At 56.2% G+C, this 135,636-nt stretch overlaps 9 protein-coding genes and 1 long non-coding RNA gene across 13 annotated transcripts; 2 read left to right on the top strand and 8 right to left on the bottom strand.

Annotated features, from left to right (window-relative positions):
* Window positions 1–13,950: 13,950 nt before the first annotated feature.
* IGLON5 (IgLON family member 5) lies at window positions 13,951–23,793 on the top strand (the record flags this gene model as incomplete). The annotated part of the gene is made up of 7 exons (XM_012785533.3): window positions 13,951–14,132; window positions 16,136–16,368; window positions 18,733–18,852; window positions 20,067–20,201; window positions 20,362–20,482; window positions 20,988–21,142; window positions 22,384–23,793. Coding segments are annotated over 7 exons (1,035 nt in total), but the record flags the coding sequence as incomplete, so codon positions are not given.
* A 2,109-nt stretch (window positions 23,794–25,902) lies between these two features.
* VSIG10L (V-set and immunoglobulin domain containing 10 like) lies at window positions 25,903–34,073 on the bottom strand. The gene is made up of 10 exons (XM_012785534.3): window positions 34,034–34,073; window positions 33,141–33,956; window positions 32,442–32,732; window positions 32,045–32,329; window positions 31,125–31,379; window positions 30,337–30,615; window positions 29,194–29,490; window positions 26,912–27,025; window positions 26,542–26,702; window positions 25,903–26,061 (listed from the first exon to the last, which is right to left on the bottom strand). Exons 1-10 carry the CDS (start codon window positions 34,071–34,073, stop codon window positions 25,990–25,992), a joined length of 2,610 nt encoding a protein of 869 aa, XP_012640988.2. The 3' UTR covers window positions 25,903–25,989.
* Window positions 34,074–37,320: 3,247 nt separating this feature from the next.
* On the bottom strand, window positions 37,321–51,574 carry ETFB (electron transfer flavoprotein subunit beta). Its single transcript, XM_012785535.3, has 6 exons — window positions 51,418–51,574; window positions 43,349–43,507; window positions 43,073–43,231; window positions 41,050–41,112; window positions 38,607–38,765; window positions 37,321–37,543 (listed from the first exon to the last, which is right to left on the bottom strand). The coding sequence occupies exons 1-6, from the start codon at window positions 51,472–51,474 to the stop codon at window positions 37,373–37,375; spliced, it is 768 nt and encodes a 255-aa protein (XP_012640989.1). The 5' UTR covers window positions 51,475–51,574; the 3' UTR covers window positions 37,321–37,372.
* A 559-nt stretch (window positions 51,575–52,133) lies between these two features.
* CLDND2 (claudin domain containing 2) lies at window positions 52,134–54,075 on the bottom strand. 2 transcript variants are annotated; one of them, XM_075993275.1, is made up of 5 exons: window positions 54,011–54,075; window positions 53,443–53,624; window positions 52,906–53,046; window positions 52,484–52,603; window positions 52,134–52,254 (listed from the first exon to the last, which is right to left on the bottom strand). In XM_075993275.1, the coding sequence occupies exons 2-5, from the start codon at window positions 53,609–53,611 to the stop codon at window positions 52,181–52,183; spliced, it is 504 nt and encodes a 167-aa protein (XP_075849390.1). In that variant the 5' UTR covers window positions 53,612–53,624; window positions 54,011–54,075; the 3' UTR covers window positions 52,134–52,180. The 2 variants fall into 2 exon arrangements, with proteins under 2 accessions (XP_075849390.1, XP_075849389.1); XM_075993274.1 differs by lacking the exon at window positions 52,484–52,603 and having other exon boundaries at window positions 52,134–52,350.
* A 1,602-nt stretch (window positions 54,076–55,677) lies between these two features.
* Window positions 55,678–56,854, bottom strand: NKG7 (natural killer cell granule protein 7). Its single transcript, XM_012785541.3, has 4 exons — window positions 56,430–56,854; window positions 56,209–56,355; window positions 55,988–56,122; window positions 55,678–55,892 (listed from the first exon to the last, which is right to left on the bottom strand). The coding sequence occupies exons 1-4, from the start codon at window positions 56,584–56,586 to the stop codon at window positions 55,834–55,836; spliced, it is 498 nt and encodes a 165-aa protein (XP_012640995.1). The 5' UTR covers window positions 56,587–56,854; the 3' UTR covers window positions 55,678–55,833.
* Window positions 56,855–61,356: 4,502 nt separating this feature from the next.
* On the bottom strand, window positions 61,357–67,911 carry LIM2 (lens intrinsic membrane protein 2). The gene is made up of 5 exons (XM_012785529.2): window positions 67,855–67,911; window positions 67,259–67,439; window positions 63,105–63,254; window positions 61,918–62,052; window positions 61,357–61,701 (listed from the first exon to the last, which is right to left on the bottom strand). Exons 2-5 carry the CDS (start codon window positions 67,431–67,433, stop codon window positions 61,640–61,642), a joined length of 522 nt encoding a protein of 173 aa, XP_012640983.1. The 5' UTR covers window positions 67,434–67,439; window positions 67,855–67,911; the 3' UTR covers window positions 61,357–61,639.
* A 282-nt stretch (window positions 67,912–68,193) lies between these two features.
* C16H19orf84 (chromosome 16 C19orf84 homolog) lies at window positions 68,194–70,462 on the bottom strand. The gene is made up of 2 exons (XM_012785530.2): window positions 70,379–70,462; window positions 68,194–69,372 (listed from the first exon to the last, which is right to left on the bottom strand). Exons 1-2 carry the CDS (start codon window positions 70,411–70,413, stop codon window positions 68,856–68,858), a joined length of 552 nt encoding a protein of 183 aa, XP_012640984.1. The 5' UTR covers window positions 70,414–70,462; the 3' UTR covers window positions 68,194–68,855.
* Window positions 70,463–71,771: 1,309 nt separating this feature from the next.
* On the top strand, window positions 71,772–78,937 carry LOC142861114 (uncharacterized). The gene is made up of 3 exons (XR_012912488.1): window positions 71,772–75,116; window positions 75,673–75,873; window positions 77,578–78,937. It is a non-coding gene; the product is annotated as an uncharacterized LOC142861114 (long non-coding RNA).
* Window positions 78,938–84,365: 5,428 nt separating this feature from the next.
* SIGLEC10 (sialic acid binding Ig like lectin 10) lies at window positions 84,366–90,357 on the bottom strand. Of its 3 annotated transcripts, XM_012785542.3 has the most exons (11): window positions 90,242–90,357; window positions 89,785–90,165; window positions 89,414–89,698; window positions 89,096–89,143; window positions 88,699–88,962; window positions 88,414–88,461; window positions 88,033–88,290; window positions 87,678–87,962; window positions 87,335–87,428; window positions 87,127–87,238; window positions 84,366–84,717 (listed from the first exon to the last, which is right to left on the bottom strand). In XM_012785542.3, exons 1-11 carry the CDS (start codon window positions 90,282–90,284, stop codon window positions 84,451–84,453), a joined length of 2,085 nt encoding a protein of 694 aa, XP_012640996.2. In that variant the 5' UTR covers window positions 90,285–90,357; the 3' UTR covers window positions 84,366–84,450. The 3 variants fall into 3 exon arrangements, with proteins under 3 accessions (XP_012640996.2, XP_012640997.2, XP_075849388.1); XM_012785543.3 differs by lacking the exon at window positions 87,678–87,962; XM_075993273.1 differs by lacking the exon at window positions 84,366–84,717 and having other exon boundaries at window positions 87,149–87,238; window positions 87,335–87,424.
* A 21,005-nt stretch (window positions 90,358–111,362) lies between these two features.
* On the bottom strand, window positions 111,363–116,200 carry LOC105882846 (sialic acid-binding Ig-like lectin 8). Its single transcript, XM_075993272.1, has 7 exons — window positions 115,685–116,200; window positions 115,207–115,485; window positions 114,942–114,989; window positions 112,628–112,882; window positions 112,214–112,307; window positions 111,801–111,881; window positions 111,363–111,449 (listed from the first exon to the last, which is right to left on the bottom strand). Exons 1-6 carry the CDS (start codon window positions 116,112–116,114, stop codon window positions 111,809–111,811), a joined length of 1,179 nt encoding a protein of 392 aa, XP_075849387.1. The 5' UTR covers window positions 116,115–116,200; the 3' UTR covers window positions 111,363–111,449; window positions 111,801–111,808.
* Between the last annotated feature and the right edge of the window lie 19,436 nt (window positions 116,201–135,636).

Genomic DNA, 135,636 nt, shown 5'->3' with positions numbered 1-135,636 from the left:
ATGAACTTTACCTTACTTCCGTCGACCTCACTTTCCTGACTGTAGCCTCCATTAGGACTTCATCGACAGGTTCTGGTTTTACAATACTAGGTAAGGGAAGTGTTCCCCAGCCAGACGTAATATCCATTCCCATGAAACATTTAGGTAACGGAGACAACTTCTTTACGTAAATCCTATTTAAGCATTCTAACTTTCACAATCCTATCAACCTTTACATTTTTACAGTCTCCCAATCTAATTGTAGCCCAAGCCAGGAATTCACCAATGGATCTTAATGCCACAGTGCTTGGGCTTTCTGTACCAAAGAGTCCCAGGAATTTCTCTTCACCATCCCTGACCATTTTATTCACTTATATATATAAAGCTTTGGATCCCAAACAGAGGGCCAGATCCTTGCCTGTTTGTTAATCTTCATCTCCATGAATCTGCCTGGCTGCTGCCCCACACAATTTCAAATCAGATTTCACATTGTAATGTTTGCCTCTGGCTTTTTAAATTTCTCCAAACTGGGGTGAATACAGCAACTGGTTTGGAACTCTTTAATGTCAGGGAACCAGCAAGGACTCCCTTTGGTCCACCCAACCTTCACCAGTCTTGTATTAAGACCTTTGTTTTAACCCCATTGGTTTCCATTTTATTCATCCCACTTCTGACACCAAATCTAAGGCTACAGAGAAAAAAAAAACAATGTGTCTTTTTTCCCCCTACACTCTGACTCAACAATCAACACATAAGACGTCTGTGACTTCTGGTCATCAAGAAGTGTATGGGGCAGCCAGGCATGGTGGCTCACGCCTGTAATCCCAGGACTCTGGGGGGCTTAAGGCATGAGGATTGCTTGAGGTCAGGAGTTCGAGACCAGTCTGAGCAAGAGCGAGAACCTGTCTCTACTAAAAATAGAAAAAAAAATTAGCCGGGCATGGTGGCACATGCCTGTAGTCTGAGCTACTCAGGAGGCTGAGGCAGGAGGATTGCTTGAGCCCAGGAGTTGGAGGTTGCTGTGAGCTAGGCTGACACCACGGCACTCTAGCCTGGGCAACAGAGCAAGACTCTGTCTCAAAAAAAAAAAAAAAAGAGAGAGAGAGAGAGTGTGGGGGGTTCTCCCCGCCAGCAACCAATCATTTCTGCACTGAGCACCAGCTGGGTGTCCTCCAATTCGACTCTGATACTATCTACCTGGAGATAATGTCAGATCCCACAAGCTGAGGGCTCAGTCCCATAAGATTGTCCCTGCTCAGATGCCAACTGCAAGCCCTGGGTTGTTTTGCCTGTGCTTCTGACTGGACAACTACAGAGTGGGATTCCCATGACCCTCCTTGGGTGCAAATAAGGTGCCACAGAAGCTCACAGAACTCAGAGAAACACTCACTCATACTCACTGGTTTATCATAAAGAATATTATGAGGACACAGGCGGAGAGAGGTGGAGAGAGGTGCAGGGCTCCCACGCCCTCTCCAAGCACACCGCCCTCCAGTAGCCCCACGTGTCCAGCTATCCAGAAGCCCCTGAACCCAATCCTTCGGGGTCTAATGGAGGCTTCATTACATAGGCATGATTGATTAGATCATTGGCCACTGGTGATCAACTCAACCTTCAGCCCCTCTCTTTTCCCCAGAGGTTGGAGGTTGGGCTGAAAGTCCCAACTCTCTAATTCTGCCTTGTTCCTTCCCATGACCAGCCCCATGCTGAGGCTGCCAGGGGCTGCTGGCAGGGGAGGGAGGAATAAAGACCAAATGTATATATTTCACAATCACGTGTCTATGGCTTTTGGCAGTTTTAAAAATTCTGTATGTCTCTGTTTCCTCATCTATGAAATAAGGACAAAGATAAGGCTCACTTCGGGAGGGTGGTGCTCCAAGGAAATAGCGTGTGAAAAGTGCTTGGAAAGGTCCCTGCATGCAGAAGCACTCGTGTTGCTGTCAGGCCTGGGACGGGGCAGTTGAGGAAGAGGGTGCTCCTGTTCTACCCTAAGCCCGAATGGCCCTGAATTCAAGGGGAGCGATACATGGCATTTGCCAGCGTCGCAGTGGATTTGGGGAGCGGTGTGCTGCTGATAAACTGGGTCTTCAAAAAATATGAAGTCTTGATTTGTGGTGTTTGCCATTTCCTGTGGTTCACACACTCCCACCATGGACAATTTTAAGCTAATGATAGTTTAACATCTGGCTTGCAAAATTTCTGAAAATGTAACAATCAGCACGTTGAGCCAGTGCAAGCCACTCTGGAACCACGAGCTCTTGCACCACCTGGTTGTGTGGGCTTGGGCGGGTCTCTTCCCCTTGCTGGGCCTAGTTCCCTCCCTCCATCCAAATGGAGCTAATGAGCCATCCAACTCATTCACGCAGTCCATATTTATTGAGTTCCTACTATGCGTCAGTCACTGGTTGGGTAGACTCTATACCCCAGAGTAGCTTACGTTGTGGAAGTTGGGGTATGGGGAGAGCAACTGAAAGTAAACAAGTGAACAAACGAAATGAGGACATTGTAAATGCTATGAAGAGGTATGACATAGAGTTATCGTGTTGGGAATGGGGGCTGCTTTGGATAGCATGAGCAACAAAGCCTTCTGCAAGGCGAGACCGACACGATAAGGAAGTCATGTGCCAATCTGGTGGGAAGAGCATTCTAGCAGAGGCAACAGCAAGTGCAAAGGCCCTGAGGCTGGAATGAGTTAAAGGGAGCTGCAGAAGGCTGAGCACTGGAGGTGGGCAGTGGCCCTAGCTGGCCCGTGTGTTGAGTGGTTGTTGATCTGAAGGTGGAGGCAAAGGTAGAGGTGGAGAGACCTGAGCACTGGGTGCCACAGAGAGTCCTACAGGGAGAGGCGGTGGCAGTTCAGACCAGGTTAGAACAGGAAGAAAGAGACAAAGTCCAGATCTGCTTTGGAGGCAGAGCCAGTGCTTCTTGCAGACAAATTGGTTGTGAGGAGAGCGGGGAAGAATTGACGTTGGATATGTGTTTGAGGTAGAACAGCGCCTACTGGGGGACTTCGAAAGCTCCTGCCTTGGACTGCTGCAGAAATACAGTAGGCTCGGAGATTGTTTACCTCCTGCCTTGGAGACCTGTGCCCAGGGGCCAGGGATGGGAGGTGGACTTTTCAGCAAATGGTGCAAGGTGGGCAGAGAGGACAGCACTAACTACAGGCTGTTCGGCGGGGGTGGAGTCAGGAGCTCCTCTGGCATCTCTCTTCTTCTCAGTGACCTTAGGAAATAGGGATTTTTCTTCCATCTTGCAGGAGAAGACACTGTCGTTCTGGGAAGAGAAGTGACTTGTCCAAGGTCACACAACCAAGTCAGTGAAAAATTGGGGAGTCGAGACTTTTTGCATCTGAACCGTGGATTATGGTTTCCTTCCCACCCCACCTCCAAGATCAGGTCCCCCGGGCACTTCCCATTGTCCTGTTATTCTGGGGACAAGGGTTGGGATGGAGGGAGAAAGAAAATTTTACCCTAAAAGTCAGTATTTAGTTATTCCTAAAAGTAGATGGAGGAGGTAAACTGTTTCCCACAGGAAGAGGGGCTGGGGGCCCAACTCCAGGGTCTGAGGGAGGAGGGCTGGGGCTGGACCCTGGGTCTGAGGGAGGAGGGGCTGGGGTGGACCCCTGGTCTGAGGGAGAAGGGCTGGGGCTGAATCCCTGGGTCTGAGGGAGGAGGGCTGGGGCTGAATCCCTGGGTCTGAGGGAGGAGGGCTGGGGCTGAATCCCTGGGTCTGAGGGAGGAGGGCTGGGGCTGGACCCTGGGTCTGAGGGAGGAGGGCTGGGGCTGAATCCCTGGGTCTGAGGGAGGAGGGGCTGAGGACAGGACCCTGGGTCTGGGGAGGAGGGGGCAGGGGACAGGACCCCTGGGTCTGAGGGAGGAGGGCTGGGGCTGAATCCCTGGGTCTGAGGGAGGAGGGCTGGGGCTGAATCCCTGGGTCTGAGGGAGGAGGGCTGGGGCTGAATCCCTGGGTCTGAGGGAGGAGGGGCTGAGGACAGGACCCTGGGTCTGGGGAGGAGGGGGCAGGGGACAGGACCCCTGGGTCTGAGGGAGGAGGGGCTGGGGCTGGACCCTGGGTCTGGGGAGGAGGGGGCAGGGGACATGGACCCCTGGGTCTGAGGGAGGAGGGGCTGGGGCTGGACCCTGGGTCTGGGGAGGAGGGGGCAGGGGACAGGACCCCTGGGTCTGAGGGAGGAGGGCTGGGGCTGAATCCCTGGGTCTGAGGGAGGAGGGCTGGGGCTGGACCCCTGGGTCTGAGGGAGGAGGGCTGGGGCTGGACCCTGGGTCTGAGGGAGGAGGGCTGGGGCTGAATCCCTGGGTCTGAGGGAGGAGGGCTGGGGCCGGACCCCTGGGTCTGAGGGAGGAGGGCTGGGGCTGAATCCCTGGGTCTGAGGGAGGAGGGGCTGGGGCTGGACCCCTGGGTCTGAGGGAGGAGGGGGCAGGGGACAGGACCCCTGGGTCTGAGGGAGGAGGGCTGGGGCTGGACCCTGGGTCTGAGGGAGGAGGGCTGGGGACAGGACCCTGGGTCTGGGGAGGAGGGGGCAGGGGACAGGACCCCTGGGTCTGAGGGAGGAGGGCTGGGGCTGAATCCCTGGGTCTGAGGGAGGAGGGCTGGGGCTGGACCCTGGGTCTGAGGGAGGAGGGCTGGGGACAGGACCCTGGGTCTGGGGAGGAGGGGGCAGGGGACAGGACCCCTGGGTCTGAGGGAGGAGGGCTGGGGCTGCACCCCTGGGTCTGAGGGAGGAGGGCTGGGGCTGGACCCTGGGTCTGAGGGAGGAGGGCTGGGGACAGGACCCTGGGTCTGGGGAGGAGGGGGCAGGGGACAGGACCCCTGGGTCTGAGGGAGGAGGGCTGGGGCTGAATCCCTGGGTCTGAGGGAGGAGGGGTCGGGGCCTGGACCCTGGGTGTGAGGGAGGAGGGCTGGCGGTGGAGGCCGGACTCCTAGTTCTATGGGAGGGTGAGATTGGGTCCTGAAGGAGGAGGAGCTGGGTTTTAGATGCCCAGACCCGAGGTTCTGGAGACCCGGTGGACAGACGTGGGGACGCCCCGGGCGGGGGGTGGGGGCCCGGCCGCAGTAACAAAGGCCTCTCCCTCCAACAAGCACCCCCCTCGGCCCCGCCTCCCCGGCCCCCCGCCTTTCCTGATTGGCCGGTCTCCCTGCCCGTCAGCGCCGCCCCCCTCCCTGAGTCTGCAGCAGCTCCGGCCGCCTCGTCGCGCCCCCCCAGCCCCCTCCCCCCGCCCCCGCCGCCCCCCGGGCCGGTGCAGCCGCAGGCGGGGTCCCCCTCCCCCTCCCCCTCTCCCCCCAGGCCTCGCGCGCCCCGAACCGGCCCCCCCTTTCCCCTCCCCCTCCGCGCCACCGCTGCCGCGATGCCCCCCCCTGCGCCCGGGGCCCGGCTCCGGCTTCTCGCAGCCGCCGCCCTAGCTGGCCTGGCCGTCATCAGCCGAGGTACCGCAGCGCCGGGGGCGGGGGGCTCGGCCGGGACGCCGGGGTCCTGGGCAGGGGCTTGGGGTGGGGGTGGGGAGCTGCGTCCCCGGGCGGGAAGCCGGGCCCGGGACGCCGGGGTCTGGGCCGGGGGCGGGGGCTGCATCCCCCGGCGGGGAAGGGGGTCCTGGGCCCTCAGGGTCTGTGCCCGGCGCAGGGGTCCGCGTCCCAGGGCCTGCGCCCGGGCGAGCCTGGGCCTAAGGGCGGAGGTCGGTTCTCCGGGCAGGCGAGAGGGTCGAGTCTGCGGCTTGATCAGGGAGGCCCCGACCGTGGAGTGAGGGTCCCAGGCGGGACCTCCGAACTGAGCCGGGGTTGGGGACAGGGACGGTGCCCCATCAGGGGTCTTGATCTCTGCGTGGACAGGGTCCCCCAGGAGGTCCCAGCCTGGGGGCTGGGGTGCGTCTGTGGGCAGAGGGGCGGGATGGGTGTCTCCCCGGGTCGGTAAGGGGGGGCAAGGGCGTCCACAGACCCAGGTCCCAGGGCCAGGAAGAGGGGAAGGGGCTGCAGTTCCCCAGCAGGGTCATGCAGGCTGAGATGAAGTGTTCGTGTTTGGGGGCTGCAGCTATGTGAGGGAATGGGGCAGGCGATCCCTGAAGCTGGGGTGCTGGGCTGGGACTCGTGCAGAAGCTCTGATCCCATATCTGGGTGCCTGGGGCTGGACAGAGCGTGAGAGGTGGACACATGAAGGACAGAGGGGAGGGAAGGGTTAATGTGGGGTCAGAGGGCTGGCTCCGCCTGGGGGTCCCAGTGGAGCTGGGAGGGAGTCTCTGCTGTGGGGTGGGTCTGTGTCTCTCCAGCGGGGCCTGGCAGGGAGGGGCCAAGGAGACGACCCCCAAGGAAAAGGGAGGGAGACAGAAAGGCAGGAGGTGCTGGGTGGTCCTGGGGGCAGGGAATGGGGTTCATTCCGTGCTTCTGGAGGTTTCCCAGGCCCTGCCCTGAACTCAGAGTCACAGAGTCAGGGACACACAACTGGGGACAGCCAAGAGCCCGACAGAGACACCTCTGCCCCCAGTCTCAGGGAGGCAGCCACACAGACTGGGTCACACATAAAAACACTGTCACAGCGTCTGCCCCGTGCTGCGCCTGCAGGCACCACAGCCACGCGCACAGTCCCATCCCCACGGGGCGTCCCTGTCCCGCGCACAGGTGCGCTGCACCAGAGGGACCTCAGGCCAGGGACCGAGAGGACCAGAGCGGACCAGAGCCTCAGCTCTTCGCTGGTTCTTCCCCCACCTGACCAGTCTGAATTCTCTGACCCCCCCCCATCTCTGTGTGTGTGTGTCTCTGTCATGTGTCTCTTTAGGTCTCTGTGTCTCTGCCATTTTGGAGGCGTGAATCTCATGTTATTCCCTGGTGACATTCCCTCTCATCTGTCTGTGTCTCTGGGTCTTGTGTCTCCATCCCTGCTGGTCTCAGCACAGTCCCAGGGCTGCCTCTCCCTCCCTCTCAGGCTGTTGCCCACTGTCCCCCTGTGAGTCCTCCCTCCCTCCCTCGACCCTAATCCTCACTCCCTTCTGTTTCCTTCTGCCTTGTCCTTATCTCCTTGCCCTCCTCCTCCCCTTTTCCTTCCCCACCCCTGTGCCCTTTGTGACCTCTTTCTCCCCTCCCTTCCTCCCTCCTCTTTCTCTCCCTTCCTCCCTCCATCCTTCTCCCTTTACTTTCCAGGTAACTTCCCACTTTCCACTTTCCCTCTTGAAGTCCCTATAGTCATTAGAGCCAGGAAGCAGCCTGTGACCTTGGTCAGGTCCTTTCCCACCTGTGGTCTGAGGTTCTCCATCCGAGAACTGAGGGCAAGAGCAGACGGGTGGGTGAGCTGAGACAGAACAGGTGCCAGGAGGACACCCCCACTCGCAGGATCTGACAAAAAGCCCAAGGCGAGATCTGTAAAATAGCAGCTTCTCTTCTCTTTTATCCCTGTTGTTTCCCAAGTTGGAAGAGGAGAGGAATGCCCACAACAAAACAATCCACCTTTGATAAGAGCAGGCCCACCGGCCACACCTGTCCCTCACACCCACTCTCTGGAGCGAGTCCTGGCACAGCTTTCTCTCACTTACACAGACTCAGACAGGACACACAGAGGTTTAACGTCATTAAAGGATTGGTTTGTTGGTTGATGTTTTCTTCCCAAAATAGAAACAAAATATGCCCATTTCTCTGCAACTGGCCTTTTTCCACTTAACGGTACCTCTCTGGCATCCGTAAATATTAATCTATCTTCAATCTTTTTCTCAACCATTTATGCCAGCACGCACCCTCACATATACATAGTCATTTACAAAAGTGCTACAATGTCATCTTTTTAAACAACTCAACAAAATCAAATGGCAACTTCAGTAGCAGCCAGCGAGGTGGGCGGTTCCTTTGCTTCTTGGGCAGCTGGTGGGTGATGGCAGCTGGGAGGGCCCTGGATTTGAGTCCTGGCACTGCCATGACCAGCTCTCCGCGGGACCACCACGCCCCCGGTCCGGTCTGCCAGGCTTTGCTCGTGGCTCACCTGGCAAATGTACCGGGCAGTAGGTGAGCCAGGAGGAGCCCCGCCCTTGGAGCTGTATCGGAAGAGAGAGATCAAAAACCAAAATCGGAAAGCAAACAAACAAGTCCACAGGTCATTTCCGAGGGTGCTGAGTATTGTCAAGAGGGTAAGAGTGACTTGGCCCTTTGAGCTCAGGTGGTTGAGGCAGCCGTCTCTGAGCAGGTCAGAGTGGAGTTAAGACCTGAAGGAATGGCCGGGCGCGGTGGCTCACACACGCCTGTGATCCTAGCACTCCGAGAGGCCGAGGCTGGAGGATCGCTCAAGGTCAGCAGTTTGAAACCAGCCTGAGCAAGAGCGAGACCCCGTCTCTACTAAAAATAGAAAGAAATTATCTGGACGACTAAAAAAATATGGAAAAAATTAGCCGGGCATGGTGGCGCATGCCTGTGGTCCGAAGCTACTCGGGAGGCTGAGGCAGGAGGATCGCTTGAGCCCAGGAGTCTGAGGTTGCTGTGAGCTAGGCTGACGCCACAACAAAGCGAGATTCTGTCTCAAAAAAAAAAGAAAAAAAGACCTGAAGGAAGAGAAGTCGCCCTGTAAGACCCCGGGAACCAGCAGAAAGGCGGAGGCCAGCACGCAGCGTCTGGAGTCCCGGGATTCGTGAGCCAAGACCCTCAGACTTCCCAGTCTGGGGGTTCCTGGATGCCAGCCACGCCCGGCCCAGCCCCTTTCACAGTCCCCCCCGCCGGGCCACACAGCCCTCCTCCGTGCCCCACCCGGGCTCCTGAACCCGCCCTGGCCTGAACTGGCGTGCTCACCCCCAGTGACCTGCACGGCCCTCGCTCCTGGCGCCCAGGCCCCGCCTGTGGCTTCTAGGGCTGGGGGTGAGAGCGCCCCTGCTGGCGGGTCCCGGCGTTGCCTCAGGCCCTTTGCAGGGCGGCAGGAGGTTCTGGCTCCCCCTCAAGGTCAGCCCGCTCGTTAGCGGCCTCTCCTCTGGAGGGGACTCACCGCCTGCGACCTTCACTCCTCGGCTGTCAGGCAGGCTCGAGGCCTGCTCGCCCGGCTGTGACTGCCCCGAGGACAGGGACCTGGGCCAGCCCGCAGTCGCCACGGGACACCGCCCTCCCGGTCGCAGGCTGGTGCCTGCACACCAGCGTCCCACAGCCAGCTGTCCCCGAGCACCTGACTGCCGCCCGTCCAACCCTTTGCTTGCATTTCCCCTTTCCATCCTGCCCGAACCAGATGAGGGGGTCCCATTTACAGGTGGGAAAACCGAGTCCCAGAGAGGTGAAGTAACCTCTGCAGCTTGGTGGCAGAGCAGGGATTTGAACGCGGCCACCTGGCCACCACCCATTCCCCCGGCCTCCCGGTGTTGCCAGGTTGGTGTTATGGGCAGATGCTACGGGGCGTCTGCACAACCCAGACCCGGCCCCGCCTGGCATCCGGGGATACTGTCGCCAAACCAGGGATAGCGATAGAGGTTTCTTTAAAAAGAAGGTGCTGCTGGGAGCAGCTGGCACTTACTGGGCTCCCTGCATGCAGAGCGCTGAGCTAAACGCTTTGCTTGCACATTCCCATGGATTCCCCCTCAAACACCCTTGGAGGAAAGAACTCTTATTTTTCACCATAGAGTTGGGGAAACTGAGGCTCAGACTGGCCGAGGGATGGGGGGTCACCCAGCTGGGAAGTGGTGGGACAGACGTTTGATCTTCCAGCCCAGCCTCTGCAGGGCTTTACCGTCTGTCTCTGGGGACCATCCATTCCACATCGCTTCAAAGCTGTGAGGTGGGCCCTGCCCTGGGGGACACGGCCACGTGGCAGGCCCTCACCGAGCTCCAGGCCAGGTGAGAGAAGCACCGTGGACACCATCTCAGCCCAAGGATGCCCAGAAGAAGGAGTGGGGACTCTGCCTTGAACAGTCAGGGAGGTCTTCCTGGAGGAAGAGGCATTTGCACTGGGATCTTGAAGAGTGAGCAGGAGTTCAACAATTGGAGGAGTGTCACGGGCACGCATGTTTCATTCATTCAACAAATAGTTCCCAAGGCCTCTGGTGGCCAGGCCCCATGCTGGGAAATGCTGGGGACACACCTGAGGCAGAACCAGGCTCTGCTCTCGAGAATCTTCCAGTCATATGGGGAAGCCAGACCCAGACGGTGCCACAGTGCATTCGGCTGAGTTCTAACGAGGTAGTCCAGGCCTTGCGGGAACACAGGCCAGGCCCGGAGGGCTGCACTGAACTGAGTTAGTGTTCCAGGTGGAGTTTCCACAGTGGCCCTCGTGTGCACCGCTTGTGCGCCGATACACTGAACATTTCTTGAGGCCTCCTGTGGGCCAGGCCCTGCCCTGGCGGGAAGCAGACGCAGACACAGTCCCGGGTCTGCGACAGAGGCAGGGCCAGGCCCTGGGACTGAATGGGTCATGGACTCCAAGGTCGGCCCTGAACAAATGAATGGCTAGCCTGACCGCCAAGCCCAGAGAGGGAAAGGGGCTTGCCCAAGGTCACACAGCAGGGAGCAGGCCTCCTACTCCTAGAGGCTGGGGCCTTTGTGACATCCAAATTTGCAGACACACCGACCAGGAATCAAAGGCCCTCGTGAACTGCCCACAAGCCAGGCCCCGAGGCTGACAGGGAGGCAGGCAACGCTGATCCAAGGCACGCCTGATCCGAGCTCGGGGAGCAGGCAGCAGCTCACATGGGCCACTGCGGCGGGTGCCTGGGAGGGCCCCATGCTGGGGCCGGGGTGGGGGGGAGCGTTGGATGGGGTGAAGAGGGCCGCGCAGAGCTGGACCGCGCGTGCCGGGCTGAAGGCTCAGGGCCTGGGTCCTGCAGGCCGCGGAGAGTAGAGAGGGGCAAGGTGTGTGTGCGTGTGCGTGTGTGTTATGTCCGCCAGGATGCGTGGTTGAGTCCCGCCTGCCTCTGCGGGGGCCACCCCCACCCCAGCGTGTGTCCTCAGCTCTGTGGGTGACACCAGTTCAGGTCACCAGCTGAGCGAGCAGCCCTGGGTCCCCTGAGCCCTGGGGGCACCTTGGACAGCGCCCTGTTGCCCCAGCTTTAGCTGGTTCCTCTGGGTGAAGGCTCTCAGTGGGGGGTGGAGTGTGATCTTGGCCCTAGCGCTGCTGGCAATGTCTGGAGGCCTTTTCTGGTTGTCACCACTGTGGGGGGAGGGGGCTGTTGGCATGGAGCAGGTCCAGACCAGGGGTGCTGCCAACGTCCTGCAGAGCACGGGACAGCGGCCCCACGTGCCAGCAGTGCCGAGGTTTAGGAACCCTGGCCTAGGGTGTGTGTGTGTGTGTGTGTGCGCGCGTGGCTGTCTGTTGGTCTGGACCAGCCTAGGAAGGGACCTCGGTGCTCACACGTGACCGTTCCCAGAGCACTGAATACAGCACCGAACGCGCCACTACCTGTGACTGCCTTTTGGCCAGGTGTGTCTCTGTACGTGACTTTCCAACTCCCTGAGTGTGTGTGAGTGGCCATGTGTGATCTGCTGATAGGTGACATGACCTGGTTCTCGGCCCAGGGCAGCCCCTTGTGTTGGAGGGGCGCGATGGAGTCACCGTCTTGTTGCCCGGGCTGTGGCTTTGCGCGGTCGGACTCAGGACCCTCCAAAGTGGGGGTGGGGGCCTGGCTGCTGGCTGCTGGGGAGGCCGTAGCCTGCTGGGACTCCGCAGCCACGTGTGGGGAGCCACTGGGTGGGCAGAGCCGTGTGGGAGCCGGCTGCATGTGGCGGGTGACTCAGTGCAGTGGTCGTTGGCCTGAGACTGGCCGTTTGTGGCTGAGGGTGGCAATATGGCTGCTCCTGAGACGGAACTGCCTTTCCGACCCACCTGCTGCTGGGTGCCTGCGCCGGGCTGTGTGTAGGTGTCACTGTCACATGTGCACCTGTCCCTCGAGCAGGGCCACAGCCGTGCGTGTGACTGAGGGGGTGGAACTATCTTGTGTGTGTATGCGTGTCGCTGCGTGTGTCTACAGGGCTGGGTGTCCCGGCCCGCAGGACCTTCTGTTACTCGTGGGGGTCAAGGGGGACCGTGCCTGAAAGAGATGAGCGAGAGAAAGGAACGAGACCAAGCAAAGGGTTGTCAAGGTCTGCTTTACTTAGATTCTTAGTAGGTTTTATAAGCATACAGAAACAAGGAAGTAGAAACAAAAAATGCAGTGGGGTGACGGTGAGTCTTGGGTTTGGGCTAATCAGCCCCAATCAGTATCTTATCGGTATTGAGGTTTGTGACTGATTACTCGACCCCAACCTGGCAGGTGGTCGGGAACAATTGCAGTTGGCACACCCTGGAGCATTTTGGAACGCATTCTTTTCGGAGCTATAGCTGGAGGGTGGGGTGTTGTTTTTGTCCTAGGAATTTTTCCAGGGCGAGGCCCGTGCGTAGGACAAGTCATAGGGGAGTTGAGGGTCTTTGAGGGTCCTTGCCTCTAACAGCTGGGCGTGCACCCGTCTCTCTGGGCAAGGCCACAGTCGGCATGGCGACCATCTCTTGGCCCGGGGAAGTCTGTGTCTCGCCCAGGCCTCTGCGTGTGTCCGACACCCGTGTGCGGGCCATCCCCTGCTGTGCCAGGGCTGCTGCGGCAGCGTGCCGTGCGCCGCGGGGGGGCGCCCCTCTCTGGCCGGCTCTCAAAGCCCAGCAGTGGCGCTGGCGGAGCCCAGGGAGGGGCTGCGGGGCCCAGCCCCAAACCCAGGGCCTGCCCGGCCCACTGCCACCGGCTCTGTCCTGCCCCGTCCAGAGGGGCAGCTGACGGAGAGGCCCCGGCAGTCGTGGGGCCGGCACGGGCGATTAATTCATTGGATTGATTAGCTCCTCGCCCGATGGGGCAGGGCGGCCGCGCAGGGCCCTCCCAGTCCAGCCGCCAAGGTCATCGGCCGGCCTCCGCCCCCCGCTCTGCCTGGTGCCCCTCCGCCGCCGTGTGCCCAGCCCCCTCTGCCTGGCCCAGGGCCAGCCGCCGGCCACGGGGCACAGAGACACAGCTGGGGGGGGGCAGTGCTGCTGCCGTGTGTGCCGGGCGTGGGCGCACAGTGTGTCTGCGAAGGTTTGTGTGTCTAAGGGCATTTGTGTGTCTGTGAGAGATGTGTTCTGAGTGCATGTATGTGTGCCTGACTGTGTACATGTATTTGTGCCTGTGTGTCTTCATGTCTGTGTACAAATATGTTCCTGCTGAGTGTCTGTATGCAGCCGGCTCTGTCATGTGTCTGAACTAATGTGTATGTTTCTGAAGGAATATGTGTATGTATACATGTGTGCATGTGTGTGTGTTACCTGTGGACCTGTGCATATGCGTTTGTATCGGTGTACATATGTTCAGTATGTATATATGTATGTCTGTATACTGTGTACTCCTGTGCATATGTACATGTGTGTCTGTGCACTGTACCTGTGGTTATTTATATGTGTGCCTATGAACATGTGTATTTGTATGTATATGTATGTGTGCATGTGTTTGTGTTGTGTACATGTGTATCTGTGTACATGTGTCTGTTCATATATATTGTGTATCTGTAAATGAGTATAAATGTGTCTGTGTATATGTGTGCGTGTGTAACTACATAACTGTGACTTTGTGCAGGTTGACATGTAGGTCCCTGTATACTCTGTGAATTTATATGTGCTCTAGATACACATGTGTCTATGTGCATGTGTGGCCTGTATACTCACATATCTGTGTGTCTGTGTACATGTGTCTATGTGTGCATGTCATGTGTGCACATGTGTATGTGTGCATGTGAGTCTCTGTGTGCAAGTATATGCAGGTACACACATGTGTACACATGTATCTGTATCTATGTGTGTCTGTGTGTGTGTGCACACATGCATCTGTGTATGTGTCTATCTGCGTGTTTGCGTGTTGCATCTGGGTGTTGTTTTGTGTCTCTGGAGGTGTGTAGGTTTGCGTGTACGCATGAGCCTACCCATCCCAGTCTTGAGTCAGTGTTTGTAGGGGGGGGGGAGCTGGGTGTCGCGTGCGCCTGCTGACCGTGACTGCCGGTGTGCCGCTGAAACACCAGTGAATACGTGCGGGGGGGGCGGGCGCGGATGTCGCTGTCCACAGGGCGCGGGTGCACACGTGCCGCCCCGCCACGCCCAGCCCTGCTGAGCACGCTGAGCCGAGCCCTCCCTTCCTAGGGCTGCTGTCCCAGAGCCTGGAGTTCAGCTCTCCCGCGGACAACTACACGGTGTGCGAAGGCGACAACGCCACCCTCAGGTACCTCCCAGCGACCAGCCCCTCCCGCCCAGAGCCCCGCCTTCCTGGGAGGGGCCGGACCTTAGGGACAGCGAGGATGGGAATGCCTGGGCTCCCTCAGGAGCCAGGATGGTAGGGTGCGAACACCCCGGGCCTCAGAGTCCCCTCTGTCAAAGGGGTACAGAGAGGGTAACTGCCACGTGGGTCACTGCAAGACTCCAAGAGCTCGTACAACACCCTGCTCAGAGAGGGCCACATGCTGTGACTGCTTAACAAATGAGAGCCAGCATTCCTGTTTCCCGGACCCCTGCCTCCCTCCCTGGGTCTCTGTCCCCTCTGTCTGGGTCTCTGTCTCTCTCTCTCTGGGTCTCTGTCCCCTCTCCCTCTGGGTCTCTGTCCCCTCCCTCTCTGGGTCTCTGTCCCCTCTCCCTCTGGGTCTCTGTCCCCTCCCTCTCTGGGTCTCTGTCCCCTCCCTCTCTGGGTCTCTGTCACCTCTCTCTCTGGGTCTCTGTCCCCTGTCTCTCTGGGTCTCTGTCCCCTCCCTCTCTGGGTCTCTGTCCCCTCTCTCTCTGGGTGTCTGTCCCTCTCTCTGGGTCTCTGTCCCCTCTCTCTTGGTCTCTGTCCCCTGTCTCTCTGGGTCTCTGTCCCCTCTCTCTCTGGTGTCTGTCCCCTCTCCCTCTGGGTCTCTGTCCCCTCTCTCTCTGGGTCTCTGTCCCCTCTCTCTCGGTCTCTGTCCCCTGTCTCTCTGGTGTCTGTGCCCTCTTCCTCTGGGTCTCTGTCCCCTCTCTCTCTGGTGTCTGTGCCCTCTTCCTCTGGGTCTCTGTCCCCTCTCTCTCTGGTGTCTGTGCCCTCTTCCTCTGGGTCTCTGTCCCCTCTCTCTCTGGTGTCTGTCCCCTCTCCTTCTGGGTCTCTGTCCCCTCTCTCTCTGGTGTCTGTCCCCTCTTCCTCTGGGTCTCTATCCCCTCTCTCTCTGGGTCTCTGTCCCCTCTCTCTCTGGTGTCTGTCCCCTCTTCCTCTGGGTCTCTGTCCCCTCTCTCTCTGGTGTCTGTCCCCTCTCCCTCTGGGTCTCTGTCCCCTCTCCCTCTGGGTCTCTGTCCCCTCTCTCTCTGGTGTCTGTCCCCTCTTCCTCTGGGTCTCTGTCCCCTCTCTCTCTGGTGTCTGTCCCCTCTCCCTCTGGGTCTCTGTCCCCTCTCCCTCTGGGTGTCTGTCCCTCTCTCTGGGTCTCTGTCCCTTCTCTCTCTGGGTGTCTATCCCTCTCTCTGGGTCTCTGTCCCCTCTCTCTTGGTCTCTGTCCCCTGTCTCTCTGGGTCTTTGTCCCCTCTCTCTCTGGGTGTCTGTCCCCTCTCCCTCTGGGTCTCTGTCCCCTCTCTCTCTGGGTCTCTGTCCCCTCTCTCTCAGTCTCTGTCCCCTGTCCCCTGTCTCTCTGGTGTCTGTCCCCTCTCTCTCTGGGTCTCTGTCCCCTCTCTCTCTGGGTCTCTGTCCCCTCTCTCTCTGGGTCTCTGTCCCCTCTCCCTCTGGGTCTCTGTCCCCTCTCCCTCTGGGTCTCTGTCCCCTGTCTCTCTGGGTGTCTGTCCCCTCTCCTTCTGGGTCTCTGTCCCCTCCCTCTCTGGGTCTCTGTCGCCTCTCTCTCTGGGTCTCTGTCCCCTGTCTCTCTGGTGTCTGTCCCCTGTCTCTCTGGGTGTCTGTCCCCTGTCTCTCTGGGTGTCTGTCCCCTGTCTCTCTGGGTCTCCGGCCTCCTCCTTCTGTGTCTCTATTCTTCTCTCCCAGAGTGTGACCCCCTCTCCTTGGGCCTGTGACACACAACAGTCCCGCAGGAACCGTCTGCCATCATTCCGTGCACTCGGCGCTCACAGCTTTCCCTCTCTGGGGCTCGGTTTACCCCTGTACAGTGGGCGCAGCAACACCCACCTCAGGGTTGTGGTGGCGCCAGGAGATGCCTCCTGTCCCTCCTGCCCCCTCGATGGCACCCTGGGTGGCCGGGCGGGGTGGGTGGAGGAAACTCCTACCCTCGTCCTCCCTGGCAGCTGCTTCATCGACGAGCACGTGACGCGCGTGGCCTGGCTGAACCGCTCCAACATCCTGTACGCGGGCAACGACCGCTGGACCAGCGACCCGCGGGTGCGGCTGCTCATCAACACCCCCGAGGAGTTCTCCATCCTCATCACCGAGGTGGGGCTCGGCGACGAGGGCCTCTACACCTGCTCCTTCCAGACCCGCCACCAGCCCTACACCACTCAGGTCTACCTCATCGTCCACGGTGAGCCGGCTCGGCCCTGGCCGCGTGGGGGCGGGGCGGGCGGAGGGCTCCCGCTGACTCCCCGGAGGAGACAGATGTGACCGACCCCATCCTCAGAGGTCCAGCCCAGTCGGAGGGGACCGTCACTCAGATGGTGACACTTCAGCGTGACTGTCTCTAGGGCAGGAAAGCTCCAGGGCTGTACGGTCGCTCAGGGGAAGACCACAGCATTTGCTCACCCCGTTTATTGAGCGCCTACTATGTGCAGGCATTGTTCCAGGCGCTGGGGCTACAGAAGGCACAAGGCAGCCTGGCCCTGCGCCTGGGGAGCCCATTGCCCAAGGAGAGCTCAGGGAGGCTTCCCAGACGGGACATGTGAGCTGAGACTGTCACTGGGCACGGGGCTAGTGCCAGAAAAGAAACAGTGGCCAAGAGTGCGGGGGAAGGCCCTGGTGGCACGAGCGCCAGAATCCAGAGGGGGCGGGCGGGCTGGGGAGCCCCAGGGGTGGGGCAGGGGCAGAGGGAGGGACAGGGACGGCGCTCAGGATCCTGCCTGGTCTGGAGGGCAGAGACCAGCCAGAGCTGCAGGCCAGAGACGGGAGAGCCCAGGGTCACAACAAGCACTGCCCCAGGTGGCAGCACGCCTGGGCCCAGCCCCAGCGCCGCCCCGGCCAAGGGCCTGAGCAGGCAGAGAGGCCTCCGAGCCTCGCCCGCAAGAACGGCGCAGTCAGCCACCAAACCCAAGACATCACCTTCACTTCATGCCCTGCTACAAAAGGGAAAAACAGCTCTGCTAATTAAACCTTGGCGCCTGGCACCCTACACTGAAGAGCCATCGTGATGGGAGAAATGTTCACACGTGAGAAAGAGAGGGAAGAAAAGCATAGATGTGTCTTAGAATTGGTGAAATATAGTAACATCTCCCCAGAGGCTGACAGTGAGGGTGTAACTGGTGGATCTGGGTAAAGCACTTAAAACAGAATCTACCACGCAGGAAGTACCATATAGGTATTTGCTAAAGAAATTAATCGAACGTGACAATAATACACATAGAGGCAGGGAGAGGGGAATTCAGGCCAGAAGACAGAAGAACTAAGTCAGGACGAAGGTGGAGAGAGACACGGACACAGAGAAGCCCAGCATCAGACGAGGCGCTGGGCCCAGACAGACACTGCGGACAAAGCGCGGAGGGGTTCTCACAGAAAGACAGACGGGGCCGGGCGCGGTGGCTCAGGTGGCTCACGCCTGTAATCCTAGCACTCTGGGAGGCCGAGGTGGGAGGATCGCTCGAGGTCAGGAGTTCGAAACCAGCTTGAGCAAGAGTGAGTGAGACCCTGCCTCTACTAAAATCAGAAATAAATGAATTGGCCAACTAAAAATGTATAGAAAAAATTAGCTGGGCGTGGTGGCACATGTCTGCAGTCCCAGCTACTCGGGAGGCTGAGGCAGGAGGATTGCTTGAGCCCAGGAGTTTGAGGTTGCTGTGAGCTAGGCTGATGCCACGGCACTCACTCTAGCCTGGGCAACAGAGTGAGACTCTGTCTCAAATAAAAAAGAGAGAAAAGAAAGGGGAGGGAGGGAGGGAAAGAAGGAAGGAAGGGAGAAAGGAAGGAAGGGTGGAAGGGAGGAAGGAAGGGAGGGAGGAAGGACGGAAGGGAGGAAGGGAGGAAGGAAGGGGAGGGAGGAAGGGAGGGAGGAAGGGAGGGAGGAAGGGAGGGGAGGGAGGGAGGAAGGGAGGGGAGGGAGGGAGGAAGGGAGGGGAGGGAGGGAGGAAAGGAGGGAGGGGAGGGAGGAAGGAAGGGGAGGGAGGGAGGAAGGAAGGGGAGGGAGGGAGGAAGGAAGGAAGGGAGGGGAGGAAGGAAGGGAGGAAAGAAGGAAGGGGAGGGAGGAAGGAAGGAAGGGAGGGAGGGAGGAAGGGAGGGATGGAGGGAGGGAGGAAGGGAGGGAGGGAGAGAGGAAGGAAGGGAGGGAGGGAGGAAGGAATGGAGGAAGGAAGGGAGGGAGGGGAGGGAGGGAGGAAGGAAGGGAGGGAGGAAGGAAGGAAGGAAGGAAGGAAGGAAGGAAGGAAGGAAGGAAGGAAGGAAGGAAGAAGAGGGAGGGAGGGAGGGAGGAGAGGGAGGGAGGGAGGGAGGAAGGAGAGGGAGGGAGGGAGGAAGGAAGGGAGGGAGGGGAGGGAGGGAGGAAGGAGAGGGAGGGAGGGAGGGAGGGAGGAAGGAAGGAAGGAGAGGGAGGGAGAGAGGGAGGGAGGAAGGACCGTGGTCTGAGGGAGGAAGGAAGGAAGGAGAGGGAGGGAGGGAGGGAGGGAGGAATGACCGTGGTCTGAGGGAGGAGGCCCGGGTCCTCAGAGTCCACGTCCAGCTCTCCCTGCCCTGTCCCCGCCTGCAGTCCCTGCCCGCATTGTGAACATCTCCTCGCCTGTGACAGTGAATGAGGGGGGCAATGTGAACCTGCTTTGCCTGGCCGTGGGGCGGCCGGAGCCCACGGTCACCTGGAGGCAGCTCCGAGGTGAGAACCCCACCTCAGGCTGGAAGCCCCTTCTCCGGCTCGACGGTGTGTCCCCTCCATCCCCATATCCCGGCCCACTTTCCCAGACCCCCTTCCCATAACTTCCGATCCCTCAACCCTTCTGGGCACTTGATGTCGCCCTCCCACCCTGCTCCCAGGAATTTCCTCACCAGACTCCACCACGGGCTTCCCACGTGCGGCCCCCCGCCCTGGGGCTCGGCTCCCAACCCCCACCAAGCCCCAGCTTGCCCCCCCCCGCCCGGCACCCCTGGTCCCTGCGTGCGCACACAGGATCCTCCTGCCCTCGGATCCCTCCCACCAGGTGCCCCGAGCCAGGCTGACCCTGTGCTTTCCCTGGCCACATCCCTACTCCCTTCTGCTGGGTGCCGGCCCAGCCGGCCTCACGGTGCCGGCCCGACCAGCAGCGCCAGCTTCCCCTGCGAACTTGCCAGAAACACGCGTTCTGAGCCCCAGCCCAGACCTGCTGAAGCAGAAGCCCCCCCACAATCGGTCTGAACAGGCTCCAGAACCACTGCTGAAGGCCACCCCCAGACACAGCTCCAGGGCGAGCGAGAGTGACGGTCTGGGTCCTGGACTTCACCCGCCGCCCTTTACCTCGGCCTGCACCACCAGGTCCCCACCCCTGGATCCTCCCTCGCTGGGTCTTGGGAGACCCCATGGTGCCAGTCGCTAGATCTGTCCCCTGGATCCTCTGAGACCCCAGAACCCAATGACTAGCTCTCAGATCCCGGGAGCCTGGATGCCCCAAGTCCCAGAGGGTCTCCCCAGATTTGCGGATCCCAATCCCCAGACCCCATGAGTAGGTCCCTGAACTCCGGCCCTTCCTCGCGGGGGTCTGTATTTGCTGTGCCCTTTTGAGACCCCAGACCCTAGGGTCCTCCTCTCCACGGGGTCCCCTGAGCCCCATGATCTGGGTCACAAGACCCCAGATCCCTGGATCTCCTGAACCCCCACATTCTAGGACCCTCCTCCCTGGGTTCCAGTTACTAAGCCCCAGACCCTCCCCTCCCCCTCCTTAGCTGGAGAGATCCCAGGCCCCGCACCCCACATCCCGCACCCCGCACTCCTATGGACCCGGGGCACTCCAGGCCCTGCTGTGCCCGCCCCGCTGATGTGTGTCCGTGTTGTGCCCGTGTTGTCCCGTGTTAAGTGTTTGTGTCTGGCCCCGCCCCCTCCTCCCCCCTCCCCGACAGACGGCTTCACCTCGGAGGGCGAGATCCTCGAGATTTCCGACATCCAGCGGGGCCAGGCCGGGGAGTACGAGTGCGTGACTCACAACGGAGTGAACTCCGCGCCCGACAGCCGCCGCGTGCTGGTCACAGTCAACTGTGAGCCCCCCTGGCACGGGGCACGAAAGGGCAGCGGACGGGGTCCCTAGGGAGGAGGGGTCTGAAGGAGGAGGAAGCAGGACTCCCGGGCCTGGGGCAGGGGCGGGCCCCCTAGTCCCCGCGTGGCTTGGAGAATTCGCTGACCCTCCCCCCTCGGCAGACCCGCCGACCATCACGGACGTGACCAGCGCCCGCACCGCCCTGGGCCGGGCCGCCCTCCTGCGCTGCGAAGCCATGGCGGTGCCGCCGGCGGATTTCCAGTGGTACAAGGATGACAGACTGTGAGGACGGCACCGGGCGGGCGGGCCGCGGGGAGGGGCCAGAGGGAGGTCCGTGGTCCCTCGGATTGCGGGGCGGGGTGACCCTAGCGGAAGCGAGCCAGCCCTGGGTGCGGAAGGCAGGGCGATCTAGCTCCTAGCACTGGCCCCAGGGAGCGAGGCTTGGGTGCCGGGATTGCGATGCCGGAGCCGGGTCTCGCGGCTCTCCAGGGGTCTCCGGGTGGGGGTGGGTGCTGAGGGCCTGGCGGGCAAGCTGCAGGAGACCGTCGTGGCTGGGGCCCGGCAGCGCAGGGGAGCTCCTAGCCATTAAGCGCGCGCCGGAAGAGGCCAGTGTCCCCGAGGGCCAGGGTGCCCCGAGGGGCTAGCACAGAGGCGAGGGGTCGCTGGGCTGGGGCCGAATGCTGGGTCTCCGGGGAAGGCAGGAGCCTGAGGGGGGCGAGACTGGGCCGTGCGTCCGGCGGGGTCCCGGGCCCGCCTCCGCGGCCGGCGCTGACCCAGATCCCCGCAGGCTGAGCAGCGGCGCGGCCGAGGGCCTGAAGGTGCAGACGGAGCGCACCCGCTCGATGCTTCTCTTCGCCAACGTGAGCGCCCGGCACTACGGCAACTACACGTGTCGCGCGGCCAACCGGCTCGGAGCGTCCAGCGCCTCCATGCGGCTCCTGCGTGCGTCTGCGCGCGGCGGCGGGGCTGGGGGGCTGGGGGCGGGGGTCGGGGGTCGGCGGGGCTGGGGGTCGGGGGCGCGCGGCGGGGGTCAGGGGGCGGCGGGGCTGAGGGGCGGGAGCGCGCGGCGGCGGGGCTGAGGGGCGGGGGGCGGCGGGGCGGGGGGCGGCAGGGCGGGGCTTGGGGAGGCGGAGACTCGGGGATCGCCCCTGCCCCCACCCCACCTACCCGAGCTCGCGGAAGAGTCAGAAGCGGAGACTCCAAAGCCCGGCGACCGAGCGCCGCGAAGGCCAGGGGCGTTGGGCGCGGGCGACGCGACAGCGCACAAAAGCAGCACGGTTCGGGCACTCGCCGAGCTTGCGGTCTAGCCGCAGTGAGAAAGCGATAGGCCAGAGGACGCCTAGACAAATAAGCAAACGCGTACACGGACAGAAAGTGGCCCCGAGTCGACGAGGGCTGGGAGAAAGCCGACAGTAGGCAGGACGGGGCGGGGCTGTTAGAGCGGCTCACCGGAGAGGCTTCCCGGAGGGTTCCGTCTACACTGAGACCCGCGCGGGGACGGCAGCGCTGCCAAGATCTTGGGGAGGCGCTTCGCAGGCGGGGGGCGCCGCGCGCAGGGAGGCCCTCGCGGCCACGGCGAGGAGTCTGGAGTTCGTTCCGCCGTGGGGCGAGGCCGCCGGCGTTGCTCAGGCGGAAGGGCATGTTGATGCTTCTAAACAGTCACTTTGCTGTTTGGGGGCGGGGAGGGGCCGGGTGGAGGCGGGGAGACCAGGGAGGCGGCTGCGGCGGCAACGCAGGCCGGAGCGCCCGTGGATGGCATGCAGGCGGTGCTGGAGGTGCCTTGGGGTGGAGCCCGGAGGGTTGAGTCACTGGACTGGACTGCAAGGGCGAGGGAGAGGGACGTTGAGTCAGAGGGGACTGCGAGGTGTGGGCTCGGGCCGCTGGGTGCGGGGCGTAGTGCTGCAGTGACGGTGGCGGGCGGGGAGGGGAGTCCAGAGAGCAGCTGTAGCCGAGACCGGGAGAGAGACCGACGCCGGGCGAGCGCCCCCGGCTAAGACAGCGAGAAGGAAGCGGAGAAGGCGTGAGAGGGTGCTCAGACTCCGGCAGGGTCGGAAAAGCGGGCACAGCCCACGATGGACCCAGAAGGGCCCCTAAAGAAGTAGGCTCAAGACAGGCAGGGTGTCAGGGAGAGACACGTGGGGTGTCACCACCCAGACGCCCCTATAACCTTTCTCTCCCCCCAGGCCCAGGATCCCTGGAGAACGCGGCCCCCAGGCCCCCGGGGCCCCTGGCCCTCCTCTCCGCCCTGGGCTGGCTGTGGTGGAGGATGTAGGCGCGACGGGAGCCGCCTCCCCCTGCAGGGGCCTCGGGCCAAGAGCAAGAGGAAGGGGGAGCCGAGCCTGGGTCTCGAGCGGCGGAAGAGCTCTCGGCCACCAAGGAAGAGGAGAGGAAGAGGAGGAGGAAAGATCTTTAGAGAACCCATCACTGTGAGGGATAACGCAAAATTATGCATCTTTCTACAGCCATCGTCGCCACCCGTTCACGTTGCCGATTGTGACCCGCCCCCACCACCCCATACCCCTCTCTTCGCTCAGGCTGTCGACGGGCTCGTGTGGGTGTGCGTGTGCGTGTGAGTGCGCCTGCATGTGTACGCGTGTGTGTGGGTGGGCTGGGGAGGAGACTCGGCGTCCTCCTGCCCTGGCGCCCCCATGTCCACTGTCCCCTCCCCGCGGCCCCTCCCCTCTGGCCGGAGGTGGGTACCGGCTCCGCGAGGGAGCTGGACGGCCGCCCTCCCTGTCGCCAGGGCGTCTCCTGGGCAAGTCGGGAGCAGGGTGCGCGCTCACCTGTCAGGCTGTCCTTCAGCCTTTGTGAATAAGAGGGGACGTCCATCTGGGCTCCGGGCCTCCCTGCTGTCAACTACCAGCTGCCTGTAGCCAGAGGCCCCATCGCTGGCTCAGTGGCCTGAGACCTTCCCACTCCCCCCGTCCCTCCCCGCCCGGGACTTTCTGGCCCTCTCCTGGGCCAATCGGTGCTTCCATCCAACTGTCAGGCTGGTGGCAGTAGTCGCCAGTCTCTCAGTGCTTTGCCCTACCCCCGCTGCCACTCCCCTTGGCCACCTGTGGCATCAACCAGCTGCCCCGGCCCCTGCAGCTGGCCCACAGGTGTGGCTCGCTGTTCTGCCACTCCCCAGCCTCTCTGCCACTGTCCCTCCCAAAGGCCGCCTGGCCGCCCTCACACACACTCACACACACACACCAGCGACTGTGACCAGCAATAGCCCCCTGGCTCCAGCTGTCCTGTGGCTGGTGACTAGCTGTAGTTCCCCCCAGGGTGGGCGACTGTTGTCAGGAAGGGACGCTGAGAGGCTGTAGCCTCGGCTCTGACTGTAGGAATGCACCACCCTGGCACACTGCGCCAGGCAAATCAGGGCAGAGAGAGGCGTCACACAGACATGCTGAGCCCAGACTAAGATGCCATGTCACCAGCTCCGACTCCCAGGAGACCCTCTCTATAAGCACCCACCCCAAACCACACCACCCAGAGCTCGGTGGAGAAGAGGGCAGAGCGGGGCAGAGGGCAAGGGGCAGTGACTGTACCTCAGACGGGGGCATGGGCCCCATCCCACATTGTCTTCCATTCCCAGGGTCCAGGGGACAGGGTGGGGTAGGGGAGGGATGCAAGGGAGGGGGTGGGGGGCCCTGGGGGCCGTGTGTTCCAATTCATGGGGAGTGTTGAGACCACCACACCAATAAACGCCTTTTTCCAGAGTCTCTGCCTGCAGCTGTCAGTGTCATGAGGGATTTCGAGCGCAAAGGGTCATTTGTGGTGATCACTTCTACCCTCTACTTTCTCTGGCAGATTTGGAATTGACCTGGTTCAGAAGTGGCCCCTGATTGGCTTAAGCCACTAAGCATAGCTCATTTCCCACTGCGATCAGTTCAGAGATGGGCACGTGACCCACTAGGGTAATTGGACAGTGTATGGGTTCACGGGAAGGGATGCTCTTCCACTGGATAATGTGGCTTAATGATCTGAGGTCAAGTCTGTAGGGTTGCTCTTCTCCATCTCAGGGAGAGATCTTGGGTCTACGGGATAGCAGTGGTGGGGAAGACAACATGTGGAGCCTGAGAATTGCGGAGTGCAGAGTGGGAGGTCTAGAGAAATAGAGCCCATGATCACATCATTTGAGCAGCTGGATCAAAACTTACCTGATGCCCACCTTCATTTATATAAGCAATAAGGTCCCCTGTATACCTAAGCCAATTTTCATTAGGTTTTCTCCCTCTAGTGAGCAAGAAGGAATGAAACCCCTAACATATACATGGCCCAGGCAGGCACCCAACATCCCAACCCTCACCTTCCCAAAAGGATCCAACCCTCACCTTCCCAAAAGGCTTGCATGGCCTTTTCTACCCCAACCATTAACCAGAAGTCCTCATATCCTTTTCTTCCTGAGACAGATACTGGTTGCCTACACTTTGGTTCTTTGCTTTCCCTTTCTTCTTTGCTGGCAGACCCACTTGCCATGATACAGGCCGAGATATTTGCTTTCCCTGCCTCCTTTGCAGCTATGTGGCTAGTTTTGGCCAAAAAGATATAAAAGGAAGTTTGCTGGTAGGCTTCCAGGAAGGTTTCCTCCCATCCACCCTACTCATGAGGGAGGAAAGGATGGAGGGAGGTGTGTGGGAAGGGAGACCTGCTCCCTTTCTTTTATCATTGGATATAGTTGTATGAAGAGGTGATGACAGGAGCTGCAGCAGTTGTTTTGCTACATGAGGCTATACACAGGGAGACAGCATGCCACCCCACTGATGGTGGCAAAACAGAAGGATGAACATGGACCCACGTCCTTGAGGTGGTGCCTGAGTTGCTGAGCCAGCCTGAAACCACCCACCTCCATTTTTCTTGCCAACATTTGTTTTGTTAGTTGCAGCCAAAAGAACCCTCACGGATGCACTCCCCAAATTCTCAGGGGACCAGTTGGAAAGAAAGGCTTATGCTGGGGAGAGCCTCAGCAAGCCCAACCCTTCAGTGGCACCAAGACATCGGATTGGTCAACACACATTTATTGATTGCCTGCTGTGTGCCAGGCTGTGCTCAGCGCGGAGAGAAGGGCGGGTCTCTGCTCGCTCTAGAGGGAGTCTGAGGCTGCGCGGATAACCACGTGTTCATGTGTGAGAGGGGCAAGTTCAGGGACTCTGGGCCTCAACCCACGACCATGGGAAGGGTGAGGGAATGTCTTCCGTGATGGCCACAGTCACCCTTAGACTTGGGGAACAACATGGGGAACACGAAGTGTTCCAAGCAGATAAAACTCGAGGGACAGACGCCTGGAGGCGAAGTGAAGTGTGGCCGAGAGACGGCCGCGCTGGCGCCGGGCGCAGGGACAGTCTGGCCGGCGGTCCGGAGGCTGGCAGGGGGCAGACCACAAGGCTTAGAAGGTCACAGCGAGTTGGCTCGGTATGCGAAGGGCAATGCACAGCCGGAAGGGTTTAAAGGGAAGAGGGTCCGTTTTGAGGTGGAGAAGCTGGGAGCTGGATGCGGTGTGGCCTGGAGGAGGCAAAGCGGACGTGGGGGACCTTCGCAGAGAACGTGGCCAGGCCCCTGTCCGGCTCGGAGCCGCGCAACCTCGGCCGCGCCGGCCACACCGTGAGACCGGCAGGGGCTCCCGCGCCCAAGTCGCCGCTCCTCAGTCGCGCAGACGCGGGGAAGTCTCCAGCGGCACGCAGGGAGACAGGAAGTGCCATTTGCAGGGTCCAGCCCTCAGTCGCAGCGGGCCTGGCCTTCTGCTGGGGCAAAACAGGAAGCTCTGCCCTACAACGCCGCGTCGGGGTCGGACCCCGCTCCGGTCACACCTGCGTGGCTGCCCGAACAGCTTTCGTGCCCACAGCCGAAGAGACGGCGGGGCTGGGGCCCGCGGCCTGGAAGAGAGGCGGGCGGTAGGCAGCTCAGGAGGGACCCTGGGAGTGGCGCGACTCCCCCGCCTGACCCTTTCCAGCTCTTCTCGAACCTGTTAGAAATTACCTGGGTTCCCTCCGTTTGCAGGGAGGGCGCGGGGCGGGGAAGTCTGCCCCCCCTGGGGAAGCTAAGTCATGCAACAACCCAACTTTTATGGGGGATCGAGCAAATTCTATCCCACCTCGGAGAGGAAATGTAAGTCTCGTTCAATTTTTATGGAAAAGAAAAAAGTAGGCCCCATCTCACCTCCTTTGGAGGAGAAACTGGAATTGGCTCCTCTTTTAATATACATGAAAGTTGGGCGAAAAGTCCTACCTAACTTATTATTTAGAAAAAGAATAAGGTTGTACCGACTTTGTAAACTGGCCACCAAAACCGGAGGGGAGAGCGGAGGCCCCCCTCCCGCTGACTGTAAGACGAGGGCCCGCCTCGAGGCCACTCACGCGCCCTTGGCTGGCCGGGGCTGGGCCAGGGTCCTCCAGCGGGACTGGGAGGCCCAGAGGCCAGCAGGTCTGCCCTGGGGTCACACTCTGCTGTCCCTTTTCTGGTGGGGCGACCCTGGGGGCCAAAGTGGGGGGATGCTTCGTCTTCTTAGGAGTCTTTCCTGGGGAAGAGAGAGAAGGAAGAGAAACAGGAACGTGTGATTGGCTGCTCCAACACCGACCCAGCCAATGGCAAGGGGAACTGGCCCGAGTGGTGGAGTCTTGCTCCGATAGGCTGCTTTGGAGGTAGGAAGGCGGGAAGTTTGGCCTGTGACTGCGTTGATTGGCTCACCAGGTCTCCTATGGGCTTCTTTCTAGGGACCTCACTCACCCCGAAAGCGGCACAGGCAGCAGACGCACAGGAGGAGGAGCGCGGCCAGCAGCGCCAGGCCCAGCAGGGAGCCCAGGACGATGCCAGCGATGGCGCCCGGGCCCAGGGCGGGGCCTGGAGGAGAAAAAGAGAGGGGAGCAGGAGCCAGGGCTGGACCCACGTTTCCTAAGCCCCTGACTCATCCTTTCCGCGGGGAACCAGGAGCCCAGGTTCCTGCCCCTACCCTCTCAGACCCCGGGAACGTGGGACGCTAGCACGCTCCATTCACTGAACATTTTCTGAGTGACTGCGGTGTGCCTGGCAGTCGGCCGAGTGGTGAGGCCTCACTGGTGGGCAAAATAACCAAGGTACCTCCCCTTGTGTGGATTAAGTCTAGGAGGAAAGTCACAAATAAATGGGCAATAAATAACATATTTACAGATTGTGCAAAGAAGGAAAAACAGGTGCTATGATAAAAAATAATGGGAGAGGAGAGGAGACTTTTAGAGAAGGGCGTCTAGTTAAAATACCTGAGGAAGTAACATTTGAGTAGAGACTTGAAGAATAGGGAGCCAGTCATGCTAAACCTGGGGGAAGGGTGTTCCAAGTGGCGGGAACAGAACATGCAAAGGTCCAGAGGTAGGAAAGAGTTTCCTGTGTTCAGTGAAGGCCACTGTGGGTGGAGGACGTGGAATGAGGGGAGAGAAGCAGGAGGCATTCCCCGGGGCCAGGTCCTGGGAGTTCTTGTAGAGATTAACAGAATGCTTTTAGCTAGGGCAGCGTCATAATGGAGAATGGATTGTCGGCAAGCAAGAGGGAGTATAAAGGGACCAGATAAACAGCTGCTGCAGTCCAGGCAAGAGAGGACGTGTGTTTGACCAGGGCCTTGGAGCAAAGATGGAAAGAAGCAAATGTATTAGAAAAACATTTTGGAAGGAAAATTGACCAAACTTGCTGGCAGCTGGGATGTTGAGGGTTAAGCATGCCATTCATTTGGATGGGGAAGACTGGATGGTTGGGGGATGCAGTTTTGGGGAAAAACCATCAAGAGGTCTATTTTATTTTATTTATTTTTTATTTGTATTTTTATTTTTTGAGACAGAGTCTCACTTTGTTGCCCAGGCTAGAGTGAGTGCCGTGGCATCAGCCTAGCTCACAGCAACCTTAATCTCCTGGGCTCAAGCGATCCTCCTGCCTCAGCCTCCCGAGTAGCTGGGACTACAGGCATGCGCCACCATGCACGGCTAATTATATATATATATATATTTTTTTTTTTTTTAGTTGGTCAATTAATTTCTTTCTATTTTTAGTAGAGACAGGGTCTCGCTCAGGCTGGTTTCAAACTCCTGACGTCAAGCAATCCGCCTGCCTCGGCCTCCCAGAGTGCTAGGATTACAGGTTTGAGCCACCTCGCCCAGCCCAAAAGGTCTATTTTAAACATGGGACATTTGAGATGCCAAGTGGACATCCAAAGTGAAGATGTCATATAAGGAGTGTCCTTTTCAAGAGAGGTCAGGGCTGGGAATAAGACATTTGGGAGTTGCAGAGTATTAACGCTATTGAAAGCCATGAGAGTGTGCAGGTTCATTATGGGGACCAATACAGATCTGAGGATTCAATCCTCAGATGCTCCAGTTGAGGACTGTTATCGATTGAACTATGTTCCCCCCAGAAATACACTGGAGTCCTACTTGTGAATGTGATCTTATTTTGGAATAGGGTCTTTGCAGATGTAGCCAAGTCAAGATGAGGCCATCAGGCTGGGCTCTGATCCAGTTTAACTGATGTCCTTACTAGAAGAGGACAGACACACACGAGGAGAAGGCCATGGGGAACTGGAGGCAGACACTGGAGCCATGGCAGCTGCAAGCCAAGGAATGCCAAGAGGGGACAGCTACCGCCAGAAGCTAGGAAGAGGCGAGGATCGATTCAACCCAGAGTCTCAGAGGCAACGAGACCCTGGGGACACCTTGGTTCCAGACTTCTGGACTCCAGGGCTGTGAGAGAATCGATTTCTGTTGTTTCAAGCTACCCGGATCATGGTACTTTGTTATGGCAGCCCTAGGACATTAAGACAGGGAGAGGGCCGGGCGGTGGCTCACGCCTGTAATCCTAGCTCTGGGAGGCTGAGCCAGGAGGATCACTTGAGCTCAGGAGTTTGGGACCAGCCTGAGCAAGAGCGAGACCCCGTCTCTAAAAAAAAACAGGCAGGGAGAGAAGAGGGACCCAACACAGCGGTCTGGGAAAGGCTGCGCAGACTGCCAGGACGGAGCCCAGAGGAGGTGCTGACAGCCCCAGCTCACCAGCACGGTAGACGCGGCTTTGCGAGGGAGTCCCCGGCTGGCCACCCAGCGTGGGCAGGATCCGCAAGGCCCAGGACCCAGGGTCCCGCGCTCGAAGAGGCACCACAGCCGACCGCTCCCGAGGCCCCAGGATGAGCAGGGAGACCCAGCCCCTGTAGGCAGGAGTTCTGCCCGGGCCAGGCCCCGCTGGCCGTGCTTGGATCTCAAAGCCGCTGACGAGGGCCCCTCGCTCCACATCCCAAGTCAGCACTGCTGCGTCCCGCGCTCTTTGAAGCCTCCACGAGGAGACGGAAGGTCCTAGAGAGACGAAGGGCAGGAGGCAGCTGGATTCTTGGGTCCGAGAGGAGAGGGAAGTGGGCTGGGGGCCGGGACTCCGTGTCTTAGTGAAGAGGGGTCTAGGGGCCAGACCCCTGGGACTGAGGGAGGAGGGGCTGGGGTGGACCCTGGGTCTGAGGGAGGAGGGCTGGTGTGGACCCTGGGTGTGAGGGAGGAGGGCTGGGGTGGACCCTGGGTGTGAGGGAGGAGGGCTGGGGTGGACCCTGGGTGTGAGGGAGGAGGGCTGGGGTGGACCCTGGGTCTGAGGGAGGAGGGCTGGGGTGGACCCTGGGTCTGAGGGAGGAGGGCTGGGGTGGACCCCTGGGTCTGAGGGAGGAGGGGCTGGGGCCGGACCCCTGGATCTGAGGGAGGAGGGCTGGGGACATGGACCCCTGGGTCTGAGGGAGGAGGGGCTGGGGCTGGACCCCTGGATCTGAGGGAGGAGGGCTGGGGCCGGACCCCTGGGTCTGAGGGAGGAGGGCTGGGGCCGGACCCCTGGGTCTGAGGGAGGAGGGCTGGGGCCGGACCCCTGGGTCTGAGGGAGGAGGGGCTGGGGCTGGACCCTGGGTCTGAGGGGGGAGAGGCTGGGGCCGGACCCCTGGGTCTGAGGGAGGAGGGGCTGGGGGACCCCTGGGTCTGAGGGAGGAGGGCTGGGGCCAGACCCCTGGGTCTGAGGGAGGAGGGCTGGGGCCAGACCCCTGGGTCTGAGGGAGGAGGGCTGGGGCCGGACCCCTGGGTCTGAGGGAGGAGGACTGGGGCTGGACCCTGGGTCTGAGGGAGGAGGACTGGGGGTCGGCACTCTGAGTTCTTCAAGAGGACATGGCTCACCACGGAGGGTGATCTGGTCCCCCGCAGCACCCAGCGCCCCACTGCACAGCACCGAGTAGTTTCCCAGGTCCCAATCCAGGCTGAAGTTGCCGAAGAGGAGCTTCCGCCCGTCTTGGCCGAGCCGCAGGCGACTCCCACCCGCTGGAGCCAGCGGCCGCCCTTCCCGGGCCCAGGACGCTCGTGAGGGTGGGGGACAACCAGAGACCTCCAGCGCCACCTCTGCCTGCCCCGACTCTGCATGCTCCACCAGCGGATGTAGCAGCACCTCCCGAGGGGCGTCTGCAGGGGAGAAGCCCAGTCAGGAGTCAGGACCTCGCCTGGATTCCAAGAACAAGCCCTGCGCCCTTTGTTACATCAAACAGTGGCGAAGCCTGGCTCTTTGGCCACAGGAGGAGGAACTGCGCGCGCACGCACGCACTCGTGCATTTACCATCTGATTTCTACAAACACTTACTGAATTCATACCCTATAGGCCTGGCCCTGTGCAGAGAAACTCACATTATTCTCAGCTATGCATTACTCTTAAAAAAGAATAAAGTCTGACTGATCTGAGCACGTGAGGAAGTGGCAGCCCTCTTCCTGGGTCCAGAAAAAAACGCACGTCCCCGCCCCGCCCCCACCCTGAGGTATCAGAAAAACCTTATTCCTTCTCTAGGTTCAAAGACAGTGAAGCTGCGCCCCTTTTCTGGAATAAGGAAGTACCCTTCCTGCTTCAGAAGTCCCAAAGGACCAAAGAAAAAGTTCCGCTCCTCCTCAGGACAGGGCGCAGAAGCTCCGCCGCCTCTCACCTGGGGTGACGGTGCAGGTGCGCGTGGCCACCAGGTGGCGAGCAAGGCAGGTGACGGGGACGCCGCTGAGGCGGGGGTGGGCGGGGACGGCGGCCAGGAGCGCGGAGGGCACGGGCCCCGCGCGGACGCCTTCGGGGAGACCCTGGAACTGTAGGGAGGCGGCGGGGACCCCGCCGGGCCACGCGCAGCGGAAGTGGAGGCTGCGGTCCCCGGGCCCCCCTTCCACGGAGCACTGCGGGGCCCCCGGGGGCAGATCTGCGGAGGCAAGGGAGAGACCAAGGGTCGGACCAGCAGCTGTCCCGCCTCGTGGGCAGCCCGCGGCCCCGCCGCCCGTCCTGCTGTGCTAGAGACCGCACCTGCGCGCGCCGCCTCGCGCGTTTCCAGACCCGGCCGGCGCGCCCTTGCGGGCCCCAGCCCTTCCGCGGGGTGACCCCGCCCCCGGGCTCCTCCGCGAGAGCCTCCCCTTTCCCGCCATCTCCGCCCTGCCTTTCGGACCCCGCCGCCCGCGGTCAGAGCCGCCGGGGCGGACCGAGGGGAGGCCTGGAAGGGTCGGGAGGGGGTCACTGGGGACTCGCCCGGGTCTCTCTCCCGCCCAGGCTGCCTTTCTCAGATGACTCTGTCCCCTTCCTAGCGGCCCCCGCCCCGTTCTCAGTGACTCCCCCTGCTCCAGGCAACTTCCCGTCTGCCGCTCCCACCTGCCGGCCGGGCGCTCGGTCCCTTCCCTTCCTAACCCCCGCCTTACAGTTCACCTGCGCCGCCCTTGTTCAGGACGCCTCCCGCCCCGCGACGCGCGCTCCCTCCGCGCCGGCCCAGCGCTCTCTCCTGGCCGCCCTGGCCACGGCGTTCCGGCCCGGGTCCCGCCGCTCCGGCTGGCCCCGCCCCCTCCAGGCCTCCCCTCGGTCCGCCCTGGCGGCTCTCACCGGCCACGGTGAGGTTGAGCAGAGAGCGGCGGCGGCGGCCGGTGCGCGGGTTCGCGGCGAGGCAGGCGTAGGCGCCCGCGTGGCCCGGCCCGACCGCGGGCAGCAGCAGCCGCGGCCCCGCGGGCACCGCGGCCTCGGCCGGGTCCGCCAGGCTCCACGCGATGTCGGCGGGCGGCCGCGAGGCGGCTGTGCAGCGCAAGGTCACGTTGCTGCCCGCGGTGACATAGAGCGCAGGGGTGGCGTCGCGGTCCGAGGAGGCCGTGATGACCGGCGGGTCCGGGCCATCTGGGGGCGGGAGGGGTCACGGGGGACTCGCCCAGTCTCCCGGAGGCCGGCCCCCGCCCACTTCTCCCCGGGCCTCAAGACCCCTCCCGCGACCCGCGGCGCCCCCGCTCACAGAACACGCTGACGTCCGCCGCAGCCTCCGCGCGGCCGAAGGGGCTGCGGACGCGGCAAGTGTACCGCGCGTGGTCGGCGCGCACGGGCCGCGAGATGAGCAGCTGGTCGCCCTCTGCGCGGATCCGGGGCTCAGCTCCGTGGGGGGCCGCCGCCTCCAGGGCGCGTCCGTCCTGGCTCCAGCTCAGCACCCCGCGACTCGGCTCCCACCCCACGCAGCGCAGCCGCAGCTCGGCCGCCCCCTCCTCTGTCTCCGGGGCCGCGGGCTGCACCGACAGCTGGGGCAGGGGCTCTGGGAGAAGAGGAGCCGACTCAGGACCCAGTGTGGGAGCCCATGCCCTCGTCCCCTCCTCCCTACACCCGGGACCCAGGTCCAGCCGCTGCCTCCTCTGAGCCCCAGGAGTCGGGGCCCCAGCCCGCTCCTCTCCAGGACCCAGGAGTTCGAGGGGGCTCCAGTCCCCTCCTTCCTCAGACCCCCGAGTCCAGGCCCCCGGGAGTCCTTGTCCGAGGTCCGGATCTGCTCAAGCACCCCTGTCTTGGCCTCAGCCCCTCTTCTCCTCCCGTCCTCCGAAGTCTGCTCCCCCCATCCAGGGACCTTCCTCTGGGGAGGGGACATCCTCAGAGCGGTGGCGACTTGCCCAACGTCTCCTGGAGCAGAGCGGCCTCTGCACGCGCACTCGGGTCCCCAGGGCACACTTACCATACACGCCTACCGTGAACTCCCGAGTCTGCTGGGAGACCCCTGCCCTGATGACCTCAGCCGTGTAGACCCCCGCATCATCCAGCCGGGCAGAGGCAAGCTCCAGCCCCCCGCCGGCCTGGTCAAATCGCAGGCGGTCCCGGTGAGCCGGGTCCAGGCTGATCAGAGGAGCCCCTGGCCCCAGGCCCCCGGCTGCCAGCACCTTGGAGCCCCGGCGCCAGACCACCAGAGGGGCAGGCGGGCCAGGGCTGGGGGCTGGGACCAGCGGGAGCCAGATGGGGGTCCCCACCAGCACTGCAAGAGGCCCCCCCACCTGCCGGGGGAAGCTCTCCGCTGGGTGGGTCTCTGCGGGGACTCTGTGGTCAAGGAGTGCGAGGTCTTTCGAACCCGGGGCCTCAACAGGCACTTTGGTGCCGGGAGCCGCAGCAGAGGCGTTTGAAGCCGGGGTCTTAGCAGGGAAAGGCGGCTTGGGGCCTTTGGCAGGAGCTCGAGGGTCCGAAGTGTCAGGAAGTGCTTCGGAGCCAGGAATGGCATCCGGGCTCAAATCTTGACCCTCAGCATAAACGTTTGACCAGAAGGCCCCAGACGCATTGCTGGAATCCAGGGCCTCGGGAAACCAGTCGGAATCAGAGATTCCAGCAGAGGCTTTTGAACTGGAAGACTGATCCAGAAACTCCGGGTTGGGAGGTTCGATGGAGGGACCTTCCGAACCCAGCCCCTGGGAAGAGCTTTCTGAGGCTGAAGAGAAGGCGGAGGAGAAATTGGTGTGCCGAGGTCCAGAGGAGCCTCTGAGGGCGGAGACCCCTGCTCGGGAGGCTGTGGAGGAGAGGAGGAGGCGTCGGGGGGCAGCTAAGAAGGGGGACTGTGGGGAGGGGGCTGAGCAGGGAACTTACCCAGGAGGAGGAAGAGTGGCAGAACCCGCCAAGTGTCCATGGTGCTGGACTGCTGGGAGGACACTGGAGCGAGACCCAGGGCCTGCGCCCATCCCTCCCGGGTAGGACGAGTCCGACAGGACTGGCAGCTTAGCTTCCTGGGTGGGGAGGGAGCCAGACACAGCGGGAGGCGCCAGGATCCCCCACCCCATCTGGTGGCTGAGCCACCCACCCCACCCCACTCCCTTCATCAGCTGGCCCTGATGGGCAGGCCAGCCTGACCCCTGCACTCCCCACCCCCAGGGGGAAGATGGGAGAACTGAGTCCCAGCTAAGATGTGGTGGCATGAAGCCAGGAAGACTTCCTGGAGGAAGATGAGGTGACCTTTCAGAGCCCCCTGCCTCTGAGACTCAGGCCTCTTCCTCCCCATCTCCTGGCCTCTGTTCTGTCTTGCTGGCAGCCTCGGAACCCCGTGTCTGACCCTGCTCCTCCTCTGCTCCAAAACCTGCCATGGCTCTCTACTGCCCTCAGAACCAAGTCTCTATTGGTTGCTATCTCCTGCCCAGTCATCATCTCCGGAGACCCACAGTTGCATTTCTGCATCCCCTAGGCCTTCACACATTGTGTCCCACTTAATTCAGAATCTTTCCCCTAAGCCAGCCCTCCTCCCCGGTTCTCACGTGGATGGCTCCACCATCCATGCAGTGCTTGGGCGCCTTCCCCCTCCCCCACCCCTCACTGGCGTCGATCTGAATCCTACCCCTCCTGCCCTCTGCACCCAGAGCTGCCTCAGCCCCCTCCTCAGCGCCCAGCCCGCTCCCAGGCCCCCAGCGCCCTCTGGAGCCATCCAAGCTGCGCAGCGAGCCTGCCCACTGCTTCCGCACCCAGCACTACCTTTCTGAGCATCCAGCCCTTCTTATCCTGCCGGCTCCACCTCTCACCTCCCAGTCCTCTATCTGGAATGCTCTCACTCACTCTCCACCCTCTCCAACAAGGCTAAACCACAACTTGTCCTTCAGGTCTTATTAAGAACCATAATAATTACCACTCATGTTGAGCCAGGAACCATGCTAAATGCTCCCCATGGATTGTTGGGCTGAATGCTCCATGAGCCAAGTGTCATTACCCTCACTGTACGGACCAGGGAACTGTGGCTCACAGAGGCCAAGGGGCCCACAGGAAGTTGCACAGCCAGAGGGGAAGCTGGACTTGGGCCCAGGTGGTCGGACTGCTCACTCCTTCCGATAGCCCCCACGCTGGGCTTAGGGCCTCTGCTCAGCCCCCAGTCCTGGAAGCTTACCCCAGCACAGTCCTCACCATGCTGGTAATATAATAAAGGTAATAATATATATTGAGTATTTTTTTCATATCAGGTATGGTTCCCAGGGTGCTGTATAAATTAACCTTTCAAATCTCCCTGGGGTAGTTTTTATAGCTTAAAGATGGTTGCAGCCTGGGCACAGTGGCTCATGCCTATAGTCCTAGCACTCTGGGAGGCCAAGGCCTGAGTATTGCTCAAGGTCAGGAGTTCGAAACCAGCCTAAGCAAGAGTGAGACCCTGTCTCTACTACAAATAGAAATAAATTAATTGGCCAACTAAAAATACATAGAAAAAATTAGCCGGGCATGGTGGCGCATGCCTGTAGTCCCAGCTACTCGGGAGGCTGAGGCAGTAGGATTGCCTGAGCCCAGGAGTTTGAGGTTGCTGTGAGCTAGGCTGACGCCACGGCACTCACTCTAGCCTGGGCAACAGAGTGAGACTCTGTCTCAAAAAAATAAATAAATAAAATAAAGATGGTTGCAAATTCAACACTCCTACTGTTAATAAGTGGGGTCTATGTCCCCCAACCCACACCCCAGGATCTGTGAGTACTCCACTGGATGTGCCACTCTCTGCACCTCGGCTGGCGCACCCTTCTGTATTGCAGAGCACTCCATCAAGGAACCCAGCCGCCATGCTGTGAGGAGACCCCAGTAGCCCCACAGAGAATCATGGCCCTGGTCAACAGCCCTGGCTGAGGCCCCAGCCCCAGCCAGTTTACCAGCCATGTGAGCCCTCTTGGAAGTCAATCCTCTGGCCCCACTTGAGCTACCCCATTGATGCTGCATGGAAGAGAGACAGTTGCCCGTGCTGAGCCCTGTCCAAATTTCAGACTTATGAGCAAAATGAACAATTGTTGTTTTAAACCAACAAGTTTTGGGGTGGTTTGTTACGCCAGAACAGACAACCAGAATACAGGTGTCATTGCTAATTCTATCTGAATGAAACCTAGGCTCATTCCCCCCAGAGCCAGGAACTGGTCAAGCCGGGGTTTGAACCCAGGACCTTGGGATCCAGAACCCATGCCCTGTCCACTGTGCTGTGCTATTACTATTTGATCTGCCAGATGAGGAAGATGAAAGCTCAGAGGGAAGTAACTCACCCAAGATCTCGGAGCTGGTGAAGTTGAGAGTGAGGGCTGGAAATGAATAAGCCTGACTCAGGCCCAGGCTCTGTCCCTGCACTAGGTTTGATTGTCTGCTGCTCGTCCGTCTCTCCGACCAGAGCCAGAGTTTCCGGCCTCATTCCCTCTGTGTCCCAAGTCGCCACAGGGGCCTGGCACCCGGGAGGGCTCTGCGCACACTCCGCAGATAGAAGCACTTCTCACTCGCCTCATTGATATTTGCCTTTCTTTTTTCTTTTGAGACAGAGTCTCACTCTGTTGCCCAGGCTAAAGTGCCGTGGCATCAGCCTAGCTCACAGCAACCTCAAACTCCTTGGCTCAAGTGATCCTCCTGCCTCAGCCTCCTGAGTAGCTGGAACTACAGGCATATGCCACCATGCCCGGCTAATTTTTTCTATTTATTTTTAGTTGGCCAATTCATTTCTTTCTGTTTTTTTCAGTAGAGACGGGGTCTCGCTCTTGCTCAGGCTAGTCTCGAACTCCTGACCTTGAGCAATCCACCCACCTCAGCCTCCCAGAGTGCTAGGATTACAGGCATGAGCCACCGTGCCCGCGGATGATATTTATTTTTCAACACTCAACTTGGATGTCATCTTGCTGGGACGTCTCCGGCCCCACGGGGCAGGGCCAGGTGCCTCACCTGGGTCCCCAAAGCCCAGCACATCTCCACATCTGGTGCATGACACCCTGCGCCGCAGCCGCCTTTGCCCACGTCCATGTCCCCCTTCAATACAGCGGCTTCTTAAGGGCAGGGACTGGATGTGACTCACCTGAGTCCCTGGCATCACCCACAGGGCCTGGCACACGCAACACTTAAGTAAATGTCTGTTGAGTGAATCAAAGAACGGGTCTCCAGGGAATGAGTTAACAGAGACAGATGTTGAGTCAGTTTTATTGCAGAGTTTTAGGGAGGGACTCAGATCCGCCCGATCTCCCTCAGCTTGGCCACCAGGTCCTCGGTGGTCTCCACCTTGACACCGGCTGTGCGCTGGGGCGGGTCCTCCACACTGACCACGGAGAGCTTGGAGGTCAGGTCCACACCTAGGTCCCCAGCCTTGACCACTTCAATCTTCTTCTTCTTGGCTTTCTGTACATGGGAAGCCACGGTTCACAGGGCTGCAGAAGCCCCTGTCCACCCTCCCCCAGCCTCCTTCCCATGGGTCCCTTTGCTGCAGAGCCACTTCCATTGGCTGAGCCCTTCTGGACCTTTCCACCGGCCAGCACACGAGACCTCTCCTAGGCCACACCTGGTGTGAACAATTCCTGTGGCTAGGATGCCCAGGGAGACCCAACTACAGCAGCAGTCTCCTTTATTTGATCACCTTAGGGAGCCCTTTATTGGCTGCAGTGGACTGGTAAACCCATCCTTTGGACAGTAATGACTCAATGGACTTTTGGCTGGGATGACCCAATGAACCCTCCTTATTAGTTGAGATGACCTATTGAACCTTCCTCCCATTGGCTGAGATAACCCACTGAACCCTCCTGATGGCTGAGAAGACCCAATAAACTCTCTATAGGCTTAGATGAAACACTGAACCCCCCAAATTGGCTGAAATGACCTACTGAATTCTTCCTATTGGCTGAGAAGACCCAATGAACCCACCCTGTTGGCTGAGATGACACACTGAACTCTCCATATTGACCAAGATGACCCTGTGAACCCACCCTACTGGCCATAATGATCAGTGAACTCTCCCTGTTAGCCAAGAGATCCCACAAACCCTTCCTAGTTAGCCGAGATGGTCTACACAACTTTCTGTTAATGTGTAGATTAACCAGGAACCCTCCCTAGTGATTCAAGATAACTAAATAAATCCTCTTTATTTGGCCAAGGTTACCCAATGAACTTTTCCCACTGGCTGGAATGACAAGGGGAACCCTTTCTGTTGCCCAGGGAAGCCTTTCTATTGGCTGAGACAACCAGCAAGCCCTCCCTGTTAGCTAAACAGCCCCTGTGGACTCTCACTATTGGCAGAGATGACCCAGCAAACTCTCCCTGCCAGCCAAAACGACCAGGCAAACCCTTCCTTTGCATGAGACATCCCTTGGATTCTTCCCTCCTCCTAGCTGACCAGCAGGGATGAGGCACAGAGTCCGCGACGTGCTCACCCAGCCCAGCCCTCAGTGACCCTCTGCCAGGGGCTCACCATGATGTTGGGCAACGTGGCGTAGCGGGGCTCATTGAGCCTCAGATCTGCGGTCACCACAGCAGGCAGCTTCAGGCGCACGGTCTCCATGCCGCCATCAACTTCCCGCTCCACTTTCACCTTGTCCCCCTCCAGCGTCACCTGGGAGGCGAATGTTCCCTGGGGAGGGCAGAGTAGCAGAGTGGGGAGGTTAATTCAGGTTGGGCCCAGAGCAGGGCTCCGCACGTCACTGCGTGAGCAAATGAGACAGCAAGCGACCGAGCGGCCTGCAAGACTCACAACTGGAAGCCACAGAAAGAGATCTCATGACTCTTAATTTCCCTGGGATCCCAGGAACATGTCCTAATGGCCTGGCTCTGCGGGTTAGGTCTCCCTACCTTAATAACAGCAAATATGTACTGAGTGTTGGGCCCTGTTCTAAGCAATCTGCATGTTTTACATCATCAAATCCTCATAAGAGGCTGGGCGCGGTGGCTCACGCCTGTAATCCTAGTACTCTGGGAAGCCAAGGTGGAAGGATGGCTCGAGGTCAGGAGTTCGAGACCAGCCTGAGTAAGAGCGAGACCCTATCTCTACTAAAAAGAGAAAGAAAATTAATTGGCCAACTAAAATATATAGAAAAAATTAGCCAGGCATGGTGGCGCATGCCTGTAGTCCCAGCCACTCGGGAGGCTGAGGCAGGAGGATCGCTTGAGCCCAGGAGTTTGAGGTTGCTGTGAGCTGGGCTGACGCCATGGCACTCTTTCTAGCCTGGGCAACAAAGCAGACTCTGTCTCAAAAAAAAGAAAGAAGGATATGAAGAAAACAAGACACAATGACGTCAGAACAAGATGGGGGCAGCTGTAGACAGGCTGGGCAGACAGTGATAAATGCCTAGAAGATAAAGCAGGATAATGTTCTAGAATGTGCAGTCCAAGCTGGTAGCCGCTGGCCACATGTAGCTACCAAGCGCTTGAAATATGGCCAGTATAGCTGAGGAATGGAATTTTAAATTTTATTTCATTTTAAATATCAATATTTGAGATACATTTTCATGACTGGGGTAGGTAATAGTTTCATGAGTACACCTGTGTGTCAAAACTTATCAAAGTGTATACTTTAGATACGGCCAGTTTATTTTATACAGCTCTACAGTATCTCAATAATGCTGTTGAGAAAAACACTGATACTCGATGCAGTTATTGGAAAACTTTCAAGTGTGTTTGGAACAATTTGGCTATGTGAATCGACTGTTTCAACTGTGAACTTTAGGAATCTAACTTAAGTATTTCTGATGACAATTTAGCATCCGAATTGCAATGTGCAGTAAAGATAAAATACACACTAGATTTGGAAGACTTAGTACAAAAAGAAAAAGAATGTGAAATACAAATGGTCCCCAACTTAGGATGATTTGACTTAAGATATTTTGACCTTACGATGGTGTGAAAACGATACATATTCAGTAGAAACCATAGTAAGTATTCATGTTGTAGGTTCTGTTCTGTTTTTCACTATAGTATGGTGTTCAATAAATTACATGAGATACTCAACACTTTATTATAAAGTAGGCTTTGTGTTAGATGATTTTGCCCAACTGTAGGCTAATGTAAGTGTTCTGAGCATGTTTTTTTTTTTTTGAGACAGAGTCTCACTCTGTTGCCCGGGCTAGAGTGCCGTGGCGTCAGCCTAGCTCACAGCAACCTCAAACTCCTGGGCTCAAGCCATCCCTCTGCCTCAGCCTTCTCAGTAGCTGGGACTACAGGCATGCGCCACCATGCCTGGCTAATTTTTCTATATATTTTAGTTGGCCAATTAATTTGTTTCTAACTTTAGTAGAGACAGGGTCTCACTCTTGCTCAGGCTGGTTTTGAACTCCTGACCTTGAGCGATCCACCTGCCTTGGCCTTCCAGGGTGCTAGGATTACAGGCGTGAGCCACCGCGCCCGGCCCTGAGCATGTTTTGAGTAGGCTAAGCTATGGTGTTAGGTAGCTTAGGTGTCTTAAATGCATTTGCAACTTGTGCATATTTCCAAATTACCATGGGTTTATCAGAGCACCAGTATCTCAATATTTTTTGTTGATTACATGGTAACATGGTATTATTTTAGATATAATAGGATTAAATAAAATATTATTAAAAGGAATTTTGTCTGTTTCTTTTTACTTTTTTAATGTGGCTGTGAGAAGCTTAAAAGGACCCATGTGGCTGGCATGTCTCGTGGACGGGCACAGACGGGGAACTGGAGGACCTGGCGTGGAGGGTAGGCACGAGTATTTCATGTGGGGCAGGCAAGGAAGGCCCCTCTGAGGAGGTGACACCTGGGCAGACACCTGGAGGGAAGAAGGCCATCAGGCGACAGGAAAGAACAGTGTCCCACGAGGCTGAAACCACAATGCACAGGCTGCGGCCTCTAGGCCACGAGGCCTGGCCCGCAACCTGTGTGCCCTGCTCCACCCTCACCTGTGGCCAGTCCAGAAGTCCGGCTGTCATCTGCCCTGTCTGGTTGCAGTCATCGTCGATGGCCTGAGTGGGGAGAGAGGAAAGATGCACGGCGACCGACGGAGATGTCCGCGGCCCACTGGGCCTCCGTCTACAGCGGGGCTGGCGCGAGCTCCGCACTGGGTCACGGAGCCAACGCCTTAGCTCCGCAGGCCGCGTGTTCTGCGTCACGGCTACTCGGCTCGGCCGCCGCCGCACACAGGAGCCCTAACAATGTGCAGGGCCACGAGTGGGGTGTCCCAATAGCCCCAACTGCAGAGTCAGTGTAGCTGGGGGCCACGGCGTGCCGACGCTGGCCTAGCATAACCCCTCACTCGGGCTCAGAGACAAGCAGTCACTTTGTCCAGCGGCATGTGGGGCTACCTGGCATCCCCGTCGCCAAATCTTTGTCCCTATATAAATCCTCCCGTGAGCCAGGCCCTGTGCCGGCCACCATGGGGAGCTGGATGTAGTATCTGGGCCAACGAGAACATTCTGTCCCCCGACCCCAGGACTGGTTCAGGGATGGGCATGTGACTCAAACTGGGCCAGTGAAGACTCAGCGCTGGGGGCTTTGCTGGCACCTTCGGGAAAGAGGCTCTTTCTGCAGGGGTCACTAGGCTGGTGGGGTCTGAGGCCGCAGATGCAGAGTGAAGCCAAGCTACAGCAGAGCCTAGAGATCACGTGTGCCCCTGGAGCAAGCTGTGCCTGAAGCACCTGATTTACATGAGCTAATAAATTTGCTTTTGGGCTCAGACCAGTGTGGGCCGAGACTGTGCTGCCTGGAACAAAGAGCATCCTGCCTGTTCATCGGGTGTTTCCGAGCTGGGGAGGCCTGGACTCCAGGGATTGTCCCTGACAACCAAGACAAGTGGGACATCAGAGTCTGAGACCTACCAGCAAATGCAGGGGCCTCCATAGGCCACACTGCCAGCACCTGGGTCCCGGGGAGCTGGTGTGAGACCTGGCCCCCAGACCTCCACCCAACCCCTGTCTTCTTGGTCTGTCCTCTGGTTAGGCCCTTCTGCCTCAGTTTACCAATTTGTATCTTGACTCTCCTGATGTTGGTAACCTCTCTCTATTTTCCACTGTCTGACTTTTGAGGGGCTGGGCAGGACACCAGTGGCCTTCCTGGGCCCATTAGCCTCTTCTTCCCAGAGCTCACCTGGCCCCCGGACTCGGTCTCTCCCTGCGGGGCCCAGCTCTGCCTCTGTGCTCACGGTACCTCACAGCCCTTGGCCCTCCCTCTCGGCCTCTGGCCCCGGTTCCCTGCCTCTTCGCACTCCCGAGAAGGCAGCCTCTGGCTGTCCTGATGCCCCTGCTCTGCCCCTCCCCGGGGGAGGCCACAGGGCCAGTGGAGGAGGCTGCACCAGGGCAGCGGTGGGACCCTTCCTCTCCTGAGGGAGCCACACACGCGCCTGCGCAGGGGCAGCGCCAGTGCGGTGGGAGGAGTCCCTTACCCTGCCCCACCCTGTGTCCCAAGCTCCCTGCCTCCAGCCCACTCCTCACAGCCCCAGCGGGGCCTTTCTGCACCGGCATGGCGCGGATGCCGTTCCTCTCCTGCTCACAGACCTCCCATGGCTCCCAGTGCCCTCCAAGAGCCTCCAGTCCCTGTCTCAAGCTCAGCCTGTCTCCTAAACCCGCATGACATAATCTGGACTCTTCACACTCCCGTGTTGCCATGGGCTCTTCCTCTAATCCTGTTCTGTCCACGTTTCCCACCTCTGCGTCACTAAGCCAGACCTAGGCACCACCCTTACCGCCTCCCTTCTCCTCGCTCTCAGACTAGCCCTGTCCCTCCAGTCACTTCGAGTCTCTTGGCCCAGGACCATTACCACGGCCTCCCAGGCTCCAAGAGGACCTCAAGAGAGGTCCCAGGGACACCCAGGGACCTGCAGGAGTGATGGCAAATCCCAAGCTGCTCAGCCTGGGCTGTCTGAATGCGCTGGGCCTGCCCCCCTACGCAGGGATGAGGTGCCGGCACAGGGAGGGGCGCCACACCCACCTGCTTGCCCAGCAGCACCAGGTCCACCTTCTCCTTCTCTGCCAGCTTGGCCAGGACCCGGGCCACCTGCAGGGGACCCAAGCGTTCCGCCTCCGGAGCCGGCACCTCCACGTGGATGCCTCGGTCCGCACCCATGGCCAGGGCAGTGCGGATGGTCTCCTGCCAGGGACAGAAGGGCTTGACTAGGCCCTATCCCCAGGGGGACCCAGGAGCCCGGGCCCCAGCCCCTCCTCCCTCAGACCCGGAGTCCAGGCTCCACGCCCGGGCCCCCAGCACCTGGCACTGTGCTGGACCGCAGCTGACAGCGATGACCTCCTTCACCAGCTTCTTCTCCTTGAGCCGCACGGCCTCCTCCACGGCGATCTCGCAGAAGGGGTTCATGGAGTGCTTCACGCCGTCCGTGACCACGCCCGTCCGGTCAGGCTTCACCCGGATCTGCCCAGCAGGAGGGAGGGGCAGGGGAAGCAGACAAGGAGGGGGGCCTCAGTGCCAAGCGTCTCACAGGCGGGGTGGGGACAACCGTGGCCTGGAAAGGGGCAGCGCCTTGTCCAGGGACAGAGCAGGTTCCAACTCGGAGGTGGGACAGGTCTCCCTCCCTCATTCCCTCATGCAGACGTGCCCGGGCACCAGGGACATCTGACACGATCATCTCTACTCTGCTGCCGATCCTCCAGCCTGAAAGTGCCGCTCAAATTTTTGTTTACTGTCTCCCACGGTGAGAGGCGCATTTCATGATATCCCCAAGTGTGCTGCAAGTACAGAGCACACACTCACAGATACACACGAACACTCCTGCAGCGTCAGGTGCGGGAACAATACTACCCCACTGCACACACCACACCCTGGCGTGTTCTATTCTCCCTCACTTTTTGTTTCAACGCCAGCTCTCTGCATGGATTGCATGACTCACACGTGGTCACAGCCTAACCTGGAAAACACCAGCATCGAAGGCCTCTCTGCTAAGCAGGCACGGGGGTTCGGGGTGGGCAAGGGAGCCCACTCTTCATTGCCCCACACGCTCGTCTCTACTGAGCCTCTGCTCTGTGCCCGGCCCCGCGCTGGTCCTGGGAGACAGGCTGCCGGGGCAGAGCAGGCTGCGGCGTCAACAGCTAACTACCTCCCGTCGGTTTCCCTCGGCCGCAGTCGTCTCACAGCGTGGAGGTCTGGAGTCCAAAGTCAGTTTCAGTAGGCTGAGACCGAGGGGTCCGGGCCCCCGAGTGGGGTGGGGGGGTGTTTCTTGCCTCCTCCAGCTTCCGGTGGCTGCCGGCACTCCCTGGCTTGTGGTCGCATCGTTTCACCTTCAAGGCCAGCATCCAGCTCTGTCTGCACGTGGCCCTCTTCTCGGTTCGTGTGCGAAATTTCCCTCTGCCGGTCTCTTATACGGACCCTTGTGATTCCGTTTAGGGCCCACCCAGATAAACAGGGACAATCCCATCTCAACTGCCTTAACTTCATCACATCTGCAAAGGTCGTTTCCAAGCAGGGTGACCTTCTTGGCTTTCAGGGCTAGGACCAGGATGGTCCTGAGGAGCCATGTCTGAGTCCACCACAATCTTCTTGACAGCAAGCAGGGATAACCTCACTGGCCACCAGGCACTGGAGGAGCGCCATGCAGGAGCCCTGCTCTAGGCAACCACAGGTGTCCTGCTCATCAAACCTGGCCACAGCCCAGTGACGGAGAAGCTGCCATTATCCCCTTGTGCAGATGAGGAAATTGAGGGTCCAAGTGGAAGCACCTGGCCCAAGGTCACATGGCTGTCAGCAGTGGGTCTGGGGTGTGGACCTGGGCAGTCTGGCTCTAGGACCCAGGCACTCAAGCCCCCTGCTGTACCACCTGCACATCTCCCTAAGAGTCGGGGAGCTGTGAGACAGGATTGGGGGGCCTGACACAGTCTGATGCTGGAGGCTGCTGAGAAGGCGTCTCAGGGGAAATAGCACTTGAGGTAAGACCTGAAAGATGAACTGGCCTTGACTAGGTGAAGTTCAAGGGGAAAATGTGCCAGGAGGGGCAAGAGCATGTGCAAAGGCCCTGAGGTGAGAAGTAGGGAGCAGTGTGCCACATAAGGCTGGAGAGGCTGGCAGGGGCTGGCCCGCTGTGACAGGCATACTAACAGCCCCCCCAGAGATATGCACTTCTGTATCCCAGGAACCTGTGAATGTGACCTTTCATGGCAAATGGGACTTGGACAGTGTGATTCAGTTAGGGATTTTGAGATAGGAAGATGGTCCTCAATTATCTGGGAGAGCGCTGAGTGCAAACACTGGGCTGGCCTTGAAGATGGAATAATGCAGCCACGAGCCAGGGCTCATGAGTGCACAATGGAGGGGAGAGTCGGCGCCAGTCACGGAGCAACCGGAAGACGCCACGCTGCCGCTGTGCAGACAGAGGAAGGGGCGTTGAGCCGGGGAATGCAGGTGGCCTCCGGAAGCTGGAAAAGGCAAAGACACGGATTGTCCCCTCGCGTGGGAATGCTGCCCGGCTGACACCTTGATTTTAACCAGTGAGACTGATTTTGGACTTCTGGCCTCCAGACTGTAAAAGACTAAATCTGCCTTGTTTTAAGCCACTCAGCCTGCGGTATCTTGTGACGGCAGCCACGGGAGACTGCCACAACCGTGCAAGACCGGCAGGCCGTGGCCAGGGGCTGGGCCTGGACCCTTCGAACGACAGAGAAGGGGAAAGAGGGGACTGGACCCAACTCGAGTTTTCACAAGATCATTCCGGACTCTTGGTGGAGAAAATGAGAAAACGACGAGAAGAAGTGGGGAGACGGCTGGGGGCTGTTCGTCACTGAAATAAGAGATGACAGGGGCTCGGACAGCCGTGACAGCGGAGATGGAGTCAAGAGGTGGGACTGCAGGCCGTGGTGCTTGACAGGGAGACGAGAGCAAAGGGCAGGGGTGGCTGCAGGCTTCTGTCCGCACCGCACGAGCAGGGAGGACGGCGCGTCCGGTCTGGGCACGTCCGGGGAGCCCTGCTCAGGGGCTGCACAGCCGGCCTGGGATCTGCCCTCTCTTCTCCCATGTGGCTGCCACCAAGGGCTTGGCTGGAGCAGACCCAGGATGACAGCCTGGCCAACTGGGGACACTGGGACACTCCCTCTTGCTCTTTCCCTGCCCGTTCTCCTCTGGGGCTGGTGGGCATGACTGTTGCCGCCACGGGCAGGGCAGAATGCGAGGCGGCAGCGTGGGGCCCGGTCAAGGGCTTCCCAGACTCTCTGTGCCTCACAGGGGGTGACGTTAAAGGAAAGAAAAGCAGAACGAGGAGGAGAAGCAGCAGGGGCAGAAAAGGAAAGAGAAAGAACTATCATTTCTCGCATTGTTATGTCACTTTAAAACAGATTTTTTAACACTAAAATTAAGGTTCAAATTTCAGAATTGAACAAATTTGTTCTTTTTTTATAGCTCTTCAGACAATTTGACAATAATTTGCTTTTAAGAAACGTAACTGGAGGCCAGGCACGGTGGCTCACGCCTGTAATCCTAGCACCCTGGGAGGCTGAGGCGGGCAGATCACTCAAGGTCAGGAGTTTGAAACCAGCCTGAGCAAGAGCGAGACCCCGTCTCTACTATAAATAGAAACAAATTAATTGGCCAACTAAAAACATATATAAAAAATTAGCCGGGCATGGTGGCACATGCCTGTAGTCCCAGCTACTTGGGAGGCTGAGGCAGAAGGATTGCTTGAGCCCAGGAGTTTGAGGTTGCTGTGAGCTAGGCTGATGCCACGGCACTCTACCAGGGCAACAGAGTGAGACTCTGTCTCAAAAACAATAAATAAATAAAAAAGAAACATAACTGGAGCAGCCGCCACGTACCGAGTCTGTGTTTTCTCCCCAGGGAATCTGCTAAGTGCAGCGGTCGCACCTACTGTCGCTCGTGTTCTTCTCGGGGTCCCAGAATTAGCCCATTGCACAGGCGAGGAGACTGACCCTCAGCAGTCGGCGTTTCCTCTGCCTGGGACGATCTTTACGCAGACACATTCTCGGCTCCGTCCCTCTCTGCCTTCCCCCTTCCCGCACATCCCTGCATGAACCCGTCCCTCCCGACACCCCGTGTCTCCCTACTCTTCCCACAGCACCCCACGTACCACCTACGCTGCACTAATCTGTATGTGTTATCCGCCTTCTCCTCATCAGAACGCCACTCCCGAGTGCAGGGTTTAGTCTGCTTCGCTCGCTGCTGTGGCCCGGGCCTAGATCGGCGCCTGGCACACAGGGCAGGCGCGCAGGAAACAGCTGTCGAATAAATGAAGGGGAACTTGCTTACAAGACTTAAACGTTAGAACCTGCACCTGGCCATCCAGACACAAATAGCATGGAAAATAAAATACAAGAAAGAGCCCTTTGTTTTCTTAAAAAAAATAAAACGAAGTGCCAGATATGAGTTACACCTTTAGGATGGGAAAGAACTAGCCCCCACCCGCAGTCAGTACAAGACCTGCGCCGGTGTGGGGGGGGGGGCGCATTATATGCTTATGTGCATGTAAGCATTATATGCTTACAGAAGGGCCCCAGCGCCACCGGCTCTCGCTCCGGCTGGACTTACTCCCGGCCCCACGCTCCTGACTCCCAAGGAGAAAGGGATAAGGACTGTCCAGCACCAAGGAGACCTGCCCGTCCATCTTCTCAATGGAAAACCTTTTGCGCTCGAGTTGATCTCAAGCCTGAAAAACACTGTTTGGTGAAATTGTATAAGTCAGGGAACAATGAATGGCTTGAAAAGTCAGTGACAGCTTGCTTTTTAAAAAAAACTAATGATGTTTTATAAATTGAGGTAGGTGAGTTAGTATCAAAGGTTCTAGGCTTTCTTCCGCTCTCTCTTTTAGGCCCCATCATAGCTCGCTGTAACCTCAAACTCCTGGACTCAAGCTTTCTCTTAAAGGGACAGTGTATCAACCAGCAACGAAACAGCCAGGGGACCCACACAGGCAATGCTCCAAGGGCTTTATATCAGCGGTCCCCAACTGTTTTGGCACCAGGGACCAGTTTCATGGAAGACAATTTTTCCATGGACAGAGGTAGGGGTGAGTGTGGTGTGTGGAGGTGGAGCTCAGGCAGGCGAAAAGCCAAAGCCCACCACTCGGGGGCTTGGGGGAGCTCTACGGCTGGGTCCCTAAGAGGCCACGGACTGGTACCAGGGGTTGGGGACCACAGCATTATGTGCATTAACTTCTTTGACCATCCTAACGACCTGGGAGGGTGGTCACTGCCATTACCATCCTCACTTTACAGATGGGGCAACTGAGGCACAGAGAGGCCAGGCACCTTGCCGAAGGTCACATAGCACGGAAGTGGCAGGACTAGGGGTCCAACCCCAAGTCTGTCTTAGGAATCATGAGGGTCTGGAAGATGCTAAGTGTGCCCACGGAATCAAGAGAGCCAGTCCTTTTATTGGTTGCCCACCATTTGCAAGAGGGTTTGTATAAAGCGATCTCTGACAGCTCTTCTTGGACGCCTGACACAGCTCAAGGACTTCTGTTTGGTTCTGTGCTCTAGTCTTTTCTATCCAGTAAGTCCCTGGGCGTGTGCTCGGCACAGGGTGAGCAGACAGCCAAGGTCAGTCAGGAGGCAGGGATAGAGGGCAACGGTGGCCACTGAGTGACCCCATGTGGTCAGTGCCCTGAGACCCTTCAATAAGGGAGCCTGTCTGGGCAGACAAGAGAATTCGCCCTGCGGAGGTGACATGTGTGCCCCATGTGCACCCTGATGGATTAGGAGGCCGCTGAGCGTGTTCTAGTGTCCAAGGCAGCAGTCAACACGCCAGTCAAACTCTCCCCCCACACCAGAGCTCAAATTCCAGAAGAGAGGGGACACATACTAAAGCAATATATAAGTAAGTTACATTATGATAAGAGTATGGGGAGACACAGCAAGGAGCGGGACAGGGACTCTGTGATTTTAATTAAGTGACCAGGGAAGGGCCTCACAAAGAAGGTGATGTTTGAACAAAGACTGAAGGAGATGTGGGAGTGAGCGATGCTGGGAGCTGCTAGTCAGGGGATGGGGGTGGGGCAGCAGGGGACAGCAGGGTAAACAGAGGATCCCAATCCAGGGTGGCCAGGGTGGATGGAGGTAAGCCCAGGGGCTGCAGGAGTCCCCAAGGACACACGAAGATAGGTAGCCTGAGGGTGTGGGTGGGGCTTCCCAGAGGAGGTGATACCAGAGAATCAGTAAATTTTGATACAATCAATGGGTTGGAGTTAGGCAGGACACAGGAAGGACTGGAAACAGAGGTCGGAGGGTGGAGCAGGAAGGGCACCCAGGCAGAAGGCACAGCAGGGCAGGACAAAACCTGGTCTATCAGGAAACGAGGAGCAGGCTGGAGTTGTGGAAGCACAAAGGAACATGCACAGTCGAAGCAGACCATGAAAGGGAGGCCAGACCACAAAGAGTCTCCAACCAGCCTGAGGGTGCCGAGGAGCCATGGGAGGGCTGTGAGCAGGGGAGGGCAGGGTCAACTCTGGGTGCAGGAAGATCCCTAAGGCTGGGTAGAGATGGGCTGGAGGGTAGAGACTGGGAGCCAGGGAGGAGGATGGGGTGAGGGTCCAGGTGACATGATGAGGCCAAGAGACGGACAGGGCTGAGGGCTGATGGCTGAGGGAGGTGAGTTCCGGAAGGAGGGGTGGGATAGTGCCTGGGGTCTGACCCAGTGGTGATTAGGCACCTGGCAGTGTCTGAATTATTTATTTGTTCTGAAAGGGAGATCGACAGACATGTCCTTGAGACAGGATGTAACGCAAGCAGCTCTGGGGCACCGTGGGCGGGGAAGATGGCACCAATGCTCTGGAAAGGACAGGAGCTGACACAGTGCTGCCTTCAAGCCCGCGCTCTCCGTTCTCTCCCCGAGCACACTGGAGGCGCTCACGGCCAGGCTTGCGCCAGGCGATGCTGGGACCAGGGCTGAGTCAAACATGGCCCTGCCTGGTGGGCGAGACAGCTCTAAGCACAGACTTCCCAGGCCAGGGAGGCCAGGGCGGGGCCAGAAGGACAAAGCCCAGGGGGGCCAGAGGAGGGACCCCAAGAAACAGAGACAGAAGGCAACCAGGAGTCAGGTCCCAGGACCCCAAGAGGAGTGTGTCCCAACAAGGCTGGGGGCAACAGCCACGTCACAGGCTGCCATGGGCATCGTTAGGCTGAGCAGCCATTGAGTAGAAACGGAAAGAGCAGAGTCTGCAGCTGGACTTGCCTGGGTTTCCATCTCGACTCTGCCACTTACTAGCTGGGAGATCTGGCAAGTAACAACCTCTACAGGCCTCAGTTTCCTCATCTATTCAATGGGATTAATAATACAGAGGGTATTAAAAGGACAGAATGGGGTAATCTCTGTAAAGGAATTAGAACACTGCCTGGCCCATAGTAAGTACCCACTAAATATTGGCTATTACGATCACTGATGTTTTCATGCCCGAGTCTGTCTGTCTCCTGTACCTTCCTCCCTGGCCTACCCTCCAAGTGGGCAAGGGGAATATCAGTGTTGTCAACTTTGTGGCCGGCCCCACGCTATGCCTCTGGGGTGCCAGACCCCATGCTGGGCGATGCTGGGGACACAGAGGGAAGTTCCCAGGCTGGCTGATGGGAAGGACAGACATGGACGGGCAGTCACCATCTCAGATTGGGCCAAGCACTGAGAAACTGGCCTGAGAGACCGTGTCTGATTCACCTCTGTCCATACCAGCTTCCCTCTGGGGACAAGCCAGGCTCTCAGAGACACTGCCCCGCCCCTCTTTGGTGGAGAATGTGAGCCACTCCCCCAGCTCAGTCGGTTTGGCCCCTTGAACTTTCATCCCTAGCAAACACACCTCTCTCTTCCTAGCTAAGGCCTCCTCGCTCACCCTGTGGCTGTGGAGGGTGAAAGACAGTTTTAGGGTCCCACAGAGCCTTGTCTGACCCTATTAGGGCACATTTCCGGTACTGTAATAATCAATTGGTAGGTGACACAGCCTAGTGGGCGAAAGCTTGGCTTGTGTGCAAAGCACGAGTCCAGGTGAGAAATCAGAGGAACCCTTCCCTAGCTGAGTGACCCCTCTGTGCCTCAGTTTCTCCGTGTGTTAAAGAGGGACCATGACTCCCTCAGTGGGTAAGAAATAGACAACAGAACTCGCCCTGCACGGTTATCTAGAGTGAGTCCAGAACTAGGGAAAAGAAAACAGGGCCGAGACCCCTGAGGGATCGGACTTCAGAACCTCACAGTCTTTGATCACTGCCCCCAGGCGTGACGTAGACCTTTGGGGAAGAGTGGCAGAGGGCAAAGGTTACGAGAAGACCCCCACACTGCGTGCGCGCGCGACCCCGGCAGCACACGGCTGCAGGACGCAGGGAGGTGGGAGAGGGGGACCCGGTCACCTTCACGGCGTAGTCGATGACCCTCTTGACAGCCACGAGGGCGCGCAGCTCCGCCATCTTCCCGCCGCCGCCACCCGCCGGGTCAGTCCGCAGCCGCGTCCCGGTCCCGACGCCCCGCCCTCTGCGCCCCTTCCCGCCTGCGCGCAGCGCCGCCAGCCAGTCAACCGAGGCGGAGCCCTCCTCCCGACAGGGACCAATCGAGAGGCCGGAGGGCAGGGAGGCGTGGCCAGAGGATGCGGACCAATGGGAAGCTGATGTTGAGGAGCGGGCGGGTCGCGCCGGGCCCGGAGAGGCTGTGCGGAGGGGGCGCGGCGGGGAAACTGGGGGAAAGGTCGTGGGGGAGGGGCGCGCCCGCGGCGGAGCTCCTCCGCGTCCTCCTGAACTCCGCCCCGCGTCTCCGTCTCTGCTCGGTCCTCTCGGGGTCCCGCTTCCTCCCACCCGCCAAGTCGTCCTGCCGCCCCATTCTCCTCATGCCCGTGTTGCCCGTCCTCTCCCCTGTCCCCGTCTGCACTTTCTCTCCGTGTTGTCCCCTCACGGCCCCACTGCCCCTCGTCCCTGTTCCCCTTCAAATCCGTGCCACGTGTCCACTCCACGTTCGTGTCTCCATGCCCGCGACCCCCTTCCTCCGTCCCCACGTCCTCCCCGAGCCTCTATGCACCCCAGTATCCGCCCGCGCGTGCTCGTGTCCCCACGTCCCCCAGAAAGGCACGCGGAGCAACGGCGCTAAAAACTACTCCTTTATTCTGCCCCAGGCAGGCTGCGGTCACAGGCACACGGGGAACCCGCTGATGGCGTCGGTGCTCTGCACGATCATGTCCGCCAGCAGGAAGCACAAGCCTGGCGGGGGGGCGGAGGGCGGGTGGGTCCTGTGGCAGATGGCCAGGCAGGCCCCGGGGACTGGGGTTTGGGGCTCCAAGGGCGTCTCCGCCGGGTCTGCGGGATTCGGGAATGGAATGTGTTGGGGAGCTCCTGGGGGCCAGCGCAGGGTTTCCTAGGGGGGCAGCTAGGGAGTCTGGGGGAGAGGGTCGCCTGGGCAGCCTCCACCCTCTTCCTGCTTCCGGGTTACCCGCGATAATTGAGAAGGGTAAAGCCAGCCACCCAGAAAAATAGGACCAGGAGAAGAAGACGTCGTTCTTCCACGCATTCTTCACCGTGTAGCCTGTCAAGGCGATCAGCAGCAGCAGTCCTGGGCCCCGCCAGGCGGCCGGGTGAGCTGGGCCAGTGGGGCTGTCCCCGGCACAGCCGCGGCCAGGCCACGCCCCTTCGAGCCCGCCCCAGCGGACCTGTCTGGCCACGCCCACCACCTCCAGCCCCGCCTCTGGCCCTGCCCCTTCCTGCTCCTCCTCCACTTGGAGCTCCGCCCCTCGGCTCGGCCCGCCCCCCGGCGGCTCTCGGCCGGCGGCTCAAGCCCCGCCCCTCGACCCCAGGCCCCGCTTGGCTCCCGGCCACCCTCTGCCCCGGCCAGGGCCGGCGCCTGCCGCCTCTCACCGCACAGGAAGTGGAGGGCGCTCGTCGTCTGGCCCCGCAGCGACTCGCCCTTGTGGCACCGAATCCGCAGCCCCATCACCAGGCCCACGATGCCGAAGCCCGCCGCCAGCAACATGCACGCCCCGGTCACGGCCAGCGTGGCTGGGGAGAGCGGCCTGCATCAGCCCCGCGCGGACGCCGCCCCTGCCGCGACAGCTTCGGTCGCAACCGGAAGGTCTCCTGGCCACCCCCCCCAACCGTACGTGGCTGAGCGCCCCGCTCTCCCCGCCCGGAGTCAGGCGTTTGCATGGGGACTTGGAGGTCCTGTCAGGACCGGCGGGTAATGTCCCGACGCGGACAGTGAGGTGCGGGGGAGGACACAGGTCCACAGGTGGGGGGTCGTGGCGGCCTCGGTCATGGTGGGCAGCCGGATCTGAGATGGGTGGAGAGAGTGGGGTGGGGCGCCTCGTCATGTGCCCCGCGGTGTGTCCCGGGCGGTGGGGCCGGCTGGCGGGGTCTGGAGTGGGTCTGACGGCTGGGCGCGAGGGCGGGCCTCACTCTGGCAGGGCATGTTGGAGCAGATGCCTTGATTACACTCCTGCCACAGGCCACTGTGGCCCCCGTGGTGGCGGGTCCAGTAGTTGGTGGCAGTGGAGAGCACCGTGAGGATGTTGGCCAAGAAGCTGAGCCACGCGCCCCCACTCTGAAGGCTCCGCCTCACTCCCATGCCACGGAGGCGGCTGCCGAGGGCCACACAGGCGGGTTGGCCAATGCCCCTCTCGCCTGACGCCCCCACCTCAGGAGACCTCCCTCCTTGCGCTCCTCCCTCAGCTCTCCTGCCTGGGTCCCTACTTCGGGGACCTGAGGACACCCTCCCTCAGATCGACCAGGGCCCCAGGCCCCTCCCTCAGCGACCCTACCTGGGAACCCAGGATCCCCTCCCCCCAGACCGCATCCTCCGTGCTCCAGTCCTACTGGGGCCCTTGCGACCTCCCCTTTGAGGCCCCTGAGACCTTCACGGCAGGCTTCCCTGCTTAGGAACCTGTCCTCCCAGAGACCTCCTCCCAATAGTGGAATGTCCCTTCCGCCTGTCCAGTGCCCTCCCCGCCCCTGCACGCACACACACCTAAGTGACTCACACGCAGCTCCCCAGGCTTCTTAGACACAGAGCCCAGCGAGGTGGGGGAAGGGAGGCTGGGTCACTGTGAGGCAGCAGGAGTTCCAGAACTTCCTCCCCCAGCTGCCTTTTAAAGGAATAACTCCCCCACCCCACCCCACCCACACACACACCCCGCAGCAGCTCTCTTAACCAAGTGACAGCCCAGACTCAGACAGCAGGCCTGGGAGAGCTTGAGGGCCCTGACATGGCAGACCAAGTCCTTCTTCTAGAAACTGCTCTTCCCTTCACTTGCAAGGCACCCCACGCCCTCTTAGACCCCATGCATGCTTTCGCTCCTGCAACTTTTCTCCTTCACTCTTTTTTTTGTTTGAGACAGAGCCTCACTCTGTTGCCCCAGCTAGAGTACCATGGCATCAGCCTAACTCACAGCAACCTCAAACTCCTGGGCTCAAGTGATCCTCCTGCCTCAGCCTCCCAAGTAGCTGGGACTACAGGCATGCGCCGCCGTGCCCGGCTAATTTTTTCTATATATTTTTAGTTGGCCAATTAATTTGTTTCTATTTTTAGTAGAGACAGGGTCTCGCTGTTGCTCAGGCTGGTCTTGAACTCCTGACTTTGAGCGATCCTCCCACCTTGGCCTCCCAGAGTGCTAGGATTACAGGCGTGAACCACCGTGCCCCGGCCCCCTTCACTCTTAAATGCCCGTTTCCCCTGAAGCTCCATCCTGCACCCTCTTGCCAGGTGAGCCTCCTCGCTGCTGAGGCTTCAGTGACTCCTAATGCTCGGAGAGCAACCAAAACTCCGTGTCCACCCCAGAGACTCTCTCCTGAGCCTGGGACTCGAGTCTTCACCTGCTCTGACTGTCACTCAGGACCCTGACACCCTCCGCATCTCAGGTCAGATTAGCGTCTTCCACCACACTGGGGTTGGCCCCACCATCCCACCCAGTTCATCAGGACAGACCCCTGGGCACTGTCCTTGCCCCCTCCCTGCCCCTCACCCACAAAGCCCTTGGATCCCCAAGTCCTGTTCCTCCTGAGCCTCAAACCTATCTGCCTCATTCCCTCCTTTCTACCTCGGACCCTGGTCCCAGGTCAGGCCTCATCCTATCCCACCTGTGGCTTTGCCAAGTTCCTCCCTAAACTTCTGACCTTTTTTCCATGTCCCCAGAGACTCTGTCACCCACAGCTGACACTGTCCCTCCCCTGCTCACAGTTTTCTCCTAACTCCCAACATCCTCAGGAGAAAGTCCAGCGTGGCATTCGCGGCCCCAGCCCCCACCTGCTTCTCCACTTTGGTCTTCTGCCACCCCCATATTCCATAGTCTGGCCACAGAGCACTGTTCTCTGTCCCCTCAAAACTCTTGGCCTTTCCATGGCTCCATCTTTGGGCCCCTCTGCCTGGATATTACTTCCCTTGGCCATCCAGAAGTACCTAAATGTCTCTCCAGCCCTCTACAATATGGTCAGTCTTTCTTGGTGCCCTCCCCAGGCTGGGACTGCTGTCTGGCAGTGTTAACTGTGCTTTTGGTCTGTCCCGTCCCCTTCCCCAAGCAGGAGCACCCTGTGAGCTGGTCTGGCTGGTGGGCTCTCACCATCCTGGGTCACCCACCATGGAGCTGGCGCGCAGTTGGCTTATGTCTTGGCTGAATTAATCTCAGAATAACCAGACAATCCCAGACAGTTTTTGTTGAATGAATGCAGAGACAGATGAAGGGCCTGGGCAAGGGTTGGGAGTGAGGGATGGAGGCAGGACCAGGCGTTCCCACGGCTTCTGATAAGGCCTTCGGAAGATAGTGCTCAAAACATCGTGCCACTCTTGCCTTCCGCTCACAAGGTTTCATAGCCCGGCTGGCGGGTGCCACAGTGAGCACCCAGGCTCAGGGAACCTGGGGTGGCCAGAGAGAGTTTAGTAGTTGCCCCTGTCCTGCTCCCTCCAGGTGGACCCTCCCAAGCTCCCCGGGGTGGCGGGCAGGGCAGTCACCTGCACAGAGCAGCAGTATTGCTGAGACCCAGCCCAGGTAGAAGGACCAGGAGAAGAAGGTCTGGATCTGGGGGTGTGGAGGCTGTCCCCACCGCTCACTGGTGTACACTGCCATGGCCACTGTCATGGAGAGGGCTGGGGACGAGGACAAGAGAGATGGCTCAGCCCCTCCGCAGGAACTCGCTGGCCCCCTGTGCCGAAGGCCAGCCCAGAGTCCTTACCTGCAGCAAAGGCTGTGATGGTTGCGACAAGGGGGCCGCGGCCCGGGGCCGACAGTGAGGGGATGCAGGACAGGACCAGGAAGCCCACGGACACCAGGCCCCACAGGGCAGCCAGAATGCAAAAGCTCTGCGTCACGTGGATGTAGCCTGATCGGAGAGGAGACCTCTGAGTACCCGTCCCCACTGGCCATCCCCCCGCAGGACAGCCCACGCCTCCTCACCTGCTACAGAGTCTCCGTGCTCCCTTGGCCAGAGGCCTGAGTGAGCTGAGTAGGTGGGTCCCATAGCCACGAACCAGAAGTCGGTGCTCAGAGCAACCAGGGAGGACATCAGGCCCAGGGAGCCAGCGAGCAGGGCCAAGGACCGGCAGGGCTCCATGGGGTCAGCGCTGGGTTTGTGGGTCCTGGGGGGTGATGAGGCTGCTGATCCAGACTCCCGAGTCTCTGCGAGAGGAGGCGGCTGTGCACCCGGTCTCGGGTCCTCAGAGCTCAAGCAAGAGGAGCCAGCCAGCAGCAGGGCAGCGAGGAGTCTGAGCCCCTTCAGACGAGCTGCTTAGGTTTCGCGCAGTTCCCGGTAGCTAGCTCTTTCACACATCCTCCCTTCCTGGACTGCAAAGACCACGTCCTCCCTCCCCTCTTTGGGCCTGGTCCCCCCTAGTATGTGGTCGGGGAGGGCCCGGGGGTGTCAGATCATCAGTGGTTTAGCTGGTGGCTGAGAACTTGCTCTGTCTCAGGTTCTGTGCCTCCCACCCTTGGAGCCCTCAGCACCAGAGGGCTTCCTGGAAGGGGTGAGAGGGAGGCTTGGGGGCCCAGAGGTAAGAGGGGGCCAATCGGGCTAGGGTGTGTTAAATGGGAGGGCAAATGTGGCCGGAGGGGACAGTTGGGGATGTGTCATGCTTTCCTGTGGTTAGACAGCCTTGCCTTCTGGGAGAAGAGGGCCCCAACTCTAGAGTTGCCACTAAAGGAGGGGCCTGGCGGTCAGAACCCCGGGGGCTCGAAGAAGAAGGGCCCTAAACTCCAGGTCCTGAGGGAGGAAGGGGCAAGTGGGGGGCTCAGGCTCTTGAGTCCCTGGTGGGAGCATTTGCCCAGGCAGGCACACAGTGGAGAACTGCAATTCCTAAAGGGAGTGGAGAGGAAGACACGCCCATCTGAGGCCTGATAAATGATACCATCTGATAAATGAGTTCAGAGGCAGCTCTACTTGGGGTGGGGCCTCCACGTCACCAGGATCAGGATGCCTGGGGGAAGGAAGGGGGCGCCCGGGTGTGAAAGCAGGGTCCTCTAGCCTTCCAGGCGCTAGCCTCATCCACCCACCCCACATCACTTCACCTATGAGCAGGTATAAGGTGAAGGTGCCACAGCCCAGGTAGAAGGCCGGGGAAAACCTGGCCTCTATGAAGTGGGACACAGCTGGGAAGAGGGCCTCTGCCATGCAGATGAACTGGGCCAGCACTCCCGGGACTGCTGGCGAATGGGGAGAACTGGAAATGACCCAGGAGGCTGGGCCCTCTCCTTTATTGGAGGCTCCGTTCGGCAGCCCCCCCAGGCCTCCCCAGCGGCCACTGGGAGAACATGTGCGTGAGGACAGGCTCCCAGAGCTGGGTGGAAGCCATGAGCACAGGGCCACCAGCACAGAAACGGCCATGGCCAGGGCACTGCTGAGGCTTCAGACAGTCTGGGCCACACAGCTTATGGTGAGTAGAGGGTCAGAGCACAGAGCTCATCTGTGACCTTGACCCCATCCTTAACCCTAGACCCAACTTCCTCCCCAAACCTAGCTGCAACCACAAATTCAATGCACTCCCATCCCTGGACTTAACCCTATTCGCAGTACCCAGCCCAATTCCATCCCCAACCCCATTCTCAACCCCATCTCTAACTCCCAATTTAACCCCATCCCCATCCTTAAATCTAGTTCCATTCTCATTCTCAAACCCAACCCCGCATTGTCATTCCCAAACTTACCCCAAACTCAACACTGTCCTTAACCCCAGCTCCAACATAAATATAAACCCATCCCATCCACAAATGTAACCCCATTCTCATCCCAGACCCAATCCCTCTCTATTCTGAGGACTCCCCATCCAAACCCAGCCTATCCTCCTATCCTCATTCCCATCCTCCACCCCAACACACACTTCACACCGTGGCCACCTCTTAAAAGGAGGAAGGCAAGGGCAGCTAAATGCGCATTGAAGATGGAGTTGCCTTCAGGACCTGCGTCTGCTGTCAACCAGATGTGTCTGGGCTTGCCCGAGGGAAAACCCAGGCCTCCTCCTGATGCTTTTCCTGGGAGCTCCTGTCCCCACTTGACCATGCTGTCCAGACTATTGGTTTCCTTAAGTTTCTACCAGTTTTGCCCAAGCACTGCCAGGTTTTCCAAATCACCCTGGGTTTTTTCCATCTTTCTCCAGCTCCTGCCAACCTCTCTGAGGATTGGAATAGACTCAGCAGCCCCCAACTGCCATAGAACCCAGACATCATAGCATGGGGCTCCTGAGGCACCTGGTCTTTATTCTATTCTTACTGGTTCTGTCTTCAAAGCTGATGCCCCCACCCCACAGCCTCAAGGCTCCACGCCCAGTCTGGGACCCTCCTCCCATACCCCTCCCCCAACTTTTCCTGGGCTCTCCTTTGCTTGGCCTACTCTAGTGTCTCCTTCTACCACTTCCGCACATTCTTTCAGATCTCAAGAACTTTAAGGCAGGAATGAGATCTGATTCATTTTGGGGACCCCAAATTTGGGGGTATACATTGCACAGACAAATAAGACCCTCATCCTCAATGAGCCTACATTCTGTTAAAGAATGAACGCTGTTTGTAAACAGTTATTCTGGAAGGCACCATCATCTCTGTCAAGGCCCACTCTTAACATTGAATGCGACCTAGTATAATGATAAAAAGATACTAAATCTCAATCAGTGTTATTAGAGTAGACCCCAATAAGTAATATTTTATGTAAGCCAATAAATATCACTATCAGTTGGCCTGAATAAACATTTATTGCTCAACGAATATGCTTTTGACTGATTACCATGTGCCAGGTGCTGTCTTGTATACACTGGGGACCTACAGGTGACCAAAAACAGACAAATTTCTGCCTTGGCGGTGTCTACATTCCAGCTGGAGAGACAGACAATAAGATATCTAAGAAAAATATTGTATTAGTGAAAAGTGCTGTGGAGAAACCACAACAGGGAAGGGGAAGAGGGAATGTGTTGTGGTTTTCCATAGGGTAGCCAGGGACACCTCACGGAAAAGGTAACTTTTGAGCAAAACCTGAAAGACATTTGGGAAGAATCGTCCAGGCAGAGATGGACACATGCCAGGACCAGCAAGAAGACCAGCAGGGCTGGAGCAAGAGTGAGTGGGCAGGAAGAGATTTTGCCCAAAGAAATGTCTGGCCCTTGCCCCACTCCTGGAAGGGAACCCTAAACCCTTGGAATGTCCTGCCTGTTAAGATTGTGCTTGTTTACCTGGGGTCCGTGCGCCATACCAGGTAGTTAATGCTAACAGCGTGATTTATGGTGGGGCCTTGGGCCACTGTATGGGTTTGACCTCTGGAGGGGTGTGGAGGCTGAGTGGCTGAGGTCAGCCACATGGGTGCTCCATGCCTATGAGAGTGGCCCCCAGTAAAAACCATGGACACCAAGGCTCAGGTGAGCTTCCTTGGTTGGCAGCACCATGCATAGTGCCACACATCATTGTGGGAGAAGTGAACAGTGCCAGCACAACTGCACTGGGAGGGGACCGCTGGAAGCTCACGCCTGGTCTCTCCTGACTCTTCTGCCCTGTGCCCGTTTTCCCTTTGCCGACTTTAATCTGTATCCTTTTGCTGCAATGAAACCTAACTGTGAGTATAACAGCTTTGCAGAGCTCTGCGAATCCTTCCAGTGAATCATCAGACCTGAGGGTGATCTTGGAGACCCCTGAACTGAAGTCAGAGTTGGTGGGTGCCAGAGCATGTGACCTCTCGCACAACATGAACTTCAGCTTTTTATGTGAGATGGGAACCACTGGGGAGCTCAGAGCAGAGGAGTGACATGATTTGAATCATGTTTTAACAAAGCTCCCTCTGGCAGCTGTGCAGGGTACATGCTGGGGGCGGGGAAGCAGGGAGGCGCGGCAGGGAGGCAGGTGAATGACGACTGTGGATGAGCGAGGAGTCGAGTTCTGGTACATCTTTAAGGTGTTTGCTGATGGATCAGATGTTGGGTGTGACAGAAAGAAACTGAGGATGATCCCAGGGTTGTTGGCTTGAGCAGCTGGATAAAAATGGAGGTGTCATTTCCTAAGGTGGGGCAGACCGTGGGAAGAGCACTTGGGTGTGTGCAAGAGAGATCAGAAACTTATTTTTAGACGTGAAATTTGAGTTGCCTCTTCCTTTCAAGTGGAAGTGTTGAGTAAGTTGAGGATATGAGTCTGGAGTTACAATTATAACATCATTATTATCGCTAGAGTAAGCCCCTATACATATGATTACTGAAATAAGCCTTGGTAAATACCTCTATATAAATAGGCTTCAATAAACTGTTAGAGAAGCCTCCAATTGCCATTATTTGAGAAAGCCCCTATAAATGTAATATTATTGTTATTTGAGGAGGCCCCTCTAATTTTATTTTAGAGAATAAGCCTATGTTAAGTTATTAACATAGGCTATAATAAACATTCTTATTATAATCAACTTTGCACATAGTCTTGTTATTTTGATAGACATTAGTGAACCTCAGCAGCCGCCATCAGTCTGTTGAATGCGCTGATAAATGAGTGCGTGAAGAGAAGGTGGTGGTCATGAACAGCACCTGAAGAGGCGGGTGCAGGGGTGAAGGCTGGAGCTCTGGGGCCTCTAGCTGGAGGGCCCGTCCCAGGAGGGGAGGGGAGAGGAGGGCGGGAGAGCTGACTGGACATGGGAGAGGGTGGGCAGGGAGGTTTCTTCGGAGACATTTTTATTTACATTATCATCCTGTGCATCGGTTTCCTAGAAGCTGAACTGTGGGTAACTCTTGGGCAGGGGCTCTGTGGTTAATTTCTGCTCCAATCACTCCAAGAACTGGGACGGCCGGCCTCCGTAATGCAGCGCCCTGCCCCACACCCACCACACTCGCACCTCTTTCTCCTCACCCCAGTCCCTCAAGGATTCACGCTGTAGTAGGTTCACATCAGTTTTATTCGACCCCAAAACATTTCTCTACTGGATATTCCATTTTTCTAGCAACTCGCCTGGCAGATGGGGCCCCGGGCTCCTCGACTCCCTGCTGCCAGGCCCCACTCTCCCTCCTTCCCTCTCAGGACACAGGAGTCAGGGGCTCGCGCCGGAGTCCAGGCCCAAGCCCCCTCACGCCCCCAGGAACCAGGATTTCAGGCCTCGAGACCCTCCCCCTCCTCTCCAGTGACCTCATTTAACTTCCAGATGAAGTTGGGGATACTCGGGCTCAGCGGGGAGTGGACAGGCGCCGGCACTCGTGCATCCGGTAGGCACACATGTAGAAAATCCCTGCGTGACGAGGGATCACAGTTGGCCCCCAGCGCCCTCCTGACCCCCGCCCCCCCCCAGGAGACCCCAGCCCACTCCCCTTTCTCCTTGGGGACCCTCATCCCCAGCCTGCTCGGGCTCGGGCTCTGCCTCCGCCCCAGTGCTGTGGGTCCCATGTGGGGCACCAGTGGGATCCCCCTCTGACATGCCTGCCCTGTGCCAGGCACGGCCCAGTACCTGCGAAGAAGGTCATGAGCAGGGCCACCCAGCCCAGGATGTACGACCAGGAAAAGCGCCAGTCCCCGAAGCGGCGGCCGAGGAAGCTGACGGTGACTCCAGTGTAAATGGCCAAGGCCAGCAAGACAAAAAGGGCTGGGGAGAGAGGGCGGGAGGGTGAGGGTGGGCACAGGCATGGGGCAGGGTGGAGGTGCGGTGGGGCGAAGGTTGGAGAAAGGAGTAGGAGTGGGGTGGGCGTGGGGATGGGCGAGGCAGAGTTGGAAGTGGGAGTAAAGAGGATTATGGGGCGGAATGGGGTGGGGGTGGGGCAGGGTTGTGCTGTAATAGGGAATTCGAATGGTCATTGTCCTTGGTTCCTGGGAGGCTCTGAGTGCGTGGAATTTCCTGTGCAATAGGAGTGTCTTTGTTATTCTCTAGCCCTTTGGGCCACACCTGAGTTTATGCTAATGAGATGAGATGACCTAGGCTGAGGACTGGTCACCAGAAAGACCATGCGATTAGAGGGTTGGGGCTTTGAGCCACTTGATATCAGCCCAACCCCTGGGGAGCAGAAGGAAGCTGGAGACCAGTCCAGTCAAAGCCAATGCTTCGCTCAGTCGTGCCCGTGTAATGAAACTGCAGTAAAAACCCTGGACACGGATGCTGGGGGCCTGCTGTTGGAGAACACTTGTGTGTGCTGGGCGGGTGACCCCTAGCTCCACAGGGAGGGCCTGGAAGTGCTGCTCGGGGCCTCCCAGGCGTCTCCGCATTCATTTGCCTGGTCCTAAGTTGTATCCTCTGTAATCAAATTGTAGTCTGACGTCTAGCACTCTCCTGACTTCCATGAACTGTTCCAGCACATTTTGAACCTGAGTGAGTCTTGGGAACACCTAAATTTGTAGCCAATTGGTCAAAAGTGGGGGTAGCCTGGGGACCCCACTTGCAGCATGTGTCTGAGGTGGGGGCAGCCTTATTGGGAACTGTGCCCTTAACCTGTGGAGTGTGACACTAATTGCGGGGGTGGGGTGTTAGTGCCAGAATTAAACACAGTCCACTGGTTAGGTCAGAGTAGGCGGACCAGAAATAGTCTCAGGTTGGTTTGGGGCGTGGGGATGGAGCTGAGGGCGAGGCGGCAGAGCGAGTTGCCGTGGGGGGGAGGGGTGGATTGGGGCTGGAGGTGGGAGTGGGGGGGGGAGGGGCCCACTCACTTGAGGTGAAGAATATGATGCCGGCAGAGAAGGGCCGGGAGAAGCGGGAGAAGGTGGGCTGCTGAGCGAAGGCCAGGATGCCCATGACGATGCCGGAGGTGGCGCACAGGGCGGACAGGATCATGAAGGCCCGCGTGGCGTTCCAGTACGCTGCGGGAGCACGCCACAGTCACTCCCACGCCGCCCTGCTCTCAGCGAGGGCTGCTGCCGCCTCTGGGAGGAGAATGCCTCGCCCCTCTCCATCTCCCTCACCCAGTTCCTTGTCACTTCTTCGCAAAAGCCTTCTTCTTCACCTGGCAAACTCCTACTCATCCTCCAAAGCCCAGCTCCCCAGACCCCTCCTCTAGGAAGCTCCCTTCGCCCCTCAGGCATATCCGCCCCTACTTGGGGTGTGGCTCTTTTGCCTACTCCTCCAGCCTGATGGCCCCCGAGGACGGAGTCTCATGAGCACCCCGACCGCAGGTTTGGTGGCACATTGGCCCGGAGAAATGTTGTCGAATGAATAAATAAATGAAAAAGAATGCTGATCGCTTATATCCTCCTGGGAGTCACTATCCTCTTGTGCACTGTTCTCTTCCATTTCCTTTATACCTCTTGCTCGTGTCTACAACTGTCCTATTGATTTGCTTTAATTTATTGAAAATGTCTGTCTCTCCCCACAAAATTCTGTGAGGACAAGGGCCTTGCTGTCTCTTTCATCGCCGCAGCCCCTGCACCTAGCGCGGGGCACATGACAGGTGCTCAATAAACACGTTGGATGCGTGACTGGAGCGGCCGGACCGCTCTCCCGCACTGGCCCTTTAGGAGGCGCCGTGGGAACAACAGTCCTGACCTCGCCCTGCATTTAGCAACCGCCACCTACAGCGGCTAGCTCCCCAGGTATGATCTTGTTCCTTCCGTGAGCCCTATGCTGTAAGTGCTGTTTTAATTCTTATTTTTCAGGTGATGAAACTGAGGCTCAGAGAGGTAAAGTGATTTGCCTGAGGCCCCGTAATTAGAAGCAGGACGGAGTGCAAACCCCAACTCCAGTGCCCACACTCCTAACTGCTTGGCTATCTTGTCTCTCGGAGCACCCAGGGCAGTTGTACACACCAGGTAGAACTTGGATCCTGCCATGGAAAAGTATTATAAAAAGCCTAGCATGTTTGCAAAATGCGGTCCTTGGGCTGAGCCTAAGTGAGAAAAATTCCTGGCTGTTCTCCATGGATGTTAGTTATCACAGGTCAAATTATGCCACCTTGTCCCCCAAATTTATATGTAGAAGTTGTAACTCCCTGTGCCTCAGAATGGCACCTTACTTGGAGATAGGGTCATCGCAAATGCAGTTAGTTAAGATAAGGTCATGCTGTAGCAAGGTGGGCTTCTAATCCATGGCCGGCGTCCTGCCTAAAGAGGGAAAGTGGACACAGACATGCACGCAGGAAGAGGAAGGTCTGTGGTGAAGGTGGAAACGGAGGGGACGCATCTACCGGCCACTGAGTGCCAAGGAGCCAGCAGAGCCCCAGAAGCCAGTGGAGGGGAGACATGAAACAGATTCTCCCTCACCGCCCTCAGGAGGAGCCAAATCTGCAGCACCTTGATCTTGGACTTCTGGCCTCTAGAGCTATGAGACAAAACATTTCTGTTGTTTACGCCCCCAAACTCTGGTACTTTCTTTTCTTTTCTTTTTTTTTGAGACAGAGTCTCACTTTGTTGTCCAGGCTAGAGTGAGTGCCGTGGCGTCAGCCTAGCTCACAGCAACCTCACACTCCTGGGCTCAAGCAATCCTCCTGCCTCAGCCTCCCAAGTAGCTGGGACTACAGGCATGCGCCACCATGCCCGGCTAATTTTCTATATATATTAGTTGGCCAATTAATTTCTTTCTATTTATAGTAGAGACGGAGTCTCGCTCTTGCTCAGGCTGGTTTCGAACTCCTGACCTGGAGCAATCCGCCCGCCTCGGCCTACCAGAGTGCTAGGATTACAGGCGTGAGCCACTGTGCCCGGCCTGGTACTTTCTTATGGCAAAAATCTCAAACAGAGCTCTCTGGGTATTTAAAAGTCTGGAGGACTTATGGGGCTTGTTATAGCTGATTTCTTTCTTACGATTGTGCTAGAAGTGGAAAATGCAAGTGCCTTTGAGGGCTAGAGTCAGCTGCAAACAAGGGCAGGGGATCGGCTGGGGAGCAGGCTGGGGTGGAGACGAGGAGGAACTAGACATGTACGTCCCATGTACCAACAGTCAATGTATTGCCTCTCAGCTCCACTTTTACAGAGAACCTTCCCCATTCAAATTACTGTGCAGTTTCTGTCTCCTAAAGGGGACGTGGGGTAGCCACTGCTCACACCCAGCTGTTGTCAGGGACATGTGAAATTTGGAGTTTTTTTCTGGTTTTTTTTTTTTTTTTGGCAGGTGTTTTTGGTTTTTTGGTTGTTCGTTTTCAGATAGGGTCTTGCTCTGTCGCCCAGGCTACAGTGCAGTGGCATCATTATAGCTCACTGAAACCTCCAACTCCTGGGCTTAAACAATCTTCTGCCTCAGTCTCCCTAGTAGCTAGAACTACAGGTGTGTGCCACCACACCTGGCTCATTTTTCTAGTTGTTTTTGTTGTTTTATGAAGCAATGGCGTCTCACTCTTGCTCAGGCTGGTCTTGAACTCCTTGCCTCAAGCAATACTTCCCCCTCGGCCTCCCAAAGTGCTAGAATTACCTGCGTGAGCCACTGTGCTTGGCCAGGCTTTTTTTCAAAAAGAGCTGCAAAGCTGCACGTCTATATTTGTATGTAAAAATCGCCAGATTTTTAAATACTGGTAACCAATTCAGAAACTTTAAAAACACCAGGCAGACCCAATAAAACCCATTGGAGGTTGGGCTTGGCCCCTGGGAGTCAAGTTAAGGACCCCAACTTTAATTTTGGCGAGTGAGCCACAGTTGATGAGCAAGTTAAGCCAGCTGTTCCGGAATGCCCAAGGGTTTTGTGTTTGTGGTCCTGAGCATGTCCAGTGAACCCAAGACCTTTACCAAGCCTCCCTCTATCCCAGTCCCCAGCAGAGATAAGATATGGAGGTGGCTCTGATCTGTCCCTCAGGGTGTTCCCAGTCTGAAGCAGGAGAAAAGGTGGAAGTGTCACAAATGAGACAGCTGTGGGTGACGTCAGGCAGTCTGGGCTCTGAGGCTGGTGCCCAGGGACAACCCTTTCCTCTTCTCTCTGCCTCAGTCTACCACTCCGGCAAACAGGCATCACGCAGGCTCAGGTTGGCTCAGTGGGACTGGGCTGGGGAGATCCCTGCACGTGCCTGTCACACCAGGGCTCCCTGCGGGTCAGCTGCTCGTCTCACCCTCCTCGAGAGAATGTTTGAGTTTTGAGGTCAAACCTCCCCTTCTCTTCCTGTATGCAACTGAACCCCCCTTCTAGTGTTGTTGGGAGAAGGAATAGAATTAATATATGTAAAGTGCTCAGAATAGCACATAGGGCATAGTGAGCACTCAAGAAATGCCAGATATTATTATCATTATTACTACTAGTAATATACAGTATATTATATATTTTAGTATGTAACATTTAGTGTAAGATATACACTTACACTGTATGTTATTAATTTATCAATTCATCACATAATATTTAGTGTAATGATGTATTAGATATAGTATTAATTTATTAATATATGATATATGATATGTGTCATATAATATGCTATATATCTGTATGTATCTACCTCTTTCTCTCTCTAGATATATATATACACACATACACACACACACATATATATATAAAACATGGCCTGGCACATAGTTAAGTAGTAAAACATACTTCATCCAGCATTTAGCAAACTTAGGGCTCCTTTTGCTTCTGTACCCCCAGTACCTAACATAGTCCTTGGTCCCTAGCAGATATTTAGAAAATGCTGCTCCGGCAACCCCAGCCCCAACTGCTGTGCCTGACACCTTCTACGTGTCAGGAAATGCCACCTCTCTTGACTTAACCTCAAACTGGTACACCCTGTAATGACAACTAGAAAACAGCCCTGAGACCCCAATTTTGCCTCTTCCATGCTGAGTGACCTCAGACTGCTCCCTTTCCGTCTCTGAGCCACAGGGTTTTCTGTCTGGGATACAGGCAGCCCTTGAGCCCCAGGTTCTGCCCTGCACAGCCCGGGCCCTGGCCAGAGGCTCACCGATGCTCTCTGTCTGCAGGTAGCACTTGCCGCCCAGGCAATACCGCCACAGGCCCTGGTGAGCGAAAGCCCCCGACAGCCGGTACTGCATCCAGTGGTCTGTTGCCGTGGCCACCACCAGGAGGATGGTCCCCACCCAGGCACAGAAGAGGCCACCACCCATGAAGCTGTACATGGTGATCTGTGGAGAAGGGGAGAGATAGGGTTGGCAGCTGGATTCCGGGTCCTGGCAGAGGAAGGGACTGAGGGGAGGACACCTGTTTCCTGGCAGAAGGAGCAGGACACCCAGACCCCTGGGTCCTCGGGAGGGGACCTGGGGGCCTGGACCCTGGGCCTGAGGGAGGAGGGCTGGGTTCCAGAATCCCTGGGGCCTGGGGGAAAAGGGGCCTGGGGACCTGGAAGGATCAGAGGGATGATGGGCTGAGGACCTGGACTTCTGGGCTCTGAGCAAGGAATGGTCCTGAATTCTCAGGTCCCAGGTGAGAAGGGGACTGGGGACCTTTCTCTCCCACCAGGTCCCTGGGAGAGAGAGGAGCTGGAAGGAGCCCAGACCTGTGGGGAAGGAGGAGGCCGCAGGGCCCACGCCCGGTGCCTACCTGAGCGGCAGAGCCTGCCCCAAGCCCTCCTTCTGCCTCGGCCCCTCTGTGCAGACTGAGCTGAGCCAGGTTTCTGGCCTGTCTGCACCCTTGGGTCCCCCAAATCCCTTAAGCCTCCCCACACAATGGCCCCGAGGCCCAGCAGCTTCCAGCAGGCAGAAGTGCAGTGGTGGCAGGGCCGCAGTGGAATTCGCTGAAGCAGGGGTCCGGGGCTCCCCACCCCCAGCCGGGCTCCCTGGCCTCCCTCTGTGCCCCTCCCCAGTCCCCAGGGCTGGGCCGGGCTGGCCTGAGCTGTGTAAGCACACACAGACACACACGACATAGGGACAGCCACCTGTTTATTGTTCAACTGGAGCTTCCTGCCTGAAGAGCAGGAAATGGGGTGAGGTGCTCCAGGCGTCTGAACGTTGGGCCAGGGTGTGGGGTGCCCGCATGGATGCCACAGCGGGGCTGGGACAGAAAGGGGTTGAGGATGGGGCTGTTCAGGGCTGGAGTTTAGGAGAAGTTAAAGACGAGGACAGGGTTGGGCTGAGGCACGCAGGGATGAGGAGAAAGAGGGTGGGTTCGGCTGAGGATTGAGCTTGGGATTTGGTGTAGAGAGTGGGAGGGGCCGGGCTGGACAGGCAGGTGGCAGTGGCTTTGGGTGAGGAACGGTTGGGGATAGGGCTGGAGGAGCCCTGGGGGTGGGGAATGAGGGTAAGACTGTAGTTACAGCTGGGGGTGGTGCTGGGAACGGGTTGAGCCACCAGGGCACAGGCAGGGCTTTGGGCATGGGTGTGAGGTTCAGGGTTTTTCTCTGGTTTGGGACCCTGAGTCAGGCGACTTAGGTCGAGGCTCATCAGGTGAGTTGAAGGACTTACTTCTGAGGCCATGGTTCGGGGGGCGGGGGAGAATGGGAACAGGATGTTTCTTGGGGTACCTCAGACAGGGCTAACGTCACTCTGGGCTCCAGGAAAATCCCCTGGGGGACCTGGGTCCCGGGCGCTGGACCCTCCAGCACCCTAGTACTCTGTCTCCCAGTCCTCGGCAGCAGGCGGAGTGCCCAGGGGTGATTCCCCACCTCGGGCTTCCTTCTTCCCACCCTGGGCAGGCAGTGTCGGCGGCATTCTGGGTGGGGTCTCGGGGCCAGCCCCAGGGCCCCCTGCCCAGTCGCTCTCTGCCTGCTCAGCTCTCCCAGGCCCCCGTCGCTGCTGTCTCTGGCCCCAGCCTGGCCTAGGTCGGCCTTCCCACCCCCCGCGTCCCCTGGGAGGCCTCCTGGCTGTGCCCGGCTGGGTGTGGCACGCCTGGGGGCAGCAGGGGCAGGAGGGCAGGGACTGCTGGAGGGTGTAAGCCCCGAGCAGGGCGCTGTGCAGGAGGCAGGAGAGGGTGTCCAGCCGGATGGGCACAGTAACAGAGGCCAGGCTCTCAGGGAGCCCCAGGTGGGCAGGGTCTGGGGCACTCAGGAGCGAGGCTGGCAGGGCTGGGGTAGGTGCAGAGGGCCACGGCTCAGCTCCAGGTGATGGCAGGGACAGGTTGTTCCTAGAATGACAGCAAGACAGGTCAGTGGGTCTCACCGTCTCTGAATTTCTTCCCTCATTGCTGCCTGGCTGCCCTGTATGTCTGCAGCAGTCCTCTGTCCCCATCCTCAGTCTGTCTACCTCTGACCTCACTCTTCCTTCCTTTCTCTATTTGTGCCGACCTGTGTTCTCGTTCCAGAGAGGCAGACAACTGTTACCTGCAGTGCCAGACAGAACTCAGTTTCAATTCCCGCTGTCTTGCTTGTGGTGTGTCGCTGGGCAAGTCATTTTCCCATCCCGAAGCCTAGTTTTTCATACCCACAGATGGCCTTCAGTGGCGCCAAAGGTTCGTGCAAAAGGGCTGGTCCATGTTAAAAAACTGTGGACTGTTATTATTCCGCTAGCCCTATGGCTGTTTCTGGCATCTTCAAGTCTCCTGGTTCATTCCTGGGAGTTTCTCTGTTTGACAAATGATTATCTGTTTCTAGCTCTCTCCCTATTTCTAAATATCTCACCCAACTCTGTCACCAAGATCCTCTGAGATTCTGTTTCAGTTGGGCGTGGTGGCTCACACCTGTAATCCTAGCACTCTGGGAGGCCAAGGCAGGCGAGCTGCTCAAGGTCAGGAGTTTGAGACCAGCCTGAGCAAGATCAAGACCCTGTCTCTACTAAAAAATTAGAAAGAAATAAATTGGCCAACTAAAAATATATAGAAAACATTATCCGGGCATGGTGGCGCATGCCTGTAGTCCCAGCTACTCGGGAGGCTGAGGCAGGAGGATCGCCTGAGCGCAGGAGTTTGAGGTTGCTGTGAGCCAGGCTGACGCCAAGGCACTCACTCTAGCCCAGGTGACAGAGTGAGACTCTGCCTCAAACAAAACAAAACAAAACATTCTGTTTCTATGTGATGATACCTGAGCGATTTGTTTTCACATGCTCTCTGGGTCTGTTCAACTCTCTTCCTCTGAGATTCTGTGTCCCCTCCTGTCTGGGTCTCTGTCCCCTCTGGGGAGGTCTGTTTCCCTCACCTTTGGGGCTCAGCCCCGTCCTTCAGCTGTTCCATCTCTACGGGGCTCGGAGGCGACTTCTAGCGGCTTGCCCTAGATCCTTCCAGAGACCTGGAGGCGGGGCGGGGCCGGGAAGCCGGGGGCGGGGCTCGGGCGCCGAGCGCGGAGGGAGCGGGCCGCGGGCGAGCAGCCCGGCCGTGTCGGGGCGCGGAGGGAGCGGGCCGCGTGTGGGAGCGCGGAGGGAGCGGGCCGCGGGCGAGCAGCCCGGCCGTGTCGGGGCGCGGAGGGAGCGGGCCGCGTGTGGGAGCGCGGAGGGAGCGGGCCGCGTGTGGGAGCGCGGAGGGAGCGGGCCGCGGGCGAGCAGCCGGGCCGGGTGTCTGGGCGCGGAGGGAGCGGGCCGCGGGCGAGCAGCCGGACCGCGTGTGGGAGCGCGGAGGGAGCGGGCCGCGGGCGAGCAGTCGGGCCGGGTGTCTGGGCGCGGAGGGAGCGGGCCGCGGGCGAGCAGCCGGGCCGCGTGTGGGAGCGCGGAGGGGGCGGGCCGCGGGCGAGCAGCCGGGCCGCGTGTGGGAGCGCGGAGGGGGCGGGCCGCGGGCGAGCAGCCGGGCCGCGTGTGGGAGCGCGGAGGGAGCGGGCCGGGGGCGAGCAGCCGGGCCGGGTGTCTGGGCGCGGAGGGAGCGGGCCGCGGGCGAGCAGCCGGGCCGTGTGGGGGCGCGGAGGGAGCGGGCCGCGGGCGAGCAGCCGGGCCGTGTGGGGGCGCGGAGGGAGCGGGCCGCGGGCGAGCAGCCGGGCCTTGTCGGGGCGCGGAGGGAGCGGGCCGCGGGCGAGCAGCCGGGCCGTGTCGGGGCGCGGAGGGAGCGGGCCGCGGGCGAGCAGCCGGGCCGTGTGGGGGCGCGGAGGGAGCGGGCCGCGGGCGAGCAGCCGGGCCGTGTGGGGGCGCGGAGGGAGCGGGCCGCGGGCGAGCAGCCGGGCCGTGTGGGGGCGCGGAGGGAGCGGGCCGCGGGCGAGCAGCCGGGCCGTGTCGGGGCGCGGAGGGAGCGGGCCGCGGGCGAGCAGCCGGGCCGTGTGGGGGCGCGGAGGGAGCGGGCCGCGGGCGAGCAGCCGGGCCGTGTCGGGGCGCGGAGGGAGCGGGCCGCGGGCGAGCAGCCGGGCCGTGTGGGGGCGCGGAGGGAGCGGGCCGCGGGCGAGCAGCCGGGCCGTGTGGGGGCGCGGAGGGAGCGGGCCGCGGGCGAGCAGCCGGGCCGTGTCGGGGCGCGGAGGGAGCGGGCCGCGGGCGAGCAGGCGGGCCGTGTCGGGGCGCGGAGGGAGCGGGCCGCGGGCGAGCAGCCCGGCCGCGTGTCCGAGCGCGGCCCTCGTGTCCTGGCCCCGGCCCCGGCCCCAGGCCCAGCCCTCCTCCCGCAGACCCGGGATCTGGGCTTCCAGCCCCCTTCGTCCCTCAGGTCCAGCAGTACCAGGCTCCCGGCCCTCTTCCTTTCTCTCCTTCTCCCTGCCCGTGCCCTCAGGACGATTCTTTAGGGCTGACGGGTTTAGGCGGTGGAATCTGGACTTCTGGACGCCCTCTCGGGCAGGGGGCGTAGTACATGGCCTGGGTCTTAGCAGTTCCAGGGGCCGCATTCCACTCTGTGCTCTGGCTCTGACTGGCGTTGCGCCCCTCCGTCCTTCTAGGCTCTATGCCTCAGTGTCTCCATCTGGGAAATGGGGCTAATATTACCAGCCAGGTTTTTGTGAGGTGCTTGTGATATCACATGTGTAAAGTAAACAGAGAGTCTGGACTACAACCAGCCTGAATAAGGGAGATATAGTTGATAGTCATGGTAGTATTATATTGAGAAGCAGTTGTCATTCTTACCCAGTCATTTAAGAAATAGTTATTCAGTGCCTACTGTGTGCTGGGTTCCAGGCTGTGCACTGGGGACGAGATAGATACAGCCCCTACTCTCAGGAACTTGCATACTTGTGAGGGAGACAAAAGAACATAAACAGAAAACAACATTTTCCTCATTTTTTTTTTTTTTTGGAGACAGAGTCTCGCTCTGTTGCCTAGGCTAGAGTGCCATGGTGTCAGCCTAGCTCACAGCAACCTCAGACTCCTCAGCCTCCCGAGTAGCTGGGACTACAGGCATGCGCCACCATGCCCGGCTAATTTTTTCTATGTATTTTTAGTTGTCCAGCTAATTTCTTTCTTTCTATATTTTTTAGTAGAGATGGGGTCTCACTCTTGCTCAGGCTGGTCTTGAACTCCTGATCTTGAGCGATACTCCCACCTCGGCCTCCCAGAGTGCCAGGATTACAGGTGTGAGCCACCACGCCCAGCTGGTAAACAGTACATTTTCTATAAGAATAAGTACCTGAGATGTGAAATCTGGGCCAGGGATGTAGAGGCACTAGGGGAGGGGATATTTTAGGTAAGGTAAAGGCTGTTGTGGAAAGTGCCAGAAGTCCTGAAAGTTGAATATTCCCGGTGGAGGGAACAGCCTCTGAGGGTAGAACAAGCATAGTGTTTGAGGGACTAGAAAGGAATCAGCAAAGAAGAGATAAATAGCTCTTTTACTTTGGAATACTTTTATATTTACAGACTTTACAAAGATAACACAGTGAATTCGCACACACTCATGACTCAACTTCCCCTAATGGTACCATCTTACACTGTCGTGGTACATTTGTCACAACTAAGAAACCAACAGGGGTGACTTCTGGGGCCCCCCTCTCTTGGGGCCCCAGAACCTCATCCAGAAAAAGAGAGAGAGAAAAAAGAAACCAACAGAACTACGAAGTAAATTCCATACTTTATTAGGATTTTACTGGTTTTTACACTAAATATCCTTTGTTTCTTGTTCCAGGATCCAATCCAGAATGTCTCGCTGTATTCAGTTATCCTGTCTCTTTGGTTTCTTCTGATCTGCGGTGTTTCTTGGTCTTTCCTTGTTTTATATGCTCTTGACAGTTTTGGGGAGTACTAAGTACCAAGTACATTTTATGAAAGGGAGCCCTATTTTAATTGAATAATACTAACTCCTTTAATCCTTATTCCACAGATGACCAAACTAACTTGCCCCAGGTCGCAGAGCTAGTCAGCGGCACAGCTGGAATTTGAAGCCAGGAAGCCTGGCTGTAGATTGTATGCTTAGCAGTTTTTTCTTGTTGTTTGTTTTGACACAAGGTCTTGCTGTTGCCCAGGCTGGAGTGCAGTGGCAAAATCATAGCTTACTACAGCCTTGGAGTCCTGGGCTCAGGTGATCCTCCCGCCTCAACCTCCTGAGTCCTACGTAGCTGGGACTGTAGCTACGCACCACCACAACCTACTAATTTTTTTAATTTTTTGTAGAGACAGGGTCTTGCTCTGTTGTCCAGGCTGGTCTCAAACTCCTGGCCTTGAGCGATCCTCCTGCCTTGGCCTCCCACCGTGCTGGAATTACACTGAGTGAGTCTGTGCTTTTAATAGAGACACAAGTAGGAGCCACATTATATAGGGCCTTATAGGTGCAATAAAGATTTTTGACTTTTTATTTCTATTTTTTAATTATAAGAGTATTGAGATTACTTTGAACATTTGTAATTAGAGGGGTGATATGCTTTGACTTATGTTTTAAGATGAGCACTTTGAGGTTTGGAGAAGGGATTGTGACGGAAGGCAGGAGTGCCAGCAGAAAGCCTAGGGAGGATGCCGCTGTCATGCAGGAGAGGAGCGGTGGGAGCTCCGAGGAGGGCAGGGCGAGTGGGGAGGGGAGATACGGGTGGATTTGAGATGCATTTTGGTGGAAGGGCCGTCAAGACTTGCTGCTGGACTGCTGAGAGTGGGTAATGGGGAGCCCAGGCTGAGCAGCCCCTTTGAATATGCATTTTCTTACAAGAAGTTCACGGACGTTCCATTTTAAGGACGAGAAAACCCAGGGAGTAGGATCGCCCTGTGCCGGATGGTGCTGGTGACCCCGAGTGGCCGGAGTAGAAGGCTTTTTATCAAGCGAGCTGGCTTTCCTTTCTTTCCTGGTGACTGTGAGAAGAACCCAGATCTCCAGATTCCAAGTCTGGGTCTATCCTTCTGGCTGCTTCATATCCCAAAAAGGCAGCTTATGTCTAGGCAGAGCTCAGAAGTGCGGGTTCAAATCTCGGCTGCGGCACTTACAGGCGCGGGACCTTGACCAAGCTGCCCACGCCTTCCGAGTCTCCGTTTCTTCGCGAGATGGCGCTCACTGCTCAATTTCCTCGTGATGGGATTCCCTCTAGCTTGTTTAATTGCTTCTGCTTCGGTATTACCGTGATGGGGTCCGACTCGACTTGGAAACCAAGGGTCCGACCTCTCCGCTTACCATGTACCTGGCCCTTTAAGCTTGCCCCCTCCTCGCCCCCCGCCTGTCTCCCAGACTGAGAGAGCGGGGGCGGGATCTAGGTTGCTAAGGGAATGTCTTTTACTCACCTTCCAAAATTGGCAGGCAAATTCTAAAAAGGGACCAATCAATTTCTGCGTCAGGGGAAGCGAGACTTACGATTTGCTGGGAAACTCCAGCGGCGATTGGTTACAGTTCTTGTTGCGTAGCGTAACGTCTGCCATCGCTCTCAGCTCTGATGGGCCAGAGAGCTTGCGTCACTATGGAGTTCCCGCCCTGTTCCTCTCTCTTTGATTGGCTGCGTTTCAGAACGCCAGACTCGCCCTCAACCTCTGATTGGCAATCATCTTTCCGCGCCTTCTTGAGGCATTGTTGCTTTGGCCTATGTCTGCGCTGGGTCTGGGTGGCGGCGGCAGCGTCTGGAAGATCCGGCCCAGGTCTGGAGAAGCAGAACGGAAGCTGGAAGGGAGAGTGGGCACTGGGTTGAGGGGAGCGTCTACTCGGGCCTCTCCTTGGCCCAGCGGGGAGCCCGTTGCTCCATCCACCGCTTAGGACCAGCCCTTTCCTTTTATTTGCCCCCCTGCGGCCTTGGGCCATCAGTTCAAAGATTGGATCCTCGGGGCCTCCCCGTCCCACAGGGGCTCACGGATTCCCCTGAATCCCCCCTCTTCCCGCTCCACCCTTACTTCCGCCCCCACCCCACACCCCGGGTCCCTGCCTTTGGCCTTGCGCCTTCCCAGTCAGTCAGCTGGGGACCCTTCCGCGGGCGGGGTGGGCGCCAGGGCTCCCGATCTCGCCACTCCTATCCTTCTGTCCTCTCTCCTCCCTCTTCTTCTCTAGGCGCTGGTGATCATCCTTGCCTCCCTTCCCTGGAATTTCCCCGCGGCCAGAGCTGGTACCTCACTGCTCCCCTCTCAGGCCCTTCAAGGCTCACGCCACCTTTAGGCTTTGCCCTAGGAGTTCTACTTCGCCCCCTCTCCCCTTTCTTTCCAGGCCCCAATCCCCTCAGAGGACCTGGGAAATTGTGTAGAGTACAAGGAGTGGTCTCTAGCCCACATGGTCGGCGTCTTGGTCGGTGACTGAGCCCATTCTTCTCGTGCTTTAACAAAATACTATAAACTGGGCAGTTTATAAGCAGCAGAAATCTGGAGGCTGGGAAGTGCAAGACGAAGGCGGTGGTAGATTCGGTGTCTGGTGAGTGCCCTCTTCCTGTTTGGTAGTGGTGCCTTCTCTGTGTCCTCACATGGTGGAAGGACAAGGCAGCTCTCTGGGGCCTCTTTTATAAGGGCACCTATTCCATTCAGGAGGGGAGCCTGAGTGACCTAATCACCTCCCAAACACTTAAGAAGCCTGAAGAAATTTTATAGTCAACAACCATACACTCACCTCCTAGATTCATGTTTATTACATGTCTTCCCATTCCTTTATCCATCCGCTAATGTCTTTTTTAGTACATTTCACAGGAAATTGCTGTCATCAGTACCCTTCACCCCTAAGCACTGCAGCATACATGTCATTAACTAGAGCTCCATACTTGTTTCATTTGAAGGAAAGTTTACAATGAAGTGCACAAATCTTATTTGTACCATTTGAATACTACCCCAGCCCCCGACATATACCTTCTTGTCAAGATACAGAACATTATTGTCACCCCAGGAAGTTCCTTTTTGCTCCTTCCTAGTTAGTCCCGGTCCCTGACACTCCTCTCTACAGGGAACCAGTGTTCTGATTTTTTTCACCATAAACTCATTTTGACTAGGCCTATTTGAGCTAGACCTTGTAGGGTGTAGGAATTTGCTAGACAAAGACCATTTGAGGCACAAAAGAAAATTATGTGCAAAATCAGAGAAATATTAATAAATAGTATGTTCGAAGATTTGTCAGAAGTAATGGAAACAAGGCCAAAAAGGTAGATAAGACTAGCTGATAAGTGGCCTTGATTATCAAGGAAAGAAGTTTCAACTTGTGCCACAGTAGGCAGGGGAGAGCCTGTAGAAGTTTTTAAGCAGAGGAAATGGCACAACTGGTTAGATAAGTGTTTTAGAAAAGTCATTCTGAAGTCAATGTGGAGGGGCAACAAAACTTAGACATCTATTGCAATAATGAGAGGAAGGGTTAAGGAAATGCGGGAAGGGCTAAGATCATGGACATTGAGTCCATCTGGCACATTGAGTGATGTCACACCCTGCCTCTGCTCCTGAAAAGCTTTCACCTTGGGCACATTATTTAGCCTCTCTTCTGAGCTTCAGTTTCACTTTGGGCTGGCTAATAACATTTATCTCTGAGTTGTTATGACGTTTGAACATGGTAGCGTATATAAAGGGTCAGCATGGAGCTTGCTCTCATTAAGCAATCCATAAATGGCACATGGGCGTCGGTGTTTTTAACGTGCATTTATACACACAGCCCAAGTGACAGAACATCAGGATTAGCAGTAGCCAGGAGGGTGGAGGGAGCAGCACCACCTGATATTTAGGAGGGAGAATGGCTTGGTAAGCCAAGATCAAGTATAGAAGGGGAAGAAGTGTTTTCAGGCCCCAGGCATTTAAGAGAACATGGGAGGATAATGCATATGGTTTTGAACATGTTGAGGTGCTTTGGGGTATCCAGACAGACATGTTTCAGAGACAAGAATAGATGTGGCTCTCTCTAGAGGTGGAAGCCATTGATGTAGGTGTGGGAACCACCCCTTGGGAGAATTCATCTCTGCCTGCCCCACAGTCCATTATGAGGGTTGCCCGTGCTCTCTTCAGCTCTCATGAGAGGGGGGCAAGAGCAGTGCCATCTTCATGTGTTCCTGCTTCGGAGGCTGTCTTAGTCCATTTGTGTTGCGATAACAGAATACCACAAACTGGGTAATTTTTAAATAATGGAAATTTATCTCTCATGGTTCTGGAGGCTGTGAAGTCCAAGACCAGGGCCCTGGAGTTTCAGCGTCTGGTGAGGGCGTGGTCTCTGCTTCCAAGATGGTGCCTTGAGAACTGTGTCCTCTGCTGGAAGGTGGAAAGGCAAAAAGGGACACATCCTGTGTGAAGCCTCTTTCATAAATGCCATTCATGAAGGAGGAGCCCTCATGACCTCCTAAAATTCCCACCTCTTAATATGATGGAAGTTTCAACATGAATTTTGGAGGGACACAAACATTCAAATCACAGCAGAGACTCTTTCCAGAGCCGATTTGCTGCTAAAGCTTAGAGATTGGGGTGTGACTATTGTTTAATAAGGATGGTCTTTCTATATAGATAACAAGTCTTCCTCCTCATTAGCAGATGTTGAACAGGACTTTTGTTGTCTGTTGCCTGTTGTCTTTCAAATAGTCTAAAGAGAGCAGCCAATAATGGGGTCAGAAAGCTTCCCTCCACCTATCTTCCCACCAAAGGAGAAAGTTGCGGCCGGCTGTAGGATTTGTGGGAGGCGTGGGGCCTTTGATGAGATGCTTTATCATCCTCGCCTTCCCTACACTATTCACTCCTCTCAGGGCCCTGTGTAGGGGTGGGTGCTCCAGAAAATACCTACCAAAGACTAGCGGTATCTGAAAGAATGGGAGAAACCGACATTTTATCTCCACGTTGGACGTCTGCTTTGGGCAGTCAACTTGAGCTGTGCCCCGCGTCTCCCTGCGCAGGGTAGAGGAGCCTTAGAGAGGAAAAGCTGGAGGCATTGAGGAACTCGGGGCAGCTGTGAGGGGTCGAGACATTGCACACCTGCAAGGCCCACACCCCCAGTGAAGCTGGAACCAACATCCGGCTTCTGGAAACTGTTGCTTGCTTGCCATGGAAACTGTTGCTTGCTTGCTTGTTTGCGCCAACTTTGCATTGTTCGAACCCCTGTATAGTGGGGCTGCCAGCCAGCCAATCATGTTAAAGATCAATGCATGATCCACGCGTGATCAGCCACTGCATGGCGTATGCACCATAGGGATAAAAGGCACGCTGCAACCCCGGTCGGGGTCCTTGCCTGCAAGAGTGGCCACTGTGTTGGTGCTCTAGGGCTTGGACCCTGGCTAGCCAGAAAATAAACCTCCTCTTGTGTGATTACATCCTCGATGTCTCTGCTTTTCTGTCCGGTGGGGCTGTGGAAGGTCGGTCCCTAACACAGCGTCACTTGCATTCCACAGTCTGGCATGTTTGGGATGTGTGAGCGTCTGAGTCCCTTTGGGCTGCTATAACACACATACCATAGGTCGCGTGGCTTACAAACATGAGAAATTTATTTCTCACAGTTCTGAGGCCACTGGGAAGTCCAAAATCCAGTTGCTTGCAGATTCAGGGAAGTAAGGACTCACTTGCTGGTTTACAAATGGCACCTTCTATCTATGTCCTCACATGGTGGACAAGGCAAGCTCTCTGGGGACTCTTTTATAAGGGCACTAATCCCATTCATGAGGGCCCCACCCTCATGACCTAATCATCTCTCAAAGGCCTTGTTTCCAAATATCATTATATTGAGGGTTAGAATTTCAACATAGACTTTTAGGGGGACACAAACATTGAATCTGTAGCAGGGGGTTGAGTGGGGGCCATGGGCGGTAGGTAGGCTTCAGTTACCCAGGGCTGTCTTTTCCAAGAATGCAGCAAGAGGCTATGTGGTATCTGCCAGTGGTGGACTTGGAGGTGTGGGAGGACACCTTCTCATGTCAAGAAACAGAGGAGTTGGCTGGGCGCGGTGGCTCACACCTATAATCCTAACACTCTGGGGGGCTAAGGCAGATGGATCGTTAAGGTGAGGAGTTCGAAACCAGCCTGAGCAAGAGTGAGACCCTGTCTCTACTAAAAATAGAAAGAAATTAATTGGCCAACCAAAAATGCATAGAAAAGAAAAGCTGGGCATGGTGGCGCATGCCTGTAGTGTCAGCTACGCAGGAGGCTGAGGCAGGAGGATCGCTTGAGTCCGGGAGTCTGAGGTTGCTGTGAGCTAGGCTGATGCCACAGCACTCTAGCCGGGGCAACAGAGTGAGACTCTGCCTCAAATAAAAAAAAGAAAGAAAGAAAGAAACAGAGGAGTGGAGACAATCTCATTGGGATCCACTCCCCAAGTCCACATAATTTTGCTCCCTGAAGAGCCAGAATTTGGACAGCGCCCAACTCACAGAGCCAGCCAGCGTTAGCCAGAGAAGCGACTTCAGCCTACACAGGCCACAGCTGTGGCCAGTTAGGTCAGGAGTAACTTGTCCCATTAGTGAGTGGTTCCTTCACTAGGCCCCAATACTCAGAGAAACTTGGCCTTAAAGTAGAAATGGAGAAATGGTTTCAGAGCCAACTGGTCTACTTCTCGTAGGCATCAGGGCCCCGCTTAAACCGCACATGCCAGGGAGGGGAGGCTGTGGGGTTTAAACTGAGTTTGAGGTTAAGATTTAAGACCAGGCTGAGGTTTTTTTTTTGTTGTTGTTTTTGAGACAGAGTCTTGCTTTGTTGCTCAGGCTAGAGTGAGTGCCATGGCGTCTGCCTAGCTCACAGCAACCTCAGACTCCCGGGCTCAAGCAATCCTCCTGCCTCAGCCTCCTGAGTAGCTGGGACTACAGGCATGTAGTCCCAGGCTGGGACTACCCATGGCTGGCTAATTTTTTTCTATATATATTAGTTGGCCAATTAATTTCTTTCTATTTATAGTAGAGACGGGATCTTGCTCTTGCTCAGGCTGGTTTGGAACTCCTGACTTCGAGCAATCTGCCCTCCTCGGCCTCCCAGAGTGCTAGGATACAGGCGTGAGCCACCGCGCCCAGCCGAGAAAAAGTTTTCATAGGGCTCAACTGAATGAGTGATCAGAAAACTAGAACTGTTTTATATTCATACTTGTTGGAGTTAATAGTCCTTGATTAACTGGCTAAAGAGAGTATCTTGCAATACAGAAGATCCAAGCTGGGTCTTCTGACTCTAAGCCTGGTGGATTTTTTTTTTTTCACTTACAACATTGCCTTTCCCCTGAGAGTACTGGAAAACAACACCCTCTGCCTCCTCTAAGACACGAGTCATATTGCAGAAGTCAAGACCTTCACAAATATTTCGAAGTTACTGCCCCCTGGTCAAACCCGATGCAGTAGCAATGCAGTCTTGTAACTTCCCTGGTCAAACAGCTGGTGAAGGATTGCTCTCATGGCAGGATTTGGCCAGGGGACAAGGAAAGCAGAATCCCCCAATCTTTGTATAGCTTCTAGAGAGTTCCATTTTTCTCAAGGCTGCTGCAGCGTCTGCCCCATCTGAGCTTAGTGAAAGGGGACTTCGTAATCTGCAGTGCTCATCTGTGGTAGGGTCCGTCTGAGTTTGAATCCCAACTCTGCTGTTTAGCTGTGTGACCTTAGGCAACACCTTGTCCCTCTCTAAGCCCCATCTATAAAATGAGGTGGCTGTACTGGGTGAGCCTGCACCATGAGTCTGTAATTCTCTCTATGTATAATACTGGCTTCTGGTGGCCAACTTCAGTCCTTGCAGCTAATTCAGCTTTTTATTTGTTTCAGTGAAATGTCTTCGTCTTTGTGCTCTTTTATTCAGTCATTACCATGTCCCTTCAGATAGGGGCATTGCCCTCATGTTAATACATGGGGCAGCCGAGGCTCAGAGGGGGAAGTGAGTTGTCTGCAGTGTTTCTGGCAGTAAGCGGTAGAATCTGGACACAGTGCAAATCCTTTTCCATTTCCATGTGTGTACCCACCACATTTTTTTATTAGACCCCCTCTGTCCACCAGAAGGCTAATACTGTGTCAAGATTAACAGCTTGCGATCTGGAGTTAGACTGTCTGGGGATTGAGTCTTACTAGTAATTTGGCTTCAAGCATGCCCGTAGGCACTTTCTGTGCCTCAGTTTGCTTACCTGTAAGATAGAGATAATATACGTCGTATAAAGGAACTTTTGGAAAATTCCATCTCAAAGCTTTTGTGGTTGTTGTCGTTGTGAGTTGCTGTGTAGTGATCTTCACCGGAGACCCAGAGTGATTTGTCATAAGCTGTCATTGGGAGAGCGTGGAACCACAAAGCTTGGGCCATTTCATTCACAGGTGGGGGTTTTTTAATGAGTTGTGACTAACAAAACGAATAAAATGATGAGTTCTTCAGTTTTCACATCTGACTGTTTTTTCATAAGAATTTTTACATGTTACCTTCTTTGTAATATTTATATTAGAGAAAAGTCAGAACCTGCCTCTTGGTGCCTCCAGGGAGAAGAAAAGCTGTGACTGGACACAGGACTGTCCAATCACTGTCACAGTCATTTGACATGTAGGACCGGCTCGCAGGTCACCTCACAGAGGGGAGGCCGTGGCCGGGCTGTGTCCAAGGAGCTGGCCGGTGTTAATCCCTTTTCCTTCTCCCTCTCTAAGACCACGAATGGGGGGGGGTCTTTACTCTTTGGAAGGATAAACACAGTTAGATAAAGAACTCTCGCCAGTAATGGCTTAGAAACCAGTGCAAGACATAGATGATTATCATCTCATACTATGTTAGGTAGACAAATTAAGGGGTTTTGTTAAACTCTTCTGGACTAATGTCTGTCTCTTAAAGTTCTAAACCTGTTCTTGCTGCCTTATGAAAGGAACTAGCTAATTTAAAGGCTGGGCAAGGTGGAGGGAACTTCTCTAGTCTTTGGTTTAAAAAAATCCTCTTAAGACTTTGTGAATATTAACTGGGCTACTATGAGAATCAACAGTAGTGCCTGGGATGTAGTCAGTGCTCAATATATGTCAGCCACTGTTATAAAAACATTCACAGATAACTAGCTCTGGGATTTGAGAGGGTCTGGCTAAAGTGGGTGTTACGTGTGAACATACTGTACTATTATTCTCTTGCTCAGGACACAAGACAAAAGTCGTTTACAGAAGTCCAGCCAAGCATGTCTGTATAAGCTTGGAAAACATGAACTAGTCCACTACCAGCTTTTCCTCTCAGTGAAAGTCATCACCTTTTGAAATTATGCCTTTCTTTCTTTTCTTTCTTTTCTTTTTTTTTTTTGAGACAGAGTCTCACTCTGTTGCCCAGGCTAGAGTGAGTGCCCTGGCGGCAGCCTAGCTCACAGCAACCTCAATCTCCTGGGCTCAAGCGATCCTCCTGCCTCAGCCTGCCGAGTAGCTGGGACTACAGGCATGCGCCACCACACCTGGCTAATTTTTTCTATATATATTTTTAGTTGGTCAATTAATTTCTTTCTATTTTTAGTAGAGACGGGGTCTCGCTCTTGCTCAGGCTGGTTTTGAACTCCTGATCTTGAGCAATCCGCCCGCCTCGGCTCCCAGAGTGCTAGGATTACGGGCGTGAGCCACCGCGCCCGGCAGAAATTATGCCTTTCTTTCTAAATCTTTTGCCTGCTCTTTGGCAGAGTTCAACAAAAGCCCCATAACCCAGGTCAGAGACGGTGCATTTGGTGCCTCAGTCTCTCCACAGAGCCAAGCGAGTGCCAGGGTCTGGCCTGGGGCTCTCGGAGCTGCTTCCGTCTCAGGAGCGCCCCTGCAGGAGACACCGTGCAACAGCAGGAGAGCTGGCTTTGGCGCGGGACAGCCGCGGATGGGGCTCCCGCTTCTGCAGGTTTCTCTCCTGTGTGGCTTTAGGCAAGATAATTCACCTCTCTGAGTCTTCGCAGTGGAGATCCCGTCTGTCTTACACAGCTTTTCTCGAAGGGGATAACTACGAATACGCACTAGGTGACCAAAAGGGCAGTTCCCTTCCTCCCCTTCCGTTCTCACTGTCACTCCGCCCACCTTTGTGCCCTTCGTCACCTGAGCCCCCGTGCCCCTTCTGCTCCGCCCATTTGCTTTCAGTTTTCCCAGTCTTCTCATTGTGTGATGTGTTACTTTAAAAAAATTACGAAGGTCAGCTCCTTTCCTGTGCTTTCGACTGTTGTACGCGTGGTGACCATCCCCAAGGGGACCTTCCTGGAGCCGGTTAGGGCTGTGAGCTCTGGGGAGGGAGGAGGTCAGGCGAGAAAAGGGACACGCTGTGCCCTGAGGAGTAGGCTCCTCTCCCACTCCGCTCACCAGCCGGGGACAGTGTGGCTCTAGCGCGTTGTACGTTGGCTGTCGCCTCCCTCCCCTCACAGCATCGCTGTTCCCGAGATTGCTGGGTCTGAGAGAGCATCAGCACGCGCCCCACGGGACTCCTGACCTTTAAATCGTTACCCTGGGAACCTCCGTGCGGTGACAGACCTAGTCATTTTGGCCATGGCTACTCTTGAACTCTTTCTGGGCTTCTGCGAAAACGAGTGAGTTAATGTAGGTTAAGATCCAGCAGACTTTTCCGGTAAGGGATGAGATAGTACGGAAATTCGGGCTCTGCAGGCCAACGGTCTGAAAGCAGCTGCAAACGATCTGTCGAAGGGGCGTGGCTGGGCGCCCAACTTCATGCACGCTAAAGTTTGGATTTTATCTCATTCCCACATTTCATGAAACAGGCTTCCTTTGATTTTTCCCCCCAACTATGTAAAATGTATAAGACACTCTTGGCTCGCAGGTGATGTGTGCATGGTGGGGAGCCTCCTAGGTGACACTGTCTAGCCCCCTCTAAGGGCCCTCCCGCTTTGAGACTCAGACTGAGCAAGCCCCTGGGCCGGTGCGCGGCATGTGAGGCCGATCTGTGCCTGGCCTCTCAGAACGCCGCGTGCAGACAGGCCTTGGGACAGACTTGTCAAGCTGTTCGGAGTGCCCGGGTCTGGGGTGGTATGACCCAACCTTGGAGGACTTGAAAAAAGAGAGACAGAGAAAGAGAGACTTTGTACTCGGTTCTCCTCAACTGCTTTATTGCTCTACTTCTCTCCCTAGCCGAGGTCCTGGTCCTAAAGCTCAAGAGAGCCTCAGTGGAACTTGATTTCTGCGTAATCCTCCTGGGTATCTTTGGGCCTCTGGGCCTCAGGCCTGGGTCGCATGCCCAGGAAGTTGAGGCCAGCGTAGTGGAGCTCCTCTTGGTGGTTCTCGTATTCTGGGTCTTGAGTGGGCACTCTGGGTCCTGGGCAGCCGAGGGAGACAAGGTGTAGCTCCTTCTGGTTCTTGGATTCCGGGGAGGGAGCGCCTGGAGGAGGGGTCCGGGCAGGGCTGGTTGGTGAGGCCTTCCGATTCCGAGCCTGCGGGAATAAGCACCAACTTTCACTCGTTTATTCAACAAGTATTTGAGAACCTACCATGTGCCAGGCACGATTTAGGAACCGGGGCTACAACATGGAGTCAAACAAAGTCCCTGCCCTTGCTGAGCTTGCATTCCATCTAGGAAGCAGGAACAAACAATAAACAAGCAAAAATGTAATAACTAGTAGGTGATAAATGCCATCAGGAAAATTAAGCAGGGTCAGAAGTCAGTGGAAGGGAAGGTGGGATGTCTGTGTAAATAGGGCATCAGGACACTATCTGAGAGGATGACATTGAAGCAGAGAGAATGAGTTAAATGAGGCCAGGAGGCAGGCGTGTCTGGGAAAATTATCCCTGGGGGAGGAAGCAGCAAATTCCAGCACCCTCGGCTGAGATGGGGCTTGTGTGTCAAGGAAGGGCAAGTCTGGGGAGACAGGCAGAGACGAGACTGGGGGCAGTCCAGCACTGGAGACCCTGGTGAGGGCTTTGGGTTTATTCTAAGTGTGCTGGAAGTCATTCGAGATTTCAGCAGGAAAGTGAGATATTTTATGCTTTTTTTTAAAAAAATTATATTTTGGAATGACTATAAATTCACGGGAAGTTGCAAAAATAGTACAGAGAGGCCCTACGTACCTTCCCCCAGTTTTCCTCAGTGGTCACATCTTGTGTAACTATAGGACAATGGCCAAACCAGGAAGTCGACACTGGTGTGTGTGTAGAGTTTTATGCAATTTTATCACGTCAATAGTGTTATGGGCTGAATTGGGTCCCCCCAAATTCGTATGTTGAAGTCCTAATCCCTAGGACCTAAGAAAGTGACTGTATCTGGAGATCGAGCCCTTAAAGAGGTCATTAAAGTACAAGGAGGTCCTGTGGGTGGGCCCCAGTCCCATGTGAGTGGTGACGGACACACACAGAGGGACAGCCATGTGGAGCTACAGGGAGGAGAAGACGCATCTACACGGCAAGGAAAGAGGCCTCAGAAGGAGCCAGCCCTGCCAACACCTTGATCTGGGCCTTCCCGCCTCCAGAGCGTGAGGCTGTGGTTGAAATCCGCCAGGCTGGGGGACTTCGTGACGGCGGCCCTGGGACACGAGTACAGGCAGATTCTCCCACCCACCACAGTCCAGACAGAGAACTGCCCATCGCTGCAAAGATCTCCCTCATGTCGTCCTGCTGGAGTCCCACCCATCTCCCTAATTCCTGGTAACCACTAATCTGTTCCCCATCTCTAATTGTGTAATCCAGAGAGTGTAGTATAAATGGAACCGTGCACTAAGTGATGGACTTTTCCACTTTTTTTTTGTCCCTAAGATCCATCCAGCTTTGTTGCATATATCGATTGTTCGTCCCTCTTGGGTGCTGAGCAGTAATCCATGGGTTTTAAAAGGGGAGCACAGCACAGCAGCGGAGTGGACTGGAGGGAGCGAGAATGGAAATGGGGAGAGTGCGCTGAGCATGATGGGAGCCTGGGGGCGGGATGCTGGTGCAGAGGGGAGGGGAGAGTGCGGAGAGGTGGGGTAGGTGTGTTCTGAAGGGGACTTGCAGATGGATGGGTCATGGGAGGACAGAGAAGAGCAGAGGGAAAGAAGGTTCTAGGGCCGTAGCCTTGGCTGGGCAAATGCGTTACTTGCTAGGATGGAGGTGACGGGAAGGTAGTCGGTGGAGTTAGTGTTGAGCTGGTTTTGGATACGTTTGAGGTGCTTATTAGACACCCCGGGGAGATCACATTTGGATATGAGTATGAAGTACGGGAAGGAAGCCAGGAGACGTAAATGTTGGAGTTGTCGGCATAGCAGGCTATCTCCTAATATCTAGCATTTACTGAACACCTACTAGCGGGCAGGCACTATTCTGAATGCTTTGCAGGTACCATATATTTAATGCCTGGAATACTAGGAGGTGAGTGCTGCTGTGATCCTCATGTTACAGTTAAAGAAACTGAGGCATGGAGAAGTTAAATGACTTGTTCAAGAACACACAGTGACAAAAGCAGGATTCAAACCCAGGCAGGCTGACTTCAGACCCTCTGTGCTTAACTGCTAGGGAATACTGCCTCTCAGTGATACTAATAATTATTAAACATTTAATTATAATTAGCATTGTCAATGGTGATGGCAATAATGGAACAGCGGCTGCGTATTGAGTAAACGCATGTGTTCTAGCCCTCAAACCAACTCTCAAGGGAAACAGGAAGAAATGGAGCCTCCCAGGGGCTGAGCGACTTGGCTGACGTCTCACAGCTAGTAAGTGGCAGCCGGGTTTGAACCCAATAGTGTACTTGGCGCTTGTTCTGCCTTGATGTTCCCGAGGCCAGGGTGGGGCAGGACAGGGAAGAGGTGTGGGCAGAAGTCAGAAGAGGGGACACTAGCTGCAGAGAAGAGAGGCAGCGTGGCCTGGCCACTCACCAGGAGACCGGCCCTAGGGACCACGTTGATGTAATCCAGGATCGTGCTGCCCCGGGAGAGCCGGGGCCTTGGAGTCTCCGCCTGAGTCTGTTTCTTCCACAGAATCTTCACGCTGAGGAGATGGATCCCACGTTGGCGGGCACATTGCACCTCCCCTTTCTCCAGGCCCAGACCCCACACCCCACACCCCTCACTCCTCGTAACTTACATGATCAGAGTGAGGCAGAGGAAAAGGACCATCGTGATGCCGATTCCCAGAAACACTCCATTAGAGAGTGCTGTTGAGCAGGGGCGCTTCCTGCCTGCAAGAGGGAGCGTCAGGTGAGCACTGTCCTCCCACTGGGCGTGCAGGCTTCCCGAGCCCACCGCAGACACTGCCCGCAACCCCTCTTCTTCTTCTAGGACACCCCGCCACGCCCGGGGCCCAGGGCAGGACTGCCATTGTATTCTCATGACATCCAGAAACCACAGGTCCCCACCAGCTCCTGCTCCAACTGCAGGACCCCAGGCCCTGGCCCACAACAGAACCTCAGTGGCCAGGTGGCCCTGACCTGGCAGCAGCAGGACGGTGCCGCTCCGCGTCCCGTGGACATTCCGGGCCTCGCAGCTGAGCCTGAGGCCGGAGCTGAGCCCCCCTGGGAGGCTCAGGGAGCTGTTGGCCCAGGGCCCGGCTGCACTGGGGGTGTCCCTGAAGGAGCCCTGGCTGCCTGTCCCCTCCTGCAGCCCCTCCCCCAGCCGCCAGCGCAGGGAGGGGGCGGGCTGGGCGCGGGAGCAGCAGCTGCAGCGCAGCCCCTCGGCCTCCCAGGAGCAGGAGGGGCCCAGCAGCTGCGGGGGGTCTGTGGGGACAGAGGACAGCGCTCAGCAGGGTCCCCACCCCGGGACCCAGGCGCCCCCTCCTCCACTTACAGTGCACAGAGAGGCTCAGCGAGACGTTCAGGGAGCCCAGGGCGTGCTGGGCGTGGCAGGTGAATTCTCCTTCGTGCTCTGTTTGGACCCGGGGCAGCTCCAGGACCCCAGGCTCTGAGGGCTGGGACGGGCTCAGGGTCCGGCTCCCCTGAGCCCAGCTGAGCCTGGCTGGGGGGTTGCTCAGGGCGACACACACCAGGCGCAGGCTTTGGCCCTCCAGGACTGGGAGGGACGTGTCATTCCCCAGGGTTTGCAGGACTAGGGAAGGGAAGAGGCAGAATCGATGCCCTGCTGAGGGCACAGGGACCCTCCTGTGTGGGGACAGACACCGGGCCCCCCATTTGGCTGAGAGGCCCTGGTCCCTCTGTCCCCCTTTCCTACCTGTTCTGTTTGCTTGGGAAACCAGCACCGTCAGGTTCTCTGGAGGATCTGCACGGACACAGGGTGGCGCTCTAGACGGGCCAGGGCTTCCCTCTGGGCAAAGGGAAGGTCCCTGGAGACCGAGGTGGGGGGTGATGTGGGGTGGGAGGGGCGGAGTCACCCTCTGAGGCTCGGATGCCAACTGCCCAAGGGTAAGAAGGCCGAGTCCCATAGGCCTGGGTTCTGACCCACCCTGCACCCGCCCCCTCTCCCCCCAGGTCCCCAGGCCCTGCTGGTCACACTCACACTGCACGGAGAGCTCCAGGCTGCGGTTCTGCCAGCCAAGCCTGTTCTCCGCTCGGCAGGTGTAGCGCCCTGAGTCCCCAGCCCGCACCCGGGGCAGCTCCAGCCCCAGGGTTCTGGGGCCCCAGGGGTGGGACCAAGACAGGACTCTGTCCCCCAGGGTCCAGCTCAGCGTGGCCGGGGGCCAGCTGTCAGCAGCGCAGAGGAGCCGCAGGAACTGGCCTTTCTGGGCTTGCACGAGTGGGACGGTGCCCTGGGGCTGCAGGGCTGGACACAGAGACAGAGAGAGAGACACACACACACAGAGATGAGGGCTGCAGGGAGCAGCACGCCCCCTCACCCCAAAGCCTTTTTACCCCAAGAGGACCGGCCCTGCACCAGCCAGGAGGGACCCCAGTACCTGGCCCGTTGTCCCAGGAAATGCTGACAGCCAGGGCTCTGGGGGCGTCTGCAACAAGGTTGTGAGGAGGCTTCAGGGAGGGCTGCTTGTTCCCCAAAGTGCTAACTCCTCCCTCGGCAAAGAAAGTGTGATGTTCCCAGGGAAGAGAAGTGACAAGGCGGCACCAAGCTCACGTGTGTGCACAGAGAGCAGACGCCATTCCCACCCGTGCCCCAGGGCTGAGGCCACACCAGGACCCCGCTCGCTGCCCTGCGGGGCTCCTCCGCGTCCCCATCCGCCCAGCCTGTCCCCACACCGCACAGTCCTCGCCACACTCACAGGCCACGCTGAGCCGGACGGTCCTCTGTGTGCTCTTGCCACTTCCAGGGAAGGTCACTCCGCAGGTGAGGCTGGTGTCGTGGTCCTGGGGTCTCGGCGTGAGGCTCAGCACGGAGAAGTGGGAGGTGGCGGGCCCGGTTCCTCCGGAGGAGAGGGCAGCCCCCGTCCAGGAGAAAGAAGGGGCTGGACAATCCTCGGAGGCCCAGTTAAACACACAGATGGCTGTCACCGGCCGCCTGGGCTCCAGGGTCTCCGGGATGTAGACATCTGGCTCCTGAGTCAAGGCTGGGGCAGAGAGGGCTCCTAGTGCCCTGAGAGCCCCCACTCAGCCCCTCGCCTGTCCCCTGGGGGGCTCCCACCCCGTGCCATACCTGGCACTGCCAGAGAGAACGCGTTCCTGAAATTGTAATTTACATAGCTTCCTCTCTCCACCCGAAAGTAGTATACTCCCGCGTCCTCCCTCCTGGCATCTCTGATCACCAGGGAGCAGCTATGGTTCTGGGGGTTCCCGAGGAGCTGGAAGCGGCCCTGTGTCCTTGTTTCCACCTCTCGGTTCGGGTTGTTTGTGGCCACTGGAGCACCCGTCTTCGAGTCGGTCCGTTCTCTGAACCAGTAGCCATAAGCCGGGGTGGACTCCAGCCAGCCAATCGCAGGGTAGGCAACGCGGCAGGGCACGGAGACACACAGGCCCTCCTGCACGGTCGCGGAACCCTGCACGTCCAGCTGGAACTCCTGGTGCTGAGCCTGGGACCCTGTGGGGAGGCAGAGGCTCGACCTGTAACCCCAGCCCTAGCTCTGACCTGGTCCCTCTGGCCCTGGCCCACTCACCGGCCAGCAGCAGGGACAGCAGGGACAGCAGCGGCAGCGGCATCTTGGCATCGGGAGGCACGAGGCCTGCCCTGAGCCAGGCCGTTCCCTGGCCTGTCGTGACTGCAGAAGGGGAAGCTGAGGGCGGAAGCTGAGCCGGGGAATGATGCATGAAATGAGCTTCTGGTTCAGAGGCCGCGGGACTCTCCCTCCCTCCCCAGGCCCCAGCCCACCTGAGCCCTGTCCCCTGTGTCTCTCCTGGGGGGCTGCCTGGCCGTTGCTCTTGCCAAGCTGGTCCTTCACTTCCGGAGCCCCTGCGGGGGCGGGGAGGCCCGTGTTTGGGAGGCCCGTGTTTGGCCTCCGCGGCTGTGGAAGGGCGAGGGGAGGTGGGGGCTCCCCCCGGGGCCCTGGGTCGCCGAGAAAGCAGAAGTGAAAGTCCCCAGTGAGCTCTTCTTATGGGGGCACCGGCGGTGGTGGAGGTGGGTGCCGGGGAGGGAGGATTTCTGGAGGGGGCTGGCTAGCCTTGCCACATAAAACGCAGGACACCTGGTGAAAGTTGACTTGCAGATAAACAATGAATAATCTGTTTTTTCTTCATATAAATAAGTCCCAAATGTTGCATGGGACATACTTATACTAAAAGCTTTTTTTTTTTTTCTACCTGGACAATATAACAAGACTCTGCCTCTACAAAAAATGAAAAACTTAGCCGGGCATGGTGGGGCACCTGCGGTCCCAGCTTCTCGGGAGGCTGAGGCACGAGGATCGCTTGAGCCCAGGAGTTGGAGGCTGCAGTGAGCTGCGACTGGACCACGGCACTCCAGCCTGGGCAACAGAGCGAGACCCTGTCTCAAACAAAGAAAAAGTTTTCTTGTTCTTCTGAAAATCAAATTTAGCCATGCGTCTGCATTTTGCCTTTTGGCCAATCTGGAGAGCGAGGCTGGTGCCAGCCCACCCTTCTCGCTCCCTGGTGAGCACACAGACCCCCGCCCCCAGAGCCACCCCCCCACCCCGCCGGGCCTGTGCACTTCCAGTCTCTCTTCCTCCTCGGCCACACAGCTGGGCAACACTTACCTGTAACATCTGCTGTGATTTGAGCGCCTGTGCCCAAAGGTGACACTGATGGCCGGAGTTTTAGGCCATGTAAAAGGCAAGGGGATGTGGGGTGATTGGAATAAACTCTCCAAATTGTGGTGCTCTGTCCCAACCTCTTCTGAAATGACTCTCTGCTTTGGTCATGGAGAGACAGGGACTCCTCACTCCGAGTCCCTGCACTCAGGGACCAGGTGCTAGCTGCAGGCGGAGGACGCAGGGCTGCGGCCCACTGGGCACCTGACCGCCGGGGCAGCAGGTTGGCAAACGAAGATCCTTAGACACAGAAAGGCACTGAGTGGCTCATAAGTGCCCTGGATACTGGACAGGACCCAGGAGGGAGTGGCCCGTTCCTCCTGGTGGAGGGAGTCAGGAGAGTCTTCCTGGAGGAGGTGACCTTCAGGTCTCCCAGCCCCCACCCAGTCCTTTTTCTCTCATCCACTGTACTAATTGCTCGAGCTGCCACGACAACATGCCGGACATTGAGTGGCTGACACAACAAAACTGATTTCCTCCCGGTTCCGAGACTGGAAGTTCAGCATCAAGGTGCCCCTCCCCTCGGCTGGTGGATGTCTCCTCCCTGTGTCTCCACATGGCCTTCCTCTGTGCGGTCTGTGTTCTGGCCTCTCATGAGAACAGGGCCGCGCTGGGCTAGCGCTCACCCTAGTGACCTGTTAACTGATTCTACCCTCCACATCCCAGCTCCACATCTTTGGATTCAACCATCTGGGGCTCAAAAATATTTAAAAGCAGAAACCAGTGATCAACAGGGTAACAATAAAAAGTGACACAAATTTAAGAAACACAGGAGAGCAACTTGTTGCATAGCAGTTACGTATTAGGCATTGTAGGAAATCCGGGACTTACAGAGGGGGATGTCAGAGGTCACAGGCAGATACGACGCCATTTGACATCAGAGACTCGAGCATCGTGAATGTTAGTATCCAAGGGGGCTTGGAACCAGCCCCCCCAGCACCAAGGGAGGGCGGTATCTCTTTAAAGGCAGCGTCTGCCGAGGGCCCCATCTGAGGTCCTGGAGGCCGGGCCTTCCACACAGCGTGGTGGGCGCGTTTCAGGCCATAAAGCCACCTTGCCCTCTGCGCGGATCGCTGCGTCCTGCGGCCCACGCTGGGCCTTCTCTGAGGAAGGCCAGCTCCTTCCCGCAGAGGAGCCGGTGTCCAGAGGCGCCACGGGAGAGAGGCGAGGGCGGATGCGTGGCTGGTGGGGGAGCCTGGGCCCACCGAGGCCCCAGAGCCCGAGCCCGCCCCACCCCGGCCTGGCGCCCTTTCCCACCCCACGGGGCTGGCTGGGCGGGACCCTCGCCGGGTCGGCCGCTCCTCCTGCGGGTCTGCAGGCCACTGCCCGGGCCGCCCACGGCCGAGGCCCTTTGCCTCCGCGGGGCTGGCAGACGCCAAGCCGGGACTCCTGGCGACCTGCAGACCGCGCCGAGCGGAGCCCAGGTGCGCGGCCGCCTCGTTCCTGTGCCGCCAGCCTGGGCCAGAGCTGGGCTGCACGGGAAGGGGAGGGTGAGCGGGTCAGGGACCCTCGGTGACCCCGCTGCGGACCCACCCTTCCCCCTCCTGGAGGCCCCTGCCAAGAGGGCCCTGGGGGGGGGGTTCTGAGGCCGGCGGCCCCTCCCCCCTCCCGCAACCTCGAGGTCCTGTCCCCTCTTCCCAGGGACATTCCTTGGGAAACCGTCCTCCTCCATTTCCTCTTCATCCTAGTCCAGCCTGGCTCTGTCCCCACCGCGTCACGCAAACGGTTCTCGTTTAGGGTCTCTGGCCACCCCAGAGCGCTACCGCCACGCAGAAGCTCTATTCTCAGCTCACGTCTCCCTGGCTTGGGCCCAGCCACCCCTCCTTTCTGAGACACTGCACAGTTTGCTTCCAGGTCACCTGGAGCTGCCACCGTGCACCAGTGCAGGGCACATCCACCGTCACCCCTGGGAGACACCTGCCTGCGTCCTGCTACCTGCCACATATAAGGGCCCCCATGCTGCCCTGGTCTCCCTCCCACCTTTCTGGACGCTCCTTATTTAAGGCTCCTCCTCTGTCCCTGACTTCGAGATGTTGGAACCCATCAGAATCCCTCTCCCAACACCTCCGATTTCATCCATGGTTTTGAAAACACAAGCTCCCAAGGTCAATTCTTTGATTTCCTAATTGTCATTAATATACTTGTGTCAGATGCGGACACTGGAGGAGGCTGGGGGGAGGGTTATGGGACCTCCCTGCACATTTCTTTGCCACCTCCTTGAATCTATGTTGCTTTCAAGTAAAAAATTACAAAACAAACCAGAAAAATGATCATAAAAACACACAACCACCACCAAGGAATGTGCTGATGTCTCAGAAAATTAAATTTCAACCTGACTGTTCCCTGTCTACCGTGTTTTCCCCAAAATAAGACAGGGTCTTATATTTATTTTTTCCTCAAGAAGACACCCCAGGGCTTATTTTCAGGCGATGTGTTATTTTTTTAAGTACGGTACAACAATCTACATTTATTCAAATATAGTGAAGTCGTCTTCTTCTGGAACATCATCATCACTCTCCAAACCCCGAATTCCATCCTGAATGTCTTGCGACTCTGTTTCCTTTAGACCCACCGGCCCCGATCTCTCCCGTGGAGCCACAGAGCTGTCACGGGGCGGATGAGAAGGGCTGCTCGTCGTCTTTCCCGCTCCGCGCCGACACGCATGGGCTGTGCAGACGCGCCGCGTGGCCACGCCCGTCACTAGGGCTCATTTTCGGGGTGGGGCTTCTATTGCGCAAATGCTTAGACATCCTGCTGGGGCTTATTTCATGGGTAGGTCTTATTTTCGGGAAAACTCGGTATCTGACGTGCACTCAAGAATGCGCAACGGGCGTCTTCCACTCAGCACGCTCCAGCAGCACTCAGCACTTCCCACCTCAACCTCTGTCCTCTGTGGACGTCCGGGTCTCAGTGGCACGTGGCACCCACACCTGCCCATGTCCCCGTGTCATCCTCATTTGCACATGCAACCTGTCCACAGACCTGTCCATTCAACCTTTCACGTGTTTTTATAGCCTCTGCCCAGGTGCCCCGTCCCCACTGCCATGACCTGAGTCAGGATTTCCCAGTCTCAGCCCTGCTGACATTTTGAGCCAGATCATTCTCGGGGGTTTCCCGCACGGTTGACGAGAGCAGCCTCCCTGGCCGCTACGTACCAGAAGCCAGGAGCACCCCTCCCAGCCCACTCGTGGCAATTACAAATGCCCCCGGAGACTTGTTGTTTCCCCCGACCCCTGGGCAGCCAAGTGACCCTGGACTGAGACTGACCCCCCTGGTCCAACCAGCGACTGTCGCCTGCACGACGGCAGGGACCCGGGGTCGTCCGGCGGCCTGCGTGGTGCCCCCTCCACACAGCAGCAGAGAGGGCTCCAAATCACCGACGGGAGCAGCCCCTCTCTGCTGAGACACTTACATGCCGCTCATCTCGTTTGCAGGAAAACCCTAGCCACTCCCGTGGGGCTTCGCAGGGCCTGCCCGTCCCGTGTGGGGCGTTCACTCCACTGACGTCTACTGCCTTTCAGACACCCCACGTTGGTTTCCCAGTGGGGAGCATGACGCCAAAGTTCTCTCTTCTTAGAACTCTCTTCCCATGGCTGGCCACCTCCTCAGACACGCCCCCCTATCTTAAAGTCCAAGCTCCCTCCTCCACCAACCCCACAGCCCACACTTGCCTCACCCGGGGCCACGCTTCTCCGCGTGCCCAGAGCACCTCCTGCCTGCTCTTCCTCACAGCTGCCTGCCTGTCCCTCCCACCTTGGTCACGCAAGGTGCCACGGGCTAGGTGAGGCCACGAGGTTCTTTTTCAGTCACCCTCAGGCCTGTCTCCTGTGCCTGGGAATGTTTGGACTTTCCTTGAGCTTATTACTTCAAAAACCAACTCTACGCCTCTCACCTTCCTAATTCAAGAGGTGCTGAGCACCTGCTGTTCTTGTCCTTAGTTACACCTGGGGCATGAACACAGGCGACGGAGACCAGGGTGCAGGCCTGCAGAGCTGCGTTCAGTGCAAAGGTGGCTATCGGGAGGGAGCGAGACGGACAGTTGAGGGGAGAGGGGAAAGGGGTGGGGAGAGGTAGGTAGGTAGTTAGGCAGGTGGTTAGTTCAGGGCTCCAACCCAGGAGGTGTTGAGGGGTGGGACTCGAGTCAAGAGGAAGGATGAGGCCCGGGGTCGTGGCTCACGCCTGTAATCCTAGCACTCTGGGAGGCCGAGGCCGGAGGATCCCTTGAGCTCAGGAGTTCCAGACCAGCCGAGCAAGAGCAAGACCCCATCTGTACTAAAAACAGAAAAATTGGCTGGGCATGGTGGCTCCTGCCTGTAGTCCCAGCTACTTGGGAGGCAGAGGCAAGAAGATAGCTTGAGCCAGGAGTCTGAGGTTGCAGTGAGCTATGATCACCCCACTGCACTCTCCCTGGGTGACAGAGTGATACTGTATCAAAAAAGAAAAAAAGAAAAAAAAAAAAGAGGAAGGATGCATGAGAGCAGAGATCCCAGGGGTGAATGGAGAGCTCAGGTGTGGCTATAGCTGACGCCTGGCAGGTGCTGAGGCGCTGTTGTCGGGAGAAGTGGGTATTTTGGACATTTCCTGACCAGTTAATGTCTTTGTGTCCTTTGGGCCCAGGTCTTGGGTTCCTTTACCTGTGACCTGGTCTTGGGTTCCTTTACCCAAGCCTTTGACGAAGTTCAGGGTACTTCGTCCCCTGGGGGGACGCTCTGTCCCCAGGGGGCGCTCTACCCGCCGGCACAGGCCCAGCGGCCCAGCCCCAGGTCCCAGGGGCTTAGCTGTCCATGGTCCTGGAGAAGCGCAGCTCGCAGGGGAATGTGTCTCAGACGCCGGACGCATTTGCAAATATTTCCCTTCCAAACGGGCTGCACTCATTTTCATTGCGCCTACGAATTATGATTGTGCACTTTCTGCTTCACCCCACAAAGAACTACGTTTCCACCAGGGGGAGCATATTAAAGCAAAAATCAGGTCACCATGACCACTCCACTTCCTCCACCCCAAACACACGCTTCCCCAAACGTGTCCCCAAACATATCTTCCCCAAAGACATTCCCCTTCAATATCTTTCCGCTGTCTATAGCAGGGGTCCTCAAGCCTTTTAAACAGGGGGCCAGTTCACTGTCCCTCAGACCGTTGGAGAGTGCGCACTGTGGGCCTGGGACGAGCCGGCTGCTAAGCAGGACAGGCAGTGGCAGCAAAAACTCCTAGCGGGAGGGAAAAATGTGCTAGGCGGGCAGCATGTGGCCCGCGGGCCGTAATTTGAGGACGCCTGGTACAGCTTCATTTGCAAGTGACTCCCTCCCAGGCAGACTAGACATGCGACACCCGCATGAGAAAGTGTGCTCCAGGGGGCTGTTCGCGTCACGGGGTTTTGCTTTGTCAGGTTGGGGCCGTGTCATATTGCAGGGACTCTTAGCTGGACCTTCGTCCTTTCCTCCTCATGTCAGAATAGCTCCTGACAAGGCAGGAAGGAGAGCGAAATATCACTAGAGCATAAACTGGGAGTCCCTAACTGCTAGTGACGGAAACATTTTGGACGTGCGGTACTTTATTATCAGATATGTTTAATACTAGTTACTCACGGGTGTGTGGGTGTGATCTGACAATGAGTGTGAAGTGTCACTATTCCAGAAGAAAATATCAGCTCTTCATGTCAGAACCGAAGGCTCTCTGTGATCTCAGCCCGTTGCATCTCTAGCCTCGTATCTTTTTGCATTTTCCCTTTAAGAGAGAGTAAAGCAGCCACTGACGTGCGCAGTGACCTGGCACTCACAGGCAGCCTTGGAGTGACTGCGATGTCCATAATTTCACAGGACAGCACACCATAAGGGCCACTCTTTGACCCCGGTGGGGCAAGACAACAATAAGACCACTCCATAGTCATGTCTTAACGCACACAGACGAAAACATGGTCCTAATCACAAAATGATCAAATATCCACTCAGTTAACGTCAATAACTGCTGATTATTTACAGCTTTAGCCTTTGATATCGGCTGAGTGTTTCTTCCCCAAGTGCAAATACTGAAGCCCTAATCTCCAATGCAACGGTATTTCGAGGTGTGAGAGTCTTTCCCATTTTTGAGTTCTAGTTTCGTTCCATTGTCATAGAAGTTACTTTCAATGTTCTTTAAATCTTTTCATTATTTTAAGTACATTGAGACTTGCTTCGTGTCCTACTATGTGGTCTCTCCTGGAGAATGTTTCGTAAGGAATTTGGAAAATGTTTCCTGGAGAATGTGCATTTGAGGAGAATATTTTGCTGTTGTTGGGTGGAGTATTCTACATACGCCTGTTAAGTTAGTTGGTTTATAGTGCTCAAGTCCACTGTTTTCTCTTGATCTTCTGACTGGTCGTTCTATCCATTATTGAAAGTAGGATATTCAATTCTCCAACTATTATTGAGGAACTGTATACTTTTTCCTTCAATTACGTCCATTTCCACTTCATATATTAATATTGTGGGGCACTTACATTTATATACATTTATACTTTTATGTTGATGCTTTTATTAATATATATATATAATATTGTTATTTGTATCTTGAAACACTTATGGGCTTAAAGTTTGTTCTTTTCTTCTTACATTAGTTTAGCCCACTCTGTAACAAACTTCCCTTCCTGGGAGGATGCCGTAGCCCTGGGCTTGGAGCTTGGAGGGCCCCTCCCATCCAGGAGAAGGTGGGGTGTCCCCACTTGCAGGCCCTCGGCACTGCACAGCTGTGTCCCGGGGGTGGGCAGATTCTAGGGCCACCTGGATGTGATGTCAGGGGTCTGTGTCTGAGTGTAGAGAGAGACCCATGCCTTGGAAGTGGGGATCCCAGAGTGTCTCCCTAAGAGTAGCCTTTGTCTCAGGCAAGAAGGGGACTCTCAGAACCCATCCTTGTGTTCTTTCTTGACCTTACTCCTTATCCATCACACGCACAGAGAGCGGTTCTCACTGTAACTATATCTTGCGTTAGACCCTCTCTCCACCCTGCAGCCCCCCTCTGTGGGTCTCTGATGTCCAGGGCGTAGTCGTTGGTCCAGGATTTCCAATGATGCTGAATCAAACTTGAGTCTCCTCCTGAACTTTTCAATTCGGGTTCTTTGTGGCCACTGGAGCGCCCTGGTGGGTATCAGCCCCTTTCCAGAACGGCAGCCGTGGGCAGAGTTGGTCCTGTAGTGGTAAAACTGGGGATAGGAGAATGTGCAGGGCATGAGGACCCACAAGCTCTCCTGCACTGTCACCGACTCTGGCACCTCCAGCAGGAACCTCACCCTGCTCCAGGCCCCCGTGGGGAAGCGAGGGTCAGCTCGGCCCAGGCCCCGGCCCTCTCCCTGTGGCCACAATAGGCCCCATAGGGCAGGGGCAGCATCTCTGAGGCGGAGGGTCCTGGGCTTCCTGTGCGAGCAGAGAAGGGGCAGGGGAGTGGAGGGGAAGGGCTGTGTGAGCCACGGGAGCTGGGGAGGAGCAGGAGAGCTTGGCAGGTCACAGAAGAGGAAACTGGGACGCACGCACAGTGACAGCTCATGCCCCCTCCACACGGACACCTACGCACACGCACGTGCACACACAAATAACCCATGGCTTTTATCTGGGAACTCTAGTCAGGAGATATTAATGCAAACTCCCCAATTTATGAAAGATAGTTGGATATCAATTATAATTTTGACAAAATTGGCATTTGACAAAATTGGGAACTTGTTTACGTGGCTAAACTTTAGCTGCTGATAGGTAATGTAGCAAAGGCTGTGGGCCAAAGTTTTGGGTAAAGAAGTTTCTATGGCAATTTGATATTGAAAACCTCTTTTATGCATTTCCCCCCTTCAGTTTCAAAGGAGTTTTCAATGTTTACATCTTAGCTAGAACTGGCTGAACCATATAAGAAAACCAAGGTCTCCAAGTAGCCTTGAATTAGTAATACTAGAAACAAGGACTTTTATTACAACAACAATAGAAAAAGCAGATTCAGAGTAGGCAGAAAAGAAAATAGAGAGAGAGATAGAAATCTTAACAGACTCTCTATTTTAACTCTGTAGTGGAAGTTTGATCATTTGAGCTCTGAATTTTCCTTGATGTCATTTGTCCTTCAGTTTAAACACGTGCACGAGAACAAGCCATAATGTAACCCTCTGGAGTCCTAGAACGCCTGGCATGCCTTTGAGCCTTTCTATGAACACAAATACTTGCACACAGAAAACATTAACCAACCGGGGTGCCCAAAGGGGATCATTCTCTTTGTGCTTCCTCATTTTTAGAGAGTTTGTTTCCTTTCCTTTCTTGGTGGAACCAAACTGTAGTCTAGGATTTAATGTCGTGGAGCTGGGAAGCTAAATCTCTTACTAACCTAGGACAAGGACAGTTTGGTTTCTCACCCTAATGCTTAGAGGAGCCAATTGAGATTACTTTTGGGAGAAAGAGGCAATGGAGGAGACGCCAGAGAATGCACCTTGAAAACAAAATTAGGATCCCCAACAGCATCTTCCTAGGGAAAGAACAGACAGCTCAGAATAAATCCCGGACCGCCAACCAAGAGCAGGAAGTCCATCACCATCACTCTCCAAACCCCAAATTCCATCCTGAATTTCTTGTGACTGTTTCCCTTAGGACCATTGGCCCCAATCTCTCACGTGGAGCCACAGAGCTCTCACGGGGCGGATGAGAAGGGCTGCTAGGCGTCTTTCCCGCTCCGCGACGACACGCATGGGCTGTGCAGACGCGCTGCGTGGCCAAGCCCGTCACTAGGGCTCCTTTTCGGGGTGGGGCTTCTATTGCGCACATGCTTAGAAATCCTGGTAGAGCTTATTGCATGGGTAGCTCTTATTTCAGAGAAACACGGCATTTTATGTGCAGAGTTCAGTACTGTTAAGCATCTTCATGTGGTTGGACAACCAGTTTTCAGAACTCTTCCGTATTGCAAAACTGAAACTCCGTGCCTGTTAAGCAGCAACACCCCGCCGCGCCCCGCTCGCCCGCCAGCGCCTGGCAACCACTGTGGCACCAACCGTGCTGGGAGTAGGACCCCCCCTCCAGCGCCTGGCCTCCACTGTGGCACTGACTGTGTCTAGGAGCAGGACTCCCCCCCAGCGCCTGGCCCCCACTGTGGCACTGACTGTGTCTGGGAGCAGGACCTCCCCCAGCGCCTGGACCCCACTGTGGCACTGACAGTGTCTGGGAGCAGGTCCACCCCAGCGCCTGGCCCCCACTGTGACACTGACTGTGTCTGGGAGCAGCACCCCCGGCCAGCACCTGGTCCCCACTGTGGCACTGACTGTGTCTGGGAGCAGGAACCCCCCCAGCACCAGGCCCCCACTGTGGCACTGACTGTGTCTGGGAGCAGGAACCCCCCCAGCACCTGGCCCCCACTGTGGCACTGACTGTGTCTGGGAGCAGGAACCCCCCCAGCACCTGGCCTCCACTGTGGCACTGACGGTGTCTGGGAGCAGGACCCCCCACCAGCGCCTGGCCCCCACTGTGGCACTGACTGTGTCTGGGAGCAGGACCCTCCCAGCGCCTGGCCCCCACTGTGGCACTGACTGTGTCTGGGAGCAGGACCCTCCCAGCGCCTGGCCTCCACTGTGGCACTTACTGTGTCTGGGAGCAGGACCCCCCCCCAGCGCCTGGCCCCCACTGTGGCACTGACTGTGTCTGGGAGCAGGACCCCCCCCAGCACCTGGCCCCCACTGTGGCACTGACAGTGTCTGGGAGCAGGACCCCCCCCAGCGCCTGGCCCCCACTGTGACACTGACTGTGTTTGGGAGCAGCACCCCCCCAAGCTCCTGGTCCCCACTGTGGCACTGACTGTGTCTGGGAGCAGGAACCCCCCCAGCACCAGGCCCCCACTGTGGCACTGACTGTGTCTGGGAGCAGGAACCCCCCCAGCGCCTGGCCCCCACTGTGGCATTGACTGTGTCTGGAAGCAGGACCCCCCCACAGCGCCTGGCCCCCACTGTGGCACTGACTGTGTCTGGGAGCAGGACCCCCCCCCCAGCGCCTGGCCCCCACTGTGGCACTGACTGTGTCTAGGAGCAGGACTCCCCCCCAGCGCCTGGCCCCCATTGTGGCACTGACTGTGTCTGGGAGCAGGAACCCCCCCCAGCGCCTGGACCCCACTGTGGCACTGACTGTCTGGGAGCAGGTCCCCCCCAGCGCCTGACCCCCACTGTGACACTGACTGTGTCTGGGAGCAGCACCCCCGGCCAGTGCCTGATCCCCACTGTGGCACTGACTGTGTCTGGGAGCAGGACCCCCGGCCAGTGCCTGGTCCCCACTGTGGCACTGACTGTGTCTGGGAGCAGGAACCCCCCCCCAGCACCTGGCCCCCACTGTGGCACTGACTGTGTCTGGGAGCAGGAACCCCCCCCAGCACCTGGCCCCCACTGTGGCACTGACTGTGTCTGGGAGCAGGACCCCCCCCCAGCACCAGGCCCCCACTGTGGCACTGACTGTGTCTGGGAGCAGGAACCCCCCCCAGCACCTGGCCCCCACTGTGGCACTGACTGTGTCTGGGAGCAGGACCCCCCCAGCGCCTGGCCTCCACTGTGGCACTGACTGTGTCTGGGAGCAGGAACCCCCCCCAGCACCTGGCCCCCACTGTGGCACTGACTGTGTCTGGGAGCAGGACCCCCCCTCAGCGCCTGGCCCCCACTTTGGCACTGACTGTGTCTGGGAGCAGGACCCCCCCAGCGCCTGGCCCCCACTGTGGCACTGACGGTGTCTGGGAGCATGACCCCCCCCCCAGCGCCTGGCCCCCACTGTGGCACTGACTGTGTCTGGGAGCAGGACCCCCCCCCCAGCGCCAGACCCCCACTGTGGCACTGACTATGTCTGGGAACAGGACCTCCCCCAGCGCCTGGACCCCACTGTGGCACTGACTGTGTCTGGGAGCAGGAACCCCCCCCAGCACCTGGCCCCCACTGTGGCACTGACTGTGTCTGGGAGCAGGACCCCCCCAGCGCCTGGCCCCCACTGTGGCACTGACTGTGTCTGGGAGCAGGACCCCCCCAGCGCCTGGCCCCCACTGTGGCACTGACTGTGTCTGGGAACAGGACCTCCCCCAGCACCTGGCCCCCACTGTGGCACTGACTGTGTCTGGGAGCAGGACCCCCCCAGCGCCTGGCCCCCACTGTGGCACTGACTGTGTCTGGGAACAGGACCTCCCCCAGCGCCTGGCCCCCACTGTGGCACTGACTGTGTCTGGGAGCAGGACCCCCCCAGCACCTGGCCCCCACTGTGGCACTGACTGTGTCTGGGAGCAGGACCCCCCCTCAGCGCCTGGCCCCCACTTTGGCACTGACTGTGTCTGGGAGCAGGACCCCCCCAGCGCCTGGCCCCCACTGTGGCACTGACGGTGTCTGGGAGCATGACCCCCCCCCCAGCGCCTGGCCCCCACTGTGGCACTGACTGTGTCTGGGAGCAGGACCCCCCCCCCAGCGCCTGACCCCCACTGTGGCACTGACTATGTCTGGGAACAGGACCTCCCCCAGCGCCTGGACCCCACTGTGGCACTGACTGTGTCTGGGAGCAGGAACCCCCCCCAGCACCTGGCCCCCACTGTGGCACTGACTGTGTCTGGGAGCAGGACCCCCCCAGCGCCTGGCCCCCACTGTGGCACTGACTGTGTCTGGGAGCAGGACCCCCACCCAGCGCCTGGCCCCAAATGTGACACTGACTGTGTTTGGGAGCAGCACCCCCCCCAGCTCCTGGTCCCCACTGTGGCACTGACTGTGTCTGGGAGCAGGCCCCCCCCAGCGCCTGGCCTCCACTGTGGCACTGACGGTGTCTGGGAGCAGGACCCCCCCCCAGCGCCTGGCCCCCACTGTGGCACTGACTGTGTCTGGGAGCAGGACCCCCCCCAGCGCCTGGCCCCCACTGTGGCACTGACTGTGTCTGGGAGCAGGACCCCCCCCAGCGCCTGGCCCCCACTGTGGCACTGACTGTGTCTGGAAGCAGGACCCCCCCACAGCGCCTGGCCCCCACTGTGGCACTGACTGTGTCTGGGAGCAGGACCCCCCCCCCAGCGCCTGGCCCCCACTGTGGCACTGACTGTGTCTAGGAGCAGGACTCCCCCCCAGCGCCTGGCCCCCATTGTGGCACTGACTGTGTCTGGGAGCAGGAACCCCCCCCAGCGCCTGGACCCCACTGTGGCACTGACTGTCTGGGAGCAGGTCCCCCCCAGCGCCTGACCCCCACTGTGACACTGACTGTGTCTGGGAGCAGCACCCCCGGCCAGTGCCTGATCCCCACTGTGGCACTGACTGTGTCTGGGAGCAGGACCCCCGGCCAGTGCCTGGTCCCCACTGTGGCACTGACTGTGTCTGGGAGCAGGAACCCCCCCCCAGCACCTGGCCCCCACTGTGGCACTGACTGTGTCTGGGAGCAGGAACCCCCCCCAGCACCTGGCCCCCACTGTGGCACTGACTGTGTCTGGGAGCAGGACCCCCCCCCAGCACCAGGCCCCCACTGTGGCACTGACTGTGTCTGGGAGCAGGAACCCCCCCCAGCACCTGGCCCCCACTGTGGCACTGACTGTGTCTGGGAGCAGGACCCCCCCAGCGCCTGGCCTCCACTGTGGCACTGACTGTGTCTGGGAGCAGGAACCCCCCCCAGCACCTGGCCCCCACTGTGGCACTGACTGTGTCTGGGAGCAGGACCCCCCCTCAGCGCCTGGCCCCCACTTTGGCACTGACTGTGTCTGGGAGCAGGACCCCCCCAGCGCCTGGCCCCCACTGTGGCACTGACGGTGTCTGGGAGCATGACCCCCCCCCCAGCGCCTGGCCCCCACTGTGGCACTGACTGTGTCTGGGAGCAGGACCCCCCCCCCAGCGCCTGACCCCCACTGTGGCACTGACTATGTCTGGGAACAGGACCTCCCCCAGCGCCTGGACCCCACTGTGGCACTGACTGTGTCTGGGAGCAGGAACCCCCCCCAGCACCTGGCCCCCACTGTGGCACTGACTGTGTCTGGGAGCAGGACCCCCCCAGCGCCTGGCCCCCACTGTGGCACTGACTGTGTCTGGGAGCAGGACCCCCCCAGCGCCTGGCCCCCACTGTGGCACTGACTGTGTCTGGGAACAGGACCTCCCCCAGCACCTGGCCCCCACTGTGGCACTGACTGTGTCTGGGAGCAGGACCCCCCCAGCGCCTGGCCCCCACTGTGGCACTGACTGTGTCTGGGAACAGGACCTCCCCCAGCGCCTGGCCCCCACTGTGGCACTGACTGTGTCTGGGAGCAGGACCCCCCCAGCACCTGGCCCCCACTGTGGCACTGACTGTGTCTGGGAGCAGGACCCCCCCTCAGCGCCTGGCCCCCACTTTGGCACTGACTGTGTCTGGGAGCAGGACCCCCCCAGCGCCTGGCCCCCACTGTGGCACTGACGGTGTCTGGGAGCATGACCCCCCCCCCAGCGCCTGGCCCCCACTGTGGCACTGACTGTGTCTGGGAGCAGGACCCCCCCCCCAGCGCCTGACCCCCACTGTGGCACTGACTATGTCTGGGAACAGGACCTCCCCCAGCGCCTGGACCCCACTGTGGCACTGACTGTGTCTGGGAGCAGGAACCCCCCCCAGCACCTGGCCCCCACTGTGGCACTGACTGTGTCTGGGAGCAGGACCCCCCCAGCGCCTGGCCCCCACTGTGGCACTGACTGTGTCTGGGAGCAGGACCCCCACCCAGCGCCTGGCCCCAAATGTGACACTGACTGTGTTTGGGAGCAGCACCCCCCCCAGCTCCTGGTCCCCACTGTGGCACTGACTGTGTCTGGGAGCAGGCCCCCCCCGGCGCCTGGCCTCCACTGTGGCACTGACGGTGTCTGGGAGCAGGACCCCCCCCCAGCGCCTGGCCCCCACTGTGGCACTGACTGTGTCTGGGAGCAGGACCCCCCCCAGCGCCTGGCCCCCACTGTGGCACTGACTGTGTCTGGGAGCAGGACCCCCCCCAGCGCCTGGCCCCCACTGTGGCACTGACTGTGTCTGGGAGCAGGACCCCCACCCAGCGCCTGGCCCCCACTGTGGCACTGACTGTGTCTGGGAGCAGGACCCCCCCAGCGCCTGGCCCCCACTGTGGCACTGACTGTGTCTGGGAGCAGGACCCCCCCCCAGCGCCTGGCCCCAAATGTGACACTGACTGTGTTTGGGAGCAGCACCCCCCCCAGCTCCTGGTCCCCACTGTGGCACTGACTGTGTCTGGGAGCAGGCCCCCCCCAGCGCCTGGCCTCCACTGTGGCACTGACGGTGTCTGGGAGCAGGCCCCCCCCAGCGCCTGACCCCCACTGTGGCACTGACTGTGTCTGGGAGCAGGACCCCCCCAGCGCCTGGCCCCCACTGTGGCACTGACTGTGTCTGGGAGCAGGACCCCCACCCAGCGCCTGGCCCCAAATGTGACACTGACTGTGTTTGGGAGCAGCACCTCCCCCAGCTCCTGGTCCCCACTGTGGCACTGACTGTGTCTGGGAGCAGGCCCCCCCCAGCGCCTGGCCTCCACTGTGGCACTGACGGTGTCTGGGAGCAGGACCCCCCCCCAGCGCCTGGCCCCCACTGTGGCACTGACTGTGTCTGGGAGCAGGACCCCCCCCAGCGCCTGGCCCCCACTGTGGCACTGACTGTGTCTGGGAGCAGGACCCCCCCCAGCGCCTGGCCCCCACTGTGGCACTGACTGTGTCTGGGAGCAGGACCCCCACCCAGCGCCTGGCCCCCACTGTGGCACTGACTGTGTCTGGGAGGAAGACCTTCCCCCCAGTGCCTGGCCCCCAATGTGTCACTGACTGTGTCTGGGAGCAGGACCCTCTCCTCAGCGGACCTGCAGCACTGGCCTTTCTCCAGCACTCTGTCCTGGATCTTCATCTTGGTGGGGCACAGATCAGATTTCTTTCATTTTTAAGACTGAATCATCTTCTAATGTATGTATTAATAGACGCCACTATTTGCTTATTTATTTGTTTTTCCAGAAGTACCGGGGTTGTTTCCATCTCATGACTATGGTGAGTAATGCCACCAGGAACACGGGTGCAGAAATATTTATTCGAGTCCCTGCTTTTGTTTCTTTCCAATGTATAACCGGCCTTCTGCTGTCTTTATCTATGAATGTGCCTATTCTAGATCCTCAGAAGTGTGGAATCGTACAGTGTCTGCACTTTTGTGAATGCCTAATTTCCTTTAGCCGATGTCGTCAAGGTTCATCTATGTTTCAACGTGTGTCAAAATTTCCTTCCTTTTTGGCTGGCGCGGTGTCTCATGACTGCAATCCTAGCACTCTGGGAGGCCGAGGCGGGCGGATTGCTCGAGGTCAGGGGTTCGAAACCAGCCTGAGCCAGAGCGAGACCCCGTCTCTACTATAAATAGAAAGAAATTAACTGGCCAACTAATATATATAGAAAAAATTAGCGGGGCATGGTGGCGCATGCCTGTGGTCCCAGCTACTCGGGATGCTGAGGCAGGAGGATCATCTGAGCCCAGGAGTCTGAGGTTGCTGTGAGCTAGGCTGACGCCATGGCACTCTAGCCTGGGCAACAGAGCGAGACTGTCTGAAACAAACAAACAAAAAATCCTTCCTTCTTAAGGTTGAATAACGTGTGTCGCATGTATATAACACATTTTTGATCATGCCTCGTCTGTCGGCGGGCACGTGGGTTGCCTGTGCATTTAGCTGAGCTGCATGCCGCTGCTGCGACATGGATGCATGAGTCTGCACAAGCCCCTGCTGTCCTTCCTCCTGGGCATAGACCTAGAGATGGAGCTGCTGCACGATGTCACCAGCCTACTTGTGATTCTTTGAGGAGCCGCCACACCGCTCTCTGTAGCAGGTGTACTATTTTCTGTTCTCACCAGCAATGCACAGGAGTTCTAATTTCTCCATATCCTTGTCAGCACTCGTCATTTCTGAGGCATTGTCTCTTGTTTTCTTTATTGCACATATTTGAGGTATATAGCATGATGTTTTGATATTATGCTTTTGATTACATTTCCCTAATAACTAGAGCTGGTGAGCCTCTTTTCAGAGGCTTATTGGCCATTTGTACATATTTGAAGAAATGTCTGTTCAAGTCTTTTGCTCGTGTTTATTTTGTATTTAATCTTTATTTAAGTTATTTTTTAAGGGCTACTCCATTGAAGCAGCAGGAGTTCACTCATTTTTAAATTGGGTTGTTTGTTTTTTGTTTTGGGGTGTCTACTATTTTTTAAAAAATAAAACAGGTTTGTTTTGTATGTTTACTTAATGTTTTTTATTTTATTTGAGACAGAGCCTTACTTTGTTGCCCAGGCTAGAGTGAGTGCCGTGTCGTCAGCCTAGCTCACAGCAACCTCAAACTCCTGGGCTCAAGCGATCCTCCTGCCTCAGCCTCCCGAGTAGCTGGGACTACAGGCATGCGCCACCATGCCCGGCTAATTTTTTCTATATGTATTAGTTGGCCAATTAATTTATTTCTATTTATAGTAGAGACGGGGTTTCCGCCCTTGCTCAGGCTGGTTTCGAACTCCTGACCTCGAGCAATCCACCCGCCTCGGCCTCCCAGAGTGCTAGGATTACAGGCGTGAGCCACCGCACCTGGCCTTAAAGTTTTGTTTTGAAACTCTTCCATATCTTCTGGATACGTGCCCTTTGTCAGATATTTTGAATATTGTCTTTTCGTCTGTAACTTTTCTATTCACTTTCTTTACAGTGTCTTTTACAGAACAACTAGCCTCTGTCCCCCAAACAGGCGTTACTCAGAGGGGTTACAAAGAGGCGACCCCCTGGCATCTCTAGACGTGGAGGCTGAGTAGTGGCCACCCAAAGAAACCCAGGTCTCAGTTCCTGGAAGTTGTAAGTGCTACCTTATAAGTAAAAGGGTCTTTGCAGATGTGATTAACTTAGGGATTCTGACCAGTGGAGATCATCCTGGATTATCTAGTTGATCTTTAAATCTAATCCCATGTGTCCTGTGAAGAGAGAAGCAAATAGAGATTTGATTCCAGAAAAGGGGGTGAGACCATGTGACCAGGGAAGGAGAGACTGGAGTGCCACAGCCAGAAGGCAAGGAATGCACCAGCTTTAACAATCTGGAAGGAAAAACAGTAAGATTCATGGCTTGGATCTCTAGAGGAATGCAGCCCAAGCAACACCTTGATTTCAGCACAGAGTAACTGATTTCAGGTTTCTAGCCTCCAGAACTGTGAGACAATAAATTTACTTTTTTGTTGTTGTTGTCATTTTAAGACATCAGCTTGTGGTAATTTGTCACGGTGTATATGGGAGAGTAATACAGGGAGGAATTCATTGAGCACCTCTGAGAGATTGCAGGGAAGGAATGGAGAAAAGCCCTCCTCCTCCACGCCCATTCTCTGTTCCTCTTGGCAGCAAAACTCCCCAAGGGCCCGTTTGTACTCACTTGTCTCACCTCCGTTTCTCTGATTCTTTTTCAAACTTGTTCCAATCAAGTGCCACCATTTCCCAAACTTCTATGAAAACTGCTTTGTCAATTATCTCACACCATATACAACATCAACTCAGAATAGATTAAAAAATAAAACACAAGGCCTGAAATTATAAAACTCCTAGAAGAAAATAGAGGGAATGAAGTTTCTTTATCTTATCTGGGCAAAGAGTTTTGGGGACATGATTCCAAAAGAACAGGCAACAAAAGCAAAATTAGAGAAATGGATTTCTATCAACTAAAAAGGTTCTGCACAGCAAAGAAAGTGAATATCTACAGAAGGGAAGAAAATATCTGCACCTATACATCCGGTAAGGGGTTAATATCCAGCATATATAAGGGACTCAAACAACTCAGTAGCAGGAAACAAATAACCTGATTTAAAAAAGAAGAAAAGAATTTCAGTAGACAGTTCTCCAAAGAACACATACAAATACAAACTCTGACAGGCATGGAAAACTGCTCAACATCACTGACCATCAGGAAAATGCAAATCAAAACCACAAGGACGCGTCTCCTGACACCTGTTAGAATGACTAATACCAGGAAGGCAGGAGATGGCACGTGTTGCCAAGACAGCGCCAATAACACATGTGTATCACCTTCTCCGTCCGTAATAACCCCCTTTCACCTCCCTCATCTGCTGTCATCCCGTCACGCCAGCTGTACACTGTCACTTCTCCAGCCTGGATCCGCCTCCTGAGCTCCCTCCAGCCCCAGGCGCTGTCAGGTGGATTCTCAGAATTAACGTCCTCTCCAACTCCCTGCTCCTCTATGGACACAGCTCCTTCCTCGAAGGTGCTCAGGAGAAGATTCTGGCATCATCTTTGCTCCTCCTGTGCCCTCGCCGACCACCCATTGGAAAGCCCTGTCAGCTTGACCTTCAGCACATACCCAATCACGTCCCTAGCCCAGCCCGCCTCCCTGGTGCAGCCAGCAGCCCTCCCCTTGGAGGGACCAGTGACGCCTTCCCAGGCTCCCTGACCATGGCGGCCGGGGGTTCTGTCACAGTGCAAGTGCATTGTGTCTGTGCTGTCCCCAAAGGCTCTGCATCTCTGCTCCCTCCTCCTGCCCCCTCTGCTCACACACGGGCCCTGGAGAGTCCCCAGCTCCTGGCCTGCCGCTGCCTCTGGGCACTGCACTCGCTCTTCCTCTTGTTCCCTCTCCTGAGGCACTTTTCCTTACTCAGACCCAGAGCCTGCTTCCTCACCGAAGTCGCGTCTGAGCCCAACATCACCTCCTCCTGCTGTCAGTCACAGACATGTCCCCAAAATGTCACAAGCTCCTTTTCTGGCATGATTTTCCTTCAAATGCATATCATAAGCCCTCATGCTCTCATTTTGTTAATTTATTTTTTCCTTCTTTCTCCTGAATGCCAATGTCTTGTTTACTTTTTTTGTTGTGGTAAAATGTAGGTAACACACAATTGGCCACTTTTAAGTTTCGTAGGGTACAATTCAGTGGCATCAAGCACATTCTCAGTGTTGTGCAACCACAGCCGCTATCAATTTCTGGAGCTTTCTCATCATCCCAAACCGACACTCAGCACCAGTTGCACAATCGCTCCTGTCCCCAGCTGCTGGCAACCGCCGTTCTACTTCCTGTCTCGATTAAGTTGCCTATTCTAGGCAGGTCACATAAGCAGAATCACACAACATTTGGACTTTGTGTCCGGCCTACCATAGCATTCCACTTACCATATTGTCTCAGATTTCATCCCTACCGTGGCAGGTGTCGGAATTCTGCTCCTCCCCGTGTAAGGCTCGAGACTGTCTCGTGGGCTGTGTGCACCACCGTGTGTTCCTCCCTTCATCCGCCAGGGGACACGGGCTGCGGCGCGCTTAACTGCTGCGAGTAACGCTGTGAACACCGGCTTAGCTGTGACCGCTGAAGTCCGCACTCTCAGGCCCTTGAAGAATATGTCTAGGAGTGCATAGCCGGTCACTTGGAAATGCTATGCGTGACTTTTGGAGGAAATACCAAGGAATTTTCCAAAGAATTACACCATTTTACAAGAAATGCAAAAGGATTCCAATTTCTCCACTTTTGCAAACATTTATTATATTCTTTTTTTAAATAAAAGCTACCCTAATGGATGTGAAGTCGCATCTCATTTGTCGTTTTTCTTTTGTATTTTTCAAAAGACTATGACGTTGACATCCTTCCATGTGCTCATTGGCTTCTTGTGCCTCTTCTTTGGAAGCGCCTATGCAAGGCTTTGGATGACGGAGACTGCTGAGGTTACCTTCACCGCGCGACTCTCGCACTCTGACAGTCTCGGCACACAGTAGGCGTTCAATTATTCCTCCTGAACAAGTCTATGAATGACTGAAGGACTGAGTGTCCCTCTGCCACGCAAAAGCACACAAGGAACACACACTACCCTGAGTGACATTTAAGGCTGAGCCTGAAGGATGAGCAGGATGTACAGGCAGAAATGGGGAGGGAAGGGCGTTTCAGGAGGAGGAACTATGCATGTGAAGTGTCAGATCGCAGAGGACTTGGCCCAGGGGGTGTGGGGACACGTGGGGAGACGCAGGGAAGGGAGGGATCAGGAGGACAGTCCGGCAGGGGACAGACCCTGCGAGGACCCAGTCCCGGCCGTGGCGTTTGCACCTCGTTCTCCAGCAATGGGGGAGGCACGGCCGTCCACACTGTGCGGGGCTGGAGGAGGACATATCTGGAGGCCCAGTCTGGAGGCCTGTGCTGGGGAGAGACGGAGGCAGGGTGGGGTGGACTCAGGGAGCAGCGTGGAAGCGAGGCTGCAGGAATGACCAGGGTGGAGAAAAGGGCTTGGGATGAGCCGTGCTCAGGAGAAGGAGGGACGAAAGTGAGTGACCCATGGGGTGTGGGGAGGGGTGAAGGTGGGGAACCTCACCCTGGATCTGCACACAGAGACTCAGCCACCCAGTCATCAGCGGGACAGGGCCCAGCAGGACAAGGGGGCTTGGGGAGGAGATGGGTGGCTCAGCCTTGGCCATGCTGAGCAGAGCAACCCTGGAGGCCATCATGGAGGTGTCCAGTGGATTGTGGGAGGTGAGATGCCGCATCACTCACCTGAGGGATTAGCCCGTGACAGTGTCTGCATCCCCCGTGCCCCCTGCTGCCCGGTCCGCCTTCCCCCTGCGGGACCTCACTCTGAGGGAACAGACCAGGGCCTGTCATGGGGCAGGACGGGGGTGCAGAGGGCAGCAGCCTCACCTCCCTGGGCCCTGTCAGGGGCAGGAGGGGACTGAGGAGGAGACAGCAGGTCTAACCCAAGGCCCTCTCGATGACAGCAGGAACATCCCCCCTGGACCCTTGTCCAGAGCTGGGGACAGACACACTGGCCGCGTGGGATCTCACCACCCGCTCAGCCCCTGCTGGCCCAGGCCCCTGTCCCCTTTCTGGTCCCTCCAGCACAGGGCGTGGGGATCAGGTCGTGTCCCCAGCCCTCCCACCCCTCCCCTTGTCCCTGGGGCCACGCTCACCTGAGGAAGATGAGGCAGAGGCAGAGAAGCAGGATCTTCACAGCAGATCCCACGACGGCCACCAGAGTCACCTCTGCCACGGGCCCCGGTTTCCCTGTGGACAGTAGGGTGAGCGGCTTCCCCTCGAAACCACAGTCCGCGTCCTTCCTCCCTTACTGGGACTCGGCTGTGGGCTCTCCCGGCCTCGCTGTGTCCCTGGGTGTGGGGCCACCTCAGCACAGGGCTGACCCGCCCTGCCCAGACGGACCACAGCAGGCGGAGGGCTCTGGCCCCGGGGACGCTCTGGGCTCACAGCTGAGTGTGACCCTGAGTGGGGCACAGCCCTCTGACCCCACTGAGCCCAGGGGCTTCTTGCTCGGTGACCCGGGGCTGCGGGCCAGGGCTGGGGTCTGGTGTGCAGCCCCTGACACTCACGCTTCAGGGAGAGGCTCAGGGAGACATGCTGGGAGCCCAGAGGGTTCTCAGCTAGGCAGGTGACTTCTCCGTCCCTGAGGTGCACTCGAGGCAGCTCCAGCTCCCCAGGGTTCGAGGGCTGAGAGGGGCACAGGGTCAGGCCCCCCCAGGTCCAGCTCAGCCTGGCAGGGGGGTTGCTGTTGACACCACAGAGCAGACGCAGGGACTGGCCCTCCAGCACTGGCAGAGATGAGCCGTTCTCCAGGGCTGTGGGTGCTGTAGAGAAAGAGACAGAGGGTCAGAGAGACAAAGATACCGAAAGAAAGAAGGATGCAGAAAGAGATCTGGTAGAAGGACAGATTCAGACACAGAGACAGAGACTGAGAGAAGCAGACTCTGTGACATGCATCCGGACAGAGATGGAGCACGAGCCTGAGCCTGGCTCTGGCCCCAGTTTCTCTGTGCCAGGCGATGTCGATTCTCCTCTGCGCCGGTGGGTCCTGTTGGGCTGGACTGTGGCCCCAGAAGTCACAGAGGAAGGGGCTCGGGCTCACAGGACACCAGATATGACGTCAGCTCAGGCCCACGTTCCAGGCCCTCTTCAATGCTCTCGCTGACGGCTCAGAATCCAGGTTCACCCGAAGAGTCCTGATCTCTCTCCAGCCCTTCCCGTGACAGCGCTTCACTGAGTTATCGCTGTGCCTCTCCGTGGGGCTCACTCCAGAAATTCAGAGTCTGGGGGAGCAGGGGCTTAGAAACTGCTGCCCCCGAGGTCACATGACACATGGTGGAGGGGACGCAGGGTGCACCAGCCCTGGGCAATGTAAATGAGAAGAGCCAAATGCTGTGGGCCAGGAGGGCTTCCTGGGGGAGGCACACCTACTTGGCACCTGGAGGGGGGTGTGAAGGACCAGCAGGCGGCTAGAGGATGAGGGGTGGAAGGGAGTTCCAGGCAGCAGGAACAGACAGTGCAAAGATGACCAGGGCCTGAGCCAGTTCAGGGATGGGGGTGGGGTAGGGTGGAGCAGGGGAGGAATCCAGGACACAGGAGGAAAGCAGGGAGATTTGTTTTCATAACCTCAGAGTGGGGAATCATAACCCACCAAAGGCATTGGTAGATGCAGCTACAAAATAAACAGGTCCCTGGACAGTGTAAAAACCATAGACCTCCAAGGACAAAGCCACCTGGCACATTGAGAAATGTATTTACAAAGCATCTCAGGCACAAATACTGACTTCTCAAACTGAAAAGAGCTTCTAAGAATAAATAATTAAGGTCAAGCCTCTCTGGAAAGCTGAGCAAAGACTGTGAACAGGCAGTTCCCAGAATAAAGGAAATACAAATGTCTCTTCGTGATGGAAAGGGATGCACGGCGTTATTCATAATAAGGGAAATGCTCGTTAAAGCTCCATGGAGATTCCACCTGTCACCTGCTATTGGCAGAGACCAAAAGGTCCCAGCACACTGGGTGGTGAGGCTGGGGGACACTCGCACAACCACTCCTCCCTGCTGGAAATCTAAACTCCTGTACCCCGGACGGGGAAGAGCCCGGGGTGTGTCTCCATATTAGACCCAGCTGTTTTGCATTCACACAGTCACCCCTCAGAGGCACAAAGCCATTTGTGAAAGGAGACACGAGATTATTCGTGGCAGCAATTTTGTTGATAGAATAAAATTAGTGCCTTGATGTTTCACTAAAATAAAGTGTGTCCAAAGCCAGAGTCCACCCATGCAGGGGGACACCACACAGCCCCAGAGGAGCACGGGGACAGTCTGCACAACTGACGTCAAACCACCTCCGAGGTCCTGCAGGTGAACAGACCAAGGCTCGGAGCAGTCTGTGGAGACCCTGGTGGGTTCTGGGGAGGGGACGGGCCTCTGAGGACTCACCCTGCTGTGCACTTGGAATTGTCAACCATGAGACCGTATCACCCACCCAGAGGTACATGAACTACTGGGGGCCAGTTCTGCTGTGAGTGTCGCCCTGCCTTGTTGTGGGCCGAGGGGTGTGCAGGTGTCTTAGGGGAGGGAGGGGCCCTGGGTCACCAGCAAGGGGGGCTCAGGTGACCAGGTGAGTCTGGTGAGAAGGACATACCTGCCCTGACGGAAGAGACCCAGCTCCTGCAGCCCAGGGAGGGCCTGTCCTACCTGAGCTGTCTCCTTGGAGGACAGTCACCGTCAGGTTCTGAGGAGTGTGCAGGTGTCTTAGGGGAGGGAGGGGCCCTGGGTCACCAGCAAGGGGGGCTCAGGTGACCAGGTGAGTCTGGTGAGAAGGACATACCTGCCCTGACGGAAGAGACCCAGCTCCCGCAGCCCAGGGAGGGCCCGTCCTACCTGAGCCGTCTCCTCGGAGGACAGTCACCGTCAGGTTCTGAGGAGAGTCTGGGGCAGAGAGACACGGCAGCCCCAAGTCACTGCTGAGGGCTGGGTGGACGCTGTCTCTGTCCCCAGGAGCCACGTCAGGGGGGAGGGTGGCACCAGCATCCTCCTGTCCCTCCCCCCTGGACCCCACAGCCCAGCACCCCGTGTGCAGCCCTGACCCCATCCCGCTGCCCTGGGGACCCCAGCAGGACCCCAGGATTCCCAGCCCAGCTCTCACAGGACACGTTGAGATGGACAGTCCTCGTCGTGGTCACACCGGCCCCAGGCAAGGTCACCTGGCAGGTGAGGCTGGTGCCGTGGTCCTGGGGCTGAGGGACGAGGGTGAGCACCGAGGAGCGGCCAGTGATGGGGCCCTGGGGAGCCACGGAAGCCCCCTCCCAGGAGATCCTGGGGGGCGTCCCCTGCTCACAGGCCCAGGGCACAGAGCAGGTCAGGGTGCTGGGGCGGCCGCACTCCAGGGTCCCCGGGAGGAGGATGTCGGGCGTGTGGGTCAGGGCTGGGGAGGAGAGGGGGACACGCAGGGTCAGGAGGGAGGGTCGAGGTGCAGCCCTGAGAGGACTCAGGCTCTGGTCTAGCTCCTCCCCTGAGCCCCACACGCTTCACCCCAGCCCCTCCCTGGACAGGGTCCCAGCCCAGCCCCGCCCTGCGGCCCAACCACCTCCCCCTCTGGGCCTATCTTGGAAACCCAACCTTACCTGCCACTTGCACAAAAAGCTTGTCATTCGTGTAACTGAATTTCACATTTCTTCTTGCTTCTACTCGAAAAAAGTATGACTTCTGGTCCCTCCTTGTGGCGTCTCTGATGCTCAGGGAGCAGTTGCTCCTCCTGGGATCCCCGAGGAGGAGGAATCGGCCCTGGGTCTCCTCCTGCACTTTCCTAGCTGGGTCGTTTGTGGCCACTGGAGTGCCACGGTGTGGATCGGCCTCTTCCGGGTACCAGTAGCCGTGAACAGGGTCAGAGTCAGTCCGGCTGTCCCCGAGGTAGGAGAAGGAGCAGGGCACAAGGACACACAGGCCCTCCTGCACCGTCACCACACTCTGCACTTGCAGCCTGTAACCTTCTGGATACCCTCCCTGTCCCTCCACCCCCGCCATCCCCCAGAGCAGGGCCAGCAGCAGCAGCATGGCGGGCACAGGTGCCAGGGCCCCCGGGGACAGTCGCTCCTCGGGGTTCTTCTCTCGGGAACTGAGAGCTACAGCACTTAGAGGAGGCCCCACAGGAAGCCGGGGGCGAGGTCAGAGCCGTGGCCCTCCTCAGAGAGGAACTTCACAGCATGACACCGTCAGGGCCAGGGCAGGCCTCGCAGTCGGCTGTCGTCACCCACGTCCACTCCTGGGGACCCTGTGGGCAGACGGGGAGAGTCGCGCAGGTTCCCACCCACGCAGACCCCGACCACATCTCTGCCTCCCTGTCAACGCCCTTCCCTTGAGGGACGTTTTCTGGAAGGTGACAGTGGGTCCCGTCTGTCCGGGCCCTGAGTCTCCAGCTGCGGGTGTCTATGGAGGGCAGGGGTGGGCTCAGGGACTGCCGGGCGGGGGGCAGCAGCCTCCCCCCACTCAGCGCCACGTGTGGCCGTCCCCTCTGCACATCGAGGCCAGCACCAGACCCGGCTCCTGTCCTCATGGAGCCACGGCCGGCAGGAGACAGCACGTCTCCACCATCCAGGTTCCCAGTGTAGGGGCATAGCTCTGCGGATGCTGGTGTGTCGTGTGTGTTAAGACTCCGCGGTAGATGCGTGCATATTTAGAACTTTTATCTTATTCTGATGGTTAAAGCTTTGATCTTTATGAAGTCCCCTTTCTTCACCTGTGCTACAGCACTTTGCGTTGAGACTCATCATCTGATATTAGGGAAGTGCCACCAACTGGCTTTTGTTGACTGCTTGCATGGTGCCATCATTTGTCATCTTAAATGTTAACCTTTCTGAGTCCTCAAGTGATATTTCTGTTTCCTGTAGTAGCGGGAGGCCACCTTCCCTGCACTCACTGTGTCACTGGTTCCTCCAGACACACAGGGACGGGTCCTCTCTGGGGAAGAGAGAAGCAGGCGAGTGTGGCAGACCCAGTGCTGCCCTCACCATCCCGCAGGGCGCTGGACAGGTCACCGGAGGACCCTGTGCTGAGGCTGCGCAGGCAGAGGCTGGGGCTGCTCCCCCCAGGGTTGAGTTCGAGTCCTGGCGACGCCGGGGCGAGGGCCGTGGCCAGGACTTGGGGTGGGAGGGGAGGTGGGATGGTGCAGACCACACAGCACAGCGCCCGGAGCAGGGTGAGGACCCAGCAGAGGTGCTGGCACGTTCTGAGCACTGGGGCTGTGGGAGGTGACAGAGGGACCAGTGTCCCTTTGGTCACTGCTGTCCCAGCCTCTGACACTGATCTCTAGACAGCTGCCCCCATGCCTGGCCCTCCTTCCCCTCCCTGTCCCAGAACCTGCCACTCTGCCCTGGCTCAGGGCTTTTCTCTCGCAGACCCCACTGCTGGGAGTCTGTGCTCGGGGACGTGAAACACAGACTTTCAGCGGGGAGTGACCCACCCCTGGGAGCCATGGGGCTCTGTTGGGAAACAGCTCCTGCCCCTGGACGTGGAGAACATGTCCCTGCTGGGTTGTTGGGGCTATGGAGGAACTGGTGGATCCTGGGAGACAGGACAGGGAATTCAGGGAGTCTCCTTAAATGGATTTAGTGGTAGTTTGCACAATTGTTTAGAATATTCTAGCTCTTTGGTTTTCCATATAAATTTTAGTATCAGCTTGTCAATTTGCACAGATGCTCTCAGGAAGAAATTGTTTGAGGTTGCATTGATTTCACAGATCAGTTTCGGGATAACTGTGACTTTCACAATATTGAATCTTCCAATCCATGAACATGGTATATCCTTCCATTTTTAGGTGTTGTGGATCTCTTTATATATTCACATTTACATTGTCCACGGGCATTTGGCCTGGCTTTGCCAACAATATGTGTTAGATGTCCATGAAAAACATGGTTTGTCAAACCTATTTGAAGGAAAATACCCTTCTAGAAAAAGATGGCAGACATTACGCTTTTGTTATTAATTAATGAAAAAGTAGTGGATCTATTTCTCAGTCTGCGTTTCTACCTATTTAACCGTCTGTTCATCCCAGCAAGCAGCAGTTTGGTGCTATGGTTTTGGGCCATGGGGTGCCTGGAACATCCTGGTGTCCAGGAAGCAGGAGAGGCACTGGGAGCAGGAGAAGCTTGGTAGCACCCCACTCCTGGCCCCGTGGCTTGATGGTGCAAGGCATGTTTTCAATATGGTTGGACTTCATATTCTCTGGTACATGGATCTCAGTGCCTGGGTCAAATCAAGGGAAGAGATGGCACCTCTGCTTATGCCCCTGGGAGTCCTCAAGTGGCTTCTCCCCTCACCCCAGAGTCCTATCTGCCTCCCCACCCCTCACCTTGACTGTGGAACAGGTGTTTCCCCTCGAGGCCTTTACCCTCCCAGGACATTCAGAGAAATGTCTTATTTTTGGAACATGGAATAACTTCTCTCCATTCCAAAGCAATACGTCCCTCCCCCTGTGTCTTGTAACCGGGCGTCTCTGTTGTTCAGGGACAAGTTCCAGGCCCCAGGTCCACCAAGCAGGCAGCATTGAGCTTGCAGCTCCTGTACTTTCTGTCCTGAGTTATTTGTGGGCGCAGGAGCACCCCATCCATGAACACCCCTCTGGAAACGAGTCCTACGAGCCGGGTGCTCAGTCCAGGAAACCCAAACGTAAAAGCCGAGGCGAGTCAGCAGGATTCCAGTGTTTCTGCCTTGGTGCAAAGCCTGAGTTCTAGTTCACACTCTGGATCCTGAGCAAAAGCTCCTGGGGACGTGCAGCGCCAGGCTCCAGTGTCCGGCCCTTTATCCCCCTGGTGAGTGGTGCACTTGCCCTGCCGCCCAGCCAGGCAGCAGCAGCAAAAGCATCTCTTGCGTTTTAAGTGCTGAGCTCTGCGCTGTTCAGTTCCCAGGGGCCCCGAGGCTGAGAAGAGTGGGCGGGAAAAACGGGGTGGGGGAGAGGTCAGCAGAAAGCCGGTGAGAGTGCACAGAAGGGGCAGTTCACAGGAGTACAGGTGTGTGAGGCAGGTGGGGAGTGTCAGGTTCACGGGCATTAGCCATTCCCACTTCCCCAATCTGCACAGCGACCCACTGAGACCCAGAGAGGAAGAATGAGTTACAAGAGTCCCTGCAGGATGTCGGTTACCCTGCCGTCACGTGTCTTTCTGTGTTTGCAAGACTTTATGTAACGTTAAAATTGCTTCCACCCTGCATGTGTCACAGAATTTTCCCATGAGTTTTCTTGCTGGGAGATAATTTTGATTTCTGAATCATTTCCTTTCATGCTATAGGGCCAATAGGGTTTTGTATTTGTCTGTGAGTCAGTTTTGATACACGACATTTTCTAGAAGTTTCATATTTCACTTAGATTAGAAATTTTATTAGAATATATTTGTGACCTAGTCTTACTGTAATTTTAAGATAAAATTTATTGAAACAAACCTAGCATAAGAAATGTGCACAGGCCAGGCGCGGTGGCTCACGCCTGTAATCCTAGCACTCTGAGAGGCCGAGGCAGATGGATCGCTTGGGGTCAGGAGTTCGAAACCAGCCTGAGCAAGAGTGAGACCTCGTCTCTACTAAAAATAGGAAGAAATTAATTGGCCAATTAAAATATATATAGAAAAAATTACCCGGGCATGGTGGCGCATGCCTGTAGTCCCAGCTACTTGGAAGCTGAGACAGAAGGATCGCTTGAGCCCAGGAGTTTGAGATTGCTGTGAGCTAGGCTGACGCCATGGCATTCTAGCCCAGGCAACAGAGTGAGACTCTGTATCAAAAAGAAAAAGAAAAAGAAATGTACACAAATGACAAATGTAAAGTTTCATTAATGTTTAAAAATCTGTATGACCACCACCCAACTCAAGAAATAAACGAAACTAAACAACAACAATAACAACAGAAAACCCAATTTATTTTTTTTTATTTATTTTTTTTATTTTATTTTTTTTTAATTCTTTTTCTAAGATTCCATGTCTAAGCTTAAGAAAACCCAATTTAACAATTGGAAAAGGAGGCCAGGCATGGTGGCTCACGCCTGTAATCCTAGCACTTCGGGAGGTGGAGGCGGGAGGATTTATTAATCACCTGTAGTTGATTGTGATTTAAGTGCCTATGAAGCCAGTGCCTTGAAGGATCAGGTGGTGACTGCTATTCACTGCTAGGTGAGCAATAATGGCCACAAAGTCTGGGGTGGACTGTCTGCTTCCGACTCTGCTGGAAGACGGACAAAGAATAAGTGACAAGCTCAAGTCTTATCTCTTAGGTCAAGTTACCATGGAAAAGTACAGAAGTTCGATGTGGCTCTAAATAATCTCATGCCATCTGGCTGCAATAACAATCTTGTGAAAAATCAGACCCCAAGTGTAATTGTATTTGTTAGAGAATTACCACGTAATTCGAATCCAAAGATTTGCCCAAGTCTCTTATATGAAATTTAGAGCAATGACTGAGACCTGGAAAAGGGTCTTGGATAAAAATCAAAATCCCATGAACATATGGATGATCTATAGGTGTGGTTTTGAATAAAGTTGAAAATCTAGAATCACCTTCACTCCAAGACTTTTCTGAGCCTGTCTTGTCAGCAAAATGTAGCCTGATTTCTTCATCGTGGAGAGATCAGTCTTTCCCTACTTGAAGACTCTGAAATAATTCTATTTGGGGACAATGTCTTACAGAAAGGCTCAGAGTCCCTTCCAGACCCAGCCCAATCACCCTTTCCCCCTCTAGACCAAGAATAAAATGCCAGCCTCTTCTAAGGGGACAAATACCATCTTTGACCCCTCTGAAGGTCTTACACTCTAAAGGAAGCATAAGAGTTACCGATTTAGATGAGCAGAAACCTGAAGAATATATGTAAAAATGAACTCCAAGAATCTTAGACCAAAAAAACTGAAATATTATGCTGGCTTGATCCAAATGTTTGATATGGGTGTGCTGACAAAAGATCACAGATATAACGGGTTAGCTGCCCAGTAGATCAAGGGGTTCATTCACTCCACTCAATAATGACCCAAATTCAATAAGGTTGATGCCAGAACTTTCGTGGCATAATGGAGAGAAAATAATGCAAAGGTTTAGAGGGTTTAAAATGTTAAAGAGTTAAAAGCCATGAAAATACAACCTGCAGACTCAGGCCTCCTGCTATTACTCCTAAAATAATACTGGAGAGAGAGCACTAGTGTCTGTGAAAAGCTCTGTGAAGGCTGGATTTCCGGCGCAGGCTGGGGTGCCCGGGGTCACTGCCGTTGACCTGTGCACTCTGCCTTCACCGGCAATAACGGGCATGGTCAGGGCAGAGTGTCAGCACTTCAGCCCTGGAGACAAGCTGAGCACAGTTACTGCAGAGCAAAGCAGGGACACGGCGGCAGATCACCCTGCCACTGCAACTGAGGCTGCCTGCTCGGTAGGCATCTTTGCATTCTGCAGGCAACGTATGCTCCCATCTGCTCCCATCCGCTGGCCACGCTGGTCTGAAGGGTTCCAGCTCGGACTTGCTCCCGGTGCAAGAGAGGGTTCTGCAGCAGGTCCAGGCTGTAGTCCAAGAAGCTTTATAACTTGAGTTTTACAACTCAAGATGAAATTGTACTTGAAGTGTCTGTGACAATTACGAATGTTGGCTTGCCCTAGAGTGCAAACTGGCGGGACTTCCGTTGCAAAGCCTGCTCATTCTTCAGAACTCGGTGGACCTCTCGAGAACCAGCTTATGCCTGTCATCAGGCCCTGACAGAGACGGAAACCTGACTATACGACATGAACTAAGTGTAGGATGTGCACTGCCCCTCATGAGCTCGGTGCTCTGTGTCTCACCAAGATAAAAGTCGGGGCACGTGCAGTGACAGCCCATCACCAAGTGACAGTCCGATATGCCACACATCACTCCTGGCGTGTTGCCTCATTTTTTATGAAATCGCACCTACGACCTCATAAGGAAGTGCTCTGTGGCCATGGCTTGAGGAGGAACAAGTCCAGCTTGGCTTTCACACGGTTCTGCGCAATACTCGGGCACAGACGGGTGGTCTTCTCAGCGTGGCAAACTCTATCGCAACGAGCCTGACAGTCGGGGTGAAGGGACGCTGTCTGGTGGCAGAATGTCATCAATGCATTTGGTTTTTCACTCATCTGGACTGAGAGGTCACAAGCACAGATAACGGACTGAATCACGCCTACAGGTCCGGGCAACAGTTTCCCTAGGAATTTGTACACTTTGTACTAATATTCAAAGATTTTCATAAATTTTTTTGTTCCTTATTTAATTTCCGCAGTATTGAATGATGTCTTCTCATGTATATTTCTGGAAACTAGTTACTTTTGCCTTTTGTCTTTATTTCTGGATTAATTTCAACTGAGGTCTGTTCATTTTATTAGTCATATCAAAAGAACTATCAGTTCATGATGTTGTTCTTCTCTATTGAATATGTTTTGTATGATATGTGTTCTTATCATTTGATTTTTCCTTCTTTTAAATTCTTTTTGGTTTATTTTACTGTTCTTTTTCTAAGTTCTTGAAATAAAAGCTTAACTTCTTAAATTCTAGTTTTTTTTCACATTTCATATATACATCTAAGGTTACATATATATTTTTTCACCAGCAACTGTTCTAGTTTTGCTTTAAAATTTTTCATAGCATTTTCAGTATCATTCATTTTAAAATAATTTCTAATTAATGTTTCTATTATATATTATTGTTATTTATGTTACGACTTATTTATAAGAGATTTTCTAAGTTCCCACTAACATGTACAGATAGGCAGACATATTATACAAATAGATATAGTTACGCTTTATCACTGATTCCTAGCTTAATAACATTGGGATCAGAGAGCACATTCCATATAGTTTCAATGCTTTGATATATGCTCAAATTTACTTTATGGCCTAGAATGTGGTAAAACTTTTTGAAATACTTCATATGTGTGCAAATAGAACCTGTTTTCTGTAGTTGTTGGGAGAAGTTTTCTATCTATGGCCACAGGTCAAGTTTGTGAATTATTTACATATACTCTATCTCATATCCTTAGTGATTTTTTTCTCTGTATGTTCCATCAGTGATTGCAAGATATGTGTTAAGTCCATGAATGTGGATTAGTCTAGTTTGTTTTCATTTTGCTAAGTTTTACCTTTTCTATTTTGAAGCTATTTTATCATATGCATACAGATTTCAAATGTTATATCCTGATAGGTTGAAACTGTGTTATAAAGTAGTTCCGTTTATCTCCAGTAACACTTTTTGTTCTAAAATACATAATTTCTGATATTAATATGCCTCTGATGGTCAGTTTTATGTGTCAGTGTGGCTAGCCTGTAGTCCCTAGAATATCCAATGAAATATTAACCTAGGTGTTGCTGTGAAGATACTTTTGTTTAATAATTAAGGCACATAATCAGTTTACTTTAAATAATAAAGATCATCCTAAGGGTAGGCTTAATTAAATCAGTGTAATGACCTTCAGAAAATAACTGAAGCTTCTTTGAGGAAAAGGCAATTCTGCCTGTGGATTGCAACTTCAGTTCATGCAGAGTCCTAGCTTGTACTCTCTGATAGCCTCCCTGTGATTGGGGGCTTGCCCAGCCAGCCCTCAGGGAAGTGGAGCCATTTCCTTGCAAGGAATCTCTCAATACATATCCTACTGGTTTGGTTTCTCTGGTGGAACCCTGACAAACAGAATACAATACTACATCAGTTTTCTATTGGTTAGTATTTGTACAACATGTCTTTTTTCCATTTTTTCATACTCTGCCTTCCCCGCCATTATCTTTCACATGGATCTCTTGCAAACAACATATGGCTGCATTGTTCCCAGTCTGACTATACACGTATTTTATCCACAGCATTTAATTCATTTATGCTTAGTGTGACTTTTTAATGTATTTGATTCTAAATACAGCATCTTATATTTGTACTCTGTAGGTTCTAGTCATTCTTTTTCCTCTTAATCTCTCCTTTCTTGCCTTTCCTGGCTTGATCAATTAATCTTTCTAGTGCCTTTTATACTTCCTCTGGTTTGCAGGTGATAAATTTGGTTTCAACTTTTTTTTTTTTTTAAGACTTCCAAATCAACAAGATGGTTTCAACTTTTTAAGCAAATTTCCTTGAGATTACAATAATAAAATTATCATAATCTAAAGTTAATCACAACATACAACTTTTTCCTGAATAATGTAGAGACTTTATACAACATAAATTCCGTCTAAACTCTCCTGAATTATATTTTTCTCTAGTCTGGTATTTCAATATTATTTTTTATGTTTGACTCCTCTACACACCAGGATTGTTTTTACAATAAGTGTTTGTTTCCTTTTGTGCATATGCTTGCCACTTTCTTGGGTTTTCATTCCTTTTTACATGTCGGAACTCCCATCTGGGATCACTTTCCTAATACCTGACTTACATCTTTTAGAATATTCTTTGAGAAGTCTTTTATTTATTAACTCTCACATTGGTTTATTTTAAAATATCTTTATTTCACCTTCAGTCGTAAAACATATTTTCACTGGGTGGGATTTCTAAACTAACACTTGTCCTCTCAGGACATCACAGGTATCTTTCCATTTTATTCAGGTTTCCAATACGACTTGTGAAAAGTCAGCTGTCAGTGCAGCTGTGGCCTTTCAAATGTGGTATGCGTCTTTCCCCCTAAGTACTCTCAAGTATTTCCCTTGTTCATTAATCTTCACTGGTTTTGTCGAGGCCACTGAGGGAGTGGAGGCCGGGCGTCCAGGAGGGAGCTGCTGAGACGAGGCCGGCGAGGAATGAGGCTGGAGAGATGCAAGGTCGGGGCCAGGCAGAGCCCAGCAGAGGATGTGTCGCTTGGGGGCCTCATGAAGAGCTTTGAGCAGGGAGGGCCGCGCTCGCTGGCGCTCGCCCGGAGTGAGTGTTTATTTTAATCAATCACATTATACTCTCAAAACATGCTGTGGAAGTGTGGGAGGAGCACGCCCTGCTCGTTGGTGACCTGGCGACAGTTTTGTCAGGGGTAGCAGGGGTTGGTGGCAGCATCCAGACTGGGGGGGGGGCAGAGGGTGGGGGTGGGGTTCAATGAGATGTCTTCACCCTCTCCTGGCCGGGCTCTGAGCCCCACTGCTGTCCCGGGCCAGCGGGACACCCGCCTGCCAGCCCTGTCGCACCGGGAGGAGACGTCCTTTCCCGCGGTGGGCGTCCCGGGCCAACGGCCGGCCGGTGGGCGTGGGGCAGAGACCGGCACTCGGCTTCAGCGGTGGCGGCGCGGGCGCGCTGACCCTCTGGCCCAGAGGGGGCGAGGCGGGGACTGCGGCTGTCCTCTCCCCTCCCCAGCCGAGGTTCCGCCAGGCAGCGGTCGCCGGGCCTGAGCCCTCCGCCTGCCACCGCCCCGCCCGGCGCCAGGAGTCGGCCGCGTCCATGCGGCGCGGGGCTGGAGAGCGGCCACGCGGCCGGATAAGGCAAGGGGAGCCGAAGCGACAGCGGCCTTCAGGCCTTCAGCCCCACCGCGGCGACGGAGCCGGTGTGGACCGTGCAGGCCGCGCTCCGTGGGGCATGGCCAGCCAGGCGCCGTCCGCCCCGCCAGGGCTCGTGGTTCTGCGGCCGGGGTGCTGGGTGGACAGGGAGGGGCGAGCAGAGGGGCAGGAGCGCGGGCCGAGTCAGGGAGGGGCGACGGGTCTTCAAGGCTTCCCCTTCTGCTCTGCCCGAGGCCTCAGAGAAAGATCTAGAAGAGAGGGTACCTGGGCTGGAGCGCACGTCTGTGACAAGCATGGGCGACCGGAGGAGCCGAGTCCTCAACTGCAGCTGCCCTCAGGGGCTGCAGGGCTCCCGCCAGGCTGGCCAGGTAAAGCCTTGTGATTACCTGCCTTCGGGCCTGAAAGATGGCGCCAGTGTCCAACCGTGTGCTGGACGCCCCCCATGGCTCTATCCACCGCCCTAGCGCCTCCGAGGAAGGCCACCTGACCTGGAGGCCCGGCGTCATGATCTTGGGACCCTGGAGTACAGGTGGCACTGAGCAAGGGCGCTGGGGGACCCTCCCTCACAGCCCCTGGCAGGTGCGGTTTAGACTCCAGGAAGGCTGGACGGCAGGTGGAAGGCGGATAAATGTGGGGTGCCTGGTACGAGCTGGAGAAGAGAAAAAGACTCGGCCCCCAGAGAAGACACCCCAGAATGTGAACATGGGCACAGCCTCCACGTCACCCCCTTCAGCCCCAGGGTCCTGTGACTGTCCCCCCCCACACACACACATAAGCAACCCTGTGTTCCTGTCTCTGGGACTGTCTCCTGGGGACCCTCCTCAATGGTCACACTCAGGGGCAATGTCACTTACTGGGAGCCACTTTTCACGTCTCTGGCCTAGAGAAGTGGTCCCTCTTGGCTGCATCTTGGGAAATCTGATGCTCGGGGAGCAATTTTGGGCCCGTGGGTCCCTGAGGAGGTCGAATCAGCCCTAGGTTCTCTCTCTCAGGTGTTGACGGGTCTGTTTGTGGCCACACAGGGTCGTGGTGTGTGGGGGCCACCTCTGGATCCAAAGCTGGGTGTGGAGTGGGCTGAAGGCAGGCTCACGCGCGGTTTCTGTCCCAGTTTCTCCCGACAGCAGGGATACTCCCTTCTCCCTCAGACCGCGCGGTGGGCCCTTCCCTCCTCCCCCGAGGCCCCGCCTCGCACCTGGAGCCCAGTGGGAGGCTGAGTCTCCTGGGGCCAAACCCCCTCTGTCTGGGAACCAACCCCTCCCCCCAGAAAACTGGAGGTGCTGGGAAGACGAACTCCTGGATCCATTTGTGGGGGGAGAGCCCCTCTGGACAGAGACTGGGACCGAGCCCGGCCGCCAACTCCAGCCCTTGGAGTGAGCTCTCTGGTCTCAGGGTGAGGCAGAGAGACCTCATCCTGGGCCTGTCCTCCGCCCCACATTTCCTGTGAGCCCTGCGTGTGCTGGCGCAGAGTGGCTCTCCGGGACTTCTCTGCAGGCTGCCCAGGCCCACAGGTCCTCCCCTCTGTGGTGACCACTGGGTTTCCCTGGTCTGGCCTACCTCCCTCTTGTCACCAGCAGCCTGCTAGGGCCCCACCCCTGAGCACACAGAACTCCTTCCCCAGGCTACGCAAGGTCCCTCGTGAGCCTGAACACTTCGAATGTCTCCCGTCACTTCCAGGCCTCAGTCAGCCTCCTGAGCCTCCTGTTCCTTCGCTTCTCTGGCAGACACTGAGGGAGGCGTGTCTATGATCGTCCAGCACCGGGCACAGAGCTGAGACTGAAAAGCACTGTGAGTCGTGTTCTCTGCCCTCCAGAGCTCCATCTGGGAACCAGCCAGAGGAGGGGAGAGGCAGAGAGAGACAGGGGGAGAGGAAGGGAGGATCGGGGCTTATGGCAACTGGGGGAGGGATTCCTGGGGTCTGCGCTGAGAGGCAAGAAACCGAGGGTATGTGCAAATCCCTGTCTGACTAAATATAAGGCCTTTTCCTGGGAGGGCAAGGAGCCTGGGAAGGGCAGACCCAGACTGGGGGCGTTTCTGGCCCCATCCTCTCCCGGGTCTCCCATGAGGGTCTGCCCGCAGGGACGGGCTCTCATTCCAGCCCACACACCTTTTGGTCCTTAGAGAAGAGCCTCTGGCAGCAGGGGCAGCGCTGTCCTTGGTGCTGAAGCAGGATGGCTCCTGGATTGCGGAAAGGCTGGCCCGTGCGGAGGAGTCTGACTGGACAGGACGGTGGCTGAGTCAGAGGTGCAGGGCCTGCCTAGGAGGGTGGAAACCAGGGAGGGGCCAGCCCTCCCGTCTGGGAGCGGGACTTCCCTCTGTGCACATCCCCCCCTCCTCCTTTACCCCAGAATGTCCTGTGGGCTCAAAGACAGCAGCCTGGGCCTCTTGTTACATGAAAAAAATTAAACCTGATTTGTTAAAGTCCCTGACAGTCAGACTCTTTGTAACTCACAGCACAATGCATTTCTAATGGATAGAATAAGCGAGGACAGGAAAGACGCCCCCAATTCCATCTGAAGCCAACAGGACATTTTCCTAAGTGCCACACGAGTTTGGATCTCCTATGATGCATGAGAGTGCCTGGGCATGGCAGACTGTTTTCCACTTCTGCTAATTTAAGAGTAGGGAAATAATATTATCTACTTTCTTTACAGATGTGATTATAAACAACCTTTCCCATCTAATTATTTTATTAATCTCTTTGTGAATTATTTATATAAAGGGTTTACACAGAAGGTCTTTGGGGTTTTCCTTATCAATGTCTCCATGCTTCTTGTAAAAATATTAATCTCAACCTTATTATTTACCTTGGAGAATCTTTCTTTTTACCAACGAAATATGCATCCCTAAATATCAAAGTTTAGATTTTACTGTTTTTGACCTATATGTAAATGACATCATATAACATACAATTTTTTCTGGCTACTTCACCCAAATATTAATTAATTTTTTTATTGTCACTCAAGATGATACAAATTGTTAAGTGCACAGTTCAATGATTTATCACAAAGCAAGCACACTCAGTTCAGGAAGTAAGTCTTGCCAGCTCCCAAATGCTGCAACAGGCTACACTGTGACCAACAGAAAACGAAGGCCTCCATTTCCTCACCTTACCACACTCACTGTCATCGTCCTTCTTCATTTTCTGAATGAGTATAAAGAAGGATCTCATTTCTGTTTAATCTGAATTTTTTTCCAACTACCAATGAGGTTGAGCATCTCAACATGAACTTGTTTTCCATTCATGTTTCTATATTTGTAAAGTAATATTAGTGTGCTTTGCTTATTTTTTATGTTGGCTTGTTTTCCATTTTCTTATTGATTTGAGGGAGTTTCATGTCCATTCTAGTTAAAAAGCTCTTGTGAGCTTTAGATTAAGCAAATGATTTCGTTCGTTTTGTCATTTCTCAGTTAAACTGCTTTGAGTTGTCCTCTATTTGATGAAAAAAACCTTAGTTTTGGTGCAATCAAATGCATCATACAAATTTGGTCTTCTATTTTTCATATAGGCAAAACTCAGTATTTCTTGAACTTTAAAAAAATTATTCTCTCATTTATGAATAATGATCTCTGGAAAAAAGAAGCACTGTAAAATGTCACCAAAAGATGAGTGTCAGAACATTAAACTTCTATCTTGTAAGATTTGTACTACAAATATCACATGTTATTTGTGCGATGATATCACAATAATATATTCTGTGTGTGTGTGTGTGTGTGTGTGTGTGTGTGTGACCATATAGGTAGTGTTAACCAAACGGTTAGAAAGAAAAGGCTAGATAAACACAACACGGGTCTGATAGTAGAAAAATGAGGACCACCCCTGAGTTTCCTGCTCTGCTTGTCTGTCTAATCACAACACTCCCTATCCCCCTAAAAATAACCACTCTCCTGAATTTTACATTAACCAGTTCCATGTTTTCTTTATAGTTTTATTACCTATCTTTGTATCCCTAAAAGATGTAGTTCAGATAAATCCTTTCTTTGAACTTTTTACAAATGTAATCATAGTATATGTAGTTTCCATTTTTTATTGAGGTACAATTTACATATAATGAATATATATAACAAATGAATTTATGTGTTATAATTAATAGAGTTTCTTTTTAAGAACAGTTTTAGGTTTACACAAAAATTGAGCTCCTAGTAGAGAGAGTTCCCACATACACCCTGCTTACCCTCACAGTTTCCTCTATTATTAACATCTTGCTTTATTAGTGTGGTGCCACAAATTGTCACCATGAATGAACCAGTATCAACACAGCTAAAGTCCATCAACTAAAGTCCATAGTTCACCCTAAAGTTCACTCTTTGTGTTGGACAGTTCTGTGGGTTTGACAAAAGTACAATGTCATGTATCCACCATTACAGTATCTTACATATGTATTTTATTACATATGAATCATATATACTTATGCATAAGATACATACATGTTTTCTATAATGTATTTCTAATCACTGCACAGATTTTAACAAGTTTCGACAAATGCATACACAGTGTAACCCCCTCATGTCTACATTGCCGCTACTGTACAGGTCCCCACGCCCGGTTCCACTGAATACCACCCCTCCCTGCAGCAGCCTTTACTGATTCCCATCCCCATAGATTGGCTTTAGCTGTACTAGAACTTCATGAAAATGGAATCATAGTGTATACTCTTGTATGCCTGATTTTTTGAGACTCCCAAATGCTATTGAATGTATCAGTGGTTTATTCCATTTTACTGGTGAGTACTATCCCATTTATGAATACACTACAATTTGTTTATCCATTCAGATGTTTATGAACATTGAGTTGTTTCCAGCTTTTCACTATTTTGTATAAAAGCTGCCTTGAATATTCTTGTACAAGTCTTTTTATGAATATATATTTTCAATTCTCTTGACTAAATACCTGGAAAGGAAATTTCTGGCCATTGGGTAGGTATGAATTTTTGTTTTTGCTTTATATGGTACTTTTTAAAAAAAAAAAAAAACACCTTATTGGGCCAGATGTAGTGGCTCACGCCTGTAATCCTAGCACTCTGGGAGGCAAAGGCGGGAAGATTGCTTGAGCTCAGGACTTCAAGACCAGCCTGAGCAAGAGCGAGACCCCATTGCTACTAAAAATAGAAAAAATTAGCCGGGCATGGTGACACATGCCTTTAGTTCCAGCTAACTGGGAGGCTGAGGCAGGAAGATTGCTTGAGACCAGGAGTTTGAGGTTGCTGTGAGCTAGGCTGACGCCACGGCACTCTAGCCCAGGCAACAGAGTGAGACTCTGTCTTAAACAAAAACAAAAGCCCACCTTATCAAGTTATAACTGATACGCAATAAACTGCATATGCTTAAACGTACAACTTCATAAGCTTTAACATATGTATTTCTGGAGAAACAAGAAATCGAGACCCAAAGGAGCATGCCAGTTCCCAAACATAAAATTAGTTAAACCTACCATTGAGCAAAAAATAAACAAACAAATCAGAATGCATGCACGCAAACAGCCCATAAGTGACTAGAAAGCTATAGTGGGCTTTCAGATCTATTTATTTGGCATTAAAGTACAGCTGGTACACATCGTCCTTCTTTTAGTAAATGGTCACCAGGCATCACATTTACACCGGTCATCACGACAAGCTTGGTCTGACATTCTGTTTCTCACGGTTCTTCTTTGGTCTCTCGTCAGCTGCCCCTGGCAGTCCATCTGCTGACAGTTGGAGGTCACATCCTCAGCATCCCCAGGGAGGCGGGCGCTGCTCACTTTCCTGCAGAATACTCCTACGTGCCGTCACCACAGTCAGCAGAGCAAGCATCTACTTGCCTCCAAAGTTTCTTCTTCATCTTCTCTGCTGGCTGTCCTCATGGACCTGACCCTGAAATTTTGTTTTGCCCCAGCCTGCAGAGAGGGACGGGAGAGAGGGGCCCCAGAGCTTCAGAAGAGCCCCAGGGAATCCCTCGTGCCTGCCCAGGCCGCCTGGCTGGACCCTCGCAGGAGTCTAGAACCGCAGTGAGGGATGCGTGTCTGGGCCCTTCAACAAAGGTTCCCGAGCGCCCGGGGAGGCGGGTGGCCCCTGGCCCCCAGCTCTCCTGGAGGAGCCCCCTACAGACCCAGGATGGAGCCGCCTAGGGAAGGCGTGGCGGCTGGTGAGTGAGGGTCCCTGACGGAAACCGCGTCCGGGAGGTTGACAGGCAAGGGTGGAAAGCAGGCTTTGGGTTGGGCGATGAGTGGTGAGAGCAGGGGATGGGGGTGCTGTGAGCACTGAGAGGGGCTCTCGTGGCTGACCTCGCGGCCCCAGTATTTCAGCGCCGAGACCCAGCTCACTAACAAACTTGGTTCACCCAGCCCCAGAGGCAAAGCTCCCTCCTTCCCGGGCCGTTTTCTTGGATGGCAGGTGGCCTGGATCTTTGGCCTGCTTGGCGCGGGAAGGCGACATCCTGCCTTCAGGGACGGGGTGGTGGGGGTGGGCCTTCACAGCTCCTTTAGAGCCTTCCCGGCGGGTCTCCAGTAGCCAGGCACAAGCGCCCGCTCCCCCAGGGCCCCGCCCTGGAGACCCAGGTTGCCTGGGCCGGCACTCAGCTTCTCTTTGAGGCCACCCCAGCTCTCAGACAAGGGAAGTTGGTGCTGTGGGCCTGGGCTGAGGGAGGATGTGAAACATCGAAAAGAAAGGCGTCCAGGGCCAAGGAGGAAAGGGTGGCCCATTGCAGGAAAAGGTGAGGGCTTCCTCACCCAAGGGTGAGGTTCCAGAGCAGCTGGACTCTGGGGTCCGCAGGACTTGGCTGTCAGTGTCTGGTCTTCCTTTGGAATCCGCAGTTCAAGAGCCCTTGAGGCGTCTGAAGGGCAGTGATCATCCGAGTCCCAAGGAAGTGGGCTGGGGTGGGGCTGACTGGGTAACAAATACAGAGTTTTTAATTGTTATTAATTAATTGCCATCAGAGTACATTGAGCTCAGGAGAGAGATAGGATCAGATTTATCTTTCAAAAAGACAAAGTGTCCTATAAAAACCACTTTTAGTGTAAAGAGTTGATGACGGAAAACTCTTCATACAGAAATATTGCAGATGACAAATGCAGCCAGAGTGGTAGAATTAGATTGTCACCACTTCTAACACCATCAATAGCTGCTAAAACCAGATAGGTGAGAGGCAGATGGGGCCTTTATAATAGAAGAGTAGGCAGATAACACCTGAACCCAATGGTTAAGCTTTTTTTTTTTTTTTTTTTTTTTTTGAGACAGAGACTCGCTTTGTTACCCAGGCTAGAGTGAGTGCCATGGTGTCAGCCTAGCTCACAGCAACCTCAATCTCCTGGGCTCAAGCGATCCTCCTGCCTCAGCCTCCCGAGTAGCTGGGACTACAGACATGCGCCATTGTGCCTGGCTAATTTTTTCTATATAGTTTAGTTGGCAAATTAATTTCTTTCTATTTATAGTAGAGACACGGTCTCGCTCTTGCTCAGGTTGGTTTTGAACTCCTGACTTTGAGCAATCCACCTGCCTTGGCCTCCCAGAGTGCTAGGATTACAGGTGTGAGCCACTGTGCCCAGCCCAATGGTTAAGCTTAAAATCTCAGAGAAATAACTAGAGAGTGTGTCCACCTGATGCGATGTATTAACGGCAGTACACAGTAACACAGGATATGCATTATGAGTATTCTTAACCACCCCCCAAATAAATAATCGCTGGGCAGTCTGACTAAGCCTCTGGAGCAGCATTGTCTGGTGGAAATATAATGTGAGCCAGGAATGCAAACCATATATGTAATTCAAAATTTTCTAGTAGTAACCATACTAAAAAAAGGGAAAGAGGTGATATCAGTTTTAATAATATTTGTATTTAATTCCATATGTTCAAATATTGTTATTGCAGTATATAACCAATATCTAAATATCTAAAAAATCCTCAATGAGCTATTTTACATTCCTTTTTATACTAAGTCTTTGAAATCCGGTGCATACTTCACGCTTCCAGCCCAGCTCCGTGAGGACCAGTGCGTTTCCAGAGCTCAACAGCCGTGTGTGGGGAGCGGCCGCCACGCTGGACAAGGCGGGGCTTTAGGAAGCCAAAAAAGAAATGTCTCGAAGAGTCTGCATGAAAGTAATTTCAACCTATAAATGCCGAACCCAGCCGAAAGAAGGATCAATTTAGCGTGAGGGTAATATCTTCCACTTTCTGTGAGAGCTTTAAACGTCTGCATCTATAAAAACGTCTTGACAGACTACCATGTGTCACATATGTGTGTGAATACACTGGGTTTTGGGGGCGGGAGGGCACGGCATTCTCAGACCTGCAAGCCCTCCTAGCGTCACCCGCAGTGCACCCCTCCGAGCAGTACCCGGCTGCACTCCCTCCAGGTGACGGTAACAGTACACTGTGGAAGAGAAGGCCAGAGGACTCAGGACACAGACTTGGCCACATCACAGAGGAAAGAGAACCCCCACGCGGTGGCGAAGCAGCCGCCATGAGAGACTGAGCGTCAGGCGCCAGGGAGCAGCCGGGCCAGCCACATCAAGTCAAGGGGCAAGAGGACAGGGCTGCTCCAGGAGACGGGGCCGGCCGCCCAGGCTCTCAAGCAGGCGGCCTGGCTTTAATCCCAGCCTGGCTGCTTGATGACTGTGTAAACTTGGACCCATCATTTCATTCTGTGCCTCCGTCTTCTCTTCTCTAAAATGGGGATAACAGCAGCATCCACCTCACAGGTCTGTTATGAGGATGAGAACTGTGCCCGGGACACAGTAAGCCCTAAATGAGTGTTTGCGGCCATTGCTACTGTTGTTGTTCCCTAATAATGAATTCAATTTATGAAGAGGAGATTTACACACTTGGAAAAATTTAGTAATAAACTACTGAGCATACAGAAAATCCATAAAATCGCTCACTCTCGGGAAAAACAAAAAGAAGCGCAGGAGAAGAAAAGCCGTCACAGGATTTACAGTCCACGGCCACGTCGGTCTGAGGAGAATGTGACCCCCTCAGAGGGCTGTTCGTGGGGGCAGCATGGAGTGGCGGGAATGGGAGCTGGTGGGGAGGGACAAGTCCGAACTGAGAACTTGAGGCGACAAACGAGCATGTTATTAAAGGATGAAAAGGTGTGGGACAGTGATCTGCTCCCGAGGTCTGGTCTCAGCAGAAGGACAAAGACGTCTCAGGAACGGGGAGTCCGGAACCTGCTGCGTCCTGCGCCCACCCTCGCATTCTGGAGAACCGTCCCGGCTGCTCCTGCGAACCCAACAAGAGCTGTCCCGCCCCTCCAGACCGGGACCAGGGGCCTCCGGGATAAATCACATCAGCATGCAAGTCCCCTCTGGGCTCATACTCAGTCTCTCTTGCCGACAACTCCTCTTTCCCCGGGAGCCGGAAGCTGGCGGGGGCATGTGGAGGCCGGGGAGGTGGCTGGGCTGTGAGGAAGATCCTGCAGCCTCAGTATGTGCCTGACCCGGGGCTCTGCGGAGACGCAGGAAGCGATGACCGCATGGCCACTCATCCAACATTCGCCCCATGTGACTTTCTGGGGGCCCTAAGGTGAAGGCCACCGTGTTAGACACTATGGAATAGAAAAAGCTCAGAAAAATCCAACTCTAGTTACTAGTCAGAGTAAAACAATAAAAAGGACTATGAGATTTGGACTAAAGGTAGTGAAGGGTTCATTGCAGCTCCGCTACCTTTTAACGCTAAGAATATGAGGATATTACTTCAGTTGTAATTTCCAAAATGAGAAGCCAGGTATTTATCATAGGCGTTGAGCAACTTATGCAAGATGAGGCTTATCAAGCCCTCAGCACCTGCCTGGTGTGTGGTAAATATGAATCAAAATCAGCAGGTTGCTGAGTCAGGTATCAGGTACCTTGTTCAATGTTCATACAACCCTGTCAGCTAAATATTATGATAATTATTATACCCATTTTGTGGATGAGAAAAACAAGGCTGTGTGCTGTTACATAATTTGCCTTAAGTTCTCTCAGTCTGCAAATGAAAGAACAGGGAATCAGCCTCATATCTGCCTCATTCTAAACCGCACACTGTCTCCACTATACCATGTGGCCCTCTACATGGTCAGCTTCCAGAAACACCATTTCCTGCTGCCTTAGAGAGCTCAGGCTGGGAGCCGGTCCCTGAGCCCCCAAATCCCAGTTAAGAGTGGTTTGGTCTGTCTTCCCAGGTGAGCTCTCTGCGGCCCTAGGTCC

This window comes from Microcebus murinus, chromosome 16 (assembly GCF_040939455.1).
Source record: "Microcebus murinus isolate Inina chromosome 16, M.murinus_Inina_mat1.0, whole genome shotgun sequence".
NCBI lineage: Eukaryota > Metazoa > Chordata > Mammalia > Primates > Cheirogaleidae > Microcebus > Microcebus murinus.
This window is presented reverse-complemented; position numbering and strand designations above follow the sequence as displayed.

Excerpts from the sequence above, each read along its gene's own strand:
- LIM2 (XM_012785529.2), bottom strand. The coding sequence starts at position 67,433 with ATGTACAGCTTCATGGGTGGTGGCCTCTTCTGTGCCTGGGTGGGGACC. Across the intron at positions 62,053-63,104 it reads CATCATATTCTTCACCTCAA|CCCTTTTTGTCTTGCTGGCC; the intron begins GTGAGTGGGCCC and ends CTCTCTCCCCAG. Across the intron at positions 61,702-61,917 it reads GCTCATGACCTTCTTCGCAG|GGATTTTCTACATGTGTGCC; the intron begins GTACTGGGCCGT and ends CTCGTCACGCAG.
- VSIG10L (XM_012785534.3), bottom strand. The coding sequence starts at position 34,073 with ATGGACACTTGGCGGGTTCTGCCACTCTTCCTCCTCCTGG. Across the intron at positions 32,733-33,140 it reads GTTCACGGTAGGCGTGTATG|AGCCCCTGCCCCAGCTGTCG; the intron begins GTAAGTGTGCCC and ends CTCTTCTCCCAG. Across the intron at positions 26,062-26,541 it reads CCCCGGCCAGCCAAGGGCGC|GCCGCGGGCCCCAGCCCCGC; the intron begins GTGAGTGGCCTC and ends CCTCTCTTCCAG.
- CLDND2 (XM_075993275.1), bottom strand. The coding sequence starts at position 53,611 with ATGGGAGTGAGGCGGAGCCTTCAGAGTGGGGGCGCGTGGCTCAGCTTC. Across the intron at positions 53,047-53,442 it reads CTCCAACATGCCCTGCCAGA|CCACGCTGGCCGTGACCGGG; the intron begins GTGAGGCCCGCC and ends CGCTCTCCCCAG. Across the intron at positions 52,604-52,905 it reads CGCCCTCCACTTCCTGTGCG|GACTGCTGCTGCTGATCGCC; the intron begins GTGAGAGGCGGC and ends GGCGGGGCCCAG.
- C16H19orf84 (XM_012785530.2), bottom strand. The coding sequence starts at position 70,413 with ATGGAACAGCTGAAGGACGGGGCTGAGCCCCAAAG. Across the intron at positions 69,373-70,378 it reads GACGGGGCTGAGCCCCAAAG|GAACAACCTGTCCCTGCCAT; the intron begins GTGAGGGAAACA and ends CTGTCATTCTAG.
- LOC105882846 (XM_075993272.1), bottom strand. The coding sequence starts at position 116,114 with ATGCTGCTGCTGCTGGCCCTGCTCTGGGGGATGGCGGGGGTGGAGGGA. Across the intron at positions 114,990-115,206 it reads TGTCCATCTCAACGTGTCCT|ACTCTCCTCAGAACCTGACG; the intron begins GTGAGAGCTGGG and ends TCTCTGCCCCAG. Across the intron at positions 112,308-112,627 it reads CCTGAGCCTCTCCCTGAAGC|GGAAACCGGGGCCCGTGGCA; the intron begins GTGAGTGTCAGG and ends TACTGTCCACAG.
- SIGLEC10 (XM_012785542.3), bottom strand. The coding sequence starts at position 90,284 with ATGCCGCTGCCGCTGCTGTCCCTGCTGTCCCTGCTGCTGGCCG. Across the intron at positions 87,963-88,032 it reads GCTGAGCCTCTCTGTGCACT|ACCCCCCGCAGCTGCTGGGC; the intron begins GTAAGTGGAGGA and ends CTGTCCCCACAG. Across the intron at positions 87,239-87,334 it reads CTCTGCCTCACTCTGATCAT|CGTGAAGATTCTGTGGAAGA; the intron begins GTAAGTTACGAG and ends CCATCTCCTCAG.
- NKG7 (XM_012785541.3), bottom strand. The coding sequence starts at position 56,586 with ATGGAGCCCTGCCGGTCCTTGGCCCTGCTCGCTGGCTCCCTGGGCCTG. Across the intron at positions 56,356-56,429 it reads GCACGGAGACTCTGTAGCAG|GCTACATCCACGTGACGCAG; the intron begins GTGAGGAGGCGT and ends CTCTCCGATCAG. Across the intron at positions 56,123-56,208 it reads CATCACAGCCTTTGCTGCAG|CCCTCTCCATGACAGTGGCC; the intron begins GTAAGGACTCTG and ends CCTCGTCCCCAG.
- ETFB (XM_012785535.3), bottom strand. The coding sequence starts at position 51,474 with ATGGCGGAGCTGCGCGCCCTCGTGGCTGTCAAGAGGGTCATCGACTAC. Across the intron at positions 43,232-43,348 it reads GCGGTCCAGCACAGTGCCAG|GAGACCATCCGCACTGCCCT; the intron begins GTGCTGGGGGCC and ends TGTCCCTGGCAG. Across the intron at positions 37,544-38,606 it reads CCACGTTGCCCAACATCATG|AAAGCCAAGAAGAAGAAGAT; the intron begins GTGAGCCCCTGG and ends TCCCATGTACAG.